Source organism: Athene noctua, chromosome 24 (assembly GCF_965140245.1).
Source record: "Athene noctua chromosome 24, bAthNoc1.hap1.1, whole genome shotgun sequence".
Lineage (NCBI taxonomy): Eukaryota > Metazoa > Chordata > Aves > Strigiformes > Strigidae > Athene > Athene noctua.
This window is the reverse complement of record NC_134060.1, coordinates 8,290,753-8,410,217: the sequence shown is the minus strand read 5'-3', so window position 1 is coordinate 8,410,217 and position 119,465 is coordinate 8,290,753. Positions and strand designations below refer to the sequence as shown.

Sequence of the window (119,465 nt, the reverse complement as noted above, 5' to 3'; positions counted from 1 at the left end):
TGAGCACACAGTGAGGAGTCAGTTTAGTGTTGGTGTTCAGCTCTGCCAGGCCACATGGTGAAACTTTCATTGTTTACTCAGGAGCAGGATGGTCTCACACTCTGCAGCGCTGCCCGTGTGTGATATTCCTTGAACAGGTACTCTCCCAGCAGTTAGCAGCTCTTGCCCCACTGCTTCTGTCATCCCAGGAGCGCCTTCTGCTGTGCCTCAAATGGTGGCTCTGAGCCCAGACTATCTCAGTGTTTAGGAGCATACTGCTCTCTGCTTGCTGTACCAATGGACCTTAGGTCTGACCCATAATGGCTCCTCCTATTTAAGCACTGCCTCTGCTGTCCTCCTGCAGAGGCATCGTGACTAAACGGGTCACCAGGCCCTCTCCATCTCGGCAACCATCCTCATGGTGTGGCCATTCTTGCTGCTCTTTGCTTGCCCTGACTTCCCAGGAGGGATTGCCTGATTTGTTTCGGCAGATGGCAAGTGACCTTTATCACAGATTTGAGGCTGCTGGGCACAGACACAAAACCTTGTGATCAAGTCTGGGTTTGCCCTCTGCAGCACACCTTCCCACCTGTCCTCAGGGACTTGCCTCTTCTCAGTCTGTTCCATGGCACGCAAATTGCATTTCTGACAACAAAACTGGGGCCCACTTTGAAAGTAGAATGTTCTTCCCTCCTTGGACCTCCCTTTCTGCACTGAAGATGAAAGACCACAGAAATTTGCCATGGGATTTCTAAATCCTGAGTGAATGTGTGCATTCAGCAGTCAGATTGTGATTTTTTGGATGGGGTGAATCTGCAGGAATATTTGCATTTCATATAGTTCTCAGTCCCTCAGGTTGGGGGGGGGGGAATTTTTTTTTTTATTTAATTATAAATCTTTTAATCTGACCAGGTCTCTTGCTATCTTTCTTAAAAAGCTCAGCTTTTTATTATGGTCATTGAGGCACTCAGTTCACCTTGTAGTCTTTAAACTATAAAGTGGCTCCATAAAGTGAGGTGACTAAATTTATTTGTATACTTCAGATTCTTTTTAAAGGTGGTGATAATTCCATGAGCTACTTTTTAAAAAAAAGCTTACCAAAAGAGGATTAGATGGTTTAAGTTTGCTGCTCTTATAAATGTTTTTTTTCAATTTTCAATGTATCTCATTTCTGAAGGTGCAGGTTTTTGTTCATTTGGAAGGAATACTGGAACATAGGAAATGCTTACACTGACATTCTTCCCCAAAGCACACAGATACTACAGAACTATTGGCATGTTTCTGGGCCTTATGTTTTGGGTATTACCAGCATCAGCTGGATAACTACCCAAAAAACCCCCAAGAATTCACCTTTAGAAGGTCAGTGGAGAGTGAGAGTGAAAGCATCCCTTTAATTACCTGTGCATATCAGTCATGGAATGTGTCCTATCCAAAGAACAAATAGTCTTAAAATCAATTTTTTTCAGCTTTGCAGATTTGTCTGCTATAAGCTGTTGCTTCTCTACAAAGTCTGTTGGCAGAGCTCCTCCGGGACTTGGGGAGTCTGTCCGTTACTTCCAGGTGCTAACAGGTGTCAAGTCAACGTGGTTTTAGAAATTCCCTGCAAAACACCAATCACAGAGGCTGAGAAATGGAATAAAACATCCAATGCAAGTATCCACATCAGGAATGCAGCCCGGGTTTCAGTGCTGCACTTCTGTGTGTGCAGCGTCACCACACGCTTACATATGCACATGGATACAGGCAGAGTGACTGACCAAACTGTCACACAGCAGGTCTCTTCCCCATTTCCAGCCAACCAAAGACTGGCGATGTGGTACTGGGAGCCTTTTGGTCCTATGAAATGTGATGGTGCTTCAGAGAAACACAGAGCAGACATGTTTTCACTGTAGCTGTAGATTGAACCTTTGAGTGTCTTGCCCCCATGAATCACTGCTTCAGTGATACTGTTAATGGGCCTGTTCTTGCACTCGGAGCGAGAGATAGATACATCAGAGCATATATACACAGAGCAATTTTTGTGGTTTCTAATGCAAGTATTGTCTGGTGTAGTAAATGCTTCATGAAATTACATGCAAAAAAATAGCAGCAGTGTGACTTGTTCACAAGCATCCAGAAGTGCTTTTGAGCTGAAGAAATCACTTGTCTTCATGCTATATCAGTGTTAGAGGTGGACTTGGCTGCACATGTGCAAACTTCAGACCACTGCCGAATAAAAGATGTGCAAAGACATTTCATGGAAGATTTTGCAGAAATAATTATGATAATGTTTGAAGTATCTACTTAGGGTGGGGTCTCACTTAACCTTATCCATTTCCTCTGCGCTAGTTGTCTCCAGCCACAGTTCTCTAGAGCAAACTTATTATGTCCCTCAGTCCAAATAGTTTCATGACCTTTGAGGCTTTTAATAGAGCTTTGAGATCTGGTAATGCAGGGCCTACATCCAGATCTTTAGTATGTGGCCAGATGTGCCACACTCGCAGACCGCAGTGTTGTGAGTGCAGTTACACACTGGCAGCTCAGGGACCTTCTGGAGATGGTTTCCATTCACCACTTCATGTTCCAGACCCAGCTCGGAGCTTCCCACTCACAGAAACTGCTTTGGATACATCCCGTGCTTGGGGGTCTGCTGTCTCGCGGGGCCAAAAGTTTGGATCTCTTGTTTTATTTAAATTGTTTACGCAGTGTTAATTACACCTCTCCATGAAGGGACTTAGCCTATTACTCTGTTCTCTTTTCTAGACACTGTATCACTACACCCCAATAGTTTTAAGGCTGTTTCACCTGAATAAGCGTAGATTACTCTCTTTTTTTTTTTTTTTTTTTTTTTTCCAAGACTTTATGCTTAAAAGACAGCTATCTTGGCCTGCCAGCCTGCCCAGCCTAGATGATAAAGGATCTTTCCCATCTATGGGTTCCTGCCTTTCAGAAGCTCCTGAATGCATTTACCTTGTTTGTGGAGAGGTCCTAGGTACAGGTCTCTCTGCAGAGACTCTTTGGATAACGACTTGTCGTAGGCTGCAGTTACCCGAGCGTAGTCCCTGGCTGTAGGCACCTCGGGGCAGGGCACTGTAACCCCTGCTAGTGGTGCCTGCAGTGTTCTCCCGCCTGCACCGAGTGCTGTTCCTCTGCTCGAGATCTGGTGAGAGGTGCTAGATTTTGCAAAAGGTGAAATCACTGCTTTGCTTCTAAACCACCCTTGGGCAGCTGCACCAATGTGGAATTGTGTTTGGAGTTACCTGAGCTTAGAATAGACACGTGGACCACAGCCACCTGAAAATGGAAGTTACTCGCCTTGGTGCTGTATGACACAGGTACTGCACATACTTAGTACTTGTGCTGCTTCTTCCTCATAGTCCCACATACCTTGTCTTCAGATTTTTTTTGTTTAAAAAAAATGTGTGCTCGTGGCTTAACATGTGGGGAGGTTCAAGTCTCAGCCATGATCCATGTATAGGATAGAAATATCTCCAATCTCAGGTTCTTGGGCAGTGTTAGAACTGATGTTTGGACAATATACTCCTGTTCTTAGTAACTTTTCCTTGCTCACAGAACCGTACCCTCACTTCTGAATAACATGTAAAGCTCTCAAAATGCTCAGTTTGAATGTTTTTTTCTGATTCACTGAGGATACTTCAGCTTGGTCTCAGGTAAGCATGAAAAAATATTACTGCAGCTAGCAATGTATGTATCAGGCCACTGAATTCCTGTTCAGCAACAGAAGCCAGCTTCTTCTGTCAGTGATAATGTACTTTAGACCTGAGTGTGACTGGAGTACTCCATGTACTCCATTTGCCTTCATTAAGCCTTGTGTCCCACCCAGTGTTTCATGTGTGCCCCTTAGGTCAGAGGGGCTGGAAGTCTCCCCATGTCCCCAGGACTGGAGGCAGCACACTGCTGTGCTCCAGGGCGCAGGCTGGTTTGGGTCAGCACAGGGGAGAATGTGCTTTGTGAGCGGACCAGGATTTAGGACATTATTCTACTTGGGCTTCAGGGTATTCTGGTGGGTATGATCCACCCAGAATTTCCTCGTAGCTGAAGCGTGAAGAGTTTGGGCACTGTGCCTGTTTGCAGCAGCAGCTGAGATGCTGCAGCTTTTGAAGAAGGTGAGATTCCCATTTATTGGCAACTCAGCACAGTTCTGGAGGTAGCTGGTCCATTCGAGAGGCAGGATAGCCAAGCTGCTCCTGAAGGGAGGTCCTGGAATTTGGCCTGGGGTGAGAAGGGCTGCAGCTGGTAAGGTCTTGGTGGGCTTGAAGGCACCTGGAAAAACTCCAGCTGAGAGAACTGAGCTAGCGCAGGTGTTTCATAAAGGAAACAGTAAGGGATGATCTTGTCCTAGCCTTCATCTCCCTGTGGTTGTCCTATTCAGCCTGGTTTTATTTCATGGTTTACCCTGTACAATCCCAGCTTTGTTGGATGCTCCTGTGGTGCATCCTAGATGGGAGGTTGAAGTTAATGGCTTCAACTTCGCGGCTAATCCAGGCCTTGCTCTGTTATTGCTCAGAGGATGTTGGTTTATTCTCTACAAGCACCATAACTGGGGTGATGAGCCCCAAGTATCCATGGTGCACCAGAGAAGGGAGGGCAGTGCTGGGCCCTAGTCTAGGTCAGTAAGATGTTCACTGACAGCCAGTGTTGGGATTCCTGTGCAGAAGGAAACAGCTTGTGCTGCCAGTAACGGGGTGTTTTTTAAAAATCAGGGGAGTCCTGGGTGCCCGAGTAGAGAGTGTCAGCATTTGGCTGGGCCCAGGGAGGCATTTGGTGGTGGCCAGAGGGAAGTGTTTGCCTTCATGTTTGTGGTACAGGGGGGTGGTGGGGTCACGGGCTGTGAGTAGGAGCCACATGATGCATCCTTGGAGATGCATCCTGGCCTTGAAGTCCTAAGAGAGGCTTAGAACTGAGCTAGCGCAGGTGAGTCCAGGGGGGCCTTGGCCCGTCTTAGATGACTTTCCTCCCAGCTGAGCTGTGCAGTGGCAAAGCCTCAGCCTCCTACTTATTCATTCATTTCCTCCTGACTCGGCTGCTCGCTTGCTTGTGCTTCTGCAGGAGGATCCCTCCACCCCTCTCCCTTCTTGCTTTTACCCTGCTCTTCTGAGGCCTGACAGATGTTGACTTGAATCCTCAGCGAGCTGAGGGGAATGGACAGAGACCTTCCCTTCCCTGTGGCGTCTAGGCCACCCAGTGATACAAATGCAACTGCTTTATCTGATGGTGGTTTTAAAGGAAATAGCTGTGGCTGCCATGCCTGACTTCGTGCCATCTGTGTGCTTGGACAGTGTGTAACAGAAAATGTCTTCAGGGACTGAAGGGGCTACGTATCCTTAAACCTGTGACAGCTCCACAGAATTCCAGTTCAAGTTGAATGCAGAGAACTTGAAAACAATTCTGTGTTGCATCTGTGCAAATGCCAAAAGGAAGAAAGTCTGGGATTAAAAAGATGTTAGTAAGGGTATGTGGAAGGCAGGCGGTGGTGGGTAACGGGCAGGCGCTGTGCCCTGTGCAGGGCAGGGGTGGTGCACGATGACGGCAGCCAGGGCCGAGGGACGGGCTGCAGGGCCGGGTCCCCTCCCTGTCCACAAGGGCAGGGAGCAGCTGCCCTGATCCCTGGGCAGGGCGGTGATGCTGGTTAGCAGATCAGTTTGCAAGGTCAGGAAACACAGGTAAGGGGAGAGCTGTCAGCTCCCTCTCTAGCCTGGGTAAATACTGCATCGGCTGTGATGCCAGTTACCAACCAAGGTGCTGCTTCGACCTCTGGGAGTGGCTGATCAGGAACCCACGGGAGGAGAAGCCTTGGTCCGGCCATGGGCTGCACACACCATCGGGCTCAAAATCACACCGTACAAAAATCACCAAATAAAGGTGATTTAGAGCAGCAACTTTCTCATGGGTACAACTAAAGCAGAAAGATTTACAGCTGGAGTAATGAGGGTACCCTTGTTTGGGGGCAACACGAGGACTACGTAAACCCACCAAAGCAAGCTGACATGACTGATCAAAAAGAACAGAGTGAAGAAAGTCTTCAGAAAAAGGGTGAAGTTTCATGGCTCGGCAGCAGCGCTATGGTAGGTGAGCCATTAGGCCAGTACATTTACTGTAACACCCTCATGCAGCAGGTGGGCCTGGACTTGAATCACAAACAAGGAAAAGCAGCACCCTGTGCTATGTGCTGAAGGTGTTGGCAGGGGAGAGACTTTCACAGACGGGGAAGCCATGGACAGTAACTCTTCGCTCAACAGCGTTTACAGATCTCTGCTGTCCTTAGAAGCCAGACTCGGCAGCATTTGTGTTTAGGTACAGTTATGGTTCAGAGGTGAAGAACCACATCTTCCATGATGTTCAATAGCTGCCTACATGAACTGGGACAGAAAGGGGTCTCAGCCAAGCCAAAAGTCAGTTTTCTTAGACAATTATTTAAGAGAGAATCTTTGTAGGACCTCACCTTATTTAATGAGTTCTACCAGGGAGTAGCAGCTGAAGTGACAGCTATGGATGGCTCCTAAAATACCAGTCAATACTAACAATCTGGAAATGCATCCAGTTTTGCAAATAGAATAAAGGAAAAGAGCCTTGTCTAATATAAAGTGTGGTGCCTCTTACTAACCACTGTACTTCTCTGCAAACACCATGGTTCTCTTCACAGGGGCTCACCCTGCATGTGGTGGGCGCTAACTGTGCCAGCACACTGCAGAACGTGAGGCAGCGTGGAGGGGACTTTTCCCCTTGTACTGACCTCTGTATCCTCCGGCTTCTTCCAGGAGCCATCCAACGGATCCCTGTCCCACTGCAGCCTACACTGGCTGGGTCAGGGAACTCTAACAGAGCAGTGGCTCATCTCCCCCGTGAGAACCCCCAGCAGCGACATGTCCAGGCCCTTTGGTCTAAGGGGTGAGTGGCTGTGTTCAACTTGATTTGCCTTGTCTGCCTGCACTGTCTGTGCCTCGGCGTGTGTGAGAGCTGTCTGGATACAGGCAGGGAGCGCAGGACGAGGCAGACTCAGCACTAACACCCAGAGCTGCTGCCTGGAGCCGCCTCAGCACCTCACCGAGGGGCATCAGCACCTCTGAGTAACGGGCACTGCAGGGATTCATTACAAACACCACATCACAAACAGGTAAAAAGAGAAGAGTTTTTATTGGTTATATACTGTAGAGCTGACAGTGTTTGAGTCAGGAGAGACATGCAGATAAAGTGTGTGCTTACATTTGGCATGCAGACTAAGAGCACTGTGTAACTGGAAGGAGGTGAGCACCATCTGTATCCACTGCATGGGCAGCCTGGAGAGGAAAGAGCTGGCTTCCCTCTACTAAGCATGCTGAGACAGGGAGAGTTTTGAGAGGGTGAAACAGTGCTGATAGCTTATTGGACACAAAGTTTGTTTTAGGGAAATAGGCAATACTGTAACCCTGGAAAATTGGCTTAACTTGGATGAGTCTGTGATTATGAAAAGATTTCTTGTATTATTTGTTCTAACTAAGCTGCCCTAGCCCAAATATATGTCTGCAAATACAAAAAAATAGATTTATTCTCTTAAAAATACATTCCATGCAGCCTGGAGTGCTGCTTCCCCAAGGCAGGAGCCTGCACTGCACGCGGGGCAGCCCAGGAACATGATCCTTCGGGTCCTCGGGCCAGGACCGACACTGCCTTCGCCTTCCATCGCCTCAGAGCGGCGGCGGGAGCCTGGGCCCGGGGCAGCGCCTGGCGGCTCCGGCGGGCACAAGGCTGGCAGGGGCGGGGGCTGCTGGATTGGAGCTGACACCAACGGGACTATTGCTTCGCTCTGTGGCTGGGAAACTGCTCGTGTCAAGTGCCTCTGGAAGCACCAAGGTGCGCCACCCTGCCCTGTGCTTCCTGCCCGTCTCCTTCCCTGCAGGCCCTGGCTGCAGGGCGGGGGAGGGCGTCCCCTGAGCCCCTCCTCGCTGGCGGTGGAGCTGCAGCCGGACACCCCACCACGCTGCCCGAGCACTGGAGGGGTGCTCTGCCTGCTCAGGGTCTTCTGGACACAAAGGAAGCTGCTCGGTGAAGCAGAAGCTGCTGGGCCCTCAGGCTGCTGCCAACCGCTCTGGGAGAGCCGCTGCCTCTCCAGAAGGGACCAGCATCTCCGTCTCCTTGGGAAAAGCGAGCACTGACACACCTCCTCTGTACAGCAAATACATTTACAACTTTGGAATTACCCGAGTGCTTGATGCACAGCCTCATGGCATCATCAAGCCCACTGAAAAGCCTGTTATATTTATATGCTAAAATTACAAATATTTCTTCAGTGATGGCAATATTTACACATAGACTCTATTTTACAGCTGTTCAAAAAAAGTGTGCAAGTTGAGTAAAACACATTGTGTTTCCTGAAGTCATTGCTATAAGTTTAATAATACAATCAGCTCCTATTGCACTCATGATTACAGGGCATGGCCCCTTTCAATTTTCAGGAGGGTTTTCTTTCTCAGATTTAATCTCGGTTGTGGCAGAAACAACCCAGTGTACAGTTACTGACTGACATCTGTGTTCGTTATTTACAAGCAGTGAGACTGAGTCTAAAGCAAGATTTCAAGGTATGTGCTCTAAAATACTGAACAAAACACTGAGGCAGCTGGAGAAAGAAGAGACCTTGCCTGTGAGAAGCACCTGAGGAGAGCAGACAGTGCCCGGAGAGCCGCCCGCACTGCTGGGGCAGCCGCTGGGGCTCCTGCTGTGCGCCGCGAGCTGCTGAGCAGCAGGGTGAAGCCCTCCGGTTGCCCGTGGCTAAGGAGGAGCCTGGTCCTGGCTGACAGAAGGGTAAAACCAACAGCTCTTGCTGCTGGTGGTTTTTCCCTTGCACTTCAGGCATGGGGCTGTGTTACCGAGGTGGGCCGTGGGTTGAAGAGCCGGTGGGTAAGTCAGAGTTCTGTGGGTGGGTAGAGGGAAGCCTGTGTTAACCCAGCGTGTCGTATCCTCGGGACTCGGAGCTTTCCTGGACAGGACTGAAACCAGTTCCCTTGGAAGGAGCTTTGGAAGCACCATGCTAAGCCGTTTCGATGCCAAGAACACGAGGAGAGGGCTGGTGGATGTGTCCGGGGGGTGTGGGCCGCTGTCCTGCTCGGCCCGGCTGCTGGGGAAACGGCTCCGAGTCCTGGGCAGCAGCGACGTGGCGGGGGGAGGAGGCTCCTGAAATACGCTGCTGCTCTCTGAGACGGGAGTGCGAGGCCAAGCAGGTTGTCAGCAGCAGTTCTATATTGTGAAGCTGGAGAGCTGCTTAGCAGCGGGTTTGGGAATGTAAATGGAGGCAAACAAGGCCTGTGCTGTCTGAAGAGGCAGGGACACGCCAAGCACAGCGCCAAGATGCAAACCCTCAGGTTAAGCAGCAGGTACTGCAGGAGGCTTTGGGGCCACTGGCTGCAGAGCAGCTGCACTGGCTCGGAGGGGTTTTTGCAACAGCATCTCCCATGTAACAGGTGGAAGAGGACCTGAGGCAGTATATTTAGTTTTGAAGACAAATGTTTTCTTTAACATGAAAACAAGGGGCAAAGAGTCAGACCGCAGCATCCCGAGGCTGGCAGAGGCCAGCAAGCAAGCCAGCCCCGTGAGAGCGCTGCCGAGACGTGGCACTTGCTCCCAGTGAGGCTGCTGTTGTGGTTATCAGCTGTGGGAAGCCGGTGAGCTCGGCCAGCGAGGCTGCTGCTGCTCAACCAACCATCTCAGTAATGTCTTTTTTTGTGTGGTCGTGGGGTGATCCTGCCATACAGTTAACCTCTGAGCAAAGCAGAGTGCTCAGGGTGCATATTGTAATTTCACAGGCTTATTTTAAAAAAAATAATCCGTTGTGGTTTCAGATTGCAAAATACGCACTAATTTTCAATACTTCCTGATAAACATGGGACAGAGGGAGGCACTTCACAAATCTGCATTTAACCTCAGAATTTCAGTTTCTTTCACTTTTAGTTTGGATTTCAAGTTTTAAAATATTTTCCCATTATACTTGATCTATTTATCTCATTCTCTACTAGCACTACCATGACATGAAATGGTAAGAGATAGCAGTTGATATAATTTATTTTTATATAATTTAATTTAAAGATTATTAGAGCTGCCACTTAGTACTAATTTAAAAGCATTATCTTTTTGTCTTGTTATGCAACTTGACATTTATACATGTCATGAAATACAAAAGAATAAAATGAAGGGTTAAAAATATAAACTTGAGAAAACCATCTAAAAATTGCAAAACAAAACACTTTTTTCAAAAATAATTTTTCCCTTCCTCCAAACAATCTTTATTTAAAAAAAAATCATGTTATTGAAACACTTTCCTTTTTATATAAATGCTTTCATAGATATTTTCCAACCAGCTCTGTTTTTTTGATTGGTTTGCCTCTCAGAATTGAGGCATATAACTCCAAGGGCAGGGAGGAGGTGTGGTGTACAGCTGTGCACACAGATACTCACACGCTGGGATGAGTGTGAGGTGCAGCTCTGACACGGCAGCTGCTGGGTTGCAGCTGTTCCCACTGCACCCCCAAAAGAGAGAAGGGACCTCTTCCCTTCTGCAGCGTTGTCTCATCCCCCGCAGAGGGGTGTCTGTTCCCAAGAGGCAGCAGAAAGCCCTGGGGGAGGTCAGTGGTGGTTGTGTGCAGGGTGGGGCAGCCCTGCACCTGGGGAGGGAGGGGGATGTAAAGGAGGGGCTGGCCGGCTCTGGCTGTGCCATCACTTTGCTCAGGGCAGATGCCCCAACGCCCGAGCACCCCTGGGAGCTGTGGGAGCCGTGTCCCCCCGGCAGCGATGGGCGCAGACAGGGGACCGTGCCTCTGTGTGCGAAGCAGCCTCTGCCCAGCCCGGGGCCCAGACACGGCAGGTGGGGTGGCCCTGCAGAGGGGCCCAGACAGAGGCTGCCCAGGCAGCTACACGGGAGCTCATCTCACGGGCCGATCCTGCTGTCTCCACCCTGGTTTTGGAAGGAAGAAGGACATTCTGCCTGTCTGTGAGGTTCTTTTGCCCTTAAGAGCTCAACTGCTGGGAGCAAGCAGCAGAGCTGCTGCCTGCAGAGCATGATGGTCATAAAGCCTCAGGTCAAAAAGCAACCCCAGTCCAAGTCAGGAGGAAGTCTCACTGCTGCCTGAACTGCTGCGGGTTTGGCCCAGTGGATGACTTCTTGGTGCAAGATCTCAGCTGGCAATGAGTAGGTCATGCAAAGCTTGTTGCGGAGACTGACAGCAATAGGGAAGAAACTGCTTCTAAACAACATTTTCTGCTCTCCTTCCCTCTTAATGTGTAAAGCAACCAGTGGGGAATGGTCTCCTCCTGCCTAGAGACAGAGGCTGCTGGGAACACAGGTACTGAGGTGACCACAACCCAGGCCAACAAGGGTGTATTAGGAGAATGCCAACTCTCCCCAGGAACTGAAAGTTTTCAGTTGTGGAGCCGTGTAGGACAGCTGTCATGGGCTGGTGGACTGTAGTCACAGGGATACTTCTGGGAACTTGTCTAAATGCAAGTGATTAACAAGAAGTTCTCTCTTGTCCAGGGAGTACCATCATTCAGTGTCTATGCAGTCAAGATTTCCATATGGAGACAGACCTATCATCCTATGGAGAGGATTAAGATTGCAGGTACAGAGATGAGAAGTGGGAGTCCCCTGAGCAAAGTCTCTGCAGCTGCCTCTTCAGCAATGAAGAAAAATAATTCACTGGTAAAGCTCCTGTACCTTGCAAATTGCATTAGGAAACTGGTTTCAGGCTAGCTGAAGCCTCTGGTGAGGTTACGAACAGGTGTGACGCCCATGAGCTTGGTACTATCCTGCCTCTTGCTCCACTGTGCAGCGTGTTCATTGAGTGGAAGGCAATACAACTCATCTCCGAGATGTTGTCCAGCAGGCACGGGAAGTACCCTGTAAGAGACAACCCTGCAGCATCACAGACTGGCCAGGACCTCAGCTGCCTCTGGCAGCATTTTTGCTCTTGGGGAGAGTATCAAGATTGCCCTTAGGCTTTCATCCTAAAGCCCATCAGGATCCTAGCCCGATGGTGGGGCAGGGGAGGGCAGTGGCAGGATTGCAAGATACAGGCTCTGCCAGTGTTTACAGAGGAGTAAGCCCAAAGCAGAATGCCCACACAGGCAGGGCCTATTATCTTTTTTTATGCTGTAGCGTACCCTGCACCCACTGCCACATGCAGCATGTGGATACTGAGACGCACGACACCTGACAGCACAGAGGAGATGGAGCTGATCTAACGTCAGAGCACATCTCCATGTGCACAGTGTTCAGGCTCCTGTTACAGCTGGTGGAGGCCTGGGCAAGACAGAAGATCCAAACGGTGGTGTGTAAGTTACAGGGACCTGCCTTTACCCAAGTTTTTATCTGGTGTTGCCCCAGTCTGTGCACACAAAGGAGGCTGGGCACAGCACGGCTTCGGGTACAGGGGCCTGCATGTGGCCAGATGAACATCACTGTGGGTAACACCTCTTGGTGACCACACAGAGCATCACTGCAGTGTCCCTTTCCTCAGCTACCAACAAGGACAGTGTCAGTTCACTAATCTCTACTGCAAACATTACCTATCTCTAAATGTCAGTCTGCAAAGCTCAGCTGGGACTACGTCTCTCTGGGCTTCACCAAGAGGTGTGACTGTGTAGGGCTCTCAGCTGCCTCACTGCAGTCCTGCTGCTCTCACATCAAGACTCAGCAACTCCTGTGCACATCCAGTAAGATACACTGACAACAGGTTTGAGGTGGTAAGATATTTCCTGCTCTAGGTGATCCATAAATGGAAAGATGCACTTTGCTCTGGGCACCTACATGGGCAAAGAGGGAATGACAGGAGAAAAAGCAAGTCTTTTGTACAGACATAAGCACGGCTGTACACCTAGAAATTAAAGTCTGCCTGGACCCTGTCTCCTCGGAAGGGAGCTCCCTCTGAAGAGGCTGGAATACACATCTTTTCATATTTCAGGCAATAAGTCATATTCACTACAATGTGGGCCATTTTCCACTTCTTTGTGTGTCCAGGAAGATGTGTTTTAGGAGGCAGAGCAGCAGGTATGTAGCAGCAGACAAGCACCCTAGTACTACAGCAGCCATCTGAAGCAGGTAAATCAGGGGCTCTGACCTGGTCTCTCCAAATGTTTTTTCTTCCATCCCTGATTGTCCAATGTGTGCCAGAGGATGACTAGATGCAGTGCCTCTTACTCCCTGGAGAATGTTTTTAGCCATTAAGCTAACTGAAACAAGTTCAGAACAGAAAAATAAGGCAGTACTTTTTTACCGGTATAGGAAATGAGCAGAATAATTTACAGAGGCAATGCAGTAGACACTCCACCTCTGGGCAGTGCTAATTTGAGCCTGGATTTCTCCTAAAAGGTAGGTAATTCATTTTGCACAAGTTCTCTTAAATTATGTTACTAGGAGATTGGTTCAGATATTGGCTTCTTGCCTTGTAACTCTCTTTTCTGGATGGTCCTTGAACTCACATACCTGCTCCTCCACTTGGAGACCCAGTGGTGCGTGGGGGTTGGATTCAGGGTCCTGCAGCTCCGTCTTGGTGGCTGGCCTTTTCCCTGGGGTGTCAACCTGGGAGAGGTACTCAGAAGAGCCGTATTGTTTTCTTCTGGAACTGGGCACAAAATCTTTGCTTTCATCCTGTGTGAAGGAAAATAAAGAGGGTTGGGACTCGGGGACTATGAAGGGGTCTGGAACAGTCTGGTCCTGGGCTGGCAGTGTGAGGTGCTGGCTTGAGTCCCTTTGGCAAGAGGCCACTTGGGCCATAAGGCCAGCTCTGGCATGTCCTCACTTACGTACTATTTCAAGAAGATTTTTTTGTTAAAACCATCTAATAATTTTAATCCAAGTTATGGGTGTGGAGTCTTCTGTTCAGCTGAACGACCTGTGCACAACTCTGTGCTCAGCCTGCTGGGCCCAGAGTGCTTGTCTCCATGAGGGACTATCAGCAGAAAAATCCCACAATGTAGTGACTGAAGCAGTTTCTTAGAAGTACTGACTCTGAGTTTTAACTACCAAGGGTGGGGGTGGCCAGCAACCCAAATCTCTGATTTTCTTGGCTCTGAGGATGTGATGTGGGAGTGTCCTGCAGTGTTTTCCTGCTGTAGGCATCTACATGGCACTTTTAAACTCACTAATGTTTTCCTGAATGTCTGCAGAGACACTTCTGGGATCGTACCCTGGGATTCAGACACCTACGGTCTGCCTCAGGGCTGGCTGAGCCACCGGGTGCTTTACTGAGGCTGCACCCTGCTGTGAGTTGCAGGGTGAGGAGTCCCTGTCACCCTCCAGCTCCCTGGGAAGATGGCAGTGCTTTTGCTGTTGCTGTCACTGGCTGGAAAACCTCCTTATCCACCAGCTCCTGTACAATGTAAGACACCATCACTTCAACATCACAAACAAAGCAAATCATTACAATGGTGATCATATAATTGCAATAATCTCATCAACTACTGGGCCAAGAGCACTGGCTGCACTGCACTGCTGAAGGCTTTACCAGCGCTGCTCACTTTGGGGATGGCATCATGGCCTCTGAAGGGGCTGCAGGTACCAGTGGAACAGATTTGGTCCCTGCCCTATGGCAGGGAAGGGAGAGGCAGCAGCCCCTGTGCCTGGCAGAAAAGCATCTCTGAGATGGACTCCAGGCTTTGATGGGCTCTTAGAAAGAAGCTGTGACATCCGGTGGGTCTGGATGGGCAAACATTTGCCCTGAGCTGGCCCCACTGTGGATGACATACAGCAAACACTAGATCTGACCTCCCCCTTGTGATCCAGGCCCCACAGCTGAAGTGAGATGGCAGCATCAGCACCTCGGTGAACAGGCACAACGCAGGCAGAGGTCCCTCGGGGACCTCCAACCAACCATGGGCGAGAGATAACCATGGTGGGCCAGGCTGCTCACAAAAGCAAGAGGATCGTTTTAATTTAATGAATGTCAATCATCTTGATGGACCTGGACAGCTTAGCAAGGACTAGGCACATCTGTATTTCTGATACAGTAGTTGTCTTTAGAGGTGAGGCCACTGGGTGAGCGTATAGGAGCTCCATTCCCTTGGGCATCTGACAGCGTCAGTGTCCTTTTCGGCTGCCAGGCAGCATGAATTTATGACTATCAACCCAAATACACTGGTCTCAAAGAGTTTTGTAGGTAAAGAGCTGAGGCCGGGCCATCAGGCTGGCCACCCCCATGTGTTGGTGATGTAGACCAGTACCTCCTGGTGCTGGCACCAGAGCCGGGCCCATGCAGAGTTCAGCACCCCAGAGGACAATCAGCTGGTCACTGACAAGCACCTGGGAAGCTGCTCGGAACAGACTGTGACCCCCAGGATTTGCACAAAACAGGATGGAACTCTTGGACAAAGTTACTGAGGTCAACACCACTGATGTGGCATGGCTGGCTGCTTAAGTAGAAGCTTATATAGAGTCAGCAAGAGTGAAATGGTGATGGATGCACTGTGTATTAGTGCCTGAAGTAAAGAAGAGAGGTGGCAAGAGGTAGCACATCCCTGGATGCTGTCAGGGAGACTTTTCCCTGAGACCCATCCACCATGAGAAGGTAAGCATAGCTTCACTTGCAGAAAAGCTTACCTTTAGGTTTTCACCTAATTTATGCAGCACACAGCCCAGCTCCAGTCATATTAATGTCACAGCCACAAGAAAAACTCATTAAGTGCATTCACGTTGCATTGCTGCCTGCTCACCTGCTCAGTGCCTTTGGACTAATTCGGGCATTGCACATGTTCCGCAGTCAAACATCCCACCAGAGAAATACCCACTTCATTCTCTGAAACGTGAAGCTCAACAGGACTGCTCCAGGTCTTGCATGTCCTCAGGTCTCCTGTGGGAGCCCGAGAAAGGCTGGCTGCGAGCACTAGAGGGAGCTGGGCCTCGGGCTGCAGCACCCATCCGCCAGCACCCACCGGCTTTCTGGGGCCCCCAAAGCAGCGCTCGAGGACCTGCTGCTTCTGTACCACAAGGATTGCTAAGAGCAGCCGACACCTCCTGCAGCTTTATTAGGGACACTTGCCTATACCAGCGGTACAAAACCAGAAGGCTGAAATTCCACCTTGTGCCTCGGCATCTCCTTATTTCCAGGTGCTCAGTTTGGGTCTGTCCTGAGGGACAGGCCGGGGCAGGGGCCGAGCCTCCACCTTGCTTTAGTCTCCTGCTGTGCTGCAGCAACCGGTCAGATGTCAGGAGTGTTCCACGGAGGAGAGGAAGATGTACTGTGGGAAAACCAGCACAGACCCCGTGTTTCTCAAATGGGATTCTTAAGGCAATCTCAGAGTTTGGATAGTGGGGCTGGGAAGAGATGGCAGCACAGCTGAATGTGCAAAGTTAGCAGAGATCAGTGCCAAGCCTTCTGCCAGAGAAACATCTTGAACTGAAACTCAAATCCCAGCAGAAACAGACTGCTTGTGACATGAGGCATATTATAAGCCTAAAGATACTCTTCAAAGGCAGAGATTTTGGGTTTTTTCCAAGGGCATATGCAATAATTTGAGCTGCTCAAATACATAAAATCTGGTATATCTGCAGTCTTTCTGGGTAACTTCACACTCCTCGTTTACAAGCTAAAAATATACTTAATTTATGACCAAGAATTCAGATTTGTGACTATGTCAGGGTGATTTTATTTCAAAGTATGATGCACAGAGATACCCAACTCAATACTCAACAGCCCTGTGTGAACTAACCCCACAGTCGCTCTCCTGACTGCTTGTCACTGCAGACATGGGCAAGGCTGGAAGCCAATGAATTCATCAGGGAGACCCAGGATGACCACGCAGAGGTCAAGTTGCTCTGTCAGGCACATTTCAACGGCTGTCGCAGGCACACCGCACAGCTAGCTAACTTGGTATGACAGTGACCTTGAGACCACCGGCAGAATGTACTGCAGAGCTGTACTCAGCCCTGGGTGGGCTGCTAGGGGCAAGATGGGAAAGAAATACGAGTGCCCACTCCTTAGGGGTCCGTGACCGACCACACATGAGCCCAGCTGCAAGTGGAGAGCTCTTCAGCTGTGAGACTCAAGGTTGTAAGTGCTGTGAATTCAAACTCCTGATATAAAGGGCGGTTTGAGGATGGATTTCCCATTTCTCAAGCTCCTTTTACACAGAAGTCGTGTCAGTCATGTCAGTCCTGCCTAGATTCATGAAAGAGAAGTACAGACTGCCTGTGACTCAGGAGTGACCCTGGCCAAGGAGACAATGTATTCTCAGTGTCCAAAAGTAGCTGGAAGGCCAACCTGCACTTTGTAACACCAGGCAATGGTGCAAATTCTGCACGTCTCATTGCCAGAGAAGTGGAAGAGAAGTTTTGCAAATGTAAAACTCTTTTCACAAGTCCACCACCTCACGCTTGTCAATGCCAGCGTCATTTGGCTATGAATCTGTCCGCAGGCCTGTCTGCTTACTCAGGTGGGTTCCTCCTGGAGGCTGGCAATGGCAGCACCTGCTTAGAGCAGCTCTAAGTAAAGAGCAGAGGCAGGAGCTCCAGCAGGAACCGGTATGTGGTTTAATGGACTTGAAGGGCACTTGGTGGCAGTGAACTCACTTGAAATATTACGCTGGAGCCTGCAGCTCTGGTGGCAAGTATGGTCTGTGTGTCAGCCCTGCTTTGAGGGACTCCCCTCGCTAGTACCAGCCAAAGCAACAGGAAAATTGCACAGCTCTTGCTTCTTTTCAGGTGGCATACTGACAGAGACCAAGGAGGGAGCAGTCCTGCATAACCAGCCACCACTCATCTGTTTAGGAGATGCCTGGGAAGCATTTCCAGACCAGAGTCTGGTTTCACATGGGGAAACCATGCATGCAGCTCTTACCAAAAGGAGCTGTATCTCTACAGCTGCTGTCAGAGCTATAACCCTGCCTGAGGCACAACCCTATTAAAATCTGCTCATTTCTACCACTTTTTCGTTACTACTCCAAGTTGACAGTGCCATGCAAAGCTACTCTGAAAAGTATACCATGCCCTACATAAGCTGTGACTATATCTTCTCTGATCTTGGCAAGACCAAATGCTACTATATAGTTATAGACCCAGGCAGATGGATCTAATTTCAAGAAGTCTAAATTGGGTATTTCACATATGAGATGCTCCACTGAAGATAACAGGAGGTGGGAGAGGGCAGCACTTCAGGAAATAAGCTGTAAGAATTTCATATCAGGCATCCTACAACTAACAGACAACTTGGAAGACCTCATCAGCTGAAAGACAAGAGCGTTTAACGTAAGGATACTTACAGGTAGCGTGGTCCGGTGCCAAGCAGCAGCTGTTGTAGGATCACTTGCATAGCTCCTGCGTGTTAGCAGTTCAGATGCACTTAAGTTACTTTTGGTCCTTCGGGAGCCCAGTTCAGGGGCACTCCAGGAATTGGCCGTGGCACTGGTTCTTGCTGAGTTCTGCTCCAGGGAGTTTGTTCTTGCACTGTTCCTTTCCGTTTCTGCGAGGTCCACTGAGGACCTACACGTGTTTGTAGTACTGGAAGCTGCACTTTTTTCCACTTTGGTCTGAGAGTCCTCCAGGGAATGTAAGCCTTGTCTTGTTATCCAGGAACTTCTCACAGTGACATGTTTTGTTTCGGATGAAGCTGCATCTGAAGAGCCATGGCTCTTCCAACTGACTGTCTCTGAAGGCAGCTCAGTGTTCCTCTCCGTGAGTTCAGAAGTCTTTATCACAATGCTGCTTCTGGAAACCACTGTTTCTGCTTTACTTCTCAGCGCTGCCTCTCCAACTCTATCCATCTCAGATAATTTCAGAGCACTTTTATTAATTGATATCTCAAAGGGTGTGGGGAGATTGTTTGTTACTGGTGAAGGCTCATTTGGAGCAACTCTGATGTTGCTGGTGGTAACATGCCTTTCCTTTGCTACTAGATCTGCACTGGTCCTTGGAGCTGTTGGTTCAGAAGGGAAGATTGTGATGCTGCTTGTCATTTTATTTGTTACTGTTTTAAAAACAGACTTCTGTTTTTCTGACTCTGCCTCAGAAACAGTCCCTCCCATGACTGCCTTCATATCCTTTTCAACAATTGCAGGTTTAATGACAGCTTTTGATCTCAGAGCTTCTCTCGGGCTGAACGACCTTCTGGATTTAAATCCTCCAGTGCTGGCATCTGATGGTTTTATACACTTGGTGGAGTCTTCATCATTTACAGTGTTTTTGTCATTTTCAAAAAGTGATGTTCTAAAAACCCTGGAATTGGAGTACTGCTTGGAACTGACTTTCTTTCTTGTCTCAAAATCTGACTGAGTAGTTGTTTTTTTGCTTCTTCCCGATTCCTCATCTGAATTAAGTTTTTCCTGGTTACTCTGGATGGTTTTGGAGTCCGTTTTTAAGCCAGCATTTACAAGATCCGTTGCTGAAGACTGCTCCGTGTCTTCTTTATCGAGACCTGTGAGAATCTGCAGAATGTCTTCCTGACTTCTGGAGCGATGGGAATGCTTTGCTAGTGTTGAAGGCTTTGCACTTTCAACTGCTGTGTCTGCAAATTCTCTTTCCTGGGAGATTATTGCTTTTTTAGCCCTCCCCTCCGAGGGCTGTCTGTGTGATGCAGCAAAAGTGTTCACTGCTTCTGCTTTAGAGCCAGCAGAGTCCGACGCCGACACATGGGAGGAGAGGTGGTACCTGTATGCTGAAGCTGTGCCGTTCGAAGAGGTGTGACTGCCCCTGGTGAGCAGCACGTCCCCCGAGCACTCACTGACTTCTGCCTGACTTGTTTTCAGCTTCTCGGCCACAGCAGCCACTGATTCTCCTTTGCCTGACTTTTCATCCCGTGCGTCAGCACTGCCACGGAGCACCTGAGATGGCTTTTCAGCCTTGGATCTCAGGCCTGTGTCACCAAGAGGTTTGGAAGGTGCTTTCCAAGATTTCTGCTCCTGTGCAGCAGGAGGATATCGGCTGAGGACAGACGGCTGCTCTTTTGATCTCTTCCCCTCATTCTGACTGACACAGCCTTCCTTCTGACCAGAAGAAAAAGTAGGAACTGAAGATTTCTCTTCCAGTCTTTTTGTATCTGTGACAGCAGTGTCTGAAAGGGCAGATGCACCAGATGCTTTTCCTGTTTTTCTGTTCATTAAGCTTGGACTGGGCACCTGCTTACCACCGTGGCTGTAGCTGTCGTTATTGACAGAGAAATCTCTGTTCCTCACTCTGTCCCGGCGCTGCTGCGGTGAGAGCTCCCTTGGCTTGTGCTTGGCAGCTGTCAAATCAGCTGCGACACCTCTGTATTTAGGTCTGTCATGTTTTCCCCTGCTAGAAATGTTTGTATCTTCGTTTTCAACCTCCCCATTCTCCAGATCTTTCTGTTTCTTTATTTGCATTTTCATTTCTTCTAGCTGACCCGTTAAGAGTTTGTTTTTATTCTGTTCACTCAAGTAACTGTCTTGCAGGTCACTGTTTTTGGCTCTCATTTTTTTAAGTTCTTCCTCTAAAGATTCAAAACGTTTTACCTGAGTTCTAAGTTTCTCAATTTCTTGGGTGAGATCTTTCACTTTGTTGTCTTCCTGATTTTTATTCTTCTGGTTTTCTGATTTATTCCTGGTTTCATTTTCTACATGTTTCAGGTAATCCACACTTCCCTTCTTCCTGGTCTCCTTCGAGGGCAATGCAGAAGTCAAGTCATCTTCAATTCTCAAATCATTTCTGTCCAGAAGATTATTTGATGACCTTTCTAGCAAGTTGGATGCATTTCTAGTTTGATCTGCCCTATTTAGTTTATTGTTTTGTTCTAGTTTCTGTGTTAGCTCCTGGATTATTTTTTCATTCTGCTTTTCTCTTTCATTAAAATGTTTTCTTTCAGTGATAAAGCTCAGCGCTAAGGATTTCAGTTTTTCTAACTCACCCGTTAAGCTCTGCTCTGTTTTATCCAGCCTGTCCTCAGATGCTTCCAGTTCTTTCACTTTCACTCTAAGTATTTCTAATTCTGTAGATATCTTTTTAGTCAAGTTCTTTTCTTCATTGAGGCTAAGACACAGCTGCGTACAGTCATTCTTGCTCCTGCTGAAGGCCTCCTCCAGCTTCTCCAGCTCTGCCATTCTCCTCTGAAGGTGTTCAATTTCTGACTTCAGCTCTCGGGTGAGGCTCTCTTCCTCTTCAAGTTTTTCTTTCATTAACCGGCAAAGCTCTTCAGCCTTCCTGATTTCTTCATCCTTGCCTTCGATCTTCAGCACTCTTTTCCGCAGGGCTTCAACATCAGCCAGCATGGTGGAGTTGCTGCCTTCTGCCTGGATAACTTTGTCCTGGAGGTCAAGCAGCTCATCCTCTGCTTTCTGCAGATTTTTGGTTGCTTCCTCCAGTTCATCAAGGCGGCGACTAAGACTCTGCAATTTGAATCGTAGGTGCCGATTTGAGGTTTCCTTGTAACCTGTAAATTCTGCCATGTTTATTTTTTATTCCTTTTAATTGAGAGCTTTGTTTAGTCGGGGTGAATGGTGTGGTCTTTAACACCTTGTGTATTCCTAGTACGTTGCTGTTTCTTTGAACAGAGGCAATCTCACCCTGAAAGAAAAAACACTTAAAATCAATATAAAAGCTCAGAATAAATATTCTCACTGTATAAGTTACACTATAAATGTTTATATAAATAACTTTTTAATTAAACACACTTCTAAATGCTAAATTAAGAGAAATGAAACTGCAGGTAAGAGCCACAGTCTATTTACTTTGGGTTTCCAAAACCAGCCTGTTCCCAATAGCCGAGGGAAGGAAGTGCCCTCTTCTGCTGGTCTGCACGGGCAGTGTGTGCACAACCAGTGGGCCCTTACCCAGCAGTCAGCAAAAGCTGCCCACGTGCAAGCTCTTGGGCTGCAGAGGTTCCTGCAGGTACAGGACTCAGGTCCCTGTACACGGACATGCCCACGCAGCAGACACCCCTCTTCAGCACTACACCAGTCTCCTGAAGATGCCTGAGAGATGACGATTCAGGAACCATAAACAAGACCTGGGAACTAGAAAATGCAACCCCCAGCCATTTGGTGGCCACTGAGGAGGGGGCAAGCCCCCCCACACCTGGCTCACTGGTGTGACAGCTGCTGCCAGTCACCACTGCCCATCGTTGCCAGTATTTCTCCTGCAGCCCAGGCTGCTTGGTTGAAATTTTCAGCTGGGTTGTAATCACATTCTGAGGACACCGTGCTAGTGGAGTTTTAAGTTTCTCTCTCCTGTTTCAAAAGCTGTCATTGCCCTCGGCTGCCACCCACTCGCCCACCCAGGAGATGAGCAGTTGCGAACACTTACGCCTCTCCCCTCGCCGCTGACAATGAGCAGTGATTGTAACACATGGGCACACTCTCACGCACTGACTGCAGATCTCTTCCCAGCTCAGCTCAGAGGTGGCAGGGCTTTCTTTAAACAGCCCCTCTGTGCTTGGCAGGGAGTAGCAGGGAGGGGCTCCTGAGCAGGCCAGAACAGTGCTGGGAGGATCTGAAGTCTCTCTGGTGCTCAGCATTAGCATCATCCTGTCCTGGGACCGAGGCACGTCCCCAGCCTGTGCGAGGGCTACTGCAAACTTGAGTGGAGGGGGGCGACTGCAGCTTTCGGACCTGCACCCTTACTCAGGCTGTCTGCCTTGAAGCAGGACTTGGCTTCCAGCATTTTTGTGGAGCTCCCTGCAGAGGAAACACTCAGGAGTTTCCTGTTTCACAGTGCCAAGAAGCAAAGAGCAGGATGTGGGGAGGAGACAGTGCCAGTAAGGGAGACTGCAGCACCCCGACGTGAAACCTGTGGCTGAAGGTGATTCACTTCCTGCTGGGAATGGGGGCCCCGGCTGCCAAGAGGCACCCACCGGGCACCCTGCAACCCCTCTCCGAAGGCACCTCCCTCACTCTGGGAGGGGTCACCAACCTATCTGCTTGGTCTCACACACCTCAGGTAGCTGAAAGGAGCACCCCAAAAAGCACCCAGAGAGGAACCTCTGCAGCCCGTGCGCAGTGGTGTGCCTGGCCCTGGCCACACGCCTGTCCCCTCCCTCAACACACCACCATCCCACTCCCGTGCCACCCTGCCTCACACTGCCCACAGGTCATAAAGGCCACACAGACCCTGTCCTGCTGCACGGCTGGCTGCAGGCAGGAAAGGCTATTCAGACCCGGCAGGATCCCACTCAGAAACGTCACCAGAGCGTCACAGGAAAGGCCAAAGCAAGCAGTTCCCTGAAAACAAAGCCCTGTCCCCGGCAGGCCTCAGAGCAGGGAGTTAATGGTTAACCTGGCGTTGGACACTGGCTGGGAAGTGAGAGCAGCCTCTTCCCCGGGACGCAGCTGGCGGAGCGTGATGCCGTGCACACTGGGCAGCACTGGTTTTCAGGCCACAGCTCCTGCAGAGCTCAGGGGACAGGGCTGTGCGTGACCCAGGAGCGTCACACCAGCCTGGAAGCGGGCAGCTCTGGCTCCCAAGTGATAGCCTCCTTGCCACAGTGAGACCAAGCTCTGCCTCTGGGATCAGTCCCGCAGCCCTCTTTGTGAGAAGGGGTGGAAAATGGAGAGCTACTGCCACAGCCAGGTGGGCAGAGGGGTGAGGCTGAGAGACCGCTCTTCCCTTTCCTCTATCTACTTCTGCATCCCAAATATTCCTGCAGCATCATCTGTCCCTTGAATGGAGCAGGACACCCGCCTCTCTCACACTCAGCACCCTGGGGAAGCCCCACTGGGGAGGCCAGTAGAGGCGCACGCTCAGTGAGCAACTGGGTGCAGAGAGGTGACCTTGCCCTGAAGACAACAGGCTTCTGCAGACAGAAGAAACAATCACCCCAGAAGGTGACCCGGGGTGGTCCAGTGCAGTATCCACTAGGAAGGAAGGGGCTAATGGGCACAGATCCCTGGGAAGAGACCCAGTACTGGTGGTGAACCACCCATCTTGTTGCTCCACCAAATCACACTGCTAAAGTTGGTTCCTACAGAGTCTGGAACGTGGCTAGTAACACACCTTTGTGTCTGCCCAGGATAATGCTGGGTGGAGAGCTCAGTGTGAGCCATGAGTCAGGATTTAGACCCTCCGGCTACATTGTCACAGCTCATGGGTCATAAAGAGCAGGAGAGGGATGTTGGGACTGAGTCACTGATCTCCTCTGTGGACGTCAGAGGCTGCTCAGAGGCCCAGAGGAGGAGAATATGATTTAGGAGAAACACTCAAATCTTTAAATGAAGTAGAAAATTGAACTAAGCAATTAATTGCACGAATGGATTACTAGTGTCCCTCAGGGGCTAATGATGTTTAATGTCTTTATTAAGAACAAAGATGATGGGATGGAACATGCTCTCAGCAGGTACATGGATGATACGCTGGAGGGTAGGGCTCCTTGACAGGATGGAGAAAGGGGTGGACAGCATCCTCCACAAAAAGAAGCCCAAGTCCTGCTCCTGTGGCACCAGGACAGACTAGGGATGATGGCTTGAAAGCAGCTTCACAGAAAAGAATCTGGGGAGTCCTGGAGGATGAAAAGTTGAACAGAGGTCAGCATTGTGTCCTTGTAGCTAAGGCAGCCAAGCACGGATGGGGCTGTGTCAGCAAGTGTGCAGGCAGCAGGTCAAGGGAGGTGATCCTTTCTCTCCAATTGCCTCTTGCGAGGCCACATCGAGAGTGCAGTGTTTGGGACTGCCCGGCACAAGAAAGACACAGATGTACTGGGCTGAGTCCAGAAGAGGCCACCAAGATGGCCATGGGCTGGAGCAGTGGACATACAAGGAGACACTGAAGGAAGTGGAATTACTCAGCCTGAAGAAGAGAAGGTAAAGACATCTTGGTGCCTGCAGCTACTGAACAGGAGGGAGAAGACTGAGCCAGGCTCGAGGCACACAGTGAAAGAAAAATTCCAAGAGATATTATGACTTTTTTCCTTCCCCCCTCACTGTGAGAGCGGTCAAGCACTGGCACAGGGTTCCAGAGAGACTGTGGCACCTCCATCCATGGAGATACTCAGAACTCTTACCAGAGGCAGCCCTAGAACTTCCCAGTACCTCCCCAGCTGACGTGATTTACTTTAGACATGAAAGAGGCTCAATCTAATTAGCTTAATAAGGAGAAGGAGACGTAAAGCAACACCTTCTACAAACAAGTATGCTGAAATTATTCACAAGAAGTCTTCCAGCAGAAGGCCCTTTAACTTCTTGGCATAGCCAGAACTAACCCCAATGCTTGAAAACAGAAGCTAAACAAATTAGTATTACAAATAAAGTGCACATTTATAAGACTGAGGGAAATCAGCCATTATAAAATATTATCTTAGATGTAGAGGTTGCTTTAAGCTGGTCATGCTTTGAGTGAGGGCTTGGACCAGAGACCTCCAGGGGTACTTCCAACCTAAATTACTCTGTCTGTTCATGACTGTTCTTCTCCAAGCCGTATCAGAAGGAATGGTGCAAGATTCAAACACTGGCACTACTATTAATGCTAATTAATATTGTTGAGGGATGTTTAAACAGAACTTGTTAAATAAAGCTGATAAGGCAGTAACTTGCTTCGCTTGTAAAGGTACTGAACAATCTGACATGGATGTATGGACTTCAGATTTCTCTCACTTTTTGGAAAGTGAGCAGTTCTCATCCTAATTCTATTTTACATTTTTAGCAAAAAAAAAAAAAAAAAAAGAAGAGGATGATAATTTTCACAAATAGCAAACAAAATGTGGCAAATATAATCATAAGGATAGTTCAGTTAAACAGAGACATCTGAGTAAATGATAAAGGGGGATCAAAGACACCGAAGGGCTGTATCCTGGAAACACTGAAAAGGTTTAGATGGTCCGAGCAGAAATCTCACCTACAGAGGCAGCTGATATTCTGCTGCAGTTCAGAGGCAGACCGTCTTGGTTGTATCAGCAGGAAACAGAGTAGAATTATGACAGTAGCAATGCCATTATTTTGTATGCAGTACTGGACTGCGTATTTACACACCCAAGTCTGACACATCTCAGCTTGCTTAAGTAGTGACACAGAGGAAGAGACACCTACAAGCAGCTCTTGAGTCTTCTAGATTCAAAGAGAAAAAGAAGCTCAAGTGTCTTCATCTGACCTTCCCAAGGAGACGGGACTTTGCACAGGAGGAGAGGAATTCACTTTGAGGGACTGTATTCTGCCCACTGACAATGAAGGGAACCTAGACACGGGCGCAGGTATCTGGATGGCAGTCATCTCCCCTAGGAATGATGTCCCTCTCCAGGAGCCATGCATCAAAAACACAAGCTGAAACTTTGTGAGAAGCTCAGACAAGTAGTAATGAGTGCTTTTTTATCCTTTAAAACTCTAAAGAAATCACTGATGTCACCTGAACAACAACAGCAATCCTGCATTAAGCCAAGAGCCACAATAACATGTTTGGATTTGAGTTCTTGAAAAAATGCTCTTCCGATGAGGTATGTAGGAAGCCTGGGGAATCTCAAACTATCTGTTATTTAAAGCAAATATCAAGGCAAAATGTGTGGCTGGTAAATACCTACAGGGAGAAAAGATTTTGTCTGATCTAAAAGGTTCATTATTATAGCACAATAAGCCAAAACTCAATTTTCGTAAGAAAAACATGGCACAAAATTTAACTGATTCAAAGTAGTGACTTACTAACAAACCCTGCAGTGAATTTACCAGGATTCACTATTTAAATGACTTGTTCCGATTCTACTTTTCCACATGGATTTGCCAGTGGGTTTTCTGGTCTTCTCAATAAGTGCATGTATCTCCTAACTTTATTTATATTTATCATTATCAGTTGCATCCTCCCCCTGTTTAGTACAGATTGTCTTTCAGGGGTCTTCTGACTCTGCACGGTTTTGGCCATGGCATCCTGTTAAACAGCTGCCAGAATTCAGAATGTGGGACATATACTAGCGTACTTTCATAACTGTCAATTACCCTTCATGTTCTTAATTTATTTTTTTCTGAACACTCAGTTTTGCTCATCATTATCTACAGTTTTATGAAAACACTTCTTCAGCAGCACCATTGGATATAACCTCCCACCGGGACTACGTTACCTTGTCAGTTCACAGCTGTGCACAGAGGCAAATAACCTCTAGCTAGAAACATTTGTGCTGGCTGAAACACTTTACGAATTGGGAGATAATCATCTTTTATTCCAGGAACAGCAATTAAATGACTACTAGTTGAGACCTACATAGATAATCTCTGCCAGAAGTCCTTACAACCATGATGCTGTTCCTCTCCAGATGCACAGAAGCATCTTACCCGACATGTCATGTTCCTTGCTCTGATTTGGTTGTTGGTGAGACTCCCACAAGCACCCACCGTTCTGGGTTTCAGGATGTCCCCAACACGCCCACATGGGAAGAGCTGTTGGGACCCACTCCTACTGTGTTCTCTGCTATGACAAGATAAAAATGCTGCCAGCTGCCATGCGTGTCTGTCAAGTGCTAGAAGACTGCTATCTCTCAAGAGCATATTTTGCACTTAATCTTTGGGTTTTTATCCTTTTGCTTGTGCTTATAAACTGATAATGCAACATCCCTCACTGTGGTTGGGGGAGCCCAGGAGTCCAGTGACAGCACTACTGGTCTTCCACAGTACCCATTATCAAAAGGGTAACATCACATAATATATGTTAAGTTTCAGCCTTACCAAGTCCTAAAGATAAAAGAGAATTATTAATGCCTTTTTTATACAGCCACTTTTTATTCATTTCTTCATTTGCTCCTGAAGCTTCTAGGGGTTTCCAGTAGACCCTGGAGAGCAGCACTCACCACAGACAACAGAAAATCAACAGACTCAGACACAGCTATAATCATAAAATGGATTGGGACCTTTAAGGGACTTTAAAGATCATGTAATTCCAAACCCTGACATGGGCAGGGCCACCTTCCACTAGCCCAGGTTGCTGAAAGCCCCGTCCAATCTGGCCTCCAGGGAGGGGGCAGCCACAGCTTCTCTGGGCAACCTGTGCCAGGGCCTCACCCCCCTCACAGGGAAGAATTTCTTCCTTGTGTCTAAACTAATTCTCCCCTCTGTCAGTTTAAATCCGTTACTCCTCATCCTATCCCTACCCTTCTCATAAAGAGTCCCTCCCCCCTTCCCTGCAGCCCCTTCCAGCCCTGGGAGGCCACTCTAAGGTCTCCCCGGAGCCTTCTCTTCTCCAGCTGAACCCGCCCTCTCTCAGCCTGTTCTCACAGGGGGTGCTCCAGCCCCCCGAGCATCTTCGTGGCCTCCTCTGGACCTGCTTGAGCAGGTCTGTGTCTTTCTTATGCTAGGGGCCGCAGAGCTGGACCCAGCAGTGCAGGGTGAATCTCACCAGAGCAGAGCAGAGGGGGAGAATCCCCCCCCTTGCCCTGCTGCCCACACTGCTCTGGGTGCAGCCCAGCACACGGGGGGCTTTCTGGGCTGTGAGTGCACGTTGCTGGCTCACAGTCAGTTTTCCATCCACTAACACCCCCAAGTCCTTCTCCACAAGGCTGCTCTCCAGCCACCTCTTGCCCAGCCTGGATTTGTGCTGGGGATTGCCCCAACCCATGTGCCCTTGGCCTTGCTGAACTGCAGGAGGTTTGCACAGTCCCACCTCTCCAGCCTGCCCAGGTCCCTCTGGATGGCCCGTCCCTTCCCTCCAGCCTGTGACTGCACCACACAGCTCAGTGTCGTTGGGGAACTTGCTGAGGGTGCCTCGATCCCACTGTCCATGTCAGCAACAAAGATGTTAAACAGCGCCGGTGCCAACACCAACCCCTGAGGACACCACTCATCACTGCTCTCCACTTGGTCATGGAGCTGTTGACCACAGCTCTTCGAGTGAGACCATCCAGCCCATTCCTCGTCCACCCAGTGGTCCATCCCTCAAATCCCCATCTCCCCAGTTTAGAGACAAGGATGTCAGATGCTTTGCACAAGTCCAGGTAGATGACACTGTTGCTCTTCCCTTGTCCCCCAAAACTGTAACCCCATCACAGAAGGCCACCAAATTCATCAGGCACGATTTGCCCTTAGTGAAGCCATGCTGGCTGTCACCAATCACCTCCTTATTTTCCATTTGCCCTAGCATAGTTTCCAGGAGGATATGCTCCATGATCTTTCACAAACAGTCAAAGATAAGAATAGCAATTTGCACCATTGTAGTTGGAGTCCTTGGGGTCCTCTGCACTGTCAAATCCACACAGGCTAAGAGTTCTGCATTCCTCAGCTGACAGGTGGTCTAGTTTCAGGGGAGGAGCAAAGTGGAGCTATTGTCCATGCTCTTGAGGATGGGGCATACATCTGGTACTTCTCCTTCCACCTCCCCACATGCTGGGCTGAGCTTAGCTCCTCCCTGTTCTGTTTATTGCTAAATTATTACTTGGAATATCCGTGGGAACTGTACTTTTTGCACTGAGCACAATGCTGGGAGTGTTTGCACACACCTGGGGAAAGGGAGCCTTAGGCAAAACTATGTATTCAGATTGCATTAGGAGGCTGACAGTCACTTCAGGCATAAGGACAGCTCTAGAGACATACATCAGCAAAACCTGGGGTAGCAAGGGGGTTCCTCTTACCAGTCCCAGATGGCCAAGCAGGTCAGGAAGGAGTTGATTACGCTCTGGTTCTAGCGCATACTCTTCCACCTGAAGTATAGGTTAGGCATGTTTGTTGGGCTCTGCCCTGTGTGCATATACACCTGCAGTTTTAATTAAAGGCTTTCTGGCAGTGCATACGTATCCAAGGGAGCGTGAACATGTCATGCTCAAATGCGGTAATGCTGCTGACGATTCATGCTTGTATCACAGCTCAACATGGTGAGAGCATCAGCAGGATTTTTCTTCCCTGCCCCAGGGTGGAATGGGCTGGGAGGAGTCCAGCATGTCATTCTTCATTTGTAAAGCAAAATTTCTCTGCCATTTATACAGAAAAAGGACATGAGTGTCACAAATTGCAGCAGATGAGGACACTGCAGCCAGTGCCTTCAGTCAGATAAAGAGAGACAGAAGGAAAGTTTTTCTTAATTTGATTTTGCCTTTCATGAGCTCCTTCCAGCACCTGGTTCTTGACCTCACAAAATGATACACAGTCATGGGAACAGGAGAAAAATACTCCAGAAAAAAAAAAAAAAAAGGATATAAACCAAGATATTCAGACTAAATAAGAGCCTGAGTCTACTACATGTCATCAACCCTGCATGCCACCTGCAGGCACCTAACAACCTCCTGCGGCAGCTGAAGAGAGGCAGGCGATGTGTTTGCTTACTTGGGGCATGGAAAGGGGCACCCTGACCCCACTGAACACAAAGGCAAAATGCCAAGTGACTTTTAGGGATGTCTGTATTTTGAGGGATGAACTGTCTCAGAAACATCTGCATCTAGTGGGAGAGGAAATTCTCAAAGTCAGAACAAGCTAAACAATCTGGAAGTGGTTTGAATATTGACTAATACAATACTAGACTAGAGACATGTGAAATAATGAGACAGCAGCCAAAAATAACCACAACAACCACAATGTTCAAGGAGACTAAAACAAAGACACCAAACAGCATCTACAGCAAGTGTGGGAGACTGCAGCAGGCTCTGCAGATGCAGGAGAGGATCTGGCACGTCACCGAGTCACACCAACCCTACACCAACATTCTGATTACCCACCGAACCCCTCAGTGCTGCTCTGCTCCTGGCAGTTTCTCTACATGGAGCTGGCAGAGCCAATGTGAAAGAAGCAGAGGATGAAGTTGCTCACAGCAGATGCTTTGAGCAGCACTGGGGTTTGAGCAGACCCAGTCACTGTTGCTTTACTGTGCATAGCAGAGATTTTTCTTTTTTTTTTTTTTTTTTTTTTTTTTACAAAGCTGCTATTGCTCTCCTCTGGCTCCTCTCCGAAATCACTGCTTGCCTCATGCTGGAAAGACTCCCAAGTAAAGGTTCACTGAGACCAGGTCTGGGCATTTGGTGACTTGGTGCAGCATCTTCCTTCCAGCAATACACAATGATGTTAACCTGCACAAGCACTGAACAGAGCCCTGCAAGTGCTGGAATCCTTGCCCTAGGAACCCCATGGCAAGGAGGATGTTGCCTGTAATCTGGAGCTCATGATCAGAAATGGATTGACACTTTCAGTGCCTCTCAGCATGCTGCTCCTATCTGCCAGTTATCAAAAAATGCCTTGTACATGCAGCAGATAAGTCACTTATTTTGTTTGACATTTGCCTTGTATTTGAATTCAGCGACACATTTTTATGTATTGTAAGCAAGCAGTTGGTGGGACAGCTAGGGACTTCATCACATCACAGACCTCAAGAATTACTTTCCTGCCTTCATGCTGTTTCAAGAAAAATGCCCCATCCTGCACTGGAATCAAAGCTGAGGAAGATGTTTTTCTTCTCTGACTCATGTCTCATGTTGCTACTTGTACTGTCCTCAGAAACAGATTTTACTGTCACATTTGATTTCACAAATACTATGCAAGTCACAAACTTGGCAGCATCCTGCAGATGGCATGGGAAAAGCACCCCCAGCTCAGTGGTGCCTTTGTAATATTTATTGGACTTGGAGGTTTTCCACCTCCTTCACCCTCCATCCCTCCCTCCCACCTCTCGCAGGCTCAGCGTGGCAAGGGCTTCAGGGACCACGGCTGTCACCATCACTTCTCCTCACCCCCATAACATCTGCTAGCATCAAGGTGCCACCTGGAGCTGAACAACCCATGGTCTGGCTGAAAGCCACAGGATCCAAAGTTCAGGAGAGCTTTAAACTAACTGAAACTTCCCAACTGTCCTGCCACAAGGCCGACATTTTGTCTGTTGCTGTTGTCTACTTTGTACTCAGTTGCCGTTGGATTTTATCTGCAATTCTCCAGTATTGCCCCTTTTGAAGAAAGGGGCTTTGGACTCAGGGATACTGCAGCATTTATTAAGACGCTGGTTCAATGGTAATAGCAGTATAAAACCCGGAATATTAGAGGGGGAATGTAAACAAGGAGGGAAAACTACTGCTCTGTCTCAAGTGCTGTGGGCTTCTGGCTTGTCTATCTCAGAAAGGTGGCATATAAGGAGACTGCCCAGGATCAGCCCCTCCAGCCTGAAACAAAGACAGCTGGTGGGGGGAGGAGATACTAATACAGAGCAATAAAAATCAGGAGAGGAGTAGAGGAGGTTGATGTTTGCTGCCATCCATAAAACACAAACTGACGTGTGTCAGCTGGGAATGACTGCAGGGAGGTTCAGAGCAAGCAGCAAAGCCATGGAAATCACTACTTGCAGGGTATTATAGGTGCCAAAAGTTTATACAGATCCAGAAAATTATTAGAAAAATTCATGGAAGAAAGTTTCAGAGATTATTGAATGCAAAGAACACTAAGCCCTACGACTCAGGAAATCCCTGGAAGTGGGTGGGGGGGAAATCATACTGTATATTAGCTATTCTCATGCTCCTCCCCAACATCTGCTTTTGGCCACCGGTGCAGCTAGGATGCTGAGGATGGGCAAATTCATCTCACCTACAGTGCCCTCTCCTCTGTTCCTTTTCTACTTTCCCACATCACTTCAGTCTACCTCTTTCCTCTTCTCAAACTTCCATTTTCCCCAGATATTTAGCATAAGGTAAAACACCTTCTCAGACCTACCTTCCACACTCTCACTTTAACGAGCTCGCCTCCTACACTTGCTCTTCTGACCTCTTCATCTGGTCACCACAAATCTTGCCCTTCAAGCACAGCTCTATTCCCTCCACTTTCTGTCATGCTTGTGCTGAAGGCTGGGACAGTCGTACAGGCTCCAGTTCCTGCTGGTGTTTTCACTCTCTCTTCCCATCCTGTCACCTTCTGCTCATCTCTGGTTGGGCTCACTCTGTTCAACACTGCTTCTGCTTCTATGTGGTGTTACATTGGTAACTTGCTGCAGGATGTGGAAGCTAAAAGCCCTCATGGATTCATAAAGCATCAACTAGACAAATCCATGAAGAAAAATCCCTCAAGATCATACACACAGGGACAGGGACCTAGCTCAGCAAATCTCTGAGCCAAAACTTGGAGACTGGGAGAATCCTTTGGCCTGCATTGTTGCATCCTTCTCCTATCCCTATCCTCCTTCCTGGGAGTCCATTTCTAGCCATTGCTGGAGGTAGGATACAGCGTAGGTAAACCATTGCTCTCATCCAGTAGAGCTCTTCTCATCTTCTTGGACTCTTGTTTTGTCCTGTCCCAAACACCTATCCAAGTCAGACAGGACTAGCACTGCACATCTGACAAGTGTCACACTATAAATGGGCGAAGTAGTCAAAAGCATAAATCCACACAATTTATAGTCCAGCAACACCTACAGAGCTGGCAAAGGCATCCCTGGTACAATACACCTAGTAAGATCAGCTTCAAGTACTCATAACCATCTCTGAATCATTTTGCTTATTAGGCGTAGGCAGCTTTAACCTGCACATTCATCCTAGCATTATACCCGAGAGCCACATGGGCACTGATATATCCCTGTTGGCACGAAAATGATAGGGTACTGTGTGTTTCTTCACACCCCATCCGACACAGGGTATACTCCGCTCTCCTAACAGAGCGGTAGAAGGACATAGGAGCCAGCTTCTTTGCAGGAACAGCCCTGTGATTGCTGTGAGCCTTCCTGGCCAAAAGCCTGGCTCAGCCATTCAGATGTTTCCACATGGATTCCTACAAACCCTGCAAAAATGGGGATTGCTCCAAAAGCCCTCCCAAAAAACATGAGCTCGTGGACCCAGTAGCACGGAAAAGAAAATTGCAACCTTCTTCCTGGAAGAACTCAATCAATGAAGTTTGTAAGTGCTAAAATGAAAGCTTTTTAGCTCCCTTACACCAATCACAAGAACAGCTTGGGGAGTTGCCATAGCTACTGACTGCCCTGAACTCCTACAGCTACTGAACCAGGCAGAAAATGAAAGGACAAGCAGGCAACCAGTCTGTGTGTGGGTGCCTGCCCAGCCTTGGCGCAGAAATGCAATTCAGCAAACTCCCAGCAGATCTCAACAGCTGGGACAGAGCAGAGTTTTAGAAAAAGGAAGCTTACAGGCCCAAAAGCAGCTACACTTCACGCCTGCACCAGTCTGGAGGCCAAGACAGCAGTGTGGCTGCAGGGCAAAGCCATGTGGGGATACTAAGCAGAAATCCACCGCCTAACATCTCCCAGCGTGCTGTTCAACAGTGCAATTAGAGAACAACGGGATGCACCTCTCACCCCCCCCCACAGGCCCAGCTATTCCCCATGTGACAGTGTGCACTCCTAGCTGCCTAACACATGCCCCAATTTCATTCACCCAGCAAAGGCTGTAGGGCATCACACTGAACCCCAACTCACTGCTATGTGGCTTCCCCAGCAGCCCTGACTGGACTTCTGACGCACTGTGGCACAGCTAGTCCCATGGCCTATTTTCAACATTGTTTTGGACATTCCATCAAAATAAAGGAGCATTTGAAAAAAATCTGTTGCCACAGCAATGGTTCTCTGGCCCTTAGACCATACAGTAACGCTCCAGAAGGAAGATGGCACATTCCAGGTTTTTTGAGCTAGTCTACCTGAGCAGGTACCCTTTGACAGTGTTCAAGGATTCCCCCAGGTCCTCTTTCTTTTGCTGCCCACTTGTCACAAGGTTTACAAGCTGTCTTTCCTGAGGCCCATGCTCTGATGAAAACACAAGTTTCCTTGCTTGTATTGCAATTTGGATTCCTACACTTTGCTCTGCTTCAGCCATTTAAACAAGTACTGGGTCTGTTGCTGCTTGCTCAGAGATGTCCCAAACAGTCCTACCACTGCAGCTGCTGGAGCGGTGCATACTGGCTGAGGTGGATCTGATGCCTTCTCACACCCACCCGCACATTCACCCCTGCTATGCACTCTCACACCTATCCCAAGCATTCATGCAGGACTTACCTAATTAACCTCATTAAGGTAAGAAATAGTGGACAGAAAGACATTTGGCCCAGCACAAAGGAGGACAAGGTATGAACAAGGGTGAAAGCAGAGCAAGGAAGGAAGAGGCAGAAGGAGGCACCATTTCTCCATCAGTGAGACTCCCAACTGCACACAGGTGCCAGGAGCATTTCTTAAGGAAAATGGTGAAAGAGCTCTTATTAGCTCCCACCTACATAAGCACTTCAGCAGAAATAGGTTTATCTCCAGAAAGCTTCCTGAATCTGCACTTCAACTTTGCAGTCAGAATCACAGAACTGTCTAGGTTGGAAAAGACCTTGAAGATCATCCAAGTCCAACCATTAACCTAATGATGACAGTTCCCAACTCCACCATATCCCTCAGCACTATGTCGACTCACACCTTCCTGGAGAAGCCTGTTCCCCCACGTGACACCGGCAATGCAGGACCTGCCCTTGCTGCCACCCTACATCAACACATTCTTCTACCACATTAGTAAAAGCAGCTGAAGACACTCTGAGCTCAGGGTCACAGAGGCAAAGGCTAACTCTGAAGATCTACAGAAGGACCTCCCAAGTCTCATCAGGGAATGACAGATGACATTCAGTGTAGATCAGCATTAAGTTACAGACATGGAAAAAAAAAAAATCATAGCTTTATATGTAAAATAACAACCGTTAAGGAAAATACCAGCTCACTGTTCCACAGTGGTCTATTACTATGAGTTACCAGGAAATAAGTACAGCACAAAAAAAACCAAAACATTAATTTGCTACTGTATCAACCCATAGCATGCCAGCATCTCCAAAGCTGTTTGCAATTCTGGTTCCAACAAAGATGGTCAAGAATCTGATTTCTGCAGAGGAAATCACTGACAAACAAGAACTACTCAACCTGGAAAATGAAATTACTCAGGAGAAACATGACAGATCTATAAAATTATGAATAGTTTGGAGAAGAGGGATATCAAATGTTTACTGTCTCTGCAAACACAACAAACAAGGAGAGATGCTGCTCCTCATGACATGCAGATAAGCTGCTGGGACTCTGCCACAGGACACTGTGGACGCTAAAAGTTTCCAGGGGTTTGGGGCAAACAGATAAAGTAACACCATGGGTGTCTTTTGAGGGTTAGTAAATCCACAGAAGCCACACTCAGCTCTGTGTCTGTGCCACAAGGGGCCGGAGGCTGCAGGAACTATTTACTGCATGTTTTCCCTGCTTCTACTCTCCTCCCTAGGGCCCTCCTTCTTGGCCACTGTAAAAATACTGGGCTAGATACACTTGTGGTCTGATCCAGGACAAACATAATGGCCTTGGGTAGGAAAGTCGAACCTAGCTTACAATCACAAAAGAAGGAAAAGATCTGTCCTGCTACACTGTCTTCATGAGCTGGGTGAAACAAGGACTACGGCAGAGATGGAAACTACTGAGAGTGGATCTTCATTGACAGGTCTCTGCCCCTTCTGGCAGGCCAGGCAAAGCAGCAGCTATGATTTGCTTTATGTCTTTGACCAGATGTAAAGTACCTTGGATCCCACATTACACAGCAGTGTGGCTTAACGGTAAGGGTAAAGAGCGGGTTCATCTCATCCACACGGCAGCCTTCAGCATGCTGCTGGTGGCAGGCAGAGCTACAGGGTGAAACCACAGCAAGCCCAACATCCAGGTCTGCTCGTAAATCCTCTGATCCTGAAGCTGACACACAGGTGACCTACTCCCGTCCTTGGCATTTTCAATCCCAAGAGGACTGTGCACAGCTAAACAACTCGGATACACAGTCTGGGGGTGGACATGGGTAGCTCCGTGCTCGCTTCTGTGTTCAGCGTCTGCTGTTTCAGAAAGGCTTTGACTCCACATTTGCCTGGAGGTGGAGGCCCTGCAAGGTGGTGGCAACACATAATTTCACAGAAGGAATGTTCTGGTCTTGTGTCACAACCCAAGATAGAGCTGTCAACATATTATTTAACAACCTAATTTGCATATTTTTTTAAGTAGGTAGGTTTGTGCCAGCCTCAATGAACAAGACTGCTCATCATCAAGAGCAGCATATATTCCTGCTAAGTAGCCTGAACTCTGATAAAGGAGACTGATCCCAGGTTAGGGAGGTTCTTATCTCTAAAACCAAGCTGAAGCCAGAGTCTGAAGTATGAAGAACAGAAGTTTGTGAAAATGGAGAAAGAAATGGGACATTCAACTTCATAGCTGTGCTACTTTAACCTTTGTTAAACTGAGTAAAGAGTCACACTTGAACAGCTGAAGCAGCAGTAGATGGAAGGTATCTTGACTTTATTAAGGTTTCTGACACTGTCTCCCATGTGGATTCCCATAAGCAGAATAGGGAAACACATGTCTAGCTGAAACCACAACGAGCCAAAGAGACCAGGACTCTCGGAAACTGTCCCCTGATTCAGTGGGAAAATGAGAAGCCTTTTCAATAAAAGAGAGAGATGGTAAGAACTCCTATGGGAGGTCAGACAAAGGTCTGTGCAGCCCAAAATCTGTCTCTGAACATTGCCAGCAATGGTTGTTGGGGGAAGAACATAATAAACGTGACAAACAGTGATCTTTCTTATGTTTTCCTAGCACGATCCCTCCATTGGGTCTGTTGAGCAGTCTCATTAGCAGCACAGGTAACTGAGTCTAAAGGAGACTGAGAAAATGTAGAGATGCCACCAAACTGAGAGCAGTGGTGAGCCCCAAAGAGAGAATAATCCTGACACACAGGAAAAATACTTCAGAACCCAAACCAAAACTCACCCCAGGTCAAGTCCTGCACCACAGGCAAGCGAACCACCTAAACAGAGAATGGGGTGGACTCAGAGCAGAAAACAAATACAGATGTAGGAGTGATCTTCCACCTACCTACAAGGCCACCTATTGTGAAAAAGGCAAGTTGCACTCTGGACACAGAGAGAAGAGCTGTACACACAGCAGGTGAAGTAACTTTTCTGAGGACTTTAGGGCCTGAGACTGTCTTCAGGACTTGGCTACAGCGCTGCACTCTGGAATGCACAGCCACATAAAGGGATCACCAAGGCATTGCCGTGTTATCCAGGAACTGGTCAGAGACAGCAGGCGGCACTGAAGATGCAACTGCAGCGCGGGGCTCAGAGGCTCACCTCTCCTCACAAGCTGCCCGTGCTGCTCCTTGCTAGCTCGCTCCCACCTCCCACTCTGCTCTAAGGAGTATAAGGGTATACTTCTTAGAAGTATACCCACTCCTTGGGTGCTGTTACTAAACCTGTGTGCAGGGCTCAGCCAGCCCCGGCAGGGAGCACAACCTCAGCACCCAACACCCAGCTCAGCTGCAGCACACACCATCGCAGGCAGCCGAGATGGTGCTGAAAACCAAAGGTGAGCAGGGCAGTCCTTAGGAATCCCTTCTAGCTATCCCGCACTGGGAAATCCAACTGCCTGCTTCAAGGTCCTACCCAGCCTATATTTATATGTTCCGAGGAAAGAACCTGGCTTAGTTCTCAGCTTGAACAGTCCATCTCCTTGGACAGTGCCTGTGTCCCCAAAATTTAGCCTTCTGAAGCTGTGCATTCACTCCAAGATTCCAGGTACCCTCCACAGATTAAAAAAAAAGAAATTGGACAGCAGTGTCAGATAATTGTTCACCTGATCCCAGTTTGCTGCCTAAGGCTCGGTGGATAAATGGCCCGTTGGAGGCTGCACTGTCATCCTGCTGACCAAAGAGAACATTTAAGGGTACACCTATATCAGTACTAAGCCTCGCTTAGGTCCGTCCTCTGCCCCAAGTCCAACTAGTATGGAACGAGCCACCCTGCGCTACTAAACCTGCTTTGCCTCCAAACAGGACAGTCCTTGCAAAATCCTGAGCCGTTCCCAAGAGACATCTAGGAGGGTCCAGAACAAACCATGACAAGAACTCTACAAACACAAAGCAGTGTTGATGATGGTGATCCGTGGCTCAGGATTGTCCTCTAGCACTCCTTAGTACAAGTAGGGAAAAATCTTTTGGGAACAGCTTAGACTAACAGCCAACTTTTAGCTCCATTTTGGCAAAGGCACCCAGTCCTCTCCACACACCTTGCCCTGCACTTCCTTCCACTCCATGCACAGAGGAACTCGTTCTGAGCAGGCCTGGAAGGCACCAGCAGACCCTCAGAGAGTTGGCGTGGCAGCACAAGGAAATAAAATGTGACCTGAATTTAAAATTATCATTCAGATTTAAATAAATGTCTAAATTTTAATTTTTCATTAATCTTTACTAATAGCTCTTCAACTCAATAGCCCTCAGCAGACATCTAGGACTAATTATTCTGATAAAATTAAATATTTAAGCATAAGCCCAGTTCTAACTGCTCTCTTGTAGGTCCAATTTATAAACCATTAGCCCTGCTATTCACCCACTGAACAGAACAGCCCTGCCACTAGAAAGAAACATTATCATCAAAATCCCCAAATTCAGTAAAAGTTTCACCTCAAGTCTCTGGAAAGTTGCTCTTGCTGGGGGGATTCCTCTTCAGGGTATGCTGCTCATCTGCCAAAAGCCTGCCCTGGCCTAGCTGACATGTGACACAGCCCCCCCGAGGCAAATTCAACACTTGTCCTGCTTAGTGCCGATGCAAAAGATGAAATTGCTGGCACCATTTTAGGACACTACTCTGGATGTATGGACAGCAGTGCTTCTGCAGGTGTGCTCAGCAGCCTGCCCTGCCCTGCGCTTGCAGCCAAAACGCACAGGGCTGAATGAAGGCTGCAATTAGTAGCAATTCAGACTTGTGGACGGGCCCCCAAGGAAGCCAGGGAAGATGAATCAGGTTACAGGTGCCACTGCTTTTGCTTCCAGAGTAAACCAGGGTTTAGACTTGAACTGCAGACTTCTAGTGGCAGGCTGTGTCTTCACGGGAGCCTGCACTGCGCTGTGTGCATGCACGCTGGCAGTGGCGGGACTGCAGCAGCTGACACACGTGCTGGAGCCCAGTGCTACTGCAGCTTTTGGACAACAGAGATGGGAGAGACTAGCAGCACCCTTCAGCTCAGCCGGCTGGGGAACATCAGGGGTTAACGCTGCTGGCAGAAATGCCTCTGGCATGAAGGCCTGAGGCTCCAAGTGAACCTGAACCTTTTGGTGAAGGGAGGAGACTGTCTCCCATCTGCTCCTTTTGCAGTCCATGAAATCCACACTCTGCTCTAAAGCAAGACCTTGGGTGCTGTTAGTAAACCAAGGCTCCATCTCCAGCTCGGGGTCTCTCCCAGAGGTGCCCGAGGTGCTCTGCGGGGAGCAGTCAGCTGAGGAGCGGGATCTGGCAGGCAAGACGAGGCACGAAGGCGGCAGGAAGGCCTGTGCTACCCCACCCACCGCTCGCTCTGACTCACAGGCAGGCAGCAACGCAGCCAAAGCCTCTGTGATTTCCCCCCGAAGTCATTGGAACTAGGTGGACCTCAGGCACAGCGTTTCACAAGGACTTGCACAGATAAATGACGACTGGCAGTCTGGCTAAGGCACTGCCAGTAATCTCCAAATGCTTCATGGCCTCCCAGCATAAACTCTTGGCAGCCCTGTCCCCTGGCTGTACCACAGATATTGTGATCTTCGACTCCCTTATAACAACAGGCATTTTTTTCCCTCCGAGCTCCCACCCTGCAGCTTCAGAATATATCTTTTTTGTTCACTGGCAAGTGCGGAGTCAAATGAAAGGAGGTATTCAGAGCTATGTCACTCTCTTAAATGTGATTTACTCAATGAAGACAGCTGAGCGGACTGAAAGACTCTAACAGGAATCTTTTGTGTTCAATTTATTGCTGAAAATACCCTCAGGTAACAAAAAAGTAAATAAAATAACATTTACAAACAGATCGCAACCTGGATCTTTAAGTAACACACTGCCTTTCTGAGAGCACACTTGTAGGTGTGGGGACTTAATAACATTAACCTCAAAATTAATGCTCCATGGACAACGGGGAGGCTCCAAGACAAGCTGCCAGAATGGTGTTATGACACTGTGCAGTTGTGCCACTGAAAACAGCCCACTCAAAAGCTATGATGAATTTATGGGCACAACACTTTCATGTGCAGGCTGAGCATCTCAGGAAGACAATGGGCGTTTCACACGTGACATACAGCATTGCACCAGAAGCTGGACAAATGGGCCAAAAAGGTGAGCAGGTCTCACTGCACTGCAGGCAGAGACCAGTCCCATGCACTGCACTACAGACTGCTCTGGGCTAAGGGCTGTGAGGGGTGACTTGATGAGTTAGAGGTCCAAGGTCTGGTGACTGGCCAGGGGATTCAGCAGCCACCACTGGGATTCTCCTTAATGCAGAAAGAGACGGCAAAGGGACACGTGGACTCTGCTGCCTCTTCCTAGAAACGGGCCAAAGTTGCATATAGTGACTCCTTTGACTAGGGTAGGCACTGACACAGCAGAACAGCCATAGCTTCCCAGGGAGAAGATCATCCTGAGCATCCACCTGCCTCCTTCAGTACAGAGCTATGTTGTTTGGGGTCAGAAGTGTGGGACAGGATTTCCAGCAGGAAGGTGCTCAGCAGTACTCCTCCCACTGACAGAACATCACCAGCTTCAAAGTTTATCCAGTTCCTACCAGCAGCTTGTCCATAGGGCATGAAAGGGTTAAAAGATGCCAACTAACTCAGGACAATCATGGGAAAACTTTAATCCAAATACTCAGTTTCATGCTGCTAGAAAACCAACAATCTTGAAACACCCTATATTAACAAGAGGCAGTTCTACTGGGCAGCCTGCATTTGCTCTTAAGGCCACTGCTATCTAGCAGCCAACAGACAACAGGTACTCTGGACAGAAGGCAAACAAATTCTATTGCTCCTGAAGCACATGTATTCCTGCAAGTATTCCACAAGATGGTAATGAGGAGATTTGCAGGCTTAATGCCAAACATTAATTTATCTGAATCCCATCCTAAATGAAAATCAGAGACAAGAGGGCATATGCTTTTCATACAGCACATTTAAGAAGAGGAGAGTGAAAAACTGAGCATAAGCCACAAATAGCAGCAGAAGGTGTCCCTCCAGCACTTTTCCAGGGCATGGCTGGCTAACCTCGCTCCCTCGTGTTATTTATGTGTCCCTTTTCCCCTTGTACTGCCTGGACTGAAGGAAGGAAGGATGTTTCACAGGAAGGAAGGACTGGCTTAGTTGTACCAAGACAGGACCACACTGCTTCTCCCACCAAGCTGTTCCTTTCTACAGAGGAGGGAACGAGTGAGAAATCCGCATTTTCTGTCTCATCGTAGTTGCCAGTAAGGGGATGAAGTTAACCCCAAGTGTCAGAGAACCTAATCCAGCTCTCACTTCAAGCATGGTTAGTGTCAAAAGCTGGAGCAGGTTGCTCAGAATTGCATCAAGTTGTGAAAATCTCCCATGTTGGAGATGCCACAACCCCTGAGGCCCTGTTCTCATGTGACACCAATCTCACAGTGAAAATTATTTTCCTTTACATCCAGTCAGAATGTACCATGTTGCAACTTCCTGCACCCAGGTCAGGGCAATCCCCAGTATCAGCACAGACTGGGGGAAGAATGGATTGAGAGCAGCTCTGCAGAGGAGGACTCAGGGGTACCAGTGGGCAAAATTGGGTATGAGCTGGCAATATGCACTCGCAGCCCAGAAAGCCAACCATATTCTGGGCTGCATCAAGAGAAGCATGGCCAGCAGGTCGAGGGAGGGGATTCTCCTCATCTGCTCTGCCCTGGTGAGACCCCCCTTCAGTGCTGTGTCCAGCTCTGGGGCCCCCAGAAAGACTAGAGTGGGTTTACAGGAGGCCCCAAAAATGATGAGGGATAGAACACCTCTCCTGTGAAAGCTTCAGAGAGCTGGAGTTGTTCTGCCTGGAGAAGAGAAGGCCCTGGGGAGACCTTATTGGGGCCTTTTAATATATGAAGGGGTTTTATAAGAAAGACCAAGAGACTTTTTACCATGACCTGTAGTGACAGGATGAGGTGCAATGGTTTCCAACTGAAAGAGGGTAGGTTGCACATAAGGAACATATTCTTTACAATGAGGGTGGTGAGACACTGAAACAGATCGCCCAGAGAAGATGCAGATGCCCAATCATTGGAAGTGTTCAGGGTCAGGCTGGACAGGGCTTAGAGCAACCTATTCCAGTGAAAGATCCACCCAACTTTCATGACACTTCAGACACCACCTCAATAGTACTAAGGAGAACCACCTTCTCCCCTGACCTGCCCTCACTGTTGTTATTCATGCAACCCCCCATGCAGTCACTGCCATGTCGCTGATGCTTTGCTGACCCCATCCAGCCTGTTGCCGCCAGACCTGCCTTTGCAGAGATGTGCTCTGTGTGCCCCACCAGCTCACACACACAGCACAGCTGGGCTCCAAGGCAAGGACTGTGCTGAGTACTCTCAGCCACATGCTCCAGCAGCCGCAGCAGTCACTTGAGTCACACAGGGTAGAGATCTCTAAAAAATGGAGAAGATAAACCAAAAAACAAGAGCCCTGCTCTGCAAATCAGCCTAAAATGTAAGCAGCAGAGGAAAAAGTGAATGGAGATGATCTGTGGGTAAGGGCTTCGGAGTACGTTTCTGTTGTAAGACAGGGAAAGAAAGCTTAGAGAATGGGGCTTGCCACTACTGCTGCTCAGGGGAGATGCAGGGAAGGTGACCCAGGCTCGAGGAGTGCCACACCACAACGAAGGTGCCACACGGCAATCAAGGCAGTCAGCAGGGCATAATCGTTTTTCTGCACTCAGCAGTTGCTGTGCCTAGAGCCAGCCTCAGATCCGTAGCTATTTAACATTCGGCTATCAGGAGCTCGTTTCCTCTCTACATTCTGCAGAGACTAAGCACCCAAAAAGCCCTCCACATCTTCCAATCACCGCAGGAAAACGGTCCCTCCGCCTCCACAGCATTGCTCCCGCATTCACCTTCACAGTTTCACAGCTTTCCCAAATACTTGCTCTCCCCTTCACAGTACCTCTGTGGCAGTTCATTTCAAACAAAAAGAAATGCCCTATTCCAAACTCTGCTTCTTGTTACTACACTGCCCAACGCAAAAAGCTACCTGAAGGCAACATCCAGAGAACTAAAGAGCATATGCAGGCAGTTCATAATATACTACAGCCAAATCTCACATAGAAACATCAACATCCACATGTTACACAGGATACCTTTATGCTAAGACATTAATCAACACTCAACAACACTAAAACCAATCCCAAACAGTAGCTATACAGAATGGTATACAAACAATGGAGTGAGAAACTTCACTAGGATTTCTCGACTGCTCCAAGTTCAAATTCTCACCACAATGCAGTACTAACAGTTATTATCACACAGGAATTATTGTTCTCCAGTAAAACCAGACATATTTCCAAATGATTCACACTACCTGAGGAATTAATGTTTTTGCAGCTCTGTTCCAGATCCCAGGTCAGGAATCTCCTTTCTATTCTGGTAAATTCCACTAAGATATCACATGTAACAACAAGTTCTTGAAGCAGTTTCATCAGATTTTCCCTTTAAGGTAACCCACCGCACTCCCACGTGAGGCACAGGCACCTCAAAGGCACGAGCAGCTGAAAGTGCTGCAGTGGAATCAGATGATCAGCAAAAGCTTGAAGCCTCTGCAGCTTCCTTTCAGCTTTGGAAACGTACCCTGTGATTTTCAAACCAACCTCACAGGGAAGGCACAAGCCAGCGCTGTAGTGTAAAACCCACATAACGCATATAAAAGCAATTTATATAAAAACAGTTCTGAGAGTGAAGGTGAAAACAAAGTCTGACAGATTCTGCTGCAACATGTAAAGAGGGTGCAGCACTGCAGCAAAATCTGTCATTCCCAGCTGTACAATGCCGTGCTGCATGCAGCACGGAGTGGCAGAGCTGACGACACCAGGAAGCACAGCTACGCTGCCAGGAGCCCACGCTCACAGCCTTGAGCTGGTTTACCTTCCTGCAAGCATCTGGATTGCATGCAACAACAGAGGAAAACGCAAAAGGAAACATTCATGGTAAAGAGAAACGGGGAGATTAATTAAAGAGTTGCTTGAGCTTATGTTCACCACAATCACTCATGCAGAAACACAGACTTTCAGATTAGGATGAAGCTACCACTTTAGAGGTCAATGAGAACAATGCAACATGTATAAGAAGTATGGACAGAGGTCTGACCATGTCACACAACAGCGTGCTCACTCTTGCCCCTACCCCACCCTTTCCTACCATGACACTTGAACTTCCAGTGCAGCGTGCTTGCTGTGGCCTGCGCCCGCACCCCTGGAGTAGATGGGAGCACCCGACGCACAGGACGACCTGCTACATGTCACCTGTGGGCTGCCAGGGTGGGAGAGGTGGTGCCCTGCAGCAGAGGTGGTGTGCCACCGGCCAGCACATCTCCCAGCTGCCCAGGTCAGGCAACCCTCTCACATCACCTGCCTACAGAAGCAGATGCTTTTCTCTCCAACCATGCAGCCTGACACATGAGACCCAAGCTTCAGGAGTTTTGTAATATTAACCACCAGAGCTGATTCCTACCAGGGCTAAGAAAGCCTCAGTTCTCATCTCCTCCTGCTGTTCTGCTTTTTCAGAGGTGTGCAGTGTGCACTCAGGATGTGTGGCTGGTCTTGGCCACAACGCTGTTTGCGGGGTGTCCAAATGAAATCTGTCCTGCTACTTCTAAGCCAAATGATCACAAATCCAACCAAGGAACATGGGTTTTCATGGGAAAAAAAAATATTTATATTTACCAACGCCCCCTCAACCATCAAGTTTGCAATTTGAAATCACAAACCTCAAAATGGCTAAGTTAATTAGTTAATTTGATACTAAGTGAGGTTTGAAACTATGGCCTGGGCTGTACGGCAAGTCAAACTATGACTTAACCTATGACTTAAAAAACAATTAGCTAAATAAATTCAGAACTCTAAATGTTTACGTGCAGTGGCTAGTCCATGCAGCACTGATTGAAATCATTAAAGCCTACACTTTCCCCTTTGTGACTGGAAGGGGCAAAACCACTACACATTCCTCCCAAACCAGGGCAGGTGGCAAGGGGCTGGTGAAGAAGCACCCATACCTGGCCATGCATGTCCACCCCTGCTTCATCCTGGAGCACCCAGATCATCTGTGAGAAGCGGGATCCACCCACAGAGCCAGGTCAGCCTGCCCACCCCTGCCACCAAGGGAGGACGGAGACTGGCACCAAGCATGGCTGGACAAGTCGTTCCCCAAGAGCCAGGGCAGCACAGGGAATGAGGCAGCTCAGGATGCCTGGTGTTACACTGTGGGGAGGGGGCAAGGAGCAGAAATACTGAAGTTTCCAGCTCAAACAAATTATTTACACAGATGAGACTAGTGTGTTTTGGTGGCCCAAGTTCAATACAGCTGGTCAGAGCCCGGATAATACAGCCTAGAAGTTACTTTGAGAAGAAGGTATTTGAGGTTTGCCCAATCCAGTGAAGCTCTGGCAAACAGGGACAAAATTGTTGGGGCTTAATAAATGCAGGAACTTTTCCACTGAAGTCCTCTAAATGTGGTGTCTGTACTCCTGCTGCCCAAACCTGGACAGCGTTTTGTGTGAGCAGGAACGCTGCAAAGGCAGCACATCCAAAGTCACCACGAAAGCAAGGCAGTGGCAGATACACAAACACAGGCAGCGATGCTATCACTGCACAAGTGACCTCACAGACTTCGGACCAGATCCTCAGACTGAAGTTTTACAGTCTTTTTTAGATGGCCCTGCACTGCACCTGCCCCCTTCTAGCCCTGCACTCCCCTGTCCTGGCCAGACAAAAGCAACCCTGCAGCCAGGCTGGGAATTAGGCATGGTTAAAGGGGGTGGGAGGGAGGCTGATGGTTAATTTGCACTCGATCATCTCCCTCCACATGGTTGCATGGAGTTTGTGTCAGCTGGGGTAGGGCTGGAAAGGGTTCCCAGAGGAGAAAGCATCCAGGACCAGGGGAACGGCAAACCCGCCTCCTTCATTCATAGTGCCCACCTGCATTGACTAGTGCTTCCCAAAACTGTGATTGGAGAGGATGTGAAAATCCCTGTTTCTCATCCAAGCTGACAGAGTTGTAGCAGCTCTCATCTGCCTGCTTGTCACACAGAAACAAACTTATCAGCTGATGTTTCCTTATACTTTATAGCTACGTATTTTGGCAATTTTGTTCCTAAGCGAATAAATGACCCATATCATTCCTGGGGCTATCGGTTGGATCCTAACGGGTACCACAATCAGCAGAGTTTATCCAGCTCTCATGGCAAAAGGCTGCATAGGAGGCTGATTGCAAAGTATAACACTAAAACTCGTATTTTCTAAACATCCTCTCTCCTTTCAGCCCTTTACTGTAACAATGCCTTCACCTTTCTGGACTGTGTTTCTGTGAGAATCTCAAGCATTCAGGAATGCAAACATTAAATTTGCTGCACAACCACTGCAAGAAAGCACCAAAATAGTCTCAGCTGTTCCACAGAGAAGGAAAAAAACTGCGTACACATGGTGTTTATGCTCCTGTGCATACTGCCAGCGTGCTTAGGTAAGGCTGCTTGTTGCACCTGCGTATCTTGCTCCACCCTGGTGAGGGTTAAAGAACACAGGGCTGAACTGTGCCTTACAACCACTTATCTGCTGAGATTAGAGTCTCAGCAGGGCAACATCTCTGCCAAAACCTAGGAAGACAAAGCCAGAAACACAGAAAGATTAAGGCCTAAACTGCCACATTTTGGTGGCTGACATCCAATGCCACACTTCATATTTGATCATCTAAAAAAGTGCTCTGAATTTCAGGCTGCTGAATCAAACCCAAGCACCACCAACTCTGCAGGAATGGCACACCCGCAGTGCCTCCTCAGAGTCAGGGTGGTTAGGAAGACTCCCAAATCTGGACAATTAAAGGCAAACGGTTTGTGGGTTTTCCACCAAACTGGTTCTGTCACCAGCTCTAAACCCTCAAATCCAGAGAGCTGTGATTGTCCACAGTGCCTGCAGTAGGTGGCCAGAGTCACCACCAAGGGAAGGCTGCCCTCCCCTGTTACCCTGGCAAACAGCTGAGCTCGGACAGGGAGATGAATCCCACCTTTGGTGACTATGGAGAAAAGAGGAGATCAGACTAAAGGACTCAAAGCCCTCCAAAGATTCAGCCTGCTTAAAGCAGAGGGAAAAACAGTATGGAAGGATGAAGCCCACCATCAGCACCAGGAATGCAGGAAGTGCTGGCAAGCAACACTTGCCCATCAGCTGTCACCAAGTATTTGAAAACACTCATGCTTTCTACTTCACATGAGCAGATCCAAACATTACCCAAGGCAAAGAGACTGTACAACAGGCCTTAAACTTGTGAAGATGTAACTAACAAAGCCGTAACCACCACTAGTGCTCACCCTTCCAATATTCTTTAAGGGTTCCTTTATGCGTATTCCAATATGCTTTAAGGGACCTGCATTGCACTAGTTAGTGCGAAAAATATTACTGCTACTAATCGACACCATCATGTGAATCTTCCAATCCAAACAGCCTTCTAAAAAGATTATTTGCTTCATTTTAGTGTGACAATTGTATGAAAATCATACCATTTTGTCGTTTGGTTCAGTTACGCCAGCCACGCTTTCACAAAACCTTCCATGAGGAAGGAGGCACATACCATCTGGTTCCTCACCAACCACAGCCCTCGGTGGGAAGGAAAGGTTTTGCGGAGGACAAGCATGACCTCAGAGTGCCTGTGTAGAATACTATGGTAAGGTCATGCTCAAAGATGTAATCACCACCCCATTTTAACAAACAAAATAACGTGGTCTAGATTGCAAGGCATACCAGGCTTTTAAACATTACCATTTCTGGTAATAGCCACGTTTGAGAGTACTCTTTTTTAGCAAGAGCTATTTCTGTCTACACTTCCTAACTTACATTAAGTAAATAAATTCAGTAACTTATTCTCAGTTGGGCCAAATTTTCAGAGCACAGAGAAAGTCAGAGGGCTAGTGAAGAGCCCATATTGTTATAACTTATTTTGACTTCCTAAAAAGTAGGAAGTAGTCAGATTGCCCTGTCCTGGAGTAAAGAAACTTTACCATTTATATGGGGAAGTGAGGCTGAAGGGCTGCTCGGACTAGAATAGAGGCATACGGGTCAGTTAATGGAGACCTGCCTGCTCTTGAATTGCTGTTCTCCCACATCCCCTTACCCTGATTCACTCCTGCCCACAAGAACTTTCAGCCGTATGTCCAAAAGAAACACATCGAGCAGCTCTCCGCGTCCTGCTCCTCCCTGCAGTGCCTGGCCTGACACAGAGGGCTGGCTGCCCCGACCAGCCTCGGCTGCCAAGGTGCAATCCCAGCACAGGGACCGCAGGCCCAAGAGGGGTCCTGCACCATCCTGACCATTGCTCCCGTGGGCCTCTCAGAGCCCTGGGGTGGGGAGGGGTCAGCCCAGCAGGCAAAGACGATCGTTTTCTGCAGTCCTTACCGCTGGGGAGCCAACACAATGAAGGAATTATGCTTCTGTAAGTGCCACAGACGCAGAACAGGCACAGAGGACGCTGCCCCTGCTGAAGCACCCTAGCTGGCCATGGGCTGCATTACCTGACCAGAGCACAACGCTGTCAGTATGTACTCACACAGAAATAGAAGCACTGAGTAACACTGTCCCTCCTCACTATCCAGCAGGCCAGGAGATGTGTATCTGCCAAGAGACTGTAGGCATGTGGTAAGTAACTGCATTTTTTCCCTAAACTCTGAATGCCTGAGACTACTCCAGGGTTGTAAAAATACTTCCCTCTTTCACTGTCATCGCTGTGTGGTACCACTTGGAGAGGCACTCACCCGCCCAGGCGGCTCTCAGCTAGAGACTTGATAAGAAACAACCCCAACGCACGCCGCAGCGACTAGCACTCCTTCCTGTGATTTTTGTGGAAGATTTTAACAGAATTAACGCACCAATTAAACACTAATCCCACTGCACCTAGCTTGAATGTGGTGATTAGTTGGGACGGTCACTTTAACTTGCGTTTAATTGGTTTAAAGGCTTCAGATGTAGCATTAGAAGAAGAAGAAGAAAAAAATGCAGATTTGCAGTGAAAGCCTCGTCACCAAGGACAACCACCAAAGATCTGCTGTTCCACTTGTTTCGCATACCAGCACGTGGGACACCTGGCAAAGCCAAATGCGGTACTTTTAAGAAATTTTATGAAGAGAAAAAGAAAAGTTTCGCAACGTTCCATCAATGAATTCCCTCACGACGGGGGAGCAGAGAAGGCTAAAGTGATTAACAAAGGCAGAGCATCGGAAAAGCTCACATATAAAAGGGAGACCATTATTAATTATACAATAAATGTGGGTGGGCTGGGGAAAGAAGGGGGAATTCTGAAAAAATAAGCAACAGGAAAGGGAGTATCTGGCTGCAGCAAGGGAAAAAAAAAAAAAAAAAGTTATTCACAGAAATCCCATGCTTTGAGAGCCTGGAAGCCTCCAAAACCTCAACGACACGGAAACCCAAGGATGCCCGCCGGCGGGTCCAAGACCTTCCCTGAAGGCAGCTGGCAGCAGCCCCCGAGGGACTGTGCCCTTCCCGGGCGGTGACCGGGCGCTGGCGGGGCCGCTCTCCGGTCAGGAAAGCGGCTGTTCCGGTCACGTCGGAAGGAGCCCGACGGCGGCTCCATTTCCGAGCGGGAGCCGAGGCCACGGCGGGCGCCCGCAGGGCCGGGGCGCCCGCGGTGTGGCGGCGGCGGGGACCCCGCCGCCGCCACACCGCGGGCGCCCCGGCCCTGCGGGCGCCCGCCCGGGCAGGGCAGGCGGTCCGCGGAGACAAAGCGGATGCCTCGAATTCCTCCCCGCCCCGCCGGTCTGGCGGGGCTGCGGCACCCCCCGCCCGCACCCTCGTCGCCCACCTCTGCCTACCTGGGCAGCGGGAGCGGCCGGGCCTGCCTCCCGCCCGCGGCGCGCTCCAGCCGGCGGGACGGCCCGGGCTCGGGCAGCCGCAGCCCGCGGGGGGCTCCGGGCTCGGGCGGCGGGTGCGGGCGCTGACAATGAGGGGAGGGACGCGGTACCGGGCGGCGCTTGACGTCAACGGGAGCGGGGCGGGGGCTGCCGGGTCCGGCCCGGACGCGGTGCAGCTCCGCGGCGCCCTCCCCCGGCTCTCGGAAAGGGCGGGGAGGGACCGTCGGCCATTTTGGGGGGAGCGGCCGGGCCGCGGCCGTGCGGAGGCGCTCGGGGGTCGCCGCCTTCTCAAGGGCCCCCGGGGGGAAAACGGGGAGGGGGCGAGCGGCTCGCCCGGGGCGGGCGGCGGGGCGGAGCGCAGGGGAGGCCCCTGAGGAGCGGTCCCTCGGCGGCTGCCCCCAGCGCGGGCTCTGCCTCCGCCGCAGGGCTCTGAGGGGCCGGTGGGCGCTGCCGGTGCCTTCACAGACGCTCCCTCCCCGCCCTTGAACGCGAGAGACCCATCACCTCCCTAAAACCAGGGCAGAGCGCCGTGTGCCAGCGGCACGGAGAGGTTTGTCCTCCGGGGCCCGTGTCCATCTCGGAAAGTTTGGGACTTGGCGTTGAATCAAGTAGGGACTGTGGTTGTTTCTACCTCTGGTGTGTGCAGCCCCGAGATGTTTAGGTGGAGACAAGACACCTTTCAGCACTAACTGGGGAGAGCTGCTCACAGTGTTACGGGGCTGTAAGCAAAGCCCCACCACTCAGGCGATGGTGACCTGGAGGGTGGGACAGTGACAGCCCCGAGCAGCCGTGACTCAGGGCTTCGGGGCTGCAGCTGCCCGGCTGAGTCAACAGCGGATCCAGTCGGCAGCTGGGGAGCTCTTCCAGCCTTCTGGCCGTGCGGCTGGACGTGGCAGCCTTAAAATGCATCGTCCCCTTTTGCCAGCAGGTACATTTGCTAAAATTGTATGTCCAACGCTGTTTTATTTCAGATGGTGCCAAAGGAAGATGCTTCGAGCACTGGGTGATTTGGCTTGTAATGCTCTGGTGGAATGTTGTCCGTGCTGTCATACCGAGTTAAAATATTACTCTTTGATCCCGTTTCCATAGAGCCGTCTGAAATATACTTGTTCTGAATGAAGTATAAACACTTCGGTTTTATAGGTTTACAGCTAAAATCCAAGCTCACACAAAGATACAGAATGCACAAGACCTTACCTGTAGGCAGACTGAGAAAGGCTTGTGTACAGTCATTCTAACAGCAGAAAGCATCTGCTTTCCTGAAACTCCACCTGCACACCAGGATTCAGCAGCGGAGGCACGTTACATGCGCTCTGCAGTGCAGCCACATTCAGTTTTTTTGTTCTCTGCTTTACAGACACTACTTCTAATTTCCAAAGTAGTGTGAGGGAGGTTTGCTAATACAATGCTAGCTCTCGAAATCCATCTAGCAATGTCATAGCTGGGTGTAACTGGGAGATGAAATGGAAAAAAATTTATATAAAAAATACTAAATGCTCTGAGCTTGCCAGGAGTTGTGTATATTAGAGCCCAGGGTCCTTCCATGTGCTTCTTGGATTTGCTGTGCTGGGAGAGGAGTGGGACTCTGCTTGGATACTTTTTTTGTAGAGTTTACAGTGAAACTTTGCAGCATGATACTGGCACCAAAGGTTTGTAAGTGTTTCCAAAAAGCATGAAACAAATGAGGGGAAGAAAATTCTGTCAGGGGCTGCCAAGGGATCACAACGATGCCTCCTCTGACTAAAGAAGAGCCTGAAGGGGTTTTAGGAAAGTTATATGTTTGGCCTCTTTTTATACCCTTAGGCACAATCTACTTAATGGTTGTCCTCATTGGTTTCCACAGTGAAAACAGCTAAAAGTGTATCAAAAGCCTGAATGCCCTTCTGGGTATGGATGGGTGCAGCCAAACAGAGAACATCCAACTCCATATCAAGTTCTCAATATGGAGAACATGAAGGAGTTTAGAGCATCAAGATGTTTAGGGGCCAAACCTCTTGTTATGAGGCCAGAGGTGAAGGTGGCTCAGGTGGCATTGCTCCTGCAGAACCTGGGAGCAAAACAGGGGATGTGAGACACACTCATCTTCTGGATCAACTAGTTGAGAGATACTGTAGGTGGACTACCCCATATGCAAAGTCAACATAATGGCATCTACTTGATCTGTCTGAGTGTAGTTCAGGAAGTGTCCAGTGTTGCTGACACTGGCCAGGTCCAGCATCAGTCTTCCAGGGACAACCACCACTTGTCTATGAAGGTAGAATTTTATAGTGGGGATTCTTCAAGAAAATCTCTCCATCCCATTTTGTGGCTGTAGTAAAGCTGGACCTGAGGAGTACTTCAGCATCCTGAGGAGGTCTGAAAGGATGCGTTCTTGGGACAGGTCTTTCGGGTGGATGCAAAATGTCTGCCAGGCTCTGGTGTGTGTGGTTAAGGAAAGGTATACACCAGCATGCTCCATCCAGGCTGTCTGCAGCACGTAGATGTTTATGGCAGCGTCTGAAAGTGTAGACCTGATGGTGGCTGCAAGTACAGCCTTAGTGAGCCCTGGTCAGAAAAAATCCAGCATTTTCTTACTGAATAGAAAGAGCACTGTGCAAAGCTCATGATTTTCAACAGCTTTAAGTGCCAAGAGATAGCACCTGTCTGGCCTGAGGTTACAGCAGCCTTTGTGGGCACCAGGTGGGGCCTGTGATACAAGCCACCCTTGCACTAGGGCGGTTCAAACATCGCGCAAGATGTTTAAACTTAAAACTCCAGTTGGTAGAAAATGGATGTGTTTCTCTCCATCCAGACACAGATGTTCAAGTCTGGTTAGGCCATCATGCCCCAGAGAGCAGTCAGCCATGAGAGATCCTGAGTGTGCAGGGGCTGAGCATTTCTCCCCCAGTGCAGTTCTTTTGACTCACCCTGATAAAACTCCTGTGCAGGTTCCATATGGATCCAAACATCTGTGGAAGGTAGACACCTGAAGCACAGGTACCATGGGCCTTACATTGAGGTGCAGGTGTGTAAATAACAGCACAGCTTTGTCCCTAGGTATGAGGAAAACATGTTCTCCACAGAGATTATGGTGCAAGTGGCTTCTTTTACCCTCCAGCCTTCCCCTTGTAAGCTCAGGAGCAGCACTGACATGGTGTCATGCAGGATCGCACTGCTGAGAAAATGATAGTGATGGGATCTATCTTGTTAGTACAAAGAATTGCCTGAGACTCTGAGGTGTTTAGTGGTGCTGGGTTTTGACATTTCATGTGACCGGGAAAACCTTTCAGTGATCTGAACCATTCCCCAAGGGCAAGGAAGGTGTTGTGAAAGCTGTGTGCCCGCTGCTACTGCCAGCATGCCCTGTGTTGGCTCTTTGCTGGTGGTGGGGTGAGGGGGATCCATCCGGACTAGGACAGGGGCTGGGCAAAGGGCCTGTCTACCACCAGGCTCAGCACCACCATCATGTGTACCAGGTGTAGAAGGCTGTATGGAATGAGCAGGACCAGCAGCGGGGCTTGGTTGTCACCCTTAACCATTGCCAGGCTCAGCTGATATGTGCTGGATGCTCACTAATAGGCTTCACTATTCAGGGACATCCTAAAGGCCCAGAGCTCTGCTCTTGGGCCCTGGCTGCACTATCAGAAGTTTCCCTGGTTGGCAGAGGTCAGACTGCAAATGGCAGCTCAGTCACCACTCCTGAAGAGGAATCCTCCCTGGAGCCCAGGGGTGAACCCTGTTCCAGCACTCACCAAGGATTTGGAGATCTCCTGCTCCATGGTCTCCAGGAGGGCGAGGGCAGTGACCTCCTCACAGCTTCTCTCCTAATACACTGTGGAGGAAGCCTTATCCCAGGGCAGAAGGGAGTCATGGGTCTCATGGTTCACATCCATCATCCTTGGTCATAGTTCAGCCCCATCATTATGAAGATGGAAGTTTGGAAGTTTGGGTGATGAGATGATGAGGGGCTCCAGGGGACAACATTCAGGGGAGGATGAGACAAGAAGGGACAGAAAAAGGAATGTGTCTCCCCAAGGCAGGCCATCTCCTTGATGTATCCTCCATACCGTCTGTGTGGATCCCACCGGATTGCTGTCAGTAGCAGTGTCTGCTGCCTGCAGCAGTCTGTGCAGGACTTTTCCTGGCACCCACATGGGCTACTCAGCAGCCATTGAGGGGATATCTGGGGAAGACAAGTTTCTACCAGTGGTGCCGGCACCCTGCTTTGGGGTTTGGAAACCCAGCACCCATCCTTCCAAGCCAAGAGACAGCCATTGCAACCGTGCCCCAGGCCTTGCTGAGAACTCATCATGCAGAAATGAGGAGTGGAATGCTCGCTATGGTCTGTGAAGGATGCTCCGCAGCCTCCTGTGCCACAAGATGCCAGCAGCATTTGAACAACGAGCTGCTGCTGGAAGGAAAGCACAAGGTCCTTGCCACCCAGCACGAGTGATGGGAGGCAGACGAGGGAGGTGTTGGGGAGCAAACTATGCTGAGGGGAAATAAAGGGGGAGGAAGAAGCCCTTCACCAAGGCGGTATCTGATCCAACTTTGAGGGGGGAACTTGAGTGTGAGGAAGAGAGAGTGAGTGGAAAACAGAATGACAGAAGTCAGGCCTCGAGATCCGTGTGGGACACCCCCCCGCTGTGGGTGGTGGAAGTGGCATGGCTGCAGCTGATGATACAGCAGCTGTGGCAACAGGGCTGCAGCTGCCTAGGCAGATATCTCAGAGAAAAAGCTTAGTGTTGTGAGGTTAGAGAGTTAGAAAGTTTTTTATTCATGGGGACTTAGTGCAGTCAGTGGAAGCACTTGACAAAAGGACAGAAAGGGACAAGTGGAATGGGGGATGTACCAAGGTGAGGAGACAAACCCAGCTCTTGCCTGGACTGGGGAGGCGCTGAACAAAAGGTATATGATTGGCAGGGGAGATGGGAACAAAGGAGGGGAGTCCAACTCACCCTGAAGAGTAAAGGGGACCAGGAGGGGGGCAAACTACACAGGGGCTGGAATGGGAGGAGGGAGCAGAGGCACAGGGAAGCAGAGGAGGAGGTGTGCCAGATGTCACACTGCCAGTGGTGTCCACTTGCTTAGGGTGGGCTGGAGAAGATTGCTCTGCTTGTGAGCAGATGTGAATGGGTGGCTTAAAGCTGGGAGGGAAGCAGTGACCTCTTTCTTACCGGGAAGACTATCACTGCAGAATGGCAGCTTCCTCTTCTTATGGTACTTGATAGAAAAGGTTGTTAAGTTCCAAGGGTGCAGGGTGTATGGGCAGATGTGACCAGAGATGACAGGGGGAGGGGAGATGGCAAACACCCATAAAATCATGAATAATATGGGGAAGCAACAGAAGCTGTCAGCATGTCTAACAACAGAGGACCTATATGGGTGTAGTAGGTTCAAACAAACAAAAGTAGCTCATGCAGTTTATGCACAGCTTGGTAACATGAGAAGTGGATGGCCACAGGATTCCATGAACACTAGAGGCATGAGGCTGAAAAGGGATTAGACAAGCTCACAGATTTCTCAGTGGCTATTAAAATGTCTATCATCTGAGTCATCTTCCAGTTCATGAAGTCCCTGAACTGGCTCTTCAGATATTTTTGCTATTCCATACTTGCTCTGTTTCTATGGTGAATTTAAATGAGGTGTCTAAGTTAGTCTAACAGCTTGCTGCTGCTGATACATGCAGTTCTGCTTCCCTCCTTCTGAAACTACTCATGAGTCTGTGCTGCTTCTGTTGAACCAGGTCTGGCATTTGTTCAGTTCATTAAACTGGCATAAAATTAACACAGAGTGAATACTTTGCTGCCAGTCTAGTGAGTTGAATCAGCCCACTATTTTCTGAGCCAGTGGTATCTATCAAAATTCTTTCTTCCCTCTACAAAGACTAGAATTTTTTTAATGGAAGTGGAGATTCTCCTGTTATTACCTGATTTCAGGTGTTCAAACTTTTAAGTATTTATAAAATCAGAGTCATGATAAGATCCTGATATTTACTGAATTAGTTTCTAAAAACTCCTGACAGAACTGGAGCTTTGACTGTGCTGCATGCCATGCAGAGTTCAGGAATATTAATAAGCACAGTAAGCAGGAAAAAAGAAACAAATGGATGCTTGTGTGGGCAGCAGTGCTGCATACCTTGCTAGTCTTACATCATTATCAGAGCTCTATATGGCAACCAACATAAGTTTTATTGAGTTTGGTTTTTTGTGTGTGTACATGTAACTGTTTCTTGTTCCTAGGATCAGTAAAATACCACCGTTCCCGCCCCTAGGAGCCTGCAGCCTTATCAAGGCACAGTAACGAAGGCACTGAGAAGCAAGCAGCAACATCAGAAGTGGGTCAATGTCTTATTCAGTTCATACTGCTGCCATCTTCCTCTTGGTCAAAAAGCAGATGCTGTGGCATTACAGTGAGTGTCATGTCCTCCTCAGACTGAGGATCTTTACATCTCTCTTCACCAGCTTCATAAGGAGTCAGAACCTGACATATCTGGAGAACACCAGGATGGGGAGTGGCAGTTTCTAGGAATAATAAACAGGGATTTGCACACACACAGAGCAAAGTTTGTCTGAATACATTAGACATCTCCACTATAGATTCTTCCATACAAGTCTCAATTCTGTCTTCCTTCCTAGATAGTGGAAATATTGTCATTAAAGTCAGTTGAGTTTTGGGGGTTGTTTTGCCAATTATCAGGCCTAGCATAAAGGACACAGCCAGCATAAAGATGAACCAATAACCAAACTGTATTTGATACAAAAGGGTCAGTACATGGGTGAGTGCTAGGGGTACAAACTAGTCAATCAGGCTATACATAATCAACATCAATCCCACTGACCCCAACAACGACACCGCACGACCAACAGTGGGTGGAATAAATGGTGACACGCAGTCTCCCATAGAAGGGATGGGAGACAACCGAGCCAACAAGCCAAACACATCAGACCAAGGAAGCCACCTACTGAATCTCTACACAGCCCGTGTTTACACAAGACAGACCTGACTGGAGCCCAGTCCCAGGGAGGCGGGAGGTCCTTCCCCAACAGAAAACTCTGCACAGGGCATCCACCTCACAGACAGACACTGCCCCTGCCTGCAAGTGGTCCCAGCTTTTATCCCTCAGTGGGACACCTGACCTTGGGTTACTTAATGGGGGACACTTGGGGCTCATTTACCCAAAAATGTCAGCTGAATTAGGCCTACACATGGGACCAGAAGTGTTGCATTTGAGGGTGCCAAGGGTGCTTGCCAATGTAGTTTCAGGATTGCTTTCTATCATCTTTGAAAAGTTGTGTTGATTGGGAAAAGTTCCTGATGATTGAAAAAAGACAAATGTCATACCTGTCATCAAGAATGGCAAGAATGAGGATCCAGGCAACTATGAGCTGGTCAGCCTCAGCTCAGTCCCAGGGACTGGACAGGACATCCTCTTGGAAGCTATTTCTGAGCACATGAGGGACAAGAAAGTCACTGGGAGCAGCCAGCAGGGACTTATGAAGGGCTAGTTGCACCTGAACAACATGATTACCTTCTACAATGAGACAACAGACTGTGTGGACAGCAGGAGGGCACTGGATGTTGTATCGATTGATTGTAGCTTTGGCTTTATCAAGGCCTTTGACATGATCTCCCACAGTCTACTTGTAGGCAAGCTGGTGAGATTTGGTCTGGATAAGTGGAGTGTTAAGTGAATGAAAACCTGGCTGGATGGTTGGGCTGAAGGGGTCATATCAACAGTGTGAAGTCCAGCTGGCAACTGGTTACTAGGGGCATCCTAGGGGATGAACACTGGTAGGTTGATAGTGTTTAATGTCTTTACTAATGTCCTGGAGAATTATCTGTCTTGCACTCTGAGCAGGTTTGCAGACAATACCAAATTGGGGAGAACTGTTGCTATGCTGTAGGGCGAGGCTGATGCTCAGAAGGACCTCGGCAGGCTGGGGAAAAGGGCCTCCCTCTCAGTGACAGATGCTGGCAGCACAACTGTGAAAACGTGACTGTTGCCACCAGAAGCTGGAGATGGTGTGTTCGTGAATAGGGTGGCTTAGAGAGAATCTGGGTGAGAGGGCTCTTAACTTCACTACCTACTAACCTACATTTCTTCCTTCTGTTTCACTGGTGATGAAATACAAATGCAAAATCTGTTATTGACAACAAGTGTATGGCATATGCGTCGGTCACTGGCATTTTCAACAGAAGCATCTTGGCTGTATTGAAACAGAATTCAGGAAAGTTAAATGAATTTTGCTGAAGCTGTTGGGAATTCCTCATCTCTGAGTGACAAGAGCTACTGAGCACCTGTAACCAGATTGTCATAAGGGAAATTGCATGGGAACAATAACTACAGCCATCCCTCCTGACATTCCTTCAAGGGCTCCCAAGGTTTACTGCAGAGGAAGTAGTCTTACACATACAGTATTTGTTCCACCCTCCCCTCATTCACAAGCAGCCATCTTTGGATTGGTAAGCGTGGCAGCACTGCTCCAACTCACACACTTTCCATGACCATCTTCCCTTCACATTGCAAGATTCAGGCTTCTCCTGGGAGGACTGATCAGCTTCCACTTAGCATTGTCTTCCTCATTGCTGACACTCATCCGCTTCCTCAGTTGTAGGAATAACTGACACCGAAATATAATTGCAGGGTGCTGCAGTGAACACACATGCTTTGACTTTTATTTAGCTATTTCTTCTGTTTTCAATAATTTCCACATTATCATTGAAATAACTGTCTGCGGGGACAACCACAACATGTACTTCTGTACAAATAAAAAAATGTGGTTTAATTTAACTGTGTGCTCAATATTGCAAGAGCTTCACTGAAGAAGCACTTAGAAATCATGCAGCCCTCATGTACCTTCTGTGAAATGCATTTGTGTACTCTCGACTGCAATCCACAGAGCATTAATGACATGGTAAATATGGACATTGATCTCTGTGACATGATAGCTTCCTCCTTTCAACTCAGAGGCTATGGGGTGTTAATTTATCTTTCATTTATGATCCTCAGCTAGTGTTTTCCTGTGCCACTTCCATATCATTGCTTTTTCCAAGATGAGTTCCTTCAGGACTGTATCAAATATTTACTAGCATTAAGAATGGTGTAATATTAGACCATGTGCCCTTTAAAGTAGCCTACAATCTAATCAACGAAAGGGCCTAGTTTGTTTGCTCTTGAATTAAACAGTGTCTTATAAAAGCCCAAAGAATAGTAGTGGATCATCTTCCTATGCTGTATTTTGCCATTCTGTCCATCATTGAAAATCTTCAAGAGTAGGCAAGATAGGAAAAGGACAAAAGCATTGTTGAGCCACATAGAGCAATGGGAGTGGACTAGCAGGTCTCTCAAAGGCCCTTCCAGGGCCATTATCTGGGGTTTCATGATTCACATTGGGCAGGTGAACCATCGGGAGAATTCTGTGGAGACGTTTGTCCTCCAGATCCCTGTGCACAAGTACTTACTGCCCCAGGACTGTCAGCTGGGAACTTTCCTTGGTTTTGGGTACCGATGCCAACCCAGCTCTTTGCTGGAAATGCGAGCTCCCTAAGTCAGTGACCAGAATACTCTGCTGGGAAGCCTGTTTTTAAACAATGTCACTCCCCTGTATGGAGGACAAGGTCACATCTGCTGAGTTTCATCTGCTGAAGTAATAGTATTGTGCATAAACCATCTACCACTCACTAGAGAACAGAGTTGACCCTGTGTCTTCAGCTTTCTAGATGTGTTCTAACTACTGGACTGGACTGCCAAGGTCTTACTCTCCTTTCCCTCTTCCCAGCTTCATTACTTTATATAGGAAGAGGGCAAAATTTTCTAGCTAGGAACTGTCATAGGGCTGGGGAAAGTCAAGCAGCTCATGATGTAGGAATTATGGGAAGAATGGTGGGTAGAAATGTTCCAAATGCCCATCTGAATAGGATGGACATCAGGTCCTTCACAAAGGGCAGGCTCAGGACATTGGCATGGAAGCAGAGATAATATCCCTCCATCCAAAGGGATGAGGTGAAGAGGAAGCTTTTTTCTTTAAGGACTTCCCTAAGACTTGGGTTTCCACATAACCTACCTCCGTTTGCCCATTGTTCTTTAATCCGTTTGAGCCATCTTCTCTGGGACTGTTTGCAATAGTGAAGGAATCTCCATCAGCTGGGCACTTAGAACCAGCAAGGAAATATTATTAGAACTCCTCATATCACAGCAGACATAAACCATGTGCTCCCCTCCTTTGTTTTGGTCTCTGAGACACTTTTCCCTGTGGTCTGTGGTCTAAGCTACAAGCTGCTGCAGAGATCACTCAGACTGAACTTTCAGGCTCCTACTTCTGTGCCATCCTGCCCAGGGATTTTCTCTAACCAATCCTGTAACACAGTCTGAAAAAGAATGACAAAGTTGCAGCCTTCGGTACTGCCTTGGGAGGCTGGATCTGAGCAAGAGCACAGTGCAGAAGAAGGTGAATGGTCAGCATGGATTTGCAAAGAGTAAATCATGCCTGACCAGTCTGATTGCCTTGTATGATACATTTACTGGATTTGTGCATGAGCTAAGAGCAGAATAATTTACCTCGACTGTAGCAAAGCTTTCAACACTAACTCCCACAATATCCTTGTATCCCATTTGGGATGTTGTGGTCTGGATGGGGGGACAGCCTGATAACAAGCAGAGTACTGGAGGGGGCTATTGCAGGACCTGTCCTGTTTAACATCAATGGCCTGGAGAAGGTGGCAGAGTTCACTCAAGTCTGCAGATGACACTGAGCTGGGGGTTCAGTGCATATGCTCAGGGACAGAGCTGCTATTCAGAGTGACCTAGACAGGCTGGAGGAAGGGCCTAACAAGAACCTTATGAAATTCAACAAGGACAAGTGCAAAATCCTGCACCAGGGATGGAAAAACCCTTTGTAGTGATACAGGTTGAGGACTGGCTGGCTGCGTAGCAGCTCTGCTGGAAAAGACCTGGGAGGTCTTGGTACCCAGCGAGCTGAACAGGAGCCAGCAGTGTGTCCGGGCAGCAGAGAAGGCTATATTAGCAGAAGCAAAACTAATTAATGAAGGGAAGTGATTATCCTGGTCTACTCAGCCCTTGTTAGACCACATCTAGAATACTGTGTCCAGTTTTGGGCCTCTTAGTACAAGAAAGACATATCTAAACAAGAGTGAGGTCACCGTATGGACACCAAAATGGTCAGGAGTCTGGAGAACTTGCCCCAGGAACACAGAGGGAGAAGCTGAACAAACCAGGCTTGCTCAGCCTGGAGGAGAGAATGCTGTGAGGGAACCTGACAGCAGCTCCCCGGGACCTATGAGGAAGTGATTGGTGGGAGGCTGAGAGACCACAGACAAAAATGAAAAGAAGAGAGGTTCAAACTGGATATGAAAAAAATCTTTTTCACCATGAGGAGAGTCAGGCACTGGAACAGGTTACTCAGAGAGGTTGTGCATCCTTATCCTTGGAAGGCTGAAGAAAACCTTGAGTAACCTTGTCTGATGTCACAGCTGGCCCTGCTTTGAGCAGGATTTTGGACTAGTGACCTCCAGAGGTCCCTTCCAACCTGAATTACTCTGATTCTATGTATTGCATGTCCCCAGATCTGAGCAAGGACTGATGCACTTGCTATCATTGCCTCTATCAATATTTCTCACAAGATGTTGGCATCAGCCGCTCTGAGGCTCTGATTTCAAGGTCAGAACCAGGCATCAGGCCACCTGAAGGACACTGTGGAGAACCTCCGAAGTGAAATGCAGGCCAAAATTCAGCATTGTTTGGACAACCAAGTGACAGCCTTGCTGCCAAGTTTTTGCAGGAACACTGTAGCTCTCAGCAGAGGCTGCTACAAAGCAGGAGGCACCAGCACTATGCTGGCCAGGCAGCTGGAGGAGAGGCAGAGAAACCATCTTCAATTCTCTTATTCTAGTCCCTGGAGAACTCAGGCCTTTGTTCTGGGCTCTGACTCTGACCTTGACTATTTTTTACTTGGTTTGTCCTTTATCCATTTGCCCTAGTTGGGTCTTTTCTTTTTTTTTTTTCAAGATGTAAAACAGGTATGTCTGTGCAGTTTAAGCTGTGACAGGGCTGTGCCAGGTAAGCACAGTAGACAAAGGGAACAGGGTGCAGGCAGGATGGACAGCATCAAAAGGCATCTGGGGAAAAGGAGGGGAAACTGCAGAGATACCCAAACCTTTGCCTGTAGTGTGAAGAATAAAAGTCTGCAGAGATGCCATGTCTTCTGGAAGTACACACTCTTCAGGCTGTGACTGTCTGCTAGGTTAAATTGTTGGGGACAGGCAGATTCCTGAGAGGATGAGGGCCTGTCATATCACAGGCACTCTTACACTAGTGCTTATGCTATATGGCTGCAGGAAACTTTCCAGGGTGCTCTTTGTTCTGGGGATCCAGCCACTGTCATTTTGAAAGCAATCTTGTCTTGCTGTGTCAATGTTGAACAGAAAGGCTCCTCCAAATCCTTGTACAGCTGGCAGAGGATGCGAAGAGCTCCAGTGATGTGGACCCAGTAGCACAAAGCCTATCTTTAGACATCAGCTCTTTAAACATCAGCTCTTCAAACATCTGAGCTTAATGGCTTAAACTCTGATGTGGGACACTACTGTCCAGGAAGACCTGTATCACCCAGACCCACGATGAAAAGATTTATTCTAAAATAAGACAGACTGTGTCCTCTGAGAAGGAATTGGCTGTTTGTCATTCTCCTTTAGAAGATGCCAGTCTTCTGGAACATGCAAAATCCCGTCTTAAGCTAGGAGACAATCCTGCAGTCTCCATGATGGTTCTTTGAGTGACAAGACCCTGGAGGATCCTGGAATTGTATCTCTTTGAATTCATGTAGTCACATAGGTCCCCTGCCACAGGCCCAATATGAGACTGTATATCCCATTATTCTAGCAGAGGTGGTTATACCAACCTTTTGTGATGCCTACATACCTCAGCTACCACCAGACCAGCACGGGGCTGGCAGTGCCATACCATCTGTCCCACTAGGGTAGAAGCTGTGAGTGGCCTGGACACAGGGATGGCAGCCCAGAAGGCAGCCTGGAGCCCCAAGTTGTACACCACCTCTTCACACAGGTTATGTCTCTAATAGAAAATTAAATAGGCCCTGGCCTGGCCTCAGGTGTGAGAACTCAGTTGTCTACACTAGTTAATGGTTCGTGCCTTCCTCAGTGTGGCTGTGGCCCGTGTCAGCTCGCACACCCTCAGGCAACGCACCAGCACAGTTCAGGAGTGGGCACAGGCGAGAGAACCACCACCGCCAGTGGGCACTCCGGACACGTGCTGGAAGCAGACTGCGTGGACATGGACAGGTGGTGCCACCATCAAAATCTCTTCAGCTGGAGCGAGCTAGATCAGCTCACTCTTGAGAGGAGCTGTGTCCCAAACAGGGCAGTCTTAATTGCCCTCGGTGTGTATTGTGGGTACAATCTGTGACCTACACAACTGCTCTGCCTGATTCTGCAGCGTGTGGGTGGTCCCAGGGCATTCCTCCATGGTCCAGTCCTCAGCAGAGGCACCAGCAACAGGAAGAAGCTGCATGACTGCAGGAAATGCAAAGGAGAGGCGAAGAGCTGTGGTGGGCCTGGGCTGTGGTGGAGTGTGTTGGGATGGCCACGGCAGTGGGGGGTGGAGACGAATTTGGGCAGACTGAGAGATGGCAGGGCAGTCAGAAGGACGATGGGATAACTCTTCCAAAGCAATGCACGCTGTTCACATGCAGTATGAACATGACCCTTCTGCTGTAAAATGCCCAGAGACTAAGCAGTTGAATGAAATTTGGGTTGCACCACTTGCTGTACTGTCCTGTCTGAGACTTCAACCAAGACCTCCATGTGCCAGCTTCCCACCTTGCCAAACGGGGGAAGTAATCCCAGAGACAGAGAAGTGCAGGCTGGGGGGGACCTGCTCCACTGTCCACAGCCCCAGAGGGAGGGTTCTGACATTGTGATCTCTGACAGATGTTTGTCTGACCAGTTCTTAAAGACTTTCAGAGACAGTGATGTCACATCCACCTCAACAATCTTAACTAGTAAGAAAGTTTTCCATGATATGTCACTTCATTCCTAACTCCCCATTTCTTTCACCAAGGAGTGAACCTTCTGGGTCTTTTTTGAGGTCCCAGTCATTCCACACTGGCATTAAACATATTTTCCTGTTTCAGTTTGTGCATGGAAAAAGAAAAAAAAAAAGTAAGATCAAGGTACTTTTCAATAATTTTCATGCTCTTTATTTGTAGTATTTCTGCACTGGCTAGTCTATTAATGATAAAATGTGTAAAAGTTATTTCAGATAAATTGTCATCTTTCTACAGTTCACCAAAAGCATAGCTTCAAAGGCAGTATTCGTGAAATATCCACAGAGCTCACATATGCACTATGCCTTCTGTGCCCTGCTGCTAATGGTCAGGCTGTGTCACACAACTTCTGAAGACGTTAGAGGTTTTATCAATTTCAAAAGATAGAATACATGCCATAGAAAATGTAGACATCAGATCCTGTTCTCCAGAAACTTTTGCAGCCTACATAAATTGTTAATAATATACAGGAGAAATACTGATGTGCTGCAAACAGGCACTCATTTTCCTCCCATCAGATTACAAAGGCATGGCAGAGTTGCATAATATGTGTCATCTCATCATACAAACTCATCTCACTGGTTCATACTCCTTCACTGGTTACAAAGCTTCATGTGTTGATCTTACATACACAAATGATCACTGTAGAGACCACAGACAAGTTCTGTTATGGGATACAGAATTCCAGACAGAAAGTACCAAACTGGCAAGAAGTTCCCAGTTACATGCACAGCACAGGGTAGCAGCAGAGATGGCAATTACCACTCCATACCTTGGGAATAAAAGCACAGAAAGTTTCCAGGTAGGCTGCAAGACTGCACAGGGGTCAGTAACACAACAGGAGAGGCTCAAGACAAACATTTTTTGAAATGTATTAGTTTTTGGAAAGCCTGTTTAAATTCTTCATTAAAAGCTGTGTAAATGACTGGATTGATCAATGAGTTTAAGTAACCTAACCATGTAAAAAAGTCCAGTAGGATGGGATGAAACCAACAGGCATCCTGGCAGATTGGTAGGACTAGGGACATGACAAAAAAAGGCAGCCAGCAGAAAATGAAAGCTCCCAGAATAATGCCTAAAGTTTTAGTGGCTTTTCTTTCTCTTGCAGCAGAAATTCTTTTCCTTTCCAGGACACTGTCTGCAAGTTTTATTTTAACATGATTGATAAATATTGGGGATCCCCCTGAATGGGAATGCCCTTCTTGAAGGCTAGCATTAATGGAGCAGAGGGAAGACCCCGCAGAGCCAGTAATCAGATGTGCAGTAGTAAAACGTTTCCCGTATAATGAGGGTGGCTTCAGAATCCTGGATCGAGCCGCTGCATAAATTCTACCATATAATATCAGCAGGAGCACAGTTGGGATGTAGAAAGCTCCACAAGTGGAATAAATTGTGTAGGAAATTTGATCTGTGTTGACAGTACACTTTGCAATTTCTTCATGAGCTTTCACTTGCCTCCAGAAAAACGGTGGCACAGAAATACTAATAGATATCATCCAGACCACGGCAATCATGAGTGCTGCTCGGCCAGCAGTCCGGCGTTTGGCATATTCCAAAGCATCTGTGATAGCCCAGTATCTGTCCAGTGCAATAACACAGAGGTGTAGGATTGAGGCTGTGCAGCACGTGATGTCTGATGATAACCAGATATCACACAACACTTGGCCAAAGGCCCATGTGTGGGTGACAGTGTAAGCAATACTGATGGGCATTACTAGGACAGACACCAAAAGATCAGTCACTGCCAAGGAGCCAATGAGGTAATTCGCAGGTGTGTGGAGCTTTCTAGTCAGAAAAATTGTAATAACAACAAAAACGTTTGCAAGGATCGTTGCCAAAGTTATAACAGACAGAAGGACTGACAGTGAAATCTTCAGCCCTAATAGTGTCCTTTCATCCCAAGCCAGTGGTGTTTCAGTGAAATTTAATGACTTATTTGCCGAGCTCTGAAGAGAGAGCTCTGCTGAATGGTTATACTGAGTCATCCTCTGCTCTGATTTCACTTTTCACTTTCCAGTGTAATCTTTCTGGGACAATGAAGAAAGATGCTTACTTTTTTGCTGAAATAGAACTTTTCAAACTAGAGTCCAGCACTGAAGAAATATTAACTTGTTGAAAACTTCAGCTTCCACAGTAGATGAGGTATTCTCCTAAGCTAGATCTTCCATCACATCAATGACTTCATTGTTAAAGCAAAATGTTAACATAATCATCCAGACACGATTCTGGTGTATGGCAATACAAGCAGTACTGTAAGTGGTGGGAATGTAGGTGTTTTACACATTTCTCTTGCAGATTACTAAATCATTCTTTATTATCTTTTATTCACACCTCCTTTCTGAACTAATCTTCTGCAAAGCTGCATAAATCAATACTGAAGAGTGAGAGGCCTAAAAAGAAACATCTGGGCATGTAATTGATGCCCCAGTGCTTGGGACAAAGCTGTCCTCAGAGTATTTTCCCTTCCTCTCTAATAGCTGAATGTCATGGTTTTAATATTTATAAGGGACACTTTATTAGTAGAGTGCCCAAGATATAAACCACCACTGTCTGGATTCCTTCTGTAAACATAATTTCTGCCAGAGTGATAAATCAAGACCTCTTTTGGAAAAGTGCAGAGCTCCGCTTTCATTTATTCCTCCAGACCATTCAGGTTTTTCATTCAACATTCAGTCTTCAAATGCTGAAGTCAGGTGTTGGGTACCAGAATTCAATGCATGGGTGCTGAAGCTCACAGCACGTTCCAAGTGCTGAGATGTTCCTGATCGTGCACATGGTGAATGATTGTCATGACTTGCAGAGTGGTGATTCCCTCAAGAGAGGAGGTATAGACTGGTTCAGGGATCTGGAAAAAGAAAGCGAATGTTTTAGTCCAGAACGGTGATACAAGAGTTGTGGAAGTTGAGGCATCACAGTACACAATCGACAGGCTTTCCATGCGTTTCTTTAGATTCACTTAGTGTAACCCGAAATCCTTACAAACCTGAATAAAACATCCTAAGAGAGGTTTTCTTGAGACCTTTCACTCGGATCCACCCACGAGTACCAGAATGCCACTTACATTATGCCAGCCCAAGTTTTCTTGAAAGAGATCCTGAACACAGGTCATGAATGGCTTTGGAGCGTGCTGTGAGGGCTAAGAGAGACGCCAAACTTCTCCAAGCAGATAATCACCAGGCCAGCCTCCTCCCAGCCACCAAGGAAAAACTGGTACAGTTTCATGCCATCTGACACAGAACTGAGAGTCATTGGGTTAGGAATCTGTGGAGCAAGAGCATTGCATATTCTAGGTGAAACACTAACACTTTGGTGTCAAACAACCTCTCTCGAGCTCCTGAATCCTAACACAAGAAACAATGCTTTTCAGTTTTGCATGTTTGATTTTTTTAAGAACATTCACCACCTGTGAGTCAAATTCATTTTTAGAGATGCTTTTTCTTCTGAGGTGTATTTTTCCAGTACAGGGACCTAGAAGAATCTTGTATTTCACACTAGACTATTACTTTCTTGATTTCATTTTTCCACAAAGGCTAACCTCTCTTCCTAATGACTATTTTTGTGACACTGGGCAAAGGTTCAATTTATAAGAATTTTTGAACATAAGAATGGCCGCAGTGACCAAAGGCCATCAGATCCAGTCACCTGTCTCTGACAATCACCCATACATTCAGCTCAACCCGGTGGCCTTTTTCTGATGCTTTCCCAATTCTAATACATTCTTTTTGAGACAGAGGGACCAGAACCACAAACAGTGTTGAGAATGTGGATATACTATAGGTTTATACTGCAGCATAATGGTATTTTCTGTTCTCTTCTCAATTTCTTTCCTAATAATTCCCGAGATTTACTTTGCTTTTTTAATCATTACATAGCCCTGATCTGACATTCCCACAGCACAGTCCCAATTAATATAATTCTAAAGCCATGAATGGTAACGTCAGCATTTTTTCCTGTTTGATCACTTCTTGCATCTATCCGTATTGTATTCCTTCTCCCACTTTTTAACTAAGGTTCTTTGCAACTCTGCACAGTCAGTCCTTGTCTTTATTACCCTGAAGAGCTTTGTTTCATCAGCAGATGTCATCACCCCACTATTCATGTACTTTCCAGATCACTTAATATGTTGGGTAGTATGAGCCTTCTTTATTTATCTTCTTTAAGAGTCTCTGACAAAGGGCCTTGTCAAAAGTCTGTTGAGAGCCCTAGTAATTATATCAGTTGGACTTCACCCAATCCATATACTCATCAGCTTTTCTTAATTACTTCAACAGATTTGTGAGGCAGAACATCACTATGTGTACAGTGATACTGTTTATTATAATTTCTGCAAACGGGCTAGGTACAGACAGCAGGATTATGGATAAGCAGTTGCACAGATCTCTTCAGAAACTGGTATCACAGCAGCTTGCAGCTGGCAAGTGCAAAGGGAGTTTTAAGTAGAGGCTGAACACCCCTGCTGACTTCGCTGCACTTTGGATCTTGAGTTGCATCAAATTCTTTAGCTGAGCACTGTCTGATAGTGAAGATTTGTTGTTCACTTTGGCCAGAAACAAAGGTTTCACTTGTAGACATCCTCCAAAATCTCTTTTGTGAACAGGGATGCTAAAGTTAATCTAGTTTATCCATGAGAAATTTCCTTTATCTTCTCCAGGTTTTTCCCATACCTTTCTCATCCCTTTAACTCTCTGACTCAGTAATAGCTCACTTCAGAGCTGTCACTTTTAGAGTCTAAGAAATCTCTTTACCTGAACACTGAGCTGATCACACATTCCATGCAGGTGAAAATCTAAACCAAAAACACCAGACAGAGTGATTAGCAATATTAAAGACAATGACTGTATTACATAAAAACTGAAGCCAAGTCCAGTCTTGATTTCAGTTACTGAGAAAAGCCACACTGAGCCTTTCCCATATGTTGCAAGTATCAGCCATTGTTCAGCATTAGAACAATTCCAGGAATGTGAAATAAAATGAAGTGCACATCACGCACCCACCTGTATACGAACAAGCCCATTAGTAGACCTGTTGCTTCCAACAGCTGTCAGTCACTGTGGAAAAAAAAATCTGATGTGAAACATGGTATCTGAAGTGAAATGAACTAGTCTAGAGTTCAAATAAGTTGTTAATCTTCAACACACCAGTAAACAGGACAACCTGGCACTGAGAGAAAGTCTTACTGAAACCAATGAGTCAACTGAATTAATTCTTGTGTATTTTTATATATAAATGATGTTTTCCTCTGATGTGATCACCAAAGGAAAAGAACCATTTTTTTACAAAAATACTCCAAGTCATGTATTTATCATGTGCTCAGAAAGAGTGCATTGGCTGTTTCCTGCCCTACGAATAAGGCTATCATGACTGAAAGTCATTTTCAAAATTAACTCCAGGTCAGGTTTATGAACCCCATGACAGACGTGCTGGGGTCCTCAAAACCGTAAGTAGCACATTTCTTAAGTTTAATAAATCCTACACTTGTGCATACATACAAAGTGTTTTGATTCTGGGTCTTTCACCAAGAATTGCATATAGCATGCTGAGCAGCCATTATCTCTTCTGACTGGGAGGGTGGCATCGATCAGAGATGTATCAATAGTCGTGCAAGGCAGCTAGTCAGTATTGCTCATCGTTTTCAGAATAAAACAAATTATGAGAGTGTGTGGGCCTAATAGGAATTTTGTTCCCTGTTTAGAGCTTTATCCTGGGTGTTCACTGTGCTATTAAAATATATTCCCCATGAGGTAAATTATCACCAGGGTCTATATACTTATGCAGAATAAATAGTCAAAATAATCCTTCCCTTACAAGCAGTAAGATGTCACTATTCAGTATAATATATGGAACTGTAAAATATATGTGCAAAATTAAAAAAACCCAAACACAATGTAGTATCTAACCAGAACTGTGAGCCACTTCATCTGGTTAGAAGCTCTCGGGCTCTGAACAAAACCAGCAGGCACCGCTCTGCTTCAGGACGTGCACGAGGTCAGGTAGGATGGTTACAAAAGTTTCTTAAAATCTATAGTTCCTCTATTGCAGTGATATAATTTCATATACTATAAATAACCATTAAATTCAACGGACTATGGAAAACACAAAGCTACATGCTTACATATGTGTTTAGGAATCAGGGACTCTAAATCTACTCTTAAAAATCTCTCTGAATGTACTCCCCTGCGATGCCTGTTTCAGCCACTGTTATTTAATTTGTGTGAGCTGGTGACGACTACCATTGATATAATAAAAAAAAATTAGTAATGGGACTCCAGTTAGAATTAGTATATAAGGATGTAATGAATTTTAGTTGCCATCTAGCTAAAATGAATGCCTTCCCAATGTTTTTCGATTAAGTTACCTTTTACTCAAGAAAAATTCCTGAATAGAGTTAAATGATTCTCCTGTTGAAAAAAAAGAAAAAAAATATTCATTTGCTTAAACTACACACACTGAAGAAAAATAACATTAAATCTCAAACAGTCATTAAATTACGTCAAGTACAAGGTCATATATATATAGTTACATATTAAGGAAAACAGAACGCAGATGCACAGGCATACACATCCCCAAACACCGGGAGCCCAGGAGGAGGAAGAAGCCACCCGGCATGTTCAGCTGAATGCAGCGTCCCCAGGGGATGTGTTGCCCAGGCAGGGTATGCATGATCTCCGGAACATGAGGAGTACTGGGTAGAACCCCATGATGTTATCACCTCTAGATATTATTGTTGTCTTCACTATGTGCAATCTACAGTCTGGGGAATTGCAGCTGTGGTGCCTGAAGTTATGTTTAGAGTGCTGAAGGCATCAGCCTGCTGATGCCTCTGGCCCCCCAGCAGGCAGGACGTGGTAGGGTTTTCACCCACACTTCTCAAGGTGGAAATCAGGCGAGTTGGCTGCATCAGCACTGCCCCTGGCCTGTCTCTTCTTGGGCTTCACCTGGTGCCCTTGGCCATGGGCTCTGGGTATTTCCGCAGTTCAAAGTGCCTGAAATAAATTGAAGGTGATGTCACAGTCCACCAGAGTGAGGTTTTCAGAGCACAGCATGTGTGACACCCAGTGCACAGCTCGGGGCAAACCGCAGGGCTGTGCTGGATGCTCGTAGGGGAGGCTTCCTGCGAGGGCAGTTGGGAATAGCAGAGAGTAAAGGAGGACAAACCTGTCCTTGGTTCATCCACGCTACTGGCCCCAGAGCAGTCTGCAGGTCTGGCAGTCAAGGGAGGATGGGGCAAACGTAGACCCATGCAGTGAGGATGATGAGAAACCAAGGCACAGAGTGACCCTGGAGTGAAGATATTTGACAGTGATGCTACAAGCACAGCAAAGAGCACAGTCACCAGAGCCTCTTCTGTAGCCAGTGGGGAGAGAAGAGCTCCGAGCTGCAGGACCAGCAGGGCCCAGGACTCTGCCACGGCCTCTCTCCTTCACCCCAGGTGTGATCAGGGCTGGCCGTGTCAGTTCCTGCGTCCACACATTCCTGGGAAAGCCCAGGAGGTGAGATGTGAATAATGTCTTGATACCCTGGAGAGATTGAAGACATTCCTATGCATTCATCAAAAAGAATGAAAAATAATCACAGGAAAGAGTATTTCAATGGAGTGACAATTTGAAACAGTGCAGTGCTATTTAACTTAGCAGAAAGCTCAGTTCAGGGTCTGGAAGATGAAGTGAGGCACGTATTCAATGTGCAAAGAGAACACGCTTTAGCTGTTGGTGATGAGCACTGGGACTGCTTCACACTTCTGGGTCCTTACTTAGAACCAGCACTTCTTCGGAAAAGATGCTTTGCGTTCCAGCTCTGCAGTTAAACTAACGCAGCAAGGGCAAGGCAGCAGGGGAGGGTCTCTAGCCTGGTTAAGCTGGAGGAGAAACCAAGCCCAGAACTGTGACAAGGCAGGTAAAGTGGCAGCAGGAGGCTGCCTTAGGCCAGGGTGCCACCCAAGGGGCCGCCCTGCACCCAGAGACACGCCAGGGCTGCCGGGGACACTCAGGCCAGCGTGTAAACGAAGTCATGACACCTTTCTGTCCCTTCTGGAGCACAGCTACCATCTCTGGAGAACAGCGTGATGATTCTTGCTGACAGCAGTTTTATGGTGCAGCTGACAACAGTTTCTGACAATGCTCAGCTGCGAAGAGATGCTTCAGTGCAGCCCTGCAGATCTGTGCTGAAGTGAGGTGAACGGTGCACACAAAAATGAGCACGTTGAAATGAAAACACAGAATTTGCTCTTTCACTGAATAGAACAGGAAAACAGAGGAACAGGATGAAATGTCTTTTAGTAAGTTGAATGTTTCCTTTACGTTCACACTGAAGTTAGAGGAATTAGGGAATTCATTCCCTCCCCTTGTAGCTGGGTGACAACCAGGGGAATTGAAGAGGGATAGCTGAGAACAGAGCTGAATTTTGGCAAACTACTGAAAATCCATTTGCTCTCCCATCTTTTTGTAACTGATTCTAATTTTTCATTTGAATGTAGAAACTGCTATCTTGCCTAAATAAAACAGGTATATTCTATCATGCTGAAACCCTGACCAGTAATAAAGCTACTCCCTGTGTGAGCTGACAAACACCAGATGGCACTAACAGGAATCACACCTTTGAAAGATACATTTCATAGAACTCAAAAAAAGGGAGAAATTTTTTAATAAGTTCTTACATATTTGGGACAATTGACTCAAGCATGCAGCATAAGAGTAACTGTGGAGTCCAATCTGGAGATGAGAACCCTGTTCAAACATTATGAAATACATTTAGAATAAGCTAGAGGAATTTGCCATTCCTATCCTCTGTAGATCATAATCAAGTCAGGATGCAGCTCCTGGGAAAAAAACAAGACAATGCGATAGTGGGTTGCACTGAAAGCAATGAGATCCACAAAGAAGGTACAGTCTGTGGAAAAATAAGAAAATTGGTAAAATCTGTAAAATGTAATGTGAGTAGATTTGTATGCATCAGTGTAAAGGACTGGATATGCTGCAAAAGTAACCATAGTCCTAACCAGTTTCCTAGCTTTGGGTTAAGCTGCCTGAAACACATAACGTTTTGCAAAAGCTATAAATAAGACAGAATAAACCTGTCAGGAAATAAAATATGCATGTGCCTTGCACAATGAAGTAGGATTAGGAAGACTGTCACATTGCCATCACAAAAAAAGAAGAAAAATTATAGGGGGGGTGGGGGGGTGGGGGGGTGTTAGTTTAAGAACTGTAATGGGATTTTGGCTGCTTGCTGCCCATTATGCACGAGCTAAGGTGCCATTTGAACTCACAGTTAGCACCCTGCCCAGAAAGCAGAGTCATATAAATAGAAGCAAGTGTCCTCATGTGATGAGGAGATGATTTCAACATTGGCTGCACAAGCTGAACTCAGAGCAAACCAAGGGGAATCTACAGAAGTGTCCCTGTTGCCCTGGGACAAGCTACCAGGTCCCTGGGAGGGAGGGAGGGATGAGCACAACCGCAACGGCCATTTGTCTTCCGCACAAGCAGGGCTCGCGAGCTGGGGGGGCGTCACGGGTCTGGGGAGAAGCCAAGAGCACCTGCGGGACGCAGCAGCGCCCAGGGCCCAGGAAAGCCACGCAGGCTGGCAGCACATGGCAGAGCGACGCTTCCCACACCTCTGGCTCCCGCTCCGCCGCCGCCTCATGCTCCAGCCCAGGGGGGCTGAGCAAGGCTCAGCTTTGCAGGGCAGAACGGCGTTGGCTGGCAGGAGGGAAGAGGTACCGCTGGCAGGCTGAGCTGCCCTCCCTCTCCCCCAGGCTGGCCCCGTGCTGTGTGCTCGGGGTGGCAGGTGGGGGCCCTGCGCCCAGGGCGGGCTCTCAGGGGGTGCCCCCGCAGCACAGGTGAGGGGGGACCCACTGCCCACGGCCCAGGCACTGCAGGCACCGGGAGCTGGGGAGCAGTTTTCACTTACTGATTTCACCCCGACACCTTACACAGAACCCTGATTCCTGGTTTTTGCGGACACCTGTGTTAGGAGAATAAACGATTAAAAATTCTTCAGACTCTGAGCTGAATCAATAAGAGCATGAGTTTGCACCTGAATTTCTCATGTGTTTAGGGAGTAGCAAAGCCACTGTTACCGGCCAGACTGGTTATTTTGATTATTCAAGATGCTCTTGGGATCTTGGGTGTACTTCACATCACCACCAAACAACTTTTCAGTACTGGAACATATTTCAAGAAACAGAGCTCTAATACTCCAGTTATAGCTAGTTTACACCCTCCTGACCCTTCTTTGCCCTGAGATGTCTTCATCAGTATTTCTGAAGTCAGTGGGCTGTTGCACTTAATGAGTTGTCCAACCAATATGGGGAAATTACAAACCTCAAATACCATAAGTATAGATTAACTGCTGATCAATAACGCTGCTTTGTGTTAGTCATACTGCAATGAACTGTACATTTTCTAAGCTTTTTATTAGAAAAATGTATTTTATTTGCTTTATTGTATTAGGTCTATACTGATGTATCACTTCTGTTTGCTATGGATATAACATTTTCCACTGGTTATAAAATCAGTAACATGGGCACTGTTTTCAACATTCCTCTTCTTGCCCCCTACTGCAGCGATGCATCACAAAATAAGAAAGTTAAGGCAGGATTCATCACACTCCACTTAGACATCTAAAACTCAGTCAGAGCTGGTGAGCCCTGACAGGCAGCTGGGCCCTTTCGGCTGAGCATCTCCCTTCACTGACTGTAAGGGGAGCTGGTACAAAAGAGTTCATGTTTCTAGAGGAGCACACATGACACTGCCTATTTCACTCCAGTAGGATTCATGCAGCACAACTAAATCTCTAATGCTAGGATTACTGTGACTTTCAAAATAGGTGTGCCTGCTTTGTTTCTTTGATATAGAGAACAGTACATGAAATTGTATACAAAACATTTCCCATTTTAAACAAGCAACTGTGATAACTGACAAGCAAATATTGATGATATTTAACTCCTTCTCTCCCATCTCCCCACCTTCTATTTTTGCTCAGCTTTCAACAAAGTATTGATATTTTTTCTCTCTTGCCTTTATAAACAGCCAACATGTATTAGCTATCCAACCCATTGTTAACTAACAAGTTACAACTTCTGTTACACCTTATAACTAAGTATTACTTATCAAAGAGAAAGGTTGAGATTTAGTGGGCAGTGATGCTGGCAAATACTACACTGCAAAAATATACTCTCCAGTATGGTATCAGTAATTTCTCTGGAGGAAGCAGGGGCTAGAGCACTTAGCTCTGGCATTGCTTAGACTCCCTCAGCTGTGAAGTTTCTGATGACAAACATTCACAATGCAGAATCTCCAATGAACTTTTTCTTTCTCCTATTTCCTCTTCCATTATTATTTGATGTCATACAATAAGTGGAATTGTAAGGGCCAATGAAATACCGTGGGGTGTGAGACTGTAGCGCAGACTGTGTCCAGGTGCCTGCGAGGTGGGATCTGGGACAACCCGAGTAACACTGACTCGATCTGGGTGGTCTAACTGATGCAGAAGGCCTGACCTGGCACATCTGACATGTGAAGAGTAGTTAAACATCTCAGGCTCCCTCTATGGAGATTACTTTTCCCTCCTGTCCTAGAAGCCTGGTTTAGGTGGTGCCCATTTCTCTCCAGTACCCGCAAAGGAAGCCTGCAGTGACTCTGGCACTGACAAGCCCAACTGGAACCTAGCAGCCTTGCTGGAGTCTGGAGGCAGTGCTGGACAGCAGGAGAGCTGGAGCAGGGATGGGAGATCGGCCAGGGGTGGCCGGAGTACCTGCCCCAAAGTACTGGAGCCCCTTTAGAAAAGGATGGGGAGTCACTGTTGCAGCTTCCTACAGAGTGTCTCTAGACTGCTTTCAGACTCAGGGACTTTTCCAAGTGTTTAACAATGTTCTAATTCCTTTATTTTTAAGTCAACAAAATGTTAGTATTCATTCAATGGAGCAATGGGAATTAGGCTCATACTTAGTGCTCTGGAAAAGCCCAGTGCATTCAAAGAAGTCCACAGTGCTCAAACCTTGACACTTCCAAAATCAGCTGGAATCTCTAATGATAAATGCTGGAAAGAGATCCAGAGAAGGAAGAGTTCTTGCAGGTCTCATCCAAACTATTCTTGCTCAGTTCAGCACTGCCCTGTGCTCTGCAGATCACCCACTGATGCTTTATTTAACTTGGTTTCAGCGTGCTCAACCATTCCCATGAGACTTCACCTCTGAGCACAGTGGTCCACAAGAATCTCCCAAGGCCATCAAGTTTCACTTGTACACTTTAGCCATTTTTCCTTGGCTGACCTTTCCTCCAGTCCAGAAGTCAATAAGAATTACATATTTCCTGAAAAGTGTCCTACAGCTTTGTCTGTAGAGGGATTTGAAAGCATTGGTTGCTATGCTAATACTTGCACTTAAACAGTCAAGCCTTAAAGATACAAGCTATGATGGTAGAATTGATCTGCCTAACTATAGACATTTGGTTAAATGAGCACACCCCCTTATTGCCAACATAGAGAACGAGGTAGCTTCAAGCACATTGGTCTGTCATGCAGCACTTCCTCACCTACTAAATAAATTCAAACTGCACATTTGCAGAAACATGGTCTTAACACTTCTTGGAAGAAGCACTCACCCACCCTGCTTCACCCTACCCTCTGTCCTGGAGACATTTCAGGAAGAAACTGGGAACAACTTCTGCTTGAATGACCTTGAGGTGGCAGCTAGATGTGTCAGAGAGCACACAGGGGTTTAATCTACACACATCCAGAATGAAACACACAGCAATCCTACCATGATGGGAACAAGGATGCCCAGTGGTCTCAGTAATGGTTTGGCATGCTTCATCCAGTAAAATGACACTGGAGGGGTTTCAGCATACTAGGGAACACGATAAAGAAGGTTAAACTCGAGTTTAAGAACAAGTACAATGAATTTAGTTCAGGTAGAAATGAGCAGCTGCCCTATTGTGTGAAGGAGAGTAACCAGCGAGGTAAAAGCTTTGCATCGTGTAGGACCAAGATGTGTTGTCAGCGGTGTCAGTGATAATGCACCTTGGCAAAATGGCCAAGACGCTGGCAGTGTGTAACCAGGAATAAGACCTCAAACAGATCTGTTCACCTGGGACAAGGCCACATGGGAGCCCTGCGTTCAGCTTGGGGCACTGTTCCCAAGAAGATACGGACCACACAGAAAGAGATCAGAGGAAAGCAGTGAGAATCATCTGAAAAGTGAATGTATAGGAATAAATGGAATGAACAGCGATGTCTGGGCTAAAAAGGACACAGCTGAGGGAGATGTTCAACAGTCTTTATATGCATGAAAGCCTGCTGCGGAACAGGAAGGAACAATCCGTTCCCCATGGCTGTGACTAATATCACTGAAAGGAGAGGGATTTAACTGCATCGAGGAAGAATGAGCCATTAGGAAAACCTTGCAGATGGTAAGGGTAGTAAACCTCTCAAAGCATTGCTTGGGGACACTGTGACATCTCCATCCCAGAAAGCTTTTAAGGTCAGGTGAAACAATCTTTCTGGAATGTGATTTCCAATAACCAATTCAGCACTGGGGAAGCAAAATGAATTAGACGAGTCTACCCTGTGTAAAATGGTACAAAACATAGGAATTTTTTTCGACTGAAATACAGTGTAAACTTAGCCAATTCAAAATTAACAAAAACCTGAGAAGTGCAAGCTTTGTAAGAACATCACAGTTCAGATCTGGAGCTGGCTCAGGACTCAGCACTGTGGGACTGTGGTGCTCTACATGGGCAGAGGAATTAAGACAGTTTTCATTGTCTTCAGGCACAGACTGATGAGGAATGACACAGCTGTTTATAACAACTGTCACTGGGTGTCAGCGGGGCACCAGAGCCCCCAGCCTCCACCATTTCAGAGCATGAGCAGGAGGAAGGAACTCCCCATGACTGCGCCAGGTGGGAGCACTGGACCAAAATGTTCTCTGAATAGACTACTGCACTGACCCCAGCGGCATTCTTCACAAGTCCCTGGCCTTCTGAGTGTTGCTCCCTACTAATTCTCTCCTCTCTCACTGCACTCTGAACTTTGTTACACTCCTCTGCCTTTTTACTCACTTTCTAGGATACAGACATAAGATCCCCTGACATACAATGCTTGTTGATTTTATTCCTGAACATTCGTAAGGCACTATGAAGTAGCATCCCCATATATTGACCTGTTAAGAGCTCTCCAGCTATAGAAACCTGGGCCAATAAGCTGAACAGTTATTGTTCTGACTACAGTGTTTATGGCAATGATGCTGCTTATTTTTTCCCTGGTTTAGAATAAACTCCCGCAGCCACCTCGATTTCAGTGAGCTCAGAGATGGTAAAATTTCTCAGTTCCCCTCTGCACAACATCTCAGTGCTCATACAGGGTTGGTAAGGGGCAGGACAGACAGAAGGAACATCTCAGACGAGTCCTGCACTGCAGCTCTGGGGATGACGGAGGGCGGATCACAACTCGGGCGCACTCTGAAGGATGCCTCTCGTTACACCCATCTGAGTGCATCGCCAAGGGGGCAGAAAGGGATTTCTACTCAAAAGGCAGAGGAAAAATCAGTCCATTTTTTATGCTAACTTTTTATATCAGGATGGTTCCTCTCAGAGCTGTATGTAGGACATCTCTGGCTAGGCAAACGGCTCCAGGATGACTGCATCGCCTTGCTGCGTACATGCCAGAAGAGAGTGATCTTTGCCATTGGATTTTGTTCTGCATTTAGGTGAGAACAATGCACGGCCATCGTGCTTACTGTGTGTTAGACACTGCAAAGAGCCAGGCCCCTCACATCTTCCTGCATTTTGATATGTATCAATTTAAGGAATATTCTTCCCAGATTTCTGAGAAAGCTGCAAACCAGCATTGTTCACACCGCAGAGAAGGTTTGGGATTTTTTTCCATTTCCTTATTCTCTGCCATTTACTCACACATGTCTGCATTACACATGCTCAATTTTTATCTCCTCCCAGCCCATCAGAAGTGTGATATAGGGAGTGACCATCAGCTGCAAAGGAGACAGAACAATCTGTGATTTCAGGAAAAATGATGAGTGATGACTGGTGAGGATGGTGGTCTGAGACCATCAGGACCTGGGGGTAAATGGGAAAACCTGAAAATGTTACAAGCAACATGAAAAAACAATGGATTGACAATTTGTTTGATATTTGTTCATTTTAATCTTTGAGAAGCATGCATGATGTACAGCCTAAATCCTTCACTATGATGCCACCTTAACTTTGGGAAGAACAAAAGCAAATTTGTCTTGAGAAACCTCAGCCATTGCTTCCTGGAATAATCTGTTTAACACTCCTTTGACAAAAGTTCCTGCGATGAGGAAGTTAAAATTACTGGCAAGCTATTCCCACCACACTGAAGTCAGTTGTCCATTCAGTTATGTAAAGTAAGTTTCGCCCTTGGGGTTTACATCAGGCTCACAACTGGGAGAGGGACTGTCTTTGTCCTCTGGGGAAATGTTATTCTCCTTGAAGTCCTTGTTCAAGTCTCACACATCGCTGCCCAGCAGCATCCTGGAAAAATCAGGACCACCTCATGATCTCGGGGCAATGCTGGCAGTCCTTGTCCTTGACTGGCTCCTGATCTTTGCTGTAGGACAAAAGCTCATCCCCAAAGTGTTTCACATTTGTCATTTGCTGCCACACATGACACGATGGCAGTGCATCGGCTACAAGCGAGAGAACGGTGTGCTTTGCCCTGGAAATCCTGGCATTCACCCAAGCAGGTACATAAGCACGGAAGGGTGAGGACTCCAGGAGTCCAACGTTGCACTGGAGGCTCCTGGCTTTGTGCGAGCACGGAAACGGAGGTGACACTTGGTCACCATCATAACTGAAGCAGGAGTGAGGAAGAAGCCAGGCAGCGGGGTGCCTGTGGTACACAAACCGGGATGCTTTGGGATGATGCAAGACAAACTGCAGAGCCGTGGTCACCCAAAGCTTTCCCCAGAGCAATCCACATGAATTTACACCTTTGAAGTGCTCTCTTCGTTTACCCAATGCCACCCTATACCTGGGGGACGAGACCTGCAGTATCCATTGCAAACTCTGAACTCCCGGTGCCGGCACAGCCTCCCTTCGAGCTGAACCCGCACGATAACCCCGCGCCCGGCGCCGCCGGGCTCCGGCTCCCCGCGCTCCGCCGGGGCTCGGGAGGGCGATGCCGACGAGGGGGCTCCGCTCGCCACATCCACCGGCGCCCACCGGGCCGGGGCGACGCCACCGCAGGCCCCGGCCTCCACCTGCCGCCCCCCGCCCCGCTCCCCGCGCCGGCACCGGCCTCCGGCGGCGGGTCCCGGGGCGGCGAACAGCCTGTCCCCGGGGCCGCCGCGCCGCGGGCTCGGCCGCAGCGTCGGGGCGACCGGCGGGGCAGGACCCGAGCGCCCCTTCCCCTCCGGCGGGGCGGCGGCACAAACTTCCGCCGGGACCCCGCGGGCGCCCCCCCGGCCCGGCCGGGCCAAACGGCGCCGGGAGCCCGCCCCGTCGGCGCGGAGGCAGCGCCCGGCGCCCCCCGGCCTCGCCCCGGCGGCCCCCACTCACCGGCCGTCCCGTCGCCGCCGTCCCGCTCCCGCCCGGCTCCGGCAGCGCCCGCCCTAAATACCGGCGGCCCCGGCTGGGCTCGGCTGCGCCGCCGCCGCCGCGCGTCCCGCTCCGCTCCGCTCCGCTCCGCTCCGCTCCCCCGCGGGGCCCGGCCGCTCCCCGGGCGCGGCGGCGGCGGCGGCGTCTGGCTCAGCCGCGGGGGCCGGGCCGGGGCTGAGCCCGTCGGGCTGGGTCGCGGCGAGGGGCCCCCGCGCCGCCCGCGGCACCGGCCCCAGCGCCCGGGACGCGCCCGCCGCCGCCTGCCAGGGCAGCGCCGGGGGTGGGGAGGGGGCTCGCCCCCTTTTCCGAGGTGGTCCTGGCACCGGACCCCGCTCCGCCAGCCCGGGCCTTGTCCCCGGTGCCGGGAGACATCGCTCCGGCAGCCGGCGGGGCCGCAGCCCCTCGCGTTATTTCGGGCGACGTGGAGAGAACGGGGACGCCCTGAAAGGCACCAAAGGCACCAGCCGTGGCCAAGGGGGGGCCGGCGGGGGCTGAGCTGTGCAGGATGGGCTCGGCCGGGCTGCGGCAGGGCCACCCCCACCGGGTCACCCCGAGCCGGGGGTCCTGCCCCGCCGGCAGCGCGGACCGCCCGCACCCAGACCCGGGAGAGCCGCAGTGCCGGGTCCGGCCCTGCTGAGAGGCGCAGTCGGCGGGTTTTAACTGGGTTTAGTCGCTAATGAGAAATAAAAGCTGTTTTTTCGGAGAAGCAGTCACCGCTCACGCTGGACAGAACGTTTACATCAAAGCAACTCAACGAGAGCCAAGGTCTTGAAAGAGCAACGCTGAAGCCACAGCCCCGCTGCAGCATCATTTAGCCTGACAGAGATTTTTAATTAGCCATTGCCAACCAGCTGCCTCCATTCCCCTCTGGCAGCTAATTTGCACGTTGGATTATTTTCAAAAAACAGATAATCTCCTGATTTCTGAACACTTACCACTACTGATAGCCAGGCTCTGCCGTCTACGCCACGTTGGTCTCTGTGTGATGGGCTGAAAGTCATTAACACTCAAAAGATTTGTGACTCTGTGCCTGAGTCTGCTGTAGCTGCCCTGAGGTCAGTCTCGGAAGAAATTTCATGCTCTCTCCAAATATTTTAGAGGGTTTTGTCCCAAATGCCAACACCTCAAATAGCTGGCTACTCCCAGGAGCAGCACATATCAGCTATTCTCCGTTGCCATTTAGGACTTAGAACGTGTTTTTAAAACCAAAGAAGCTGAGTATTGTGTAAGTCATAAAGCTACAACCTCACTTAATAATGAGGGGGAAATGGGGGCTTTTGAAACTGCACCACCGTGGTATGAATCTTACACAAAAAATAATAATTCCCTGCAGCATCACTTCGCTTCCAGGCTGGGAGAGGACATGTGAGTCTTCAGAGCCTCCAGAATATCCTAGAGACAGAATAAGACAAGTGTAGCTACAATAGATTTTCTTCGAAAGTCTAAAGAAGAGGCCTCAGTTTATTTTCCTTCCAAACAATGTGGGTGTTGTTTCGTGGGTGGAAATGTGTTTGGTGTGATACAATGTGCAAGGAAAGAGGTTGGCTCCAACTGAGGAATAAATTCCACCCTCAGGGCAAGAGATACTTCAGGGATTCTTGTAGAACTTTGCAACAGAGAGTGCAAGTCCGAGGTCTGCGGCCACCCCTGGCCAGCTGCTGCTGCCCCGCCGGTCGCTCAGCGGGAGCCGGGAACTCGCAGGCTGTAGGCTGAGACCAGATTCCTCAGAGCACGGGAAAAAACATTTGCTGTAAAGTTGTTGTTCTCCCATGCCAGGGCTTCACAGATGTTAGAGATTTTTCAGAAACATTAATTCCACGCAGAAGAAGGAAGTGTCTGGTGGCTTTCCTTAAGCTGACTGGGAAATCCAGAGAGTATTTTGAGGTGCAAAGTGATCTCCAGATATTTAAAATCAAGAAAAAACAAATTTTTCTTCTTCTTCTGACTTTGATCATCCAGACACTCTCTTGCTTAATAACAGCTATGGCTCGTTGCACTCATGCTTTATAAGGTCAAAATTAGTATTGTATTTAATATCCTGTGTTGAATGTCCTGCTTAGGAAAATAATGCAACTATTATTTTTCTATGTTATCTTGGGGGGGGGGGGGGGGGGGGCATGGGGTCGGGTGGGTGCAGAGAGATAATTTGTGCACGTGCCCAGAGACAGTATGAACGTGCACCAGCAAGACAGGCAGATCTACAGATAAAGGAGCCTTTGAAATTATTCTACTCTTCAATTTTAAACTAGGAAAAAAATACAGTTGTGCTGGCAAGGTTTGACAGTCACAAGAAGTGTGGTGGCGATGCTCAGTCTCAGACTCCTGTGTTGGCGCAGTTGTAGCTGTACGTCAGCTGTAGCTCAGGTACATTTGCAACCACTTGGTGCTGTCTGAGGCAGGTCCTTCGGAGAAGATCTGGGCTTCACGCACAGCTTATAGTGAGTTTCTTCTTTGCATCCATTTATTTGGCTTTCACAAAGCTGATTCCACTCTTCCTTTTCGAATTGAGCCCATCTCAGCAGTCCTACCTCTCTAAGTTGGTTTCCTATCATGTATGACTCTCAGTGCTGAATTTCTCACTGCTCTTTCTCACAGTTTAATAATTTCCTCAGCAGTCTGAGCAAAGTTAAGATGCAGCTGAGCCTTGGGTCCCTGGGACACTGGGAAGGGGTAAAGGTCACAGACATGTGCAAGGAGAATTAAGCCTCATTCTTCAGAATCTCACCAGTATTGGCTAGGCTGTCGATTGCTCTAAGAGGTTAACTGCATCTCCTGGATGTTTGATTTCAAAGGGGTCAGGTTTTTATTCCCTTGCTGCAGAAGAAAGGCTGAAAACTTGAGATTTTCACAGCGTGGGAAACAGTTTCCTTCCTTGGTGTAGCTGGAAGGCAATCAAAGACAAAGCAGCTGCTTCCCTTCCCAAGGGTAGGAGAGTGTTTGCTGTCCGGTCTTAGGAGTGAGCCCTGGATCTTTGGTTCTGAGCCCTGCTCTGGTCTGATCTAGCTCAAGACCAAAAAATTATGTTAGAGTGATGTTGCTTTCCCTACTGTGACTACTGTGACTCCCCAGGGAAGTGAGATGATGATTAATTATTTCACTTTTCCAGACATGCTAGGGGAGTATTTTGACTTGTTTGAGCGGACAGGAGGGTGGCAATTGGTAATAAAGAGCTCTGTCGCACTCTGCATATACACAAACTGAGCTGTTCCTGGTTTACTTAAGAGACTGCTGTGTTATACTGAACACCAGCACCACTCACACAAGTTGAGACTGGAATTATTTTGCTGCCCTAGCCGAAGCTCCCCAGGAGCTGGAAGCTGTCGTGGTCCCATCGCCCAGCGGACAGAGTAATGCCAGTGAATTCCGAACAGCATGAAAACTGCCACCTGAATTCATCCTCCTCAGGAGAAGGGAAATTACACTAAAATGTCTATGGCCTGGATGGTGCCCAAGCAAAAATACCTTCTCCCTCATCAGTGCCCCCCCCCCGTGAATGCATCACAGGCAGCTCCATTGCTGATGTGGACAGAGGTAGTGCTTTTTCCCTCTGTAAATCTTGCCAAGCCCAGACTAGAGAAGAATGGGGGGGGGGGCTGATGTCATCCTGAGAACTACAATAAGTACCTCAAAACTGCTTTTGCTCACAGTTAAACTATGGTCAGAAGACTAATACATAGAACGCTCCTAATTTTCAGCCTAATTATACCCATTGCTAATTCATACCTATTTCTCCTGTGCCCAGTGGTGTCCTTCCTTGAGGTTTACCCTTGTGATTAACCAACCAGCTCTTCTGAGTCAACAAAATGTCCTGACTTCTTGCCAAAGAAATTTATTTTGGCTAAGGAAGACAGATGCATCAAGTGAGGTCCCTCCTTTTGGTTCAGAAATTGTCTCTGCTCTTTGGCATTTGATGTCACCTCACTTTTAACACTGAAAACAGAAATAAAGACCCGGACATTCCAAAAAAGGAGGAAACTTACAGTACTTACTTTTCCTGCATGAGTCATTTCCCTCTGAATTCCACGTTTTTGTCACATTCCAAACCTCACAGACGCTGGCATATGGAGAGCGCTTCAGACACCGCTTCTCTACAGAAGGTGTATTTTGGCTTCACAAAGCTTTTATTCTCAATCTTCTAAAGGACTATAGCCCAGAGCCCAATCGATTCTTCCTTCTCCTGAGGCTCCTCACTGTCCTCACTCTTTATCAAGCATTGAAATGCTCAGGAATTGGTACAGTACCAAAATACAAACCCTATCTTATAATTGCTAAGGTAACTTGTACCAGAGCCTGGAACTGCTTTGCAGCTGCCTTCCCCAAATAGTTACTTGGACCTACTTAAAATTTCTGACTGATTCAGAAGATGGCTGAGGAGGGCAGCTGCAAGAAGTTGGGTTTACTCACTGAAGGTCCACAAGGTCACCAGCCTTATTTACACATAAAAATTAATTCTGTTACAGGTAAACGGTGATTTCCTTCCTGAGGGGAGAGGAAGTCTCTGTCAGCACTGTTCTTCCACCGATGTAGTGATGTGGTTTTCTGGATGGGGTATGTGGTACTGGCATCAGGGATGGAGAAACCCCCTGGAGGGCACTAAGGCAATTGGGGCACTGGAGCACGTTGCTTGAGGAGAGGCTGGGCTTGTTCATCTTGGAAAAGATAAGTGAAAGGGGGATCTAACTGCAGTCTTCAGCTAACTAATGGGGTTATGGAGAAGTGAAGTCAGACTCTTCTCAGCTGTGCACAGTGAAAGGATGACAGACACAAGCTGCGACAAGGGAAACTCCAACTAGACACTAAGGAGAGTGGCAGCTCCTGCTTGTCACACTGTCTCACTGGAAAATTTCCAGTTGTCATAAAGGAATAAAACAATCAAAGATGTGAATTCATTACAGCTCTGAGAAGTGTCAGAGTGTTGTGAGGACGGAATGGTGCAGCTCACCATTTGTTGAGTGGTGGAAGCAGATATCTGGACTTGCAGGCGTGCTGCAGGTATCCTTATCTGTAACCAGCCTTGTGATAAACTGCAGCACTGCAGTCAGAGGAAGAAGAGCAGTAGCACTGCTTGGCATAGCAACAGCTTTGAATGATTCATGACATGAGAGCAGATTCATGAGCGAGCTCCCAGACAGGGTCCCTCTCTTGTGATTTCCAATAACTGCCTCTGCCAGTTGCTTCTTCTGAGGCAAAGACAACCTGCCTCAGAGCTCTCAGTACTGGCTAAAATGAAGACACACATGTCACACTGTAAATGAAGAACTGTTCATTTTGATCCTGGCCATCTAGTGAGATCCACATAAGCTTTTCCGTTTGTCCTGTGGCTGATGTCCCAGGAGCAAAACGATACATGCCAAGTTCTGTAAAACACATCTGGCTGAGGGCCCATGCTCTCATGTTCACACTTGAAAAATGGATATTAAAAAATTGGAAAATATTCTAAATAGGTTGAACTTGAACCAGGAGCTCTGGCGCTCACTTTGTCACAGACCTAGTAAAGAGACTCAGTCCATCTGATGTCAGAAAAAACAGCTTCATGTAAAAATAGGTTTTGGGAAGTACACTGTATTTCATTCTTTAAGCCGATGTCATCATTATCAGCGCATCAGTAGGACACAGCATTTTCATTTTGCATGGTAGTTGCCTATGGCAGGGCTGTCCTGCAGTCATGGATCCCGGGAGCCTTCCCCAGCCGTCATACTGCTGTGGGGAAGATGGACTGCCAGGTCTGTGTCCGTGCTGAACTCCCAAGGTATACAGGTTCCTGCTTCCAGGCTAACAGGACTCAGCCTTCTGGCTGCCAAAGGTCAAGGCAGCAGCCTGCCAGGAATCAAAGACAAAGCATGCATGATTCCCTGAACTGATATATTTTAAAATGAAAACTGTCACCAGCTGTAATTTCAGCTACTGTTCCTCCTTAGGTAAACCCATCCAGGAACAGAGCAGCACATCCTCTGCACCCCACTGTCAGTGGGACAGAAATTGCATGTGGCATCCAGCGAGTTTCACTCTGGCAGAGCTGTTGAGAACTGACTCAGAGGAGCACCCCGAGCCCCTGCAGCATGTCCACGCACAGCCTGGTTATTCCCGTATCCATTACTGGCTGGGCCTGGGCTCAGTACACATAAAGCAATCATCAGTCACAGCATGGAAAGGAAAGGGCTATAAACAGGCTGAGTCAACATTTGTTTCTTTTGACAGTGATCTGTGCATACAACAGCCAACAATCTTGGATTTTGGGCTGACATTCAGCTCTGATGCTGTGGTGAGTTCTCTGTGGAGGAAATGTCCATCTGCCCCAGGTGTTCATTAACGTGAATTCTATTGACTAAATATTTGTATTCTTGATTAAAAGTGATAGATCTGTGTCTGTTGTTTGCCATCCTTCCCTTTGCCTTACAGGCTATTATGAAATTAACTGTGTGAAGAGAAGAGCAAGAGAAAAATACTGAATACCTAAGCACAGTACACTCTGATTTTACTTACAAAATCACTTGTCTCTGTCAACTCCCATTATGTCCCTAACAATGTATTTTGCTAAGAGAAATTCAAGTATTCAAAACTGCGAGAAAGAGCTGTCCATCAGAAGTGCGTGTTCCATCACTCTCCACTGAAGAGCTGCAGCAGGCGATGCTGCGTGCCAGGCGATGTGACAGGGCAAACAGGGGAGATGTCCTCTCTGGTGGTGGAATCTCAGCTCTGCTGTTGTTTTCATAAATGTCAGAGGCTCTGATATAGCCCCTGCTTGAGGAAGCACAAGCTGAATCGCAGAGTAACTTGGAAGGGATCCTTGGAGGTCTCTAGCCCATCCTCCTGCTCAAAGCTGGGCCAGCCTGGAAGCTGTAGCTGAGGTTATTAAAGGCCTCACCCAGCTAAGATCTGAAAATCTGAGGATGGAGGTTCATAAAGAGGTAGATTCAAAGAGTGCCAATTGCCATGATAGCAGGGGATGAAAAAGAGGAGGGAAGCATTGCCTCCCTGTGGAAGCAGTGCCCTTGACTGGCCCCACTGGCACATACCAGGGGAGGGAATTCCTCCAACAGCACAGTGGGCAAGCGGCCAGCAAGGGGCGGTTATATGTACATAGAGAGAGGAAGGAGAGAAAACAGGTACTGAGCAATAATGCAGGAGAGCAAATCAAATGATGATGTCTTTAATGCATGTTTAATTGTTTCAGTGGCAAGAAAGTGGAGTAGAAAAAAAGAAGGTTCAACCTGGGAATGGAAGATCTGTGATCTTCTGGTTTGTGGTTCACCTAGAAGAGTCTGGCCTTGGTGTTTTTAGTCAGGAGAAAGACAGAATGTACAATGAGTAATTCCTCGTAATCTGCAAATTTATAGGTAATTACAAATTAGAAAATAATGTTGGAAAAAATACCCTAAAATAACTTCCATTTTGTACATTTGGAAAAAATACATTTTTTTCCAAAATCTCTTGTGAAATTTTTGAACATTTGGGTTTCTAAATTTTTGACTGGCTATTTTTTTTTTTTTTTCCAAAATTTGGAATGGATTTTTGTTACTTTTTGCTTCATCTTCTTCTCTTCCTTGTATTTTGGCATTGTCTTACCGTGGGTTTTTTGTGGTTACACTGGAAAAAGAAAATTTTAGAAGGGAGAAGATAAAACCTGTCTGGGTGGAATCTAGACTCATCAGGAAGAAGAGACAGGAAGAAATTTCTGGAGCCCACTGGACCCACCTCCTACTCGGAGCAGATCAGGTTGCTCAGGGCCTGGTCCAGCTGAGCAGGAGCCCACAACACCTCTAGGCTCCTGTTCCACTGTTTAGCTGTCTCCACAATGAAATTATTTCCTCATACCTCATTGAAATTGTCAGTGTTGCAGCTTGTGTCTCTTGCCTCTTGTCCTTTCATTGTGCACCCCCAAGCAGAGTCTGGCTATGCCTTCTCCTTTCCATTAAGTACCTGCAGACATCAATGAGATCTTATTTTTATCTTCTCCAGGCTGAACAAACTGAGGTCTGTGAGACCCTCCTTGTACACAATATGTTTCAGTGCCCCGATCATCCTGGTGGCCTCTGCTGAAGTCAGCATATCAGTGACTTCCAGTATATTTCTGCTGGGGTCAGTATATCAACGTCATCAGTATATCAGTGTCTTTCTTGTACCAGGGGCAAGACTGGACACAGGGCTCCAAATATAGTCTCAAAAGTGCCAAAGAGGGGAAGATTCTCTTTCCTCAACTTGCTGGCTCCAGAATCACAAAAATCATTCAAACTGGAGGGAACCTCATGAAATCATCTTGTCCAACACCCTTGCTCAAGCAGTGTCAGCTAGAACAGGTTGTCCAGGACCTTGTCAATTCAGACTTTGAATATCTCCAAGGATGGACCACTCTCATAGTAAAGAACGTCTTCCTGAGCAACAACCATGCTCTACAAGGTGTCAACCAACCCACCCATCTATCATCCATGAGCTTGCTGGGAGTGTACTCTGTCCCATCATCCAGGTTGTTAGTAATGACACTAGAGAATGTTGGTCCCTGTATCCTTCCCTGAGGGACACCACTAGCAGCTTGTTGCCAACTGGACTTAGTACAGTTGATCACAACCCTTGGGGTCTGGCAATCCATCCAGTATTCCATCTGCTACTCTCTTCTAGTTTAAAAGTTACCCCTTACCCTGTCACTCCATCTTTCTTATAAGCCCCCTTTAAGTATTGAAAGATTTCCCCAGAACTTTCTCTTCTCCAAGCTGAACAATCCCAACTCTCTCAACTGTTCTTCATAGGAAAGATGTTCCAGCCCTCCAATCATTTTCAGGGCTTTCCTCTGGACCTGCTCTAACAGGTCCATGTCAAAGGCCTTCCTGGTGGTAAGGTGTAAAACACCTACTGCTTCCTCCCATGACAACACGCTAGTCTTGTCACAGAAGGCAGTCAATCAGCTTAGTTTGACACAATTTTCCCTTGGTAAATCCCTTCTTGTTTTTCACATGCCTGGACGGGGGAATTGCTCTATCAGCTTCACAGGGACTGATGTATATAGTTCCCTGGCTTCCCCTTCCTGAAGATGGGTGTAACAATTGCCTTCAGGAATCTCCTCCAAATGACTTTTCAGAGGTGACAGTGGCCTCACAATGATGTCAGCCAGTTTTCTCAGTCCTCTTGGAGAGAGCCATCCCATCAGACCCTATGGACTTGCATATGTCCAATTGGCTTGAATGCTCCCTAGCTCAATCTTCCTCTGCTGTGGGACACTTCACTCCCACAGACTGAAAGAAGGGTCAAGGCCATGGGAGGCCTGAGGGCAAACCTTTGTAGTGAGAACCGAGGCAAAGAAGGTACGGAATACCTCAACTCTTTCCATGTCCTTTGTCACCAGGTACTCTGCCTGATTAAGCAAGGGGATGCAGTTTCTTTAGCCTCTGTTTTGCTTCCAGTGTGCTTAGAGAAGTCCGTCTTGTTGTTCTGCACATACCTCGCTAGTTCCAGCTCCAGCAGTGAGGGCTCTGATGCAGTGTGGTTTTACAAGTAGTTATGGTTTAAACCCAACCAGCAGCCAAACACCACACAGCTGCTTGCTCACCCTCCCCCAACCCCGGGGAACTGCGGAGACCTTTGGAGAAGTAAAGGGTAAGGAGACTCGTAGGTTGAGATAAAGCCAATGTAATAACTGAAGTAAAATAATAATGATAATAATAGTAATAATAGAAAATACAAACAAGTAATGCACAGTGTGATTGCTCACCAGCCACTAACGGATGCCCAGCCTGTTCCTGGCTAGTGATCCCAGAGACGAGAGTCCTGAAACCACCATCCCAAAAACCCGAGTGGAGCTTCCCGATCAACCCTTACCTATCCACTGAGCATGACATTAGATGATATGGAGTATTCCATTGGCCAGCCTGGGTCCAGGGCTCTGGCTCTGCTCCCTCCCAGCTTCTTGTGCACCTGCACGCAGGAAGGACATGAGGAGTTGAAAAGTCCTTGATTTCTTAGCAACAACTGAAAACATCAGTACATTATCAACATTCTTCTCATCAAATCTCATACTGAATTGAAAACACAGCACTATTCTAGCTAGTAATAAGGAAGGAAAAAACCCCTCAATTAGCTCTATTCCAGCTGAAACCAGGACACAAGTCAGTGTTAAAGATGTGTCCTGGGCCATGTTGTCAGCATGTGTCAGGGTGCTGGGGGATAGAAGGGAAGAGTATTGGAGAGTGATGTGAGGTGTGATGTGAGGTGTAGTGAGCCAAAATTATTTGGCTTTTCTTTTGGTACCTACTTCCCAGTTTCCAGGCATGGCTTAACCAGACCTTAAGAGACCACCAAACTGGAAAATGTGACTGCCTGAGTGACGTAGTTCCTGAAAAAAACTGACATACTGTTGAGGGACTGTATATTAAGGACACTTTACTGAAACTAATTAGTTAGCAATGGCTGTACAAAATGTGTAATGGAAAAACAATAGCACTCCTGCTTCCCTGGCTCTAGGGATTTACTGGCTGCTAATTCCTTTCAAAATTAACCAAAGCCAGCTAAGACACAGATGGTAAAAAGACAGCCTGGAAAGCCCCTCCAGAGGAGCTCAGCTCAAAAACTCTTTGCCCCAGTAGGAGATGAAAAATTGTGAGAGAATATTTGTGTATTGCCCAACGGTCCATTTCCAACAGACCTAGTCAGTCAGAACATTTCTCTGCACACATTTTAGACATCTACATCTTGCCATCCTGAGCTCCTTTTCCAGACACAAATGGCTTTGGCCAGCAGGGTGTATGGTGGTTTTTAGGGTCTGTGGCATCATTCATTAGCCTTGGGGACATCTGTCCGAGGATGAAATGAGCTCTGTGTTCTGCATCCTTCTCAGAACAGAGAGCAGATGTTGCTAATTGACTGTATTACTGACAAGAGAGCTTAATGTGGCTGCACAGCTAACGCCTTCATTTATATCAATGAAACCCTCCTCGGAGTACCCAGATTGCTCCACACTGCCCAGTGCTGCCCAGTGCAATTGGTCCCAGTGCCACCACCAGAGCACAAGCTCCTTCTGCTGGGGCTCTCTGCAGTGCCTCAGCACAAAGCCATCTGCCTGCTCATGGCTGACATGCTCGCTCCTGACTACGTGGCTACATGCAGACAATTTGTAGCCTTGGCTTTGTCCCAGTACTGCAGAGCTGGCCAGATTTTGCTGGCAGCTGAGGAGGAAATGGTGCTTCCACATCACTAGAAGTCCCATAGAAGAACATGCAACAGGAATGAGGGGCATCAGCCTTCTCTCCTCTTCCAGTTCATGCTTCAAGACCCAGCAGTGGGCTAACTGTTCACATGCTTAGAAGTGTGCCCATAATTAGAATTTTTTTTAAAAGTCCCCTCCATCAAAAGCAAAATAAAGGAAAAACATAGAGCCGTATACCCAGCCAGAGTGGGAGCAACATTTGGCAGCAGCAACTGTCCCTCCAGAGCTAGAGCAGTAGCCTCCAGGCATGATATTACACATGGCAGCAGGCCTCTTACTCTACTGGGAAACTGTCCTGGGGCTGTCTGGAACCAGAGTCCTTGCACCCCGAGGTAGACAGCTTTGTTTAGTTCATTGAACAAAGAGAAACAGTCAAAGCAATCAGGTTGTTTTTACTGTGGGGTGAATGTTGACATAGGAAAACAGACTACTTACTGAGCTTTTGTGTTCTATTTGTATCATACCTCAGATAACATGAGTCTGGGCTGCTTTCTATTGTTCATGGATGTTAATGAGGGTTTTTTTCTATTACTATCTCCCTTTTTATAACCAGGGAGCTACTTTCACTTTAATATTGTATTTAAAGTCTGTGCTTTCAAAATAATTGCTTCAGTATCTGGCATTGTCATTAAAGTAAGGTATTTTATATGTTTCCCCTGGGTCTGATCCAATTCTTTCCTGAGGAGTTTAGCAAGTGCACCCAGCTATACTGAGGCAGTTCACAATGGAGCTTTAGTGCCTAAGGAATTTAGCAATTTATTTCTTCTAAAATTCTAGCAGACAGCTAGAATAGATAAATGCTTTTCTCATGAAGTTCAGCAGATAAAGACATTGTTCATTTTTGTAACACTGGATTAAAATATCTCAGAAACCTTTAGGCATGAAAAAAAGAGCTAAGCATTAAAATAACATTTAAATGTCAAATAAAGAAGCAGATACTATTTATTTTGCCTTAGGAATATAACCACTTGGCCCACAGCTCTTCCGAAGGGTCGTGATGCCCTGTGGTGGTAGCAGCTGGTCCTTGAAGAGCAGCACCCGGGCAGGGCAAAGGTCTGATCCTTTTGGAGAATCCAAAGACACTGGAGACAAAGTTGACCCAAAGAAGCAGGTCTAAAACCAGACCAATTCCAAACCCAGAGCACTCCATCTGTGCTGCCTAGTTCCCAGTCAGGGGATAAGCTACCACTGGGCAGGCAGAACTGCCCTGGGGCTGGGCTTTGCTAGAAAAAGGTGGGATCAGCACAGAGACGGGGCAAGCACTAGTGCTGACCCATGGAGCAGGCATTTCTCCTCTCTGCTCAAGTCACATGCATGAAGGTAGGGACTGCTTTATCTTACATGGTTTAAGGTACAAGGGGACCGTAATCCGGAGTAAGGTCTGCAGGTGCTCGTCTCAGAGAATTGCAGTTGCTGAGCTGAACGTGGCCCAGTGGTTCCCCCGATGACTTATACATGAATATTGCCCAGGGACAAGGTGAAATCCACCAATCAAATCAGAGCAGGGAGCAAGTAGCACTGCCAGGTAAATGTCTAAAGGATATTTTCTAATTATTACTTCCTTCTTGTATTTGTTCTGCCTGCCCTCACACTCGCACATGCTTACTAATGGCAAAATCCGCTGGAAAAGTGGGTAAGTTGAAATGGCACTGCAGCTGCCTGGGGGACTCAGCCACTCACCCATCACTCCCTCTTTGTGGGAATACTCAGGCTGCAGTCATGCATATTCAATGTCAGTGGGCTATATGCTATATTCCTAGAAAATGTTCACTTTGAAAATGCTTCAGATCTTCTGTGATGCAGGAAAGCTCCTTAGCGGTTACCCGGCAGGCTGTAGACATTTCTGTTCTCACAGTGGAAGGATCCTGGCTCTTATCAGGGCTTTCTCCCACAAGTCGCACAAATTAAAGAAAAGAGTGGTGCTCCATTTCCCTCCTGATTCCTGTTCCTAGCTGTAAGGAACGGACCTTACAGTCAGTCTTCCTTTTAAAACAAGCACTGGCACGTTGCTAGTTACTGCCCTGCATAGAGCACTGCTCTCACTGCTGAGATTTTAATTCATCGTCCTTGCTGTGGGTGAAGTCACACCCTCTTTGCTTGTTTATCTTCACTTGTTCTGCTCTCCCTTTTTTTAGCTTTTCTCATGAAGCAGGATTCACATCACTTGCTTTAAGCCTCTACATTGCAGCCATCTGAATGAGTCACCTAAACACCCTGGAAAGTCAGGGAGAAGTAGACTCTTCCAGGAAATGACAGATCTGATCTAGGTCCTCCTTGGATTTGGGTAACTGCACCTTCCAGTGAGTTCACTGCTAAGGGAGCTTTGGACCAAACAAACCCAACAGTTTCATCCACCATTTCCACCATGCAACTGCGGTATCCTCCAGTGTGCCTCTGTCCCCAGCATCTCCCCTGCAGAAGAGCAGAAGAGCAGAAAAAACCCCAGCCGCCTTCCTTTGGAGCTCTGCATTTGCACAAGTGCTTTAATGTGCCAACTGGGAACCACAAACCAGGGAGGGGACACCCCCAGAGCCCCGGCCCACCAACCCTCCTTTGCATCACAGCAAGGGAGGATCGAGCCAGGATTGTTACCCTGAATGGGCTTCTCCCAATCTTTCCGATCCAGATCTACCAGCAAGCACTGGCCACAGGAAAACACTGCAAGGCAGTAAGCAAACCTCCAGTGAGGAGGTTCAAGAACAGAGTGCCAATATGCCGCTCAGCCTGGAGCGTGGATGGGCATTTGACTGACAAGCTGGACCTTCACCCTGTCCCTCTGCTTCCTTTGCTAGCCTCTTATTCATGGTGTCAAAAGACCAGGTTTTTTGTTCTCTCCTGCTCATGGCGAGAGAAGCCACAGTCACAGTCTCCTCAGACATCACCTCCCCACTGGTCGTTCCATGGGAGGCAGAAGACTCCTGATGGAAGTTTCCCTTGGGCGGGGAAAAGCTGTGGCCAGCACAGCCAATGGGATTCTGGTGTGGAAGCAGGTTCCTGGGTGGGGAAGGAATGGGGTGTGTGACGAACAGAACTGGACCACAGCTCTCATTGAGTTAGAAATTCTGTGATGCCTGTGGACACAAGCTCTTTCTTGATGTCATGGTAACGCTGTGATTCCAAATATATGTGACACGAACGCCACAGTTTGATTGGTGTTGATGCTCTCACAGTATCTGCCACACCAGTTGACTTCTCTGTTTTACACTTCCCCACACTGCTGCCACTAAATGTGTGACTCCGCTGTGATGCTGCCTCCACCCATGCCCTCTTCCAGGACAGGGACAGCGCGCACTGTCATGCTGTGTCTCAGCTGGCAGTGGGTCTAGAGGCAGAATGGGCTTTCCCTCACCTCCCTTGATGTCCCAAACTAAACATGCTTTTTCCAGTTCCCAGAAAAGTTCATGGAAAGAGGAGAGAAGATTAGGGAGCAGGAGGGCAAGGCACAATGCAGCAGTTTTGCTTGGACAGAGGTTCCAGTGCCTCCTGAGTGCAGGAGACTCGAAGTTACCTTGGCCCCATCGTGGAACTTAGGGACAGGTTCCAGTCCTGTAACAGGAACAATTCATCTAAGAAGAAAATGATCAGAGGACATAAAGAGCCCACTGTCATGGTTTAAACCCAGCTGGCAGCTAAACACCACACAGCTGCTCACCTGCCCTCCCCTGCCCAGGGATGGGACAGAGAATTGGAGGGATAAAGGTAAGGAGACTTGTAGGTTGAGATAAAAGCAGTGTAATAATTGAAATAAAATGAAACAATAATAGCAATGATAGGAAGTACATACAAGTAATGCACAATGCAATTGCTCAACACCTGCTGACTGATACCCAGCCCCTTCCTGGCTAGCAATCCTGGAGAAGCCAAGATCCTGAAAGCACAATCCCAGAGCAAGAGAACCTCCTCCTTCCCAGCTGACCCACCTCTATACACTGAGCATGACGTTACATGATATGGAATCATTGGCCAGTTTGGGTCCGGTGCTCTGGCTTCTTGTGCACCTGTGCATGGACAGGACTTGGGGAATTGGAAAGTCCTCGATCTCTCAGTAACAGCTGAAAACCTCAGCATATTATCAACATTCTTCTCATACCAAATCCCATGCTGAATCAAAAGCACAGCGCTATTCTAGCTACTAAGAAAAAAAATGAACTCTACGCTGGCCAAAACCAGGACACCCACACACCAGAGGCACTGGGACATACCATCTCATTGTTCTGTGCTCGCTTGTTCTTACTGCAGAGGTAATTGCTCAGGTGAAAAAGTCCTTGTCTGCTCCTGGTAGCTGTCCTGTGTCTGGGAAGCTGTGTTAAATGTTCAGCAGCAATTTGTCAGTTTGGGTTTTCTTCCTGCTGTTGAACCCTCTCATTAACTTCTGCTTCACTGGAACTAGCTGGATCACTGACTTCTGTACTTAATTACTGTATTTGATACTCTGCATCCAGAATGGAAACAAAATCATGCTGGTATTATTCAGGCAATTAAAGACACACTGGCTTATGCTTTTCACACTTTCCATTGCTCCCTCAAAATTTCCAGTACAGAGATTTCTTGCTTTACAGCTAAGAACACACCACAAGCCTGGTTCTGTTGCTCTCCGCTGAACAGTTATTCCATAAAATGCTTTTCTGGTTGTTCACACACGGAAAAGATCAATAATCCATGTGAGCTGAGGAGACAGATGTAATGCCTGCCTGTATGACTGGTCTGAACGTACTACCTACCAAAAACTTCCTTTGGCTCTCCAAATACAGTGGGAAAGTCTGCTTAGTTTTCCATTATCATCCCCAGGTCTGTTGGTCATGCAGTTGGGTAGAGGTTGGTTTGCAGTGAGGAAAGAAAAGGTAGTAATGGGAATATCACACAGGAAACGTGGTGAGGGGAGACTGGGCACTTGTGTGCAGACCTGTCCAGGCCACAAAAAAAAAGTAATTTTATAGTTATATGATCCTTGCATTTTAAGAAGCATAAACCTGTCTCAGAGGCCATTTGGGTTTAGCTGGAGGCATAAATGCTTCTCTGCAGAAGGGGTGCTGCTTTGCCTCCACCAGAGGAAAAGCTTTCTAAATCTCAGCTGATAGCAAAGCAAACTCCACTCAGCAAAGCACTGGGTAATACTCTTCTGAGCTTCTTTCCCTACCTCTTCTTCAGACCTGCCTACGTGCAACTTTCCATGTTAATCTGCTGCCTCTGGAAATAACTTACCAGAGAAGGCTGCTCTAGTACTCTCTCAGGTCAGACTTACAGATGAATCACTAGAAACAAAAAGTTACTAAGAAAGCAAGTATAAAATGCATCTCCAATCTTTGTTTCACAGTCTCTCTGAGTGTTTCCGTTTCTAGGATGCTTTTCAAGGTGCCTTCCTGGCAAGACGTGGGCTCAGACACCCAGCCTACTCTGCCAGCCATCTGCTAAACAGGACTCTTTCTAGTAGGTCACCTGCAGGACTTTGGATATTTAGAACTGAAAATTTTGGCTAGTCAGACCCTTCTCAGATCCAAAGAGCTGCCCTCCAGCTCTGTCTGGGGCTCCTCGCTCACCTCTCAGCACCCATGGGGAAGAGCATGCCCCTTTGTTTGGATCCCAAAGGGACTGTGATGGAAAAGAGGCAACTCCCATTCAGGTCTAACGTCCAAGGAGGCACAGGTTCATGCATTTCTTTTGTTTCATGGTTTCTCTTGGTAAAATCTGCAGAATCTGAACAAGGTGTGCAAATGAGACTGCTAATAACCAGCTTGCTGTTCATTTAGACACTCAAGCAATGGACCCGTGAGCTTAAAATAATGGGTCAGAGAGTTGAGGATTATATGTAGGAATTGCTTTGTCAGCATCCTCTTCTCCTGAAATATGGTTCCCCACAGCCTCCTCCTGGAGAAATGGTTGCGTTATAGCCTAGACAAGCTGTTTGTGTGGTGAGTGGGGAACGGACTGACAGGCCACACCCACAGGGTGGTGGTAAATAGCTCTTTTTCAAATTGTCAACCTGTCACAAGTGGGGTCCCCCAGGGATCAATATTGGGACCAACACTATGCAGTATCTTCATAAGTGATCAGAATGATGGGATCAAGTGTACCCTGATGAAGTTTGATGATGATACCAAACTGAGTGGTGAAGTGGACACTTTGGAAGGGAGAGCCACCCTGCAGGAAGACCTGGATAGGCTGGAGGAGTGGTTAACAAGAACTTTGTGAAATTCAGCAAGGACAAGTGTAAGGTCTTGCACCTGGGAAAACATAATCCAGGAGTGCAGCACAGGCTGGGATCTGCCCGGCTGGGGAGCAGCTCTGTGAAAGGGACCTGGGGGTCCTGGTGGACAAGCAGCTCCGTGTGAGTGAACAGTGAGCTGCAGCGGCAAAGAAAGCCAAGGGGGTGCTGGGTTACGTCAACAAGGGCATCACCAGCAGAGATAAAGAAGTCATCATCCACTCTACTCAGCGCTTGTCAGGCCACACCTGGAATACGTGTTCAGTTTTGGTCCCCGCCACACAAAAAAGATGTGGACAGGCTGGAGAGGGCCCAGAAAAGGGTCACAAAGATGACCAAGGGACTGGGAAGCCTGGTGTGTGAGGAAAGGCTCAGAGAGTTGGGTTAGTGGAGCCTTGAGAAGAGGAGGCTTAGGGAAGACGTTATCACCGTGTTCCAGTATTTGAAGGGTGGCTATGAAGAGAATGGAGACTGCCCTTTTACAAGGAGTCACATGGAAAAGGTGAGGGGTCATGGGCACAAGTTACCCCTGGGCACATTGTGACTGGATACAAGAGGAAAGTGTTTCTCAATGAGACCAATCAGCCACTGGAATAATCTCCCCAGGGCAGTGGTGGATTCCCCAACCTTGGACATTTCTAAGATTCAGCTGGACAGGTGCTGGGCCATCTTGTCTAGACCGTGCTTTTGCCAACAAAGGTTGGACCAGATGGCCCCTGAGGTCCCCTCCAACCTGGGATTCTAAGATTCTATGAAATAAATCTTTTATAACTATAGTAGAGATTCTGGCATAGTCATGCAGAAACCCCAGCCTGCAACTAGCCATGCCCATGCCAGAATCCTACTCTGTTTCAAGGAATCACAATTCCAGTACAGGTATTTTCCAGGACAAGAAATTGCACAGAATGCTAGCCAAGAAGGGTGGAGATAGGTCATTAGGGTGGAGAACTCCAGAGGTATTCTCAGCTTCTGAAATCTATGGATATGTGATCAGAAGAGTCAAGACAATCTTGCTGTTAGACAAGGGCTGTGCTTCTGTGCTAAGTGTGTCAGGTTCGCTTTCCTGAGCAGGCAGGGTGCTGTCACTTCAGATGTGTTAAAGAAAATGGAAGCTATTGGGGACAGACAGATTATGCCATCAGCTGTAGAAATCATCTGTGCTTGTCTAAGAAAACTTTCCTCTGAGGAGCAATTAGCAAGAAAATGCAAATCAATCTGTTTCGTGTTACATGCTCATTAGAACTAGAACAAGACTTAACAAAGCATGTAAATGACACTGTAAGTAACTGATGGGTCTCTGCTGCATCAAATGCTGCTGCAGTGAAAGCATTATTCCCACAGTGACAAAGCATATTGCGAGACTTTTGTAAAACAGTTGATGCTGTTCTGTATTTCACTGAATTTCTAAGAAGCTAGTTACATTTTTGCATTTGCAGTTCTTGATGTTTACTCTAAATATTTGCTCCTTGAGGTAACTCGTCAACATCTAGAGGAAGAGATCTTCAGTGAGGAAAGCAAATGTCCTTCTAGAAGAAGAAAGGGGCTACTTTTCCAGGCTGGATCCCTGGGGCATCAGATGGATCTCAAGCAGCACAGTTCTTAGAAAAAGCTGTAACTTGAGCATCAGAAGCCTCTCATGATTGTGAGCTTCTCTGTAGTCCTTGGAAGAGGAGAAGCTGCCAGAGAAGTGAAGGACGATATGGAATGGGTCTGCTGTTCCTTGTCCAGCCAACACAGTGTTAGAGACAGCTAAGGAGTGATGTAACTGATAACCACTGAAAATATGGTATTTAGTTGGAAACAATTCCTCCATGAGAGGAAAGATCTCAATTTTTCTATTGTAGCAATTTTTGTAGCAGAGCTGGAAAAAAATTGTTCCACAGTTACTACTTCCTTTTCTGGTGCAAAGACGAGCCTTTGAAAATACTGGGGGGGGAGTGGGGGAAGAAACGATGTACTGCTGTGACAGTGCATCTATATTAATAAATAGTTTCTTCTGGGATATAAACATTTTTATCTTTTAAAAAAGTCTGGGAAAATGACCTGTGACAAACTCAGATGGACTCCAAAGCTGGTCAATACAATTTGAAAAGAATGGTAAAAGTGAGAAATGGTTAGTTCAAGGTAGAGTTAAGAAAAGAAAAAAAGAACGCACGTCTGAAAGGGCAAAATTTAATATCGCTCACCCATTAAAATCTTCTCTCTAATGCATGTTCCAGTGATCTCACCATCATGCCATGCTTCACTGGGAGAAGGAGGTAAGCGAACAACATGTGGTAACTCCTCTGCCAGAGAAGTTACAGACTGTACTTTCTGCCTGGAAGCCGCAAGGCCATGGCAGGGTCCCTCTTCACAGCCACTAACCACCCTCCTGGGCGCACACTTGGCACAACCTCCAGCTGAAGTCCTCCTACCCCCTTCACCTCAATCTTCGTCAACAAGACCAGAAGAAGCTACTTCCAGTCTGAAGAGTATCCTGTAAGGATCACATTCCCAGGGCATTTTTATTTTTTTTTCTTGCTGGCAGGAGAGTTCAAAGCTGCTTCCTAAAGAACAAAACCCCACTTGACTCACAAATAGTGGAGAAAGCTCAGTCCTTGCTGAGCTGCCACTAACACAGCATGTAAATTACTGAGAGGAACATCCATGGCAGCACAGCTGTCACCCTGGGAGGGTGGATGAGAGATCTGAATCATCAGCTGGATGTACTCAGTCTCTCTCTAGTGTCCTAGCTAACTTAAGCACTGCAGTCAAGTGCCAGAGCAAATCCAGCCATAGAGGCTCTTGCTTTTGGTGCAGATGGTCCTTAAACTGTCCCCGATGGCAACCCCGAGAAGCAGTGCAAGAGAAGGTCTTACCTCAGGCATCCAAAAGCCAGTTGTCTCAGGCTGAGCTAGTCTTCTGGGCTTGCTTTATTGTCAGCAGAAAGAGATATATCTGAGGGGGTTACTTGGACATTCAAAAGCAGTCAACTGAGCAACCCTCAGGAGGATGAGGTTGATCTGATAATCAAAAGGATTAAGTAGAGTTACACGAGATCAATCCCACTTGCTTTAGGAGGTGTGAGAAACAGACTCCATAAAGAATCATGTAGCTATGTGATAAACCTCTGTCAAAATGATGCCTTATATCAAGGCATTTGCTCTGCCTGACTCTGGAGTGACAAGCCACAAAGGTTTAATATATTACATGGAGTTTCCTCCATGAGCAGGTAGGAAAAAATAATTTTTACATATCTCAATTGTTTTGGGATAGTAGCATTCAAAATATCATTCTTCTGCGCACACTCTCAATCCCTAGGCTGCATCGGAGCCTCACTCCCACAAAACTCTTTCTGATTCACTCTACTGACAGTGGGGTGTGAATATTTCCTATGCAGTGCAAACATGTTCCTGCAACAAGCCCATCCTTTGCTCTGACAGAGGGTAAAAAAGGGATGATCAGCTCAAGTTAAATGTCAAACTCTAGAGCATCTCACTCTGAAACCATCAGGCTGTGAACTCAGTAGAGAAGTAAATGAAAAGAAGGCATGGCCGTGAGTGCTTCCCATAGCTCTAATTCCATGAAAAATTTAACTCTGGTTGTCTGGCAGGTCTAGGTGCAGGCAAGTCAGAGTTGGATGTAACAGCCTGTGTTGAACAGAAGGACCATCCAAACCAGGGCTCTGGATGTGCTCCCTGCTCCCTGTGGCTGCTCCACAGGTACTTTCCCAGGAGAGAATTATCACTTAAATGGCTGTAAAGCCACTTGCACTTCTTTTATTTTGGAGCCTATTCAATAACTATTTTTAAAATTATATTAATCAGTAAAAAAAATAGTCTTTTAACCAGAAAAAAAAATATGGTTTTGCCTGAAGTCTGATTCCTGAGCCATTGTGGGGCATAATTTATAAAGATCTTGTCCCTTGTATTGATCAGTAATGACACTTTATTTATAAAGGCAATACTGAAGTCCATCAATAGCTGTGGGGTGTCCGAAGGCGACATCTTGATCTAGTTGGTGCTATTGTGTAATGGCAAATGAGAGATGCAGTTCTTGGTACAGAAGGGTAGGTCTCACTGCAACAACAGCAGGTGAACAAGTAAAGGTTCAAGGCAAGAGCTTGTGGTGGAAGGAGCTCTGCCGTTCAGTCCGCTCCCCCTGGGGACAGCTGTGGTTCACAGTGGGCAAGCACTGTGCATCAGCTCTTTTCCAGAGAAAACATGTAAAGTACCAATAATAGGACAGAGACTCATAGAATCACACAGAATTGTCTAGGTTGGAAAAGCCCTTGAAGCTCCTCCAGTCCAACCTTTAACCCAACATTGACAGTTCCCAGCTCCACCAGATCCCTCAGCGCTGGGTCAACCCAGCTCTTCAACCCCTCCAGGGATGGGGGCTCCCCCCCTGCCCTGGGCAGCCCATTCCAATGCCCAACAACCTGTTCTAGAAAATGCTTCCTAATATCCAGTCTAAACCTTCCCTGGTGCAATTTGAGGCCATCACTTCTTGTCCTATTGCTTATTACTTGGTTAAAGAGACTCATCCCCCCTCTCTGCCCCCTCCTGGCAGGGAGTTGCAGAGGGCCAGGAGGTCTCCCCTCAGCCTCCTCTTCTCCAGACTAAACCCCCCAGTTCCCCCAGCCGCTCCCCAGCAGACCTGTGCTCCAGACCCTGCCCCAGCTCCGTTGCCCTTCTTTGGCCACACTCGAGTCATTCAATGGCCTTTTTGGGGTGAGGGGCCCAAAACTGAACCCACTCAGCGAGAGGTGGCCTCCCCGGTGCCAAGTACACTGATGCTTTCCAAAGGCTGTGTCATCACAGCTTTTTGGGACATTCTTAATATCTGGCTCTGTGATAGCACATCCATCCTGGATCTTCCTTTCCATAGTCCCGCTCAGCAAAGTATGTGCCTGTGGGGGCCCTGGCTGTGTCCCACCAGTCCTGTCCATGTTGCACACACACCAGCCCCTATTGCAGTCCTATGAAGCCCACCTTGTCGGTACCACATGCCCTGCTGTGCTAATATCCCACCCACCTGTCAGCAGGGATTTCCTCCTGTAGGAGAGAGGGCATTTAATCCTGCCTATATATCTACAAGGGGGATCTTTGCCTTGTCTAGACCCGTGATACGCTTCCTTTGCTGCCAGTGGAAATCTACTCACTGTATCTGGAGAATGAGTCCTACAGAAACAGTTGAGGTACGAGACGTGAATCCCATCCTGACTGTACATTTCTCTCCCTGGCTATGAAGGATGCCCAGAGTGGCTGCTGGTGCTGCGTGTCTTTCTGCTGTGTTCACCTGAAGTCAGACGATGTGCCTGCCACCAGCAGCAAGGACAGGGACACAGTGGTGGGACGAGCTGACATTTCCCCCAAGACTGCATGGAAAATGCCTTCCCCTGGCTCTGCAGCAGCAGCAGGTCCTGCCTGGCCCAGGGGTGACAGGAAAGCACAGAAAGAAACTGGTGACACTGCATCAAAGCTGACCCGTGTCCTGTAGGGTCCATGGTGGCAAGTCTGCTGTGGCTATCAGCAGTGTAGTCTGGGCTTCAGGTACCAAGGTGGGTTCCTTTCATGTTAGACCTTTAGAAGGGAATTGTCAGAGTAAGTAATCTGAGGTCCTTGTATAGTTACTGGTTAGAAACAGACCACACAGACCTAGTCAGTAGTGTCGGGATGTCCTGGAAATTCCCATTTTAAGCCACTCTGGCTGAGGTACTAGTGGGTCCAAGCCCAATGAATAAATAGAAAATTTATTTACCTGCTTTAAATAAGGAAAATCTGAAGCATAGGAGTATGTAGTAGACTCAAAAATCTCAGAGTGAGAGAGTTTGGTTGCAAAAGATGTCAGGGCATAGGATTATTATGAACTAAAAGAAAACATGCCTGGCATATGGCTAGAGTCCACTTGGTGACCTGCAGGATCCACTCCTTTAGAGAACTCTGCTTCACCTGATTTAAAATTGCTCCCTGTTCTTAGAGTTCATCAGAAGATGTCTGAGAAGTGGGATTTTCACCTCCTTCTGAAACACAGCTGCAAGTAGAAATGTGCAGCTGGTAGACATGGAACTGTCCTTGCCTTATCCTGAGAGCTGCTGGTGACTTGGCAGGGAATTTGTACTTCTTTAACACAGGGGAATTTTTGCAGCATCCAAATCACTGAATATTCCTGAGAACCTGTTTATTTTTCACCTGTAGTTGTACAGTCTTCTTCCTAATGTTAAATGGAAGGATGGAGATGACTGCATCTGTTATATTAAAAATACATTGACCTGAAGCTTCTAATTATACAATGACCAATTTACAGAAATGTTGTATTTTAATCACTCTTCACTATGCCAGAAAAAATCATTTTTAAAAGGCAGTTCTAACTGCATTTTTTTGTCTGTGGGAGAAGTGCAAGCCAATGTTTTGTCAAATGTGCTAAGCTTCACGAGGAGGGAGCTGCATATAGCTTCAACTGAGGATACTGTTTGAGGAAGGGACTGTGTGGAGAGGGCTCTGGCATAAAAGCAATGAGTGATGGCAATGCTTTTGGCCAGAACTACCACGGGAAAAAAAAACATACAAAGCAGTGTCCATCACAGCCTTGTATTCCTTCCAGTGCAACTCCTTGGGACTTCAGTTCAAACTTGAATCACTGATTCACTACAGTTTTCTTTGTTATTTGTTTATTAATTGCAGAATTACAGAATAATATAGAGTGTAAGGGATTTCTGGGGGCCATCTGGTCCAGCTAAAGCAGGGCCATCTTTGAAGTTGGATTAATTCTGAAATTAAATCATATTGCTGAGAGCCTTGCACTTTGAATATCTTCAAGCATGGAGCCTCCACAACTTTACTGAGCTCCTCTTCCAGTGCTTGACCCCCCCCCTTCAGTGTGGAAACATTTGGTAGTTAGAAACCTGGAGATGATCTTTCATCTCCCTCTAACTGCCTGAGCATGCAAGTTCCAGCCTATTGGCTCTTTTACAGGACTGAAAGTTTTGCAAGGGACTTGAAGGAGTTAATGAGATCAAAGCCTCCTGCTCCTTTAAAGCCTGTGAAAATCCCAATCAAACAAACAGCCTGTTTTCCTCATATTTTGGAGTTTTTTTCAGGAAAAATCAGGTGGCATGCATCCAAAATATCAGAGTGAGTTTTCTTGGGCAGAACATATTAGCCTGCACTTCTTGCTGTGTTCTCTGAAGATGCCTGATACAGTCTTGAGTCCATGTGCTCTGACTCACTCGCTGGAAGAGGCTGGGGGAGCTCTCATAGTTAGCTGATTTGCAGTGTGCTTCACTTCTTTAATTTATCCTATCTGTCTGTGAGCATGTTGGTATGCAAGATAAGCCATCTCCGATATGAGATCTAGTTTTATCACAGCTCTGCTGTGGCAAAGAACATCCCAGATGACCAAATAAAGTCAGATTCTGGTGTGTTACCCTTAGTGGCACCGAGTGCTTTGCACCCAGTGAGAGAGGCCCATCTGTCTAGCAGTATAGGAGCAGACAGACAGTTTGTATCTTAGGAAGATCCAGTCACTGAACTCATGTTTGCAGACTCTGGGGTGTGTAGGTCTATCCCTGTGCAAGGAAGGAAAGCCCACAGTGGCTCCCACAGGATCTGGTTGACTGAGCTTTCATGGGAGCAGAGCAGTCAGCTGGGAGCTGAAGCAGGCTCTGCACCAGGTTTTCCTGGAGCTGATGGTGCCAAGCCATCTCCTGGGATAGTATCTTCTTTTGAGGGAGCCACAAGACCATGCCACATCCATGTTGGCCCAGCTGCAGTATTTGTCTGAACAAGGTCCAGAGCAATTCCTAGTCCGTGAGCCAGCAGGGAGAGGTGGGCAGCACTTACCAAAATTGTCTGAGAGGATGAGGAGGCTGGAGTCAGGGTGTAACAGAGTCTTCCCTGCCATGTGGCATCTCCTCAGGTCTCTCTGTCCATCCCTGCCTGCTGCCCTTTCATTCTGTTCCCTGCTCAGCACTGGGGTCACTTGTTCAACAGCTCGTTTCACACTTGGACAGCCCAGTCTCTCTACTGAACTCTTCACGCAGTGTAGCCTTTGGGAGCTGCATCCCTTCACTGTCCTGTTTTCCTTCAACATCATGACTTATTTCTCACTGTGGATGAGTGATATTCATCACAAATGGGGGGGAATTGTGGGTGTCTTCTTCAGGTGAAGGCAGAAGATGAGAATGCAAGATCAATTGCAGAGGGACCCCTAAAGCTGACCACCATGGTCTGTGAACGTGAGGCAGCTTCTGGTTGTTCAAAGAAGGCCTCATCACGATCAGGAGGCCTCTAGCAGATAGACACTACAGCAGTGCCTGTAGTTTGCCCACTAAATTTGACCCATAAACGCTCAGCTGGCTCCTGACCCGTCCCCAGGCAGAGCTCCCTGCATTCCTGCTGCTCTCTCACATAAAGGGCAACCCCCTCCTCACCTGTCTGGCCAACCCTTCCTATGGAGCGTCTATCCACCCCTGCAGGACTCCAGCTGTGTGAGGCATCCACCATGTCTCTGTGATCCCAAGAGCTCACAGCCCTGTAACTGCACACACACACTTCTGATTCACAGCTCTGACCCCCGTGCTGCGTGCATTAGCACAGAGACATTTCAGAGAGGCCCCCAAGCATGCTGATTCCCCAGCACAGGCTTGAGAGCGTTACTTATAGACCTTGATGGGTTTTTCCAAGCATCCATCTTTTAGAGAACTGAAGACATTTGGCTGACGTTGATTCCTTCTGTGTCTGAACTGATAATCCTTTTCCCTTAGAAAGCTCCAGCTCAGGTTTGTGTATGCTGGGTTTCTTTGGTTATAAGATATTTTCAAGCCTAAGCCTTGTCCCAAGCCCACACCCAGAAAATCAAGCTTTTTGGGAACTCTGTGAACTACATGTGCTTGGGAGTGATGATGCAAGTATTTTAACAAAGCAATTTGTTAGAGACAAGGAGAACAGGAAGATAAACAAGGTACTCTGTGATGAGCAGCTGCTCATCTTGCAAAACATAGCTGTAGCACTTAAAGCCTTTTTTTGTGCTTGATTTTCTGATTATGAATTTGATTGATTGGAAAAATAGCTGCTCCCCACATCCTGCAAAGTCACCTTACTCATCATGGATGACAATCTATGTGGCTGCCAGTACCAGATACCAAGACTTTCTCACTGCTCTGACTCTGTGGTCCTTCTGAATGCTCCAAAGACCCAGACAAGGAGCCACACTCAGTCATTCCTCGCTCAGGAATGATTCTCAGATAAAACCTGCTCTTCTTCAGGTAGGAGATTTGCATCCCAACACCAGCTAGGTTAGGGTGATCACTTGTCTCAGCAATTTCAAAAGCCTATTTTGTCTTTTTATATTATTAGAGCTTTAAAACTTTCTCACCATTATTTTGAGAGATATGACTCCCAAAGATCACCAAAAAAAATGCAAATAATTGGTTTCAAACTCTTTTGAGTAGTCTAATGCTACACTGATGGTAGATGGTGAGCACCCCTGGAAAAATCTCACAAAACCAACCTTGGGCAAATAGGTGCCAGATGACCTTAAGCGTAGATAAATATAAGGGAATTCATCTAGAGAAAAATAATCTAGACCACATTTACACAACACAGAGCCAGGAACAGATAGTTATAACTCAGTAAAGTGATGTTAGGAACATCCCTGACACCATTGATTCAGTGTGCACTGACAGTGAAAGAAAAAATAACATCTTGAGCATTATCAGGAAGGGTATTGAGAACAGGACAGAGGACATCACCCTGCCCTATATAAAGCCTTGTTGCACCCTTATTTCAATGCCTAAACCTTGCAGAGAACAGAGAAAGGCAAAAATGGTCTAGAGAAGGGAGCAGTTGTCTTCCAAAGTCTAAAAGAGCTGGGACTCTTAGTCTGAAGAGGGAAATGCTAAGGAGGGTGCTGTGATCAGGGTTCACAAAATCCTGAAGGCAGGGGATGTGCTGAAAGTGGAGCTGCTTGCCCAGTCCTTCCACACTGGGACTGAAGGCATGTGGAAACTCACTGGAGATGGCTGTAAGGCAACCAAGAAGCGGGAGGTCATGCGCTGCCCCTGGGCGGCTGTGGGAGCTGCGACAGCCCCCAGTTCAGAGAGGGATGGGGCAGATCTGTGCGTGGATGCTGGAGGATGAGGCAGGGATGTCCCCTCTGCGGTGTCACGCCTGTGGGTGCTGGAGCGCCGTGGGGTGGGTGATGGAGGGTGGCCAGGCTCACGCGCTCCCCATGGAATTGTTGCTGCTCTTGGAGATGGCTCTGGGCTGGGCTAGACAGACCAGTAGGGTGTTTCCCATGTTCTTGTATTTTGGGCCTTCCCACTGGTCCCTTTCATTCATTTCCCACCTGTCCACAAAGAGAATACACCTTATTCTTCTTTCACAGTTGCTCTTGGGAGAGCCTGCTCATCTCCTTCAGGCCTCAGTCACAGGCTTACATCTGCTGGATCCTGCAGGTCTGAAGCACCTACATGGTTCCAGAAACATTCTATTTGGCAGCAATGCCAGTGCAGGCAACACCACCCTCTCCCTTGGTTGCACCACAAACCCAGATTAAGAATAACCTATAGAGAAATCCCTCAGTCCACTTTATCATATGACTGCACTATACCAGCATTTCAGAAAAGGTAGTGTGATCACTTGTGTGAAAGGCTGAAAGGGAAAAGCTGCTTAAACTTGATGAGTGCTTATGAAATAAGGCTTTGAAATACTGTTGTTTAAATATGTTTATTATTTGAAATTATAATTAGGGTGGTTAAATTTCATCTTTTACATATTATTTCATGTAATATGCAGACTAAATCCTAAGGCCACGAGAAGAAAAACAAGGAAGATTTTTGGTACAGAAATTTTATAAAGGAAAACATTCCACACTTGCTTAGAAAAAACAGCTTTGTGTAAAAAAGTTGACCCAATGTCTAATGCAAATAATTAAAGTGAAAGGGCTAAATAATCCCACAATACAAAGCTGAACATTTATTATTGGTTGAGAAAAATACACCAGGTTTACTCAAAAGTTTTAAATCTTCTTAAAATTTCTGCTTGATTTCTACCTGGGTTGAATTTTCTATGAGATGCTTGGATTTCCAACACAGTCAAAAATGTAATTCTACATGATGAGATCAAGGTGATGGACACTCAGAGTTATGCAGGGTTAGATGTAGACATGTTTGGGGGAATGATTGTGTTGACTCTTCTCTCTTGTGGGATGCAGCCACTGAGGGAACCAGACATTAGCACGAGTCTAGGATGTCTAGAAGGGATGACTCTGTAACACAGCCTATATTTGTCACAGTGGGTATGAGAGCACATACAGAAAAAGCAGTTGACACACACGACACATTTAGGTTTTCTATACATAGAGTGGATGAACTTTCCTATCTGTACACAAATATAGATCCAATTGCTGCATCACGGGGCTCTTTTCTGCTAGAAATCTGCTCTGCAAGACTCAACTGACACTCAGGAGTTAAGCAGCAAGATTTTCACTGACAAATGTCTCTCTTGGAGACCTGTGGATACCTTTGGCCTTATCCTGACAGGGGCTGTATCTCTCTGAGTGCTTGGGCTTCTCTCAGCCAGCCTAAACGTGCTCCAGAGGGGCTCAGTGACCACGCTCTGGGATGGTGCAATGTGGTGACAGGCGCGCAGGTCAGCTCAAGCGGAACTGAGCCAAGCTTTGCTGGCAGGTGGGACGGAGATCCCTTCATTATCAATCAGTAATTCACCCAGCCTAGAAATGCTGGGAGATTGATGAGATGAAGAGGCCATCAGCAGTCACTTTTTACCAGGTACATTGTGCTGCCTCACCCAGCCCCAAGTATCAAACTGTCTCTGGTACCAGGGACGAAGCAGAAACGAGAAGATTTGCAGCAGGCAATTCCGAACAGCTGTGTGTGGTGTGTGCTCCTTCTGCGGATGGAAGAGCGGCGCGCATCAGTGTACAGGCCTGCAGGGAGAGGAGCAGTTTGGAGAAAGAGAGAAGCGCTCGAGCACTGAAACCCTCCTGGGATCTCTAAATGCAGCTCTATACAGCCCGTGGGAGTAAGTTGCATATTGCTCTTCAGAGATCCTCTCATTTTCAAGGTTCAGCCCAAAGGCACATGGTTTGATCTGGTATGTCTGGGGCAACACTGCTGTAAACAGGTCCCTGTACCTTCCTCTGAAACATCTGCTCCTGCACAGGGGAGAATGCAGATATTGTAGTTTCAGCAGTATGGAAACCCAGAAATGTTTCTTTTGGGAACAACGGAAAATATTCTGTTTGATCTGAAATACAGTATTTGCCTTCTGCAGGAGTGGTGGAGTGGGAAGGATGCACAGGTGGAGGGGGGGAGGGGGTTTATTTGCCCATTTTTGTTGACACAGTTTGCGTTCCACTTAGATTGATTTTTAATTAAAGTATCATTTGAATGCAAAAAATGGAGAAAAAAGACATCATTCTGAAAATGTCAAAAAGAAATTCTTCTTGTTTCAAAATGTCAAAAAAAATTACTTGTCATGCCAAGGCTCTGTTCCAAGGGAACCATTTATCTCTGTTTCAGAAGCTGTAAGAATTTGCTGCTTAATTTTCCATTTCAAGTGTCCAGTGTGAGCCCTGATGCAAGGGAAACAGCACGAACACAAATTACTGTGCTGGGAAAGGAAAGACCTTGTTATGCACCTCATGCCACTGCTCAGAACAGGGTGCCTTGGAGCACCTCTACATACAGATCAGGAGAGCACAAGGTTTGCTCTGTGACATCCATGAAGGCCAAGTAAATCTCGTGTGAGAACTGCAAGAGGCCTGTACCTGTAGGGAATATTTGGAGTAACCTTTCACAGGAGACCAGCACAAGAGGTATTTCATGAATGAGCTCTTGGTGTGCGGGGAAAATATTCAGGAAGCCAGGACAATCAGCATCTGCAAGGGCCACCAGTGTTGGGCAAGGTGTCTGGCTGGCTGGAGGGGCAGCTCCTGGACTCCAGGCCATCTTCCAGCTCTCTCAGACGACAATCCTTCTACTATAGCCAAGGAATAGCTGCTCTTTCCCAGCCCTGCCATGCAATCCCGCCAACACAGTGCTCCCACCATGGACATTGGCTCTACTGGATCTGATTTTCCTGTTGCTGAGTGATATGGTTTTCTAGTATTGAAAACTGATGGGACAAAACGGAGCTTGAGAGCTTTTTGAGGAGGGGAATTTTAATTTTGTTTAGCTTTTCTAAGTTGACTCTGTGTAGTCACTCTCACACCCATGCTGACAGGCACCAAGACTGTCTCTCAAGGTTGTCTGGACAGGATCAGTCGTTCTGAGCCAGAGGGTAAGTGACACTATTATACCCTGATTGTGCCTCTCCTTTCTCCTTGATGGGCAACAGTGAATTAAGTTTTGGGCAGTTCTTTCACACCCTTCAAGAGTAAACAGTTATTATGCTGACTCCACTCTCCATATGTCTGTCAGAGTTGTTGCCCTTTCTTTGTATTTATTCCTTTTGGAGATCTTATAGCAGGCATCTGCCTCCCAGTCAGCATAACAGGAAGAGGAAAGGGATATGTGATGTGTGGTGTCTTGTTGCCATCCTCCTGCTTTTGGAGTCCATGTGATCTGCTGAACTCATCTGCATCTTGTTTTGATACAAATGACACTTTTCCCAGTGCTAACTAATTTGATTGCTTGGTTATCAGTATGCTTGGCCCTTGCCCTGGTTTTCTGCTGCTGCTTTCATGCACAGACATTCCCATTAATTCAGATCAAGCTCAATATTTCAGTTAAAAATCTCTAAACCAGGATGTATTGCACAGCTGCCCAGATCCAACTTTTTTATTGTCTTGCTAGTCTATTTACAATTACCAAAGGGCAAAAGCCTCTTAGCCAGGTTGGAAAGGGCCATGATCCTCTACTGGTGTTGCCAGTAGGTCTTCAGAAGAGTTTTGCTATTTGATTCCAAGCAGCCTTTACCCTTTGTGACAGCGTTTATCATGTGTCTCTAACAGATGATGACAGGTGACTTTCAAGCACTTGGTCCTGGAGCAAATATTTGTACATTCCAGCAAGTTTTGCCATCCTGTAAGTGAAAAAAGCAAGACTATTGTCTGCCTGCTGTGTTCCCTTGCCACTTCTGTTTACAGCTGTCTCTTTTAAAGCTTCAGCATGTAGCCTGCATTTTATAGCTCAAAAAATAAAAAATTAGTCAAGGTAATCCCACTCTGATTCTCATGCCCTTCACTGGCCATGTAGGAAACACATGGACAACCTTTCAGACCTGAGTTAAAACCACTGTGAAGGTACAAGCACTACTGTCTGGCTTTCTAGTTTCCCTCAGCAGGAACCTGGGGACCTTTCTTGACACTAAGAGTTGCTCTGAAGCCAATGGAGTTGATGTCAGTGATTTCCTCAGCAAAGAAAATAACAAGACCATCACTGGTGCTGGAAGAGCATTAAGGAAAGGCTTTTCAAGGCATATTCCTACAGTTTTGTTATTTTAAATGGTTGCTATACCTATTGCCTTGGCTGTAACTCAGCAGTTGGTGTGCAGTGGAGGAAAGTTGTGGAAGGGCAGACAGAGCAGGTAGCCTTCACTCAGCCTACGGCAGGTGTTCAGCATACCTGAACCCTGAGCAGAGGTGGGGGCACTGGTAGGGCATACATCACCTCCTCTTGGAGTACTGTCCATAGCTGTTGTTGAGCTGTCGGCATTTACGTTATAGATGCTTAGGGCATCTACAGATTGAAGCCTGTTTGCACACAGTGATGTCGGAGACACAACACGATTAATATGGTACACTGTCTGCCTCCAGGGGAGCCCAAAGGGTTGCAGACTAATGAGCAAAGTCAGCTGGTTTCAGCAGTTCCACAGAGCTGCCAGTCAGTAAAACTGATAGGGCATCTCTGTAAGACTGTGTTTTCTTGGCATAGTAAGGTAAAACAGCTGAAGAAGTCAGAAACTGAAGAGGATCATATGAAATGTAGAACTGGATGGAGAGATCCTAGGGTGCTTCTAGCAGAACCTGGGTGGAACTCTGTTGTGGTAATTGTGGGGATGATATCCAAGCTGCTGCCAAAGGTGTGCATTGGTGCTACCTTCCTTTGCAAAGCACTGCTCATCTGATACACAGGGCTCGGTGAAAACCAAAGTTATTTGCAAAACTGATGTCCTGATTAGCCACCCACTGCCTCCATCAGCAAATAGTCATATTCCTTCCTAGTAGCACAGACATCCTCCTACTCCCCTTTACATGCAAATCTTCCTATTGACATCCCCACTAAGTCAATATATTGCACTTGACTCTCAGAAAATAGGATCCTAGGAAGCCTGATGGTGTCCTTGGTGGACCTGTTCTTTTCTTTCTTTGGACTTGACTTTATTTGAAGGAGTTCTCAAATGGCTTCAATAGGTGACATCATGGATTTTCTAGGGAAAGATTTTTCATGTGAAACATTTTGATACTAGTTGTTACAGTTAAATATATACTTTTAAATTTAGGCTGAAGATTGTAGAGTCAAAAATCACTGATTTTGGCTTGGATATGTGAAAGGCTTTCTCTGTCATTTGAGTGAGTGGCCATAGAGGTGGACTGGCCTCTCAAGAGGTCCCAACTGGAAAAAGTCCCAAGCAAACTGTTGCAACTGGTTCCTTTCAGCTCCTTCCACTATATAACATCCCATGGTTCCATGATCTATTAAACAACCCTTTACAGTTTGTGGAATTAACTGACAGACACTTTTGCTAGAGTTTCAAATGCAGTCCTGAGTTTTCAAGAGCCAGGTTCTCACTTAAGCAAGCTCAGTGAGTGCTCTTGGTGGGTATTTACATCAGCAAAACAGGAACATTGAAACCTTGCGAGGAGAAAATGGAGAAGGACACAGAAAGCAAACCACGAGTGCTCAACTGAGGATGTACTGTATGAAAACAGAAAATAAATTAGCACTCAGAATTTTCCACGCAAATGACCCAGTGGCACCCAGTCAGCATTTTTTGGAGCTGTTATTGCTCATCCTTGAAGCACTCTTCAAGGCAGTCCTGTCCATTAGACTGTGATGTGATGCTTAGACAGGCCAGCTAAGCCTTGTGTCACCACCAAGGACGCTGCCTCTCTTTGCATTGACACAGGTATTGGTCTGCTTCTGCCGTGAGACAAGGCAGGAGCCCAACCTGCAGAAAATGGTTCAATCTTTTGTGTAGACTTAAATCTCTGTGAGTCCAGCTGCCTGCCGTGTGTCCCTAGGGATCAGAAGAGCAGCAGTGCTGCAGGGGAGGCAGCAGGCGGGAGGGGAAATACCCAGCTCCACTCAGCGTCACCCTCTCTGTAGCCTTCAGGAGTGCCTGAGTGTTGCAAGTGCTGGAACAGCTGGAACTTTTGCTGACATTATGAGTTTAAGAATGTGTCCAAAGACCCATGTCAAGGTAGACTGCAGGGAGGGGAGGTCCCTACTTCTCACTGGGAGTTTGAGAGGTGAATAAAATCCTGAATCCCAAACCCCAGTGCTTCTAAGCCTCAGCCCGTCCTTCAGTCAAATGTTCCCACAAAGACTGCATTGTTAATTATCTCCTCCTGAAATGCTATACTACTAGTAATAGGTATTGTCAGGAAAAGGATAAACTAATTGAAGAAAATATTGGCAGATGATGAGGAGAGAGTGAGCACTGCTGCCCTGGAGGTACTGCTGGTGTGAGAGAGGAGGGCCTGCCCCCGTGGGGACCACTGTCTGACCAGTACCTGAGTCACATTAGGAGACTCTCTTGATTAGCACCGAAGCTGTTGTCACTTGTCAGAAGAAGAGAACAGAGTGTGGAAATGCTGTTCTTACCATATAACTCCCAGTGTCTAATGAATTGTCAATAATTAGTGAATGTGCTAATGCCATCATTCCTGATACATGAGGGGTTCAAATGCATTTTTTGCTGTGTTACATCAAGCAGCTAAATTTGACCTGAGGGCATGTGTGATGGTCTTCTACAGGTTGCTTCTCAACCCAGCTGCATTTCAGCTGGCAGAGCATGCTGAGCTCAAGTGCATATCAGCATTGTAACACAGAGCAGTGCATACATGCAGCACAGGACACCCAGTGCAGTACGATTGTGGGTGACAAAATAAGCATCCTTCCAGTTTTGGTCTGCCTTCCTCAACGCTGAGGTGAGCATTTGGTGATCAGGACATGTGCCACTACAGTTTCATGGTAGCTGACCATTCTATGTTCAACACGGAGCCTGCTGAAGTAAAGGAAAGACACTTGGTGCAAGCTGCAGTGGTTAATTTACATGCATACGTCGATGGGAAGGCATAAATCCCTCACTCAGGTCTCTTGACAAATCCCTCACTCAGGTCACAAGTAGGAGCACAAGCCTCCAAGACCCATTCAGTCTCCACTCAGTTGACTTGCTCAGACAGCTTTGTGGCCCATAGTCCTGGACTACCTCCTACATCATTCTTATTACATTATTTCTAGCTTGAAAGGGTATATTTAATAATTTTCCCAAGCATGTAAAAGAATTCAGAAGTTACTCTGCTACTGCTTGGACCTCTTCCCCAGCAGCATCTTGTCATAGGTCCCATAAAATTTATGTTGGGAGAAAGGAAGGGCTCACAAACAAGGTGAGAAAACTTGCTGGTGATGCGGAGTAATTGATGGTAATCCCAGGGAGGCAAGCTGAGAAACACTGCTGGAGCACATCACAACACGGAGTGACAGGTGATGAAAACAACAGTTTTAATTGGCCATGGATGCAGAAGTGACAATTCTGAAGATCTGCAATCAAGAGAAGTTGTCTACTCACACGTAGTTTGTGGGGGCAGTTTTCTGCAAAAAGGAGCTTTGTGCTCAGCTACAGCTCAAAATCAAATTACGGAATTGCTAGTAGAAGAACAGAGAACAAAATGCAACTGATGACACATGTCACCTCCCCTTGTGTGCACACACCTGCGCTGCTGGATGGAGTTCTGGTACTCCTATTTCAAATGTGTACACGGTCTTTGAAAGGAAGGAGAAAAGATCAGATGGGAAATAGCTTTGCAGTGAGAGGAGACTAAATAGACTAGGATCCATCAGGTTGGAAGAAGAAGTAGAAGACCATGACTGCAGAGAAGACAAGGAAACAGTTACTTACCTTCTCACAATTCAAAGACTAGAGAGGCCTTACAGTAAAGCTACTCGGTAGTTGGGTTAAAACCAGAAACAGGGTACACTGTCAATTTAGTTGTAAAACTTGCTGCCCCAGAAAAAAATGTTAATCTTTCCATTAGATGTAAATAAATTCTGTAGCTAACTTTGGTCTCTTGTTCAGGGTGTTCTCAAAGCATTAACTGCCAGAATCTTGGAAAGTGTATATGGGATGAGATAACTCTCTCTGTACCCTGTTTCTTATATGTTCCCCACAAATACACGATGCTTGTCTTTGCCAAAGAGATTACTAGCTAATGGTCCTTAATGATGTTTTCATCTTCTTGCATGCAGCCTCTTGCTGGTTTAGGCCTCTCTGGGCACAAAAATAACCCCTGACTCCTTCCTGGACTGGAAGAAAGGCTGTGTGGCAGCCAGACACCTGGCACCCAGTTTGGGGGCTTCTGTGCATCCCAACCAGCAGGGAGGCAGCAACTCTCACATGCCAAAGCAGATGGCATTCTTAACATTCCAGGGCTGCTTCCCCGAGGAGTTCAAGAAAGCAACGCAGGCAGCCAGAAGAGGAGCGATGGAGAAAGCTCCTTTGCTGGTGGGGGAGTCAGAGGCTGATCCCAGTGACGCGCCATGTGCTTACACTCAAGGTGCTGCACAGACCTGCGAGCTGACAAACGCAGACAAACAACACCCTGCTGGCAGCCAAAGGACACTCCCAGTAGGAAAAGCTGAAAATAAGCAGAATCTGGTTGGTATTTACGCTGTGGGCCTCATGTCCATCTGCCCACCCTGAGTCACAGATCTGGCAAGAAAGAGAAAATTAATTCATGGGTAAATGTGATTCTAGTCCACAGGGCTCTGGGAGAACCCCTGTACAAGGAGTCTGTATCATCAGCAGGGTCAGAAACCTCCTCTCCAGAGACTCTCTTGCACTGAAGACTAGTGAACAACTCTACACTAACTGTGAGTGCTCAACCATGCTTATTTTTTCCTTTGACCAAATCACATCTGTTCAAAACTTAAACCAATGAAGCTGAGACAATGGGACTTTTGCTGACTTTGTTACCAAGTGAGAATAAATTATCACAATATTTTTCTAGTCTTGAAGCCTGTGAATTACAGAGACCTTGATTAGAGTTAGCTGTTAGGGCTCTATCTCTCAAGTGGGCTTTTTGAGAAACACGTGATTAATTTTCCATGTCCTGCTGTGCTGTGTAAGGGAAAGAGTGAGGTATTGGCTGAAGGCTGGGGAATCCTAGAAAGGTGATTATAACAAGGCTATCTTGGCAAGTCCCTTTAAGCTGTTCTAAAGACAAACTATCTATCAGCTAGTCATAATGCATTATCTTCTTCCAGTCTGGCAGCAGAACAAGTACTTACATTGTACAAAATGAACAGGCAGCATCACAGAGAGTGCATTAGGAGCAGATACTGGAGGGTTTTAATTCATCTGACAGCATCGCCAGCACAGGCTCTTACCTTTTTTTTACGGAGCCAAGGCTTTTGGCTGAAACACTGGTCACTTCTGTCTCCTTAAAATCCATCTTGCTGGCAATCTGTAAGCAAACAGGATTCAATAAAGTTATATCTGATTCTTCCGCATACAGGAATGGACTAGTCTCTTCCTCTCACAGGAAATGAAAGAGAACGTTTTGAGACAGGAAGATGAAGGCCAGACCATGAGTGAGATCAAAGACAAGATGAAACCATGAATGTCCTGCACAGCAGTGCCAGCGGGAAGAACAACGTCATGCATCAATTCGAAAACAGCAGCCACTGCTTAATTCCTATTGTGCTTCAAAAGAACCATCACAATCCTGGTAATAATGGTGCCCCAAGAAGAGAGAGAGCAACAACTATATCATGGTTCTTCTTTTGGTTATGTCAGATGGGTAAGCAGAGGAAGGCTGAGCTACTTTACCTCAGGACACCAAGGAAAAGATGACTCAAAACTCATGGTTTTGAACTCAGGGGTTTAAGCTCAAAACTTATGTGTTTGTAGCTCATAAACAGACTTACATTAGAAATCAAATGTGCCCTTCCATGACATCAGAGAACACCCAGAACCACCTCACCGCAGTCAGGAATAAACAGCACAGCTGGAACAAGGGTTAGATGAAGAGGAGGATGTGACACTGTCATCCGTGAGCTCTGGGACCGGATGGTTGATCCTGGAGATCCCTTTCGACACCGCTTCTTTTGATGAGAAGTGTGACAAACCAGATTTGAAAACTGCCCTCAAAAGATCCATCCCAACACTACCACCAGCGGTCTCTGCCTTGGAAATTTCTTTTGGGTCCTACTTCCTCTGTACCATCCTAGATACCATGCCCAGTCCAGTGAATAACACTTGACAGAAGTGTCTGGATGGATGGGCAGAATCTGTATGTTTCAATGACTAGAAGTGGGCAACAGTTTCTTATGTTCAAATTGTGTTTAAAATATTTGAGAAAACTGATAGGCAATTTTTCCAGTAGCCATACTAAAGCCTTGATTTCTTTTACTATAGTTCAAGTATATTTAAGCATTACTCTTTTTTCTACATCTCTAGGTTGATGCAGATCATTTTGACTGCAGGAAAAAAACTGATTTGCCCTACCTGAGCACCCAGCACCCAATGTTAACCCATGCCTAGTGGTGGGCAGCTTTAGCTACCTGTAGGACCTGCAGATCAAAAAATGACCTAAAACTTCTCTTCAACTTCTTGG

General features: G+C 47.4%; 2 protein-coding genes across 8 annotated transcripts; both read right to left on the bottom strand.

Moving 5' to 3' along the window:
* Positions 1-7,108: 7,108 nt before the first annotated feature.
* Positions 7,109-50,718, bottom strand: LUZP1 (leucine zipper protein 1). Of its 4 annotated transcripts, none has more exons than XM_074926041.1 (4): positions 50,607-50,718; positions 18,196-21,451; positions 13,427-13,591; positions 7,109-11,842 (listed from the first exon to the last, which is right to left on the bottom strand). In XM_074926041.1, exons 2-4 carry the CDS (start codon positions 21,331-21,333, stop codon positions 11,804-11,806), a joined length of 3,342 nt encoding a protein of 1,113 aa, XP_074782142.1. In that variant the 5' UTR covers positions 21,334-21,451; positions 50,607-50,718; the 3' UTR covers positions 7,109-11,803. The 4 variants fall into 4 exon arrangements, with proteins under 4 accessions (XP_074782142.1, XP_074782144.1, XP_074782143.1 ...); XM_074926043.1 differs by lacking the exon at positions 50,607-50,718 and adding an exon at positions 44,103-44,189; XM_074926042.1 differs by lacking the exon at positions 50,607-50,718 and adding an exon at positions 32,461-32,560.
* Positions 50,719-64,857: 14,139 nt separating this feature from the next.
* Positions 64,858-81,315, bottom strand: HTR1D (5-hydroxytryptamine receptor 1D). 4 transcript variants are annotated; one of them, XM_074926057.1, is made up of 6 exons: positions 81,244-81,315; positions 71,061-71,103; positions 69,700-69,753; positions 69,451-69,491; positions 67,689-67,966; positions 64,858-67,550 (listed from the first exon to the last, which is right to left on the bottom strand). In XM_074926057.1, exon 6 carries the CDS (start codon positions 66,688-66,690, stop codon positions 65,554-65,556), a length of 1,137 nt encoding a protein of 378 aa, XP_074782158.1. In that variant the 5' UTR covers positions 66,691-67,550; positions 67,689-67,966; positions 69,451-69,491; positions 69,700-69,753; positions 71,061-71,103; positions 81,244-81,315; the 3' UTR covers positions 64,858-65,553. The 4 variants fall into 4 exon arrangements, with proteins under 4 accessions (XP_074782158.1, XP_074782156.1, XP_074782157.1 ...); XM_074926055.1 differs by having other exon boundaries at positions 67,767-67,966; XM_074926056.1 differs by lacking the exon at positions 69,451-69,491 and having other exon boundaries at positions 67,767-67,966.
* Between the last annotated feature and the right edge of the window lie 38,150 nt (positions 81,316-119,465).

Bases quoted from the DNA above. Each gene is read 5' to 3' on its own strand.
- HTR1D (XM_074926057.1), bottom strand. From the start codon at position 66,690: ATGACTCAGTATAACCATTCAGCAGAGCTCTCTCTTCAGAGCTCGGCA.
- LUZP1 (XM_074926041.1), bottom strand. From the start codon at position 21,333: ATGGCAGAATTTACAGGTTACAAGGAAACCTCAAATCGGCACCTACGA. The intron at 13,592-18,195 runs GTAAGTATCCTT...TCCTTCACACAG, and splicing joins GGCACCGGACCACGCTACCT to GATGAAAGCAAAGATTTTGT. The intron at 11,843-13,426 runs GTATGTGAGTTC...TGTCTCTTACAG, and splicing joins GTCTCCAAGTGGAGGAGCAG to GGTACTTCCCGTGCCTGCTG.